Source organism: Glycine max, chromosome 20 (assembly GCF_000004515.6).
Source record: "Glycine max cultivar Williams 82 chromosome 20, Glycine_max_v4.0, whole genome shotgun sequence".
NCBI lineage: Eukaryota > Viridiplantae > Streptophyta > Magnoliopsida > Fabales > Fabaceae > Glycine > Glycine max.
In genome coordinates, this window is record NC_038256.2 from 30,702,322 (window position 1) to 30,846,500 (window position 144,179).

Genomic DNA, 144,179 nt, shown 5'->3' on the forward strand with positions numbered 1-144,179 from the left:
AAAAGGCAATCTCACTTTACAGGGATTTTCAGATGCAGACTTGGGAGGAGATTTTGATACCAAGAAGAGCACCACTGGCTACATTTTTACCTTGGGAGGTACTGCTGTGAGTTGGAAGTCTAAACTTCAAGATAGAGTTGCTCTCTCAACCACGGAAGCCGAGTACATAGCTATCTCAGAAGCAGCTAAGGAGATGATTTGGCTAAAGAATTTTCTCAATGAATTGGGGAAAGAACAAGATGATGCTCCAATGTTTAGTGACAGTCAAAGTGCTATAAGTCTTGCTAAGAATCCAGTCTTCCATTCTAGATGCAAGCATATTCAATTAAGATACCATTTTATCAGGGAGTTGATAAATGATGGAGACTTATCTTTATTGAAGATCTTAGGATCAGAGAATCCAGCAGATATGTTGACTAAAGCTGTTACAACTGACAAACTGAGGCTTTGCATTGCCTCAGTTGGCCTTCAAGGATAATTGAAGATGAAGGCGCTACACTAGGTAAAGAGTCGATGAACTCATTGCTTACAAGGAGCTGCTAGAGTTTGGAACTTAGACCCCAAGTGGGAGAATTGTTAGAGTTTGTGGTCTTAGTTCCTTTGTCCCACATCGCTTAGTCTGTAAAACTTGTGTGGTCTTAGTCCCACATCGCTTGGTTTGTAAAAACTTGTGTCTCATTAGTGTTATATATAGAGACACTTTGTAAGCTTTTATGTGCAAGTAATAAAAAGTTCTCCTAGTGTAGCCGTGGACGTAGGCACATACATTGTGTGCTGAACCACGTTAAACTATGTGTCTTTTTCTTTCTTCCCTTTATTTCTTTCTCTTCTTTTATTGCTCTATACTAACATATTGAGCCCGACGAAGAGCGTGTTGAGATTTAGCAACAACTCGAGGAGTGCGTGGAGAGGGTGGGGTCGAAGGACCAGGTTTTGGTGAGGGGGTGGAAGATCAAGGGGCGGGGGAGGGCCGGGGGGAGGGCCGGGGAGAGGTTGTGGGTGGTGGTGGAGAGGAGGATGAGGCGGTTAGCGGCGGAGACGGACTGGACGGAGAGGCTGCAGGAGAGGAAGGAAGGGTGGCGGCGGAGGAGAAGGTGGTGGAGGGGTGGGTGGGGAGGGAGGGGGAGCCACGTGGCGGAGATGGGGTCGAAGGTGTGGAACTGGATGGTGGAGGAGGAGTGGGAGTGGGAGAGAATTGCATGGCTATGGTGGAGATGGGGTTGTGGTGGTGGTGGAAGAAGAAGAAGAATTTTTGTGAACGTAAAAAAATTTTACAAGATGGGTAAAAAAATCCATACAGTTTCAAGTGCCTATCAGACGTTAACATGTGACACTCAACATCACTGCCTAACGGTCAACGTCCAATTGTGACGTTGGGGGACTAACATTACTCTTTTTTACAAAATAAATGACTCAATTCGTGAATTAATTTATCGAAAGAATAAATACCAAATTGAAATTAAAGTGAAGGATCAAAAGTGCAATTTAATCAAAAGAGAATTAAGAATAAATATTTGAATTAAAATATTATCTCACAAAATTTTTAAAATTTTGTCTCGTTTGTACCCAATTTGAACACAATCCTTTTATTTAAATATATATATATATATATATATATATATATATATATATAATTTCTTTTCTTCTTTATTATTACAATCTTGATTCAAACTTGTCACCGTCCATTGACAGAAACGTTGACTATTGTCATGTTTTCCAGAACCTACCAGCGCTGCCCGAACTTCACAACGAACACACTTCTCTTCTCGTGACCGTACATGAAAAACCCACTAATCTATCCTCACAACCATTTACCCCTTCTCTTCATCAAAATTACACGACTTGCCACTACCTTTCTTTTTCTTCTTCTTCTTTCCATTTTCTACCATCATCCTCTCTTCCCGTCTTGTGTAATGTTGTAATACAAAAATGGCTTCTCTTCAATTCCGTTACGTTCTCTCTCCTCTTTCGCCCTCGCTTCCGCTTCCACCAACATTTTCTCGAGCTTTCCCTTTCCCGCCCCGTTTTCCGGGAAAATTGCGCGCTTTCTCTCTCGCGCGGAGGGGGCGAGTTCTTTCAATCTGCTGCGGCTCCTCCAAAACCGGTTCGCAGCTTCAGCGAGTCGCCGTTCCCGAAGACGATGATCGGCCTCCATTCGATATCAATCTCGCGGTGATTCTCGCGGGTTTCGCGTTCGAAGCGTACACTACTCCCCCTGTACGTGTTCCTTTTTTGCTGTCTTCGTTCGAGAAAATGGAAGAAAATAAACTTTCGGCGAATAGTGAAGCTGTTTGGACTGAAAAGTTTCTTTTATGCTTTTTTTTTCTTTCTGATTCTTTAGTTGCTGAATTTGCTAGAAGAGTTTTTTCTTTTATCATTTTTGCTGTTTCTTTAGTCGCTGAAGTTGCTAGAAGAGTTTTTTCTTTTATCCTTTTTGTTGATTCTTTAGTCGCTGAAATTGCTAGAAGAGTTTTTTCTTTTATCATTTTTGCTGTTTCTTTAGTCGCTGAAATTGCTAGAAGAGGAGTTTCTTTTATCATTTTTGCTGTTTCTTTAGTCGCTGAAATTGCTAGAAGAGTTTCTTTTATATTTTTGCTGATTCTTTTAGTCGCTGACATTGCTAGAAGAGTTTAGTTTTGGCTGATTCTTTAGTCGCTGAAATTGCTAGAATAGTTTCTTTTATACTTTTTGCTGATTCTTTAGTCTGAAATTATATTGATTGATCATTTATGATGATTGGTCGTTTTATAATGTTTTTTTATTTTTATTTTCTGAAGATCGTTTTATAATGATTGATTGTTTTACTATCTTATAAAGTTTTAAGGTTTAAGGACTAATTTGATCATAGCTCCTAAATTAGAAGGCGTGCTTGTTCCTTTTTAGAATATCCAATCTATTATGTCATTTGAATTAATTATTTTTAGTCTAAAATAATCCTAACTAATTAAATGAGAGAGGTTGTATGGACAAATATTTAGAAGAGAGAGAAACATTAATGACAATGGTATGGTATTTTTGAAAAAGTATATAAATTTAAGATAAATTATTGCTAACAATTAGATTAATCACTTTTTTATTCCTGATGTATTAAGTAATTTGGTCTTATAGATAAGAACGAATGTAGAACTAACTTTGGTGGTCATATTTGATTTGGTTCTTGGTTTTGTTGCTTGTCAATTAATTTGATCTCTAATGTAATTGCGTAATCGTCGTTAAATTGAAAGAATAAGTTTCAGGAATTAATTTGATATATTATGCTTTTCTTCTGCGGTGGAAAATAAGCTAATCTATAAATTATTAGTGAGTTTAAAAAGTATGGTTTAATTTGAGAGGTTGAAATGAAAAATGTAAAAGAAAAATAAGTATGTTGCTATTTTTTCCTATAACTTGTTTGTGTTTGCTTAGAAGTATGCAATGAACAGGGATATGTGACGGGAACTTATATTTTTGTTATTGCTGTTTCTTCATGATATTGTGAGAAGAATGGAATAATTTTGTTAAGATCACATATCATTCTGTTATTTATGATTAGATAGTAATTAGTGATTTAGTCCTTATTACTTATTATTAGATTAGATTGATCCTATCTAATCGATACAGTAAAATACTGTTATAAATTTGATCATAATGTTACACTGAACATAATTTTTTTTTTTTTCTTGATGAATTCAAACTTGTTTTAATCCTTTTCTTTTTCTTCCCTTTATAACATGTTGTAGGAAAACATGGGCAGGCGTGAAGTTGATGCTGGTGGTTGCAAGACAGTTTACCTTTCTGAGTAAGTGTCAATTGCCTTTCAGGATTGCACTTATTTCTCTCATCAGTTTAAATAATTCTCATGCACTTTTTATAGAATCCGAGGGTGTCATTTGATCTATGTAGTTGCCCTAATCTAATCAAATAATTGTTGTTGTTGTTGTATTTAATTTCAAATGCTTTCCTTATTAAAATAATGGCATGTTTAACAAGATTTTTTTGGGTATATGCAGGGAATTTGTTCATGAAATTTATGATGGTCAACTCTTCATAAAGTTGAAAAAGGGGTTCGATTTTCCTGCCATGGATCCATGGGTTGGTTATCTTATTTAAATTACTGCCCCGAATGTGATGAGATGAAATGTGCACTACTTTTTACTTTGCCTTGTTTCTGACAGTTATCCCTGCTGCCCCCAATTTTTTAGCTAATTCGTTGAAGTACTTATTTCTCTATGATTTCTGTAATTGCTTTATATTCATTCTTTTTGTGTGATCCAGGGAACAAGTGATCCATACGTGGTCATACAAATGGATTCTCAGACTGCTAAAAGTAATATCAAATGGGGGTGAGCTTGCATCTCATTTTTTGTTTTTGTCATTTCACTTGTTAAATGGCCATCATCTGATGGTTAAAAGGAATTTTAATGGTCTTAATTTCTTAAATGGTTCAGAGCCAATACCACTGCAAAATTTGTACAATGTGACTGTTTGGACTTGACTTTAAAAATTCTCTCATATTGTTCCTGAAAGCATTTTACTAAGTTTGAAGTATTTTGGATTTTTGTTTTCTTTCAAATTTGTGTATTAGCTAAGTTGAAACAAGAATAATTTGTGGGGACCATTTTTTAATTCATAAAATCACATTACTCATCTCATCGACTTCCTTTGATAAAATTAAATGCCTTAACTTCAGTGGTACAATTATATACTGCTGTTTAAATTACTGTTGTAACCAGTCATTACTTTGGATTCATTTATGAAAAATTAATTGATGGCAGGACAAAGGAGCCAACATGGAATGAGGAGTTTACTTTTAATATTAAGCAGCCTCCAAGCCAAACTTTACAGGTTAACAGGCGTGATCTCTCTCGGTCTCTTACATCTATGTGCCATGCATATTTCTGTGGAATGCACACTTGCAAGAATCCCTTTTCATAAAAGATAATCTACATAGAGAATTATTTACAAGTTGAAAGTGAACTGAAACTTGCAAGGAATTGATTGGCTTGTCTTCTTGATACATGAAACAATATAGTAACTAATCATTGCTTTGTCCTTCTTTCACAGTCTTCTATTTCTTGTAGACTTGGACTTCTTATTAGAAGCTGATACAATTGAGTTTAATGTGCTTGAGAGAATGTTCATAGTTGACTTGAAGTTAGGCTCTCCTCTTAACTTGATAGTTATGTTCTTTAGTCTTATATCACACTCTACATATGTGTCCAGAATTTTATCAATGGACGATATCATGATACTCTCATGTTCCTTGTGAATGTGAAATTTAGCTGCTGCACTGTTAGGCACCCAGATTATGATAAAAGAGAGAGAAGTTGCAGAAAAAGAGAGTTCTGTATTGCACTCTGGAGAAAAGTCTCCCCAAAGGGCCTTCCCCTTTCACCAAGCCAATAGCTCTGCTTACAAATTGATTATTCACCCCCACCTATTACAGCAATAACAAATTGTTTATGTACCAGCTTGACTATTCTAACCAACTTTGTTCCTATGGGTATAGACCCTAAACATTCTACCCTTATTGGGCTGGGCCCTAACATGCACTGCACTAGCTAGTAGTATCTCATGCATTGCACAAGTATTTTAACATTAAGGTAAAATATATATAAAAAAAAATTAAGAGATTTGTTTTATGAAATGATCAATGCATAGTTAATTTAAGTAGAATTTTGAAATAATAGATTAAAAGGGGGGGAGGGGGAATATGTACAAAATTATGAAGATATGTATAACTAATGCAAGAGAAGTTCAGGACCCGCCTACTTTGGTCATTTTCTGTTTTCATTTTCATTTTCATAGAAAATGGTAGTGGAAATATATTTGATTGGATGTTTAAAACATTTTCTTCAATTTTTTTTTTTATAAAAAAAGCCCAAAATTGAAAACAAAAAACACTGTTTTCTACTCTTTTAGAGGTGCTGCTTCTGAATGTGATGCAACCTCTTCTGCAACCATGCCATCTGGTTCCTGTGTCTGAGTACATTCTGATGCTGGAGCTGTCTCTAGCTAACTCTAGTTCCAATCCAGTTACTTCACTGGTGGTGATTGGCTCTTCAATTGATTCGAAGCACGTGTTGTTTCGTGAAACCTCTTTGTCGAAGTGCAAGCGAATCTCTATTTGTCAAGGTTCAAGTGATGATGTGTGAATTGCAGGGGTCCATGAACCATCACAGCTTATTGTGATTGTGAAATGAGGACCTTCTTTTCGTTGCCAGGTAACCTCTCTAGAAGATTCCGTGATCCTTTTGGTGGAGGATCACATGAGCAACGAAGCAATACTTTATTTTGAAAATAGAAAATAGGAAATCAAACAAACATATTTTTTAAATCTTCAAAATTTGAAAATGAAAACAAGAAATGAATTTTTTTTTCTCAAACCAAATGATCCCTAAGAATGACCTATCATTTTTAATGAAGATACATAGTACACTAACAGATGTAACCACTCTCAAGAAAATGAATTCAAATTCAAGATTCACAGGGTTGGATTAAAATCTTGGTGAAGTAAGACAGGTATCACTTACACACTTGTGTTTGCATCTGCACAAGTGACAACATCTAAGTGTAGGTGTGGAGAAGTGCAGGTGTGACCAATTGTGACCTGACATTGTCAGTTGTGCCAGTGTGAGCACATGTACATTTAGTGATCTGCAAGTGTTACTAGCTTTACTCATATTTGATGTTAATTGCATTAGCATAACGTTGAGGATTACTGTATCAGTCTGGCTATAACGTCAGAGGAATTAATCATCTTTTACCATATATAGTTTAAAGTTCTCTTGTATTTCTCTTTCATGAGGGCAGAAGTCCATTTGCTTTTCTTTTGTCTGTTTTTTATGCTCTCTGGCTTCTGATTTCTAGTAATGGAAGTTGTATGTCATATAATTATCTTGTATTGTGATAATATAAGTTTATCCCATGTTTAAATTTCCTCCCTCCTGTACTGTTTCTCGTAATGTCATTATGTCAGTGTGGATTGTATTGTCTTATAAAGTAATCAAATAACTGCTGAGGTATATCATCTGGATTCAAAAATGAAAAATCATGAAAATGTATGTTCATGTCAAAAATATTATCCTGAAAAGTTCATCTTCTAACGACTAGCAGTATATCTTAGATCGCAGCTTGGGATGCAAACCTGGTAACTCCTCACAAACGCATGGGGAATGCAGCTGCTGATCTGGAGTGGCTCTGTGATGGTGAGGACCAGAAAATCTTGTGACATATATAGTTGGTGCAGTGTTGAAAGATTCTTATGGTGCTTAAAATTTTAATATGGGTTGAATTTAACTGTCATGATTGTGTGGAATTTAACTGTCAATAAAAGGAGTGTAAAAATTTACTTATGAATTTATTTAGTAAAAAAGTTCATAAAGTTGAGATTTATGGTTACTCTTATGGCTGCAAAAATTTAGAAAAAATGTGTGTGTTTGTTATAGGAGATGTTCATGAAATACTGGTCGAGTTGGAAGGAATGGGTGGTGGCGGAAAGGTTCAGCTGGAGGTATGTTTCTTTTATTAGAAAAGAAGAAACCCAAGAATACAGATTTATAAAATGGGGAAAAGTTATTGACCATTTGAATTTTAGTTGACAGCATGATGCCTATGCATTATATTTCGTGTATAATATAGTGGAAAAATTATTTCTCTGTTGTGCTTTGTTACAACTTCATTTGCCAATATATCTGTTTACATGTTTTATCACTTTCTTTGAACTGTTTTCTCTTAAATGATCTTGCATTTTAATAAATCTATAGGTTTTAATGTAAGAGTTGACTTTTTCTTGAACTTCTTTCAAGACTTTTAGTTAAGCTGTATGCTTTGTTTGAAATATTTAACTTGTATACTTAATTTGGTGTAAATGCACTTGTGTAATAAAGGAGAGGTTACATTTTAATGAGTCATGATTGTTGATTTTTGTAATAAATTTTGGATTTTAGGTAAAATATAAAAGCTATGATGAAATTGATGAAGAGAAAAGGTGGTGGAAGATACCTTTTGTTTTAGACTTTCTAAAGATAAAGGGTTTTGATTCTGCATTCAGAAAGGTTATTGGTTCTGATACAGTACAGGCCGGCCAATTTGTGGAATATGCATTTGGGCAGTTAAAGTCTTTTAACAATTCATATCTTCCGAAGGGCCAGCAGTCTGATATTAATAATGATAAGTATGACACTGAAGGTACACGGGAACTGAGTGAATCTGTTTCTATCTTCAATATGCCTTCTAATGAAGCTGGTAGTCAAGAAGCCTCCAGAGAAGATTGCGTTGAACAGAGGAACTCAAATGAATTTCACAAACAGGACAATGATACTGAAAATGGACATGCTTCTGAATCATCATCAAAAGTTAGTGAGGAAGAGCTGTCAAATCAAATTTTTTGGAGGAATTTTGCTAATGTTATTAATTCTAGTATTGCTCGAAAGCTAGGTCTATCTGTTCCTGAGAAATTTAAGTGGGATGGATTGGAGTTTTTAAACAAAATTGGTTCACAATCACAAAATATTGCAGAAAGCATTTATGTTCAATCTGGTCTTGCAATTCCTGGAGGCACAGATGATACAAATGATAAAACAAGCGGCCAACCTGCTATTGCTGCATTTCAGTCTTCAGTTCCAGAGGTCAAAGAAGCAACACAGAATTTGATGAGGCAGACTGAGTCAATTTTAGGAGGTTTAATGCTTTTGACTGCAACAGTTTCCAAAATAAAAGACGAAGGGCTTTCTTCAGAAGAGAGGATAATCAAAGAAGATTCTGCCAATGCTGGAGGCAATGATATACAATATTCTACTAATCAGAAGTTTCCTAGCACACAGAATGGATTAGTGTTGGATGATAAAAAAACTGAGGAGATGAAAGAACTTTTTTCTACTGCTGAAAGTGCCATGGAGGCTTGGGCAATGTTGGCCACTTCACTGGGCCAACCTAGTTTCATTAAGTCTGAATTTGAAAAATTATGTTTCTTAGATAATGCATCCACAGACACACAGGTGTTTTCTTATATCCTCTTCAATAAGTCCACTTCTCTATTTTTTATGATTTTTTCAATTGTTTATGTAGCATTCAAAAATCCATTTGTGATATATTGTCAATGTCTTATTCTATGGACTGGTTTCTATTTTCTAAGTTATTAGAACTTTCAGGTTGCAATTTGGCGTGATTCTGCGCGAAGAAGGTTAGTGGTTGCTTTTAGGGGAACAGAACAGGTAGTTCATATTCTTTTTCTTTTAGGTTGAGTACAGTTTCTGGTTTCAGTTAAAGAAGCTTATACTTTTGATTTTTCAGACTCAATGGAAGGACTTAAGAACTGATCTAATGCTTGTGCCAGCCGGGTAACATTCATTTCCAACCTAGTTGTGACTTGTTTAGTGGTTTAATTGGTTTAATTTTTAGCCATAAAAGGTGTTGTTTTCAAGTCATTGTATTTGTATTTAACTAGTATCTCACTGCTTTGATATAGTTTTAATCTTGTGAAAAATTGTGCCTGTATTATATTTGATAAGTGTAATTATATAAGAATGCTGCTTTGATTTTTTTTGTTGATATATTTGATAACTTAACTAAATAATTGATAAAATATTGAAAGAGATAAAATTAAAAATAAGTAGGAAAGTTATTGAAAGCAATAGATTCATATTTTGGGGACAGCAACCAGCAAGATATTTTATTTAGTTCATTATTGAAAAAGTACATCATCATTGTTTTTGTTGTAATTAATTTAGGGATTGAATTAAAATGCTTTTTGATTTCACCAGATGATTTCATTTCGCAACTAACTTTCCTATGACTTTCATAGGCTAAATCCTGAAAGGATAGGCGGAGATTTCAAGCAAGAGATTCAAGTATGTTAACTGTTGGAAGGTTTATATATGTCAGACATGTTTAGTAGATGTCTAGAAGACTTTAAGAGCATAAGATTCATTTGTTGTTGGTGATGGATTATTGCAGGTTCACAGTGGTTTTCTAAGTGCGTATGATTCAGTAAGGACCAGGATCATTTCTCTAATTCGACTTGCAATTGGTTATGTGTAAGTTGTACTTGCAAAGAAATTTTATTACATCGAGCTCACTGCCTTAAAACCATGCTGGTGTATTTCTTAATATATTGTGAAAATCCCGTTGCTTTCCAACTTGAAGCTTTTAAAGTGAGTCATTAAGTGTTTTTATGAATTATGTGACATAAATGAATTACATATTGTCCTAAACTAGCTACCCCAAAAGCTTAAGTTTTGGATGTTGGTACATTTATAGTTGTCAAAACGGATTGATCCGATCCATTGGGCCAAACCCACCCTGTAAGGGTCAACCCAATCCAACTCACTTAAGGTTGAGTCTTGGAGAAATGGCCTGGCCTGGCCCACCACCAACCCACCTAAAATAAAAAATAAAAAAATCATTTTTATTAAAAAATAAATTAGAAGAGTATTAGTTAAATCAAATCTTCTACTACCCACACCACACCTACAACAAGACATTATCACAAGCTAGAACTATAATTATAAAAATTTAGAAAATAGTATGGAATAAAGACACTAAAAAACAAAATTGAAGTCTAGAACTTTAAACTTTGAAGTCTTAAAACAATATGACAAAATACTAAAAGTGTAGAACTTTGGAGTAGATTATATAATTATACTAGACAGTATCCGTGCGATGCACGGGTAAATTTAGAGGAGGAATGTTTTAAAAATTATATACAAAATTATATTAATTATTTAATTTTTTATATTATTGAATAAAAATCTAAAATCAATTCAAATGTCCACAATATAGAACTTAATTTAACATCCTATAAAAGAAATATTGAAAACAAAAAATTAAGTAAATTAATTGAAAAAATGTAAAATTGCTTAAATGATTAAAAGTCAGTATAATATTATATTCACGTTGATTTATGTTAACTTTGATCATATATCACTTTCAATATTTAATAAAAAAAAATCAAGAAATTTTTTAACATTTTCTAAACAATGAAAGTTAGTAAATATGAATTTAGTTATATAATTTCAAATGTTCTGAATTTAAATTAAACGTTTATAACATCTTTTAAAAGTTTATAACAATTTCCTATTAATTAAAATTACTTAATTTCAAATTACTAATTTACACACAACTATTCTGAGTTTTAAAAAGCTATTTATAATAGTTTAAAAGTTTAAAATTTTGAGAAAGCATTTATAATAAATTTTAGATAATTAAAATTATTAATTTGAATATAACTATTTAACCTTTAGTGGGTTAGGTGGGTCTGTCTGGCCCACCATGAGTTCAGCCTGGGTGGGCCAGATCCATTCTCTAAGCTAATTGAAGATACATTTTTTCAGCCCGTCCTGCCCTGATCCTGAGGTGGGCTGGGTTGGCACGTGGGTTTGAACCCGTTTTGATGGCTCTAAGTACATTAATGGTTTAGTTACATCTCTAAACACCTCACACAAGAGCCCGTTGGACTTGAAGTGTTGTTGGCGCATTTTTACCATTTACTGAAATTGGTTTTTTCTTTAGAAGAATGGGGTGCAGTTGAAGGATTGAAATCCTGATTCTTGAGTACTTGGTTCCCAACAGTTAAGCTGTTTAGGTGAATGCACATGAATGATTTTATTACATTTCTTAACACATGGATGATTCTCAAACAGAACATTTCAATATTTTCCATTATTTTTCTTATGAAGAAAGTAGTGATGGTCACATTGCCTATCGGATTGATTTGTCATTTTCTGCTTATGCTGTTCTGTATGATTTGGCATAAGCCTTCCTCATACAGCCAAAGTATTGACACATATTCCTGATTAAGTTCATTTATTATTTTACATGTTACTTTGTGATAGGTTCTAAGGTTATAATTCTTTATTAGGCAGTTATGACTTAGGACGTGACACTTATAGTGTTATACACATGGTTTGATCGACAGGCTTGTAGGAGGGGATTAAGGTGTCAGTTTGTTGCTTATGGTGTTTGAAGGAGGAAACTCCTTGTAAGGGGGGGAACCCTTGTATGTTGAATGTTTGTACTGCAAACCTAGTGATTAAACTGATTGTTTCTGTAATACAATTACTGTTTTGTGTCTCTAATTCTTGAGTCCAACACTATGCCAATAGTACATCTCAAAATTTGATTTCGCATTGACAAACAGAAGGTATTTTTTGTGCCAGAGATGATCATTCTGAGTCGCTCCACAAATGGCATGTTTATGTGACTGGTCATAGTTTGGGTGGTGCATTGGCAACCTTGCTTGCTCTTGAACTTTCATCTAATCAATTAGCAAAGTAAGTTTATTATTTCTCACATACTTGCATTTCTTCCATTTATAATTTGTTTTTAAGTTCTTATTTTTATGCAAATGAGCATGCATTTACTTGTATTTACGACCAAAATGGTATATTTACATTAGTTAATTCAACTGTTGGTTATACTCGGTATTTAAATATATATTTTATCTGGTTTTAGTACCTTCCGTTTAAGTTTATCTCTACCATGTTGTGTTGTCAGTAGTCATGGTTTTTTATATTTTTAGTAGAAAAGAGGGGGGATAAAGAGAAAGGAAGAATCATATTTCTTATTACAGAGGACTAACATGGCTATGTCACATGTGATTACAGATCTTTACTAATGAAGTTTAGCGGCCTGTAAGTGATTTAGTCACAAATAATTAATCATAATAATTTATTGAGTTTCAAAATAATATATTAATGCAGTGTAACAATAAAATGTATTAAACAAAAGGGTTGGCTTCATTTAAACTAGATTTTAAACCCGTTCAATATATTTATATTTAGTATTTAAATAAAAAGATATGTACATTAATAAAATTATTTTTTAAAATATTTAGGAGTATATTAAATATGATTATATTAAAATTGAGAAAAATAATTAGTTATATTTTTAATTGAAGAGATGTTGTCTTAAAAAATATTTAGCCTAATGAAATTTATTTTAATTTGTTGTTTTTTCAATTAATAATAATACCTGGATATTATGATTATATGTACTTGAATTTTGTGTGTTTATAATTAATAATTTTTAAATGTTTTTATTGTAAAATCTAAAATCTTATTTTTAAATGATATTTTAATCATTACTTATCAAAAATGATATTATAATCATTTTGAAGATATTGATTACAATTATGTGATATTGTTGAAGTTTTAAAATCGATTAACCTCATTACGGCTTAAATTATTATTATTATTATTATTGTTATTATTATTATTATTATTATTATTATTGTTATTATTGTTATTATTATTATTATTCTAATTGTTATTGTTATTATTATTATTATTCTAATTATTATTATTATTATTATTATTATTATTATTATTTTATATTTTTATTTTTATTATTTTTATTTTTATTTTTATTTTTATTTTTATTAGGAAATTATATCATAAATAGAATATTATTATCTAATATTTAATTATCAAAATGATGATAATATCAAAATTATATGTATAAATGACATTAATGTCGGTAACTTAATTCTTCATTAAATGCATTTATTAAATTCAGTTAAATCCGACAACTATTGTAAAGTTTAGTGATTGATCTAACGGCTATAAATACTTCAAGTGAAGTGTACTATGATATATTGATAGATAGATGCTGCTTCTTGTTCTTTTAAAAGTTCTTATATTAATATAGTAGTTTTTGTGAAAAACTTAATTATTTTTATTTAAATAATAAGCTATTAAAGAATGATGAGGTATTAATAGAAACTGCGAGTACGACCACGTGTAAAAGAAAATAAAGGAACAAATGAGAAATTAAAACGGTTGATTAAAAAAATACAGAATTTAGAAGAGAGAACAAGAAATACTTAATAGTAAATTTAAGATAATCAATAAGTGTAGATGGAAAAAGTAAAGCAAAAATTGTAAACACTATCACCTCTTTTCTCATAAAAGTTGGTCCCTGTGAGAGAAATCGTGAGAGGGATTTTTTTACTCTTGTTTCCAACAAAAGATATGGGAGGGTTGGTGTGGACAATCACAAGGAAGTGCAAATGATATGTGGAACAAGATGTCCCAAGAGATTATTAAAGTGGCTAAAGAGACGTTGGGTGAATCTAGAGGTTTTGGACCTAGGGGTAAATAATCGTGGTGGTGGAATGAAAGTGTTCAGAGCAAAGTTAGAGTAAAAAAGGAGTGTTTCAAGGAGTGGTCTAGGTGTAGAAATTCTGAAACTTGGGATAAGTATAAGATAGCTAGAAATGAAACCAAAAAGGTGGTGAGTGAGGCAAGAGCCCAAGCTTTTGACGGACTATACCAAGCGCTAGGAACCAGGGACGGAGAAAGATCTATATATAGGCTTGCTAAGGGTAGAGAGAGGAAGACTAGAGATTTGGATCAAGTAAAGTGTGTTAAGGATGAAGAAGGCAAAGTCTTAGTGCATGAAAAAGATATCAAGGAAAGGTGGAAATACAAAATTCTAGGGGGATATACAAAATTGTGCAAATTATAGGGGAATCAAGCTCATGAGTCATACCATGAAATTATGGGAAAGAGTGATCGAACGGAGATTAAGAAAGGAGACTCAAGTTACTGAGAATCAATTTGGTTTCATGCCGGGAAGGTCGACCATGGAAGCGATTTATTTATTACGGCGGGTGATGGAGCAATATCGCATGGCCCAACAAGACTTGCACTTGATTTTTATTGACTTGGAGAAAGCGTATGATAGAGTGCCTAGAGAGATTTTGTGGAAAGCTCTAGAGAAGAAAGGGGTTAGGGTTGCATATATTCGAGCTATCCAAGATATGTATGATAGGGTATCGACTAGTGTTAGGACACAGGGTGGAGAGTCAGACGATTTTCCCATCACAATTGGTTTACATCAAGGGTCAACCCTTAGCCCCTACCTTTTTACCTTAATTCTGGATGTCCTCACGGAACAAATCCAAGAGATAGCGCCGAGATGCATGCTTTTTGCAGATGACATAGTCCTCCTTGGAGAGTCGAGGGAGGAGTTGAATGAGAGGTTGGAAACTTGGAGACGAGCTCTAGAAACACATGGCTTTCGCCTAAGCAGAAGCAAATCGGAGTATATGGAATGTAAGTTCAACAAAAGAAGGAGGGTTTCTAACTCAGAGGTGAAAATAGGAGACCATATTATCCCTCAAGTCACACGGTTTAAATATCTTGGGTCTGTAATACAGGATGATGGGAAAATTGAAGGGGATGTGAATCATCGCATTCAAGCAGGATGGATGAAATGGAGAAAAGCATCGGGGGTGTTATGTGATGCAAAGGTACCGATCAAGCTAAAGGGAAAGTTTTATCGGACTGCGGTAAGACCGGCGATTTTGTACGGAACAGAATGTTGGGCGGTCAAGAGCCAACATGAGAATAAAGTAGGTGTAGCGGAGATGAGGATGTTGCGGTGGATGTGTGGTAAGACTCGACAGGATAAAATTAGAAACGAAGCTATTAGAGAGAGGGTTGGAGTAGCGCCTATTGTAGAGAAGATGGTGGAAAATAGACTTTAGGTGGTTTGGGCATGTAGAGAGAAGACCGGTAGACTCTGTAGTGAGGAGAGTAGACCAGATGGAGAGAAGACAAACAATTCGAGGCAGAGGAAGACCCAAAAAGACTATAAGAGAGGTTATCAAAAAGGATCTCGAAATTAATGGTTTGGATAGAAGTATGGTACTTGATAGAACATTATGGCGGAAGTTGATCCATGTAGCCGACCCCACCTAGTGGGATAAGGCGTTGTTGTTGTTGTTGTTGATTTATGTTCCATTTTTGGAATTGACAATAGACTGGATCAAGGTACCACATTGAAGAAGTTTCTGAAACTATCATGACCTATTTAAAAAATCTCTGAAATTATAGGAAGTGCAAATTAATTTACTGTAATATTTAAATTCACTCTTTCTGCCTCATTTTATATTCATGGCAGTTACTGTATGCAATAATCATTTTATTGTCTACCAGGCGGGGAGCAATTTCTATTACTATGTATAACTTCGGTTCTCCCAGGGTTGGTAACAAAAGATTTGCAGAAGTTTACAATGAGGTTAGAAAAGAGTATAACTATTTTGTTAATGTTTTCACTGCCTTGTTGCATACTATATTGAATTGATTGTCCATTATGTCTTTCAAATTTTTAAATCCTGAATCCTCCTGTATATTATTTTCTTTAGCCTAGAGGCATTTTGTCTTCTTAATTATCATGTTAGATAAAGTAGACATGTTTGTTTCCCTGTTTGCATTTGTAAAACTGTTAACTGTTTTGCTCCTCTATCTGCAGAGAGTTAAAGATAGCTGGCGAGTTGTGAATCACAGAGATATTATACCTACGGTTCCCCGATTAATGGGTTATTGTCATGTTGAGCGACCTGTATTTCTTGCTGCAGGGGTTTTAAGACATGCCCTAGTGAGTGGTTATTATAATTCTTTGCACTCACACAAACCACTTTGTTTAAAATTAAAATATAAGAATTTACTCTTTTCTGGGTCATCTACTGTCTTGTCTGGCACTCAGGCTTTTGTTGACAATTTTAATAGCCTAATTGATTTGGCTATTATTGACAATATTTAGGGGAAATGACTGAAATGTTCTCAGTAAAAAAATTAGGAACAATTAAACGCTTAAGTGGTTTATTAGGCCCATAAGTGGTTATTCATTTAGCACTGGTGAGCATTGTCTACCAATCAAGTAGTTAGTTGTTCTGTTAACAATTTTGCCAAATTTTCTTACCTTGTAATTTTTCCCTTTCATTATTAATTAAACTTGAGATTTGTTTTCCTTTTTTGCTTATTATTTTGAATAATTACCACACTTGTTGACAATACTTCTTTGTTGGAATGAATGGGAATCTAGAAGGGGGGATTGAATAGATTCTTTGAGATTTTACCAATTGTTTAGATTTAATTAAACCATACCCTTCATTGTAATCAAGGTTTTCTCAAAAACTTGTGAAAGTTTTTCAATCAATGAAAACAATGAATACGCAAACAAATGAAAAGAGTTTTATGGCCCTTTCTTATCAATTTCATTATCAAGATTGATTAACAAAACAGAGGTTTAGAGAAAGAGAAAATCACACTAAGAATTTATATTGGTTCAGTTCTCAAGAGGACCTACATCCAGTTGTTCTAAGATCTCCCTTGAAACTTCCATTATTAGAAAATCAAATACAAACACGCATATGCAATTCTCTAAAATTCTATTTTTTTCTTGAATCCTGCAAGAGAAAAACCAAAACCTTGTGGAACCATACAACTAGAAATTTCAAGAGTTGAAACCCTATCAACTCATAAAACCCTTGGTAATCCTAACAGATTAAGAAAGTAGAAAGAAATCAGAATTGGTTTGACTACACCTTGATGTGAAGATCACAACATCTTCAATCTCTTCCTTTGATTATCAAACCATGATGAAGAATGAATGAATCTTGATCAACATGAATCTCATGTTAAAATGCAAAGTGGTTCCCTACGATGACTCTCAGAAAGTGTTTTATAAAAGATAAGACCGAATCATGAGTCACTAATGAGAAAGAATAAGTGAGGGTATTTATAATTTTAATAGGCTAAACTGATTTAACTGATTGTCAAATGTGGTAATTGATTAATTCGTTCAAATTCCTCTTTGTTTTGCAATTCCATAAATGTGATAATCGACTACAGGTTATGGTAATCGATTATCTCGTTTCACAGAGAGCTTCTCAAGCTTCTATTGTTCTGGAATAATCTATTATCAAATGTGGTAATCGATTATTTTGAGACATAGAGCTCCTAAAGTTTCCAGACGCAATCTAATCGATTACTAAATGTGGTAATCGATTATCTTGAGCCACAAAGTCTTCCTTCTGCTGAAACTGGCTTATGTAATCAATTATTGAAACTAAAATCGATAAAATGATACTTGCCAAATTTCAAGTAGAAGTGAGTTTTGTTACTTGTAATCAATTACACTGTGTTGAACTCATTGCTTCTAAGAAACTTTGAGATCAATTCATTAATCTATCATGTCTGATTTCTACTAAGCACGAATATGCGAAAATGAAGACTAAATCATCCATCATGCCTAATCTAAAAACATCCAATACAAGTGCCACATCTTTTAAAATTTGTTTGGCATTGTAAAATGATTAAAAACAAAAACTTAAGACCAATCTTCAAGTCTTCAATCTTTGATTCAACATTCTTTAATATAGATGCTTTTGAATATTGTTTCTTAAACAATCTAGATATAATGAATGAAACCATTAGGTAGTTAAGAAACTGTAATGATAGGTTGAGACCTGGTTTAATTCATTTGATATCATTAAATTATTTGATGTTTTAAGGATAAATTTGTCACCATATATGAGGTATTCTTTGTTCTCAGTGTGTGTATTATTTTGGGTGACACTGCCATCAATAGTTATACAATGTAATTTACACTCTTATCAAGAGCATGGAAGTACATGTGAAAGTTAGTTGTTTGAGACTGAGGAATAATTTCTTGAATTTTAAGTGGATTGGACATTTTCTGATGTTTACTTTTACTAATATATCAAATGCATGTCATCTAGGAAAGCAAAGATATTTTGGGAGATGGTTATGAAGGTGATGTTCTCGGAGAATCAACACCGGATGTCATAGTCAGTGAATTTGTATGTTTCTTCTTTTCTAAACTTTCAAGTAAATGCTTATTCTTGTTTTATCCACAAATTCACTTTTAGTCGTGCATTTTGGCTTCACATGTATATTACATGTTATTCCAAATAGATATTAAGAGGTTGTTTGTTTGTGCTATATTTAATTAAAAAATTAATTTAAAAGACATGTTTAAATTTCTTTATGATAATTGGATTTTTTTAATTTAAAACAAAATAGTAACAATCCCAGTAATTTTAACCTCATGCATTTCACTCACCTCATCATTGAGGTCAAATGAGAATTGGTAATTCCTAACGGATTATTTTTCATTCAAATGTCAGTTTCTATGTAATTGTAGACACCATGCATTTATTGAGAGGTCAAGATTTTAAAGAGGTTAAAATTAATCCCTTATTTGACACTATAGTATTTTTTGTTTGGCTTGTCTTGAAGTACTCTGACTTTGTTTGTAGCTGTACGTTTAGAATATTAATCATGCATTTCTCTCTTTTATAATGCTTGGTTGTTGTTATGGTTGTATCTCTTTTAATATCAAGAAATACTACGTAATATCTGTTTTTCACCCACTGCACTTGGCTTTTGCAGATGAGATAATTATCGTACATATTTTGGTTATTATTTTTACTTTTGGTTCCATTTATTTTTCATTTCTGTAGGAAATATTTTCTGCCAAAGTAGTGTTTATATATAGTTCACCATTTGATTGAATACATGTTTCACATCATGCCCGCAAAATTTTACATAACCCCACATCATTTTCTACTCTATTTTTGTGTCTTAAAATATTAGTTTTAACATCCTTCAACGAAAACAGCAAGATATCAACCACATGATCATATACTTATTATTGTTCCTACAATTTGACATGCAAGATTGATATGATTGATAATTTCAACTTTGTCAATCTATAACATTTTCTAGTTATAATACTTAGTCTTGTAATATATTGTACCCCAGACAATATATTGTTAGGTAAATCCCCACCAGACTAGTTTGTTTTATATGGTTAGAAAGGTGGGATATATATATAAGGTGAAAGTAAGAGGGTAGTTGAGTTTGGTAGTAACTTGGTTTTGGTGGGAAATCAGGCTTTTGAATTCATGAGCAGAGTGCTGTAGACATTTGTTCCTTGATTATTAGAAATGAACTAGGCTTAACTCAACCCCAAAAGCTAGCTAACGGGAGAGGACCGTCTGAGCCTTATAATAATGTCAGTCATATTCCTAGCTGACGTGAGAGTTGAGACATCTTAACACACACTTGAGCCTAGGGTTGAACATCTAGAGTGTGAAGTGTAAGATTAGGCACATGCAAATGGCCTAACATTTGGACTGGATAGCCTCTTAATACCATATTAAAAGTAGATTAGATTTAATCAACCCCAAAAGCTAGCTCAAGAAGGGAGGATTGACCAAACCTTATAAATAAGGCTTAACATTGACCCTGGATATTTCATTGATCCAGAGTTGCAGAAGCTATTCTTAAATCTTTAGAAAATTTCCATCTTTTCTAAGTTCTTTCCTGATCTCTGGTTGAAAGTAACCTTAGTCTATGCTTGTCTTAAGTTATTTTTCAAATAAAGATGTTACATATGTTTCGGGTTTTTCTTTTTTTGGTGTTGCAATGGAGGCTAAGATCCTTGTTAACATGAATTTAATTAGAAATGTCAGAAATACATGTCAGATGTGATGACCTCCTCCTTAAAATTTCGTGATGGCTAATTCATTGGCAGCCAGGGATGAAAGGAAGGCTCTCCCAGGCTTTAAAGCACACCTTTACAATTTTGTAATGTTTCCAGTTTTTTCAATAAAAAGATTGTAGTTTAATATTTTGGCCTCAAACAGGTGTAGTTTTGGCACGTGGAAACTATAAATCCTGGCTCCTACCCTGTTATAGCATATATCTATCCTTAGGGTCTAACATGATAGATGTTAACCGTATTAGAGTATGGCATTCTTCTCAATCTATCGAAATGTGCTATTTTTATCAGTCTCGTTGACATATTCTTCCTTTTAAGAATTTAGAGTTGATCTTTCTCTTATGTTCTCCATTCCCAACTTTGATATGTCCAGTTGAAGGGTGAGAAGGAGCTGATTGAGAAGTTGTTACAAACTGAAATAAATATATTCCGCTCAATCAGAGATGGAAGTGCTCTGATGCAGCATATGGAGGATTTCTATTACATCACGTTACTAGAGGTACAGTGCAATCTCGTAAAACTATTCAATGTATTATCATTCTTGTCTGATTTTACTGGTATTATAGCTTACTTGGGGAAAAGGTAGTCTTTGGGGGAAAATACTAATTAAGTAGTTCCAATATTTATTTTAAAGTAGGCATTGATAATAGGAATATTAAAAGAATGAAATATACTAATTGAAAATTGTCTTATACTGCATTATTTCTTTGAAGATAAAAATAAATTTCTTAAGAACTAAGAAATGCATATTTTGATATTCTTTCTGGCCTTTTCAAATCATTCATCATTCCGTTTAGGTACATATTCAACTACTCCTTTCTGTAATTATATTAATTCATCACAAATACCAACTATTATGTTGTGCTTATCCATTAAAAGTATTATATGTTTTAATTCATACAGTAAGCAGGTTATTTCATTGTTGGTTATATTGGCCCTCTTGAGATATGGAAATGTATAAAGGTTGCATTTGTAGGAAGGAGGTTGGGCAGGTCTCCTAAGCCCCATTTTCTTTCTGCATCCCTCTTCTGTGAGAATTAATAATCATAGAAAATTTGAAATGGATGTGATGTTAGTCCTCCAAAGATGCAATTGACATCAATTAGGGCCTCGAGAAAGTTAACTTTAATTTAGACCTTCAATTAAGGAAGTGACATCAAAATTTTCCTTTTGTTTTGTACCATGAGAACTTTAATGGAACATTTGTTTGAGAGGTTAAATTGATGACAATTTTCTTTAGAGAACCAAATTGGTGTCTTTTTTCTATTATTAATGATCAAATTGATGTTCAACTTTGTTTAGAGGACCAAATTAACATCACTTGTATCTTAAGGGTACTAAAATAGGTATTGACTCCTTTTTTTAATGATGTCATTATGCAATTTCCTGTTCTTATATAATTAGTTCATGTTTTTCCCGATATTAATGTTTGGCACTGCATTATTATTTACTTCAGAATGTAAGATCAAATTACCACCAAGCTGTCTCAAGGTCCGAACAAGATCAAAACTATAGACTATAATATGATCCAACAAAGGTTTGCTCTTACCAGGCTGGCCAGCAACAGTCTTACATGGCCAACTAAAAGTATACTTAATACAATTGTATATAAGCTGTTGAGGAGAGCATATATATTTGAGATCACTTGCAGGCTTGCAGCCAATTCTTTACTGGTATGGCAGCTGTACTATTAATTGCTAAACATACATTTTTTAACATACATGTTTCAAGTCATTTTCCAGAACTGATAGTAAAACTTGCTATTTATTATTTTCCTCATTAAGGAAACAACTTGGATGTGGCTATATGTGTCATGGTTAATTTTCTCTGGTAGAAAATTTTCTGTTTCATTTATAAAACTTGCATGAATTGGCAGCCAGGAAAATGTCAGCAATGCAGTATGCCCAGTATAGTTTGCAAATGGAACTGATAAGGCATGATGAGTTGCTAGAGACTGCAAGGAGAAAAACCTACTGACTACAGTTTTAGTATTATAGTTATTTGGATTGTGATGATAGAAATTGATGTTATAGCATGCGTGTCAAATATTCAAAGATAGACCAATCGTGCCTAATTCTTGTCTTGATCTCTAGCATTTATGGTCTTATGATAATGTAATTTATGTTGTAAATATGCATATATAAAGTGTTTTATTGCTTTTTCTTGGGAGTTACATGTTATTGTTGGATTGTCTTGTGTTGATTATATATTGGTGAAAGATTCAGTTAAGACGATGATGTTGCTGGTATTGTATTTCTTTGGTTTAAGAGCCACATTATCATTTCCTAAAAAAGGTGAATTGAACTAAAAGACACCACAGGAAAAAGTTCAACGTTTTTTGGAAAAAAAAAATACGCTAGCTGGTTTCTTAGTTGGTTTAGTTAGTTAGAAATGCAGTTTAGCTAACCAAAAGTTAGACTTATGGATGAAATGGAACTCTAATTGTATCTACATATTTTCATTGTTCATCCTCCAATTATCAACGAAATTGGAGCCTTGCTGGTTACAGTGTATGTGTTCGTTTGAGATAATTTTGATGTTTATTTCCATTATGTTCATCGGCAGCTGGAATATGGAACACAAGTTTGTTGGATTCAAATCTAAGTTGGTGTGCAGTGGTGGTGGTGGTGCCAGATTCAGCGTTAAAGAGATGCTGTTTTGGACCTGAGGTGTGGTGGTAGTGAGATGGTGGTGTGCCCTATGAGGTGTGGGGCTAGGTGAAGAAAAAAAATATTTAATTATTTATTTAGTCCTTATAATTTTTAAATTTATTCTTTTTAGACTTTATAGTTAATAAATGAATTTTTTAGTCTTGAAATTTACATTTTAATTCTCAAAAGGATTTTTGCCGTTAAAATTAAAATATCCACTTATTAAATATGGAGACTAAAAAGGAAAAGTACAAAAACTATAAAAATTAAAAGAGATAAGTTTAAAAACTAACAGGACTAAATGGACAATTAAATTACAAAAATAAAATGCAAAAACGAATGCTGTGTTAGGGTTGGCTGAGAGAGGGGAAGGGGTATTGAAGTCTATTTGGGTTTGAATTTTTAATTGTGACAAGCAATAAATAGGATACGTTCATCAGTAATCAGATTCTGAGACGATACCCAGAGAACCACAAAGAAAACTGCTGGTTCTCCATCAGTCATTTTAGTGATTAAGAGACCCAGACAGAAAAAGCTAAATATAAGTATTTCTAGGGAACATGCAAAATAGCTTCAAGTTCAAACAGAACTTTCAATATCTTATGGGAGAAAAGAAAGGAAATCATTATAATACTTTTAAAATAATTAAGTTCGGAGGAAGGTGTTTATTATAGGAATATAAAAAAAGAGTGAAGAGAGTGAGTGAACTTGTCCTCTGTTACTCTTAAGTCTTAAGTACTATATAACCTTGATAATCAAAAACTTAGATGAAGAGCTTATATTCTAAAGAACTTATACGATTAACCCAACACGCAGAAATGCAGAATGACACTCACGCTTAAGAGGATGAACTGGGTCTCCAAAATGTCAAACAGTCTGGACGATGGGGGAAATAAAAGGATGATTAAGATTTACTAGCAAGTTACAGAGATTTTTTAGTATTATATACTTGGGAGTGCTAACAAAAACTAGTCACTTACAAGACCACCTAAGTCTCCTTGGAGGATTATAGTCATAGGCCTTTTCTTTGTTGAGTTTAAAGGAAAAGAAAACGGCAAATTCCCATCAGTAAACAGCCCAGCAACTATCACAATCCCTGAACTGAACCCACTCAGGCCATTTTAGTCCCTCCTTTTACGGTTAAAAAATATTGCATAATAGGAATTCCCCAACCACTTCAATGCTGCAAATTCAGATGCTATGACAAACCTAGAGAAAAGCAAAGAAAACTAACTGCTGGTTCTCCATCACTCATTTAGTGATTAAGCTAACTATTAGACCAAAACTAACTGAATACAAGTATTTCAAGGGAACGTGCAAAATAGCTCCAAGATCAAAAAGAATTTTTAATAACTTAATGGAAAAAATTCAACACAGCTTATCCAAAAAGTGTGGAACTCATTAACTTAAAATTTACCAACATCATTGTTTGTCATAAATTAACCCAAGAACAAGTAACCTAAAGCAGTTAATATCACCACACAATGTTGAATTAAATAAACACAGAAATTCAACTACATAAATGATAAATATAAATGAAATTCAAGATATTGTAAAACTTCATTTAATTACACCTCTCTCACACGCATCTTCACCATATCAAAACTATAGATACCTGATGAGGCAGAAATCAATATGTAACGTTCACATATGTGATTTGAAACAAATTGCTTCACTAAATTTGTAAGAAAATGAAGATTCCCTTAGAAATTTCAAAAACCAATTCTGTTAGAAATTGCAGCCCTCCATCTGCTATAATGCTTTCTTGGGACATAAAAAACATGCACATAGTCTCATGATCGTCATCTTCGAAATCAAGCATTGTAACCTTGCAAAAATTCATAATAGTACAAAGCATTCACCAATAGTATAATTGCTTTATAAACTAATCCACAAGGGAGAGGAGCAGGCTCTTCTAAGGGAAGAAAATCAACCGTGTAAATTTTAACAAAAATCATGAACTATGAATTTGTTACAATATTCACAGCAATTTCTCTCATGAATTACTAATATTTACTTTACAAGAGTACTCCAAGAAAACTGTCTTAATAAAAGGAAGACTTCAAACAAACGGCTAGAGCCATCTTTCACATACCCACATCTATAACAGTGCCTCAGCAAAACATTCGGCAGATACAAGAAATACCAGAATAGTTGTATCTCTCATTTATATGATTTAAACTACATCTTAATCTCAAGTCACGAAATTCAATAATCTCAATGTCGACTCGCTTTAAAGAAAACCAAAGAACCTTTTCCTAGTTAGATTACGCTTTGTCATACAAAACCCATTAAAACAGAACAAAACACTTATATAAAACTGAAATCGAATAACAAAGTTAGCACCATCAGAGACAAAAAAGATGAACACGGTAATCAAACAGCAACGTTAAATCACACACTCCGCAAGCACGAATATAAAAAATCCATTAAATCACAAAAAGTAAAACAACTCATAAAATAAATTGCAGAAGATAATGTGGTTCATCACGAAAGAGCCATTATCATATCAACAAGAAAATCCCAGAAACAAAGTACAACCTGTTTTCCTTTTTCTATTTCCTTCTCCATAATGAAGAGGAAACTACAAAATACCGAAACCCTAACCGAGAAATTATTTAACCCCGAGAATACCCATGAAGAAGAAAGGGGTTTTAGTTGATATCAGAGTCATCGAAATCGTCTTGGAAATTGTTGAAGAAATCGGCGTCGGCGAGTTTGTTGTCGGCGGCGATGACGCCCTCGGCGAAGATCTCGAGAGGGTCGACGTCGTCCACGTCCATTGCCATCGACGATACCTGCTCGTCCATCTCTCCGAACAAGTCCATTGATCTCATCATCTTTCCCTCACTCTCTAAACAAATTGGAGCGTTAAATTAGGGTTTTATATGAATGAACTATGCGACGCTAAGGAAAAACGTGTCGTTTGTTCATTCACTGTGCATTCCTCCGAAGGATCGAGAGTTTAAATAGTGGTTAAATTGTAAGAAGATTAAGATAAGTAAAATTTAAATTTATATAAAATTTAATATTATCATGTAAAATAAAAAATTATAATAAATAATTAATGTGTAAATTTAAATTCCATTTTATATTTATTTAAATATATTTAAGAATAAAAATTAAAAAATATTTTCCAATAATTTTAACTCAATCCATTTTTGTCAACTGTTTAAACTTAAAAATAGTAATTTTTAAAAGAAATAAATAGAAATTGTTTTCTTAAAAAAAATGGAAGAGAAAGCCAAAGCCCAAAACAAACAAGATGATTTGGTTTTGTCATTGGTTCCTATTGTTACTTGGTAGGGACAGAAAGCAAGAAAGGAGAAGAAATAAGTAGGAGAGAAAAGAAAAGAAGAAAAAATAAGAATGTATTTGATAGGATAAATACAAATAAAATTCTGAAGATAGAATCGCATAGTCATTTGGTATCGTGGGATGAGCATAGAAATAAAATTCACTACTGTGGGTTCCATAGTGAAAGTTTTGCTCTCTCCTGGTGGGTAAAAAATTCACTCTTTCCATTGGTGGGAGAAAAAAATAACTTTTACCCTTTTTTACTTTTTTTTTAAGTAACCCACACTAACTATTTCAAAGGGGCGAAACCACTATAAATGGGTAATTTTTATTAAATTAACAAAATAGGATAAACTTTAAATTAAGACCCATAAAAAAATAAGTCATAAGGAATTCTATGAATTCTGATTAGAAAGTGATAAATTGTATTATGACCTTAGTTTTTGTTCTCTTTTTCATTGAAGTCATAAAAAAGTTTATGGCTTTAATTTTTTTTAATCTGATTTTAAAGTTGTAAGTATTTTTAACTTTTTTTAGAAGTTAAACTATTTAAGACTTTAAAGTTGTAACTAACTTTTTATTTTAATTACTAACATATTTATGTTTGTTTTCTTTTTTAATTTTATTTAACATTTTCTATATTGTTTTATTTAATATATTCTATATTTTTGTATATTGTCTTTTATTTAATATTTTCTATATTTTTGTATATTGTTTTACTTAATATATTTTGTATACTCTCTGTTAATATTAAGGATTATTATTTGTTTTGTAAATTATGAAAATAATGCAAAATACTTAAATTGAAATAAAAATATTAAAATACATTACACATATTTGCTTAATAAAAATATTAAATTTTTTTTGTTACTAATATTAACAAATAATATTAACTTATAATTTATCGAATAATATTAATTTCTTTTTAAATTTTTTAAATTAATTATTATAGTTATCATTAAGTAAATTAATAATTTCATACAATAGTATTAATTAGTTTTATTTTATAAATTATTTAATATTAACAACAGAAAATAATTTAATAATAAAATTAGTTGATAAAATAAAAATAGCATAATATATTAATATAAAATGAACAATACATATTAAACACAAGCTTAAAATTAAAAAATAGAAACGATATTAGCCGTCAACTTGTTTGTATGGATAGTTATTAGCAGTTATGTTCTTGCAATGAGTATTTCTTATGTCTATTTGAAGTTGACTAGTTCATCTCATTATGTATACGACTAGTGATTATATATTTTAATATTTTTATTTAAATTAAATACTAAATAAAAATATAAAAAATATTAAATATAAAAATACAGAAAATATTAAATAAAAAACAATATACATGAGTATAGAAAATATTAAATAAAACTTAAAAAGAAAACAAACATAAATTCATTAATAATTAAAATAAAAAAAACTATTTACGATTTTGAAGTCATAAATAGTTTACAACTTCTAAAAAAAATACTTACAATTTAAAAGTGGTATTAAAAAAATTGAAGTCTTAAACTTTTTTACAACTTCAATGGAAAAGAAAAAAAATGAAATCATAACACAGTTTAGACTTTGTGCTCACAAGTTATAAAATACCCTATGACTTATTTTTTTTAAAATATTAATTTAAATTTTATACCCATTTAATAATTTTTTAAAAAAAATTTACCCCTTTATGACCATTTCGCCTTCACAAGGGAACTGGATAAAGCTCCAGCTAGTAAGGTCTTTTGAGAAAAAATTCAAATCTGTTGGTGAGAGAGTGAAACTATGACAATGTGATTTAAGAGGCAATAATGTCAATTTATAAATATATTGAATTCTCTCCTCTTCATTTCATTTATACTAAACACCTTCATAAAATTATTTCCATTATATTTTTTTTTCTTAAAACAAACAACCAAACATTTAACTTTTTGTCTACTATATTTCTCCTTTTTTAAATTATCTCTCATCTATTTTCATTTACTCTATTTCTCTCATCTCTATTAAATACACCATAAATAAGAAATATGGTAGAAAGAAAAGTTGTTTAATTGAAGAGAAATAGAACATAATAGAAGAAAAATATTTAAACAAAGTCGTTTGATTAGTATAATAAAAATAAAAAGAAGTGGTTCAATTAGTAAAAAACAAATTGGTCCACTAAGAAAATTAACTTTTAACCTTGTTATTAATATTAATTTCACAATTCATTTTATCATGTGGGTTCCATGACTACCTGATCTTTGTGCGCAATGCTCACTCTTCCAACAACACCCTCACACATGTGTGATAAAGCGGGGGTCCTTTCTTGGCAAGACAAATTTCATTAACAAATTTGTACTAGTGTGATATAAACCCATTTGCACAAGGATTGAGGATGGACCTTCAAAGGTTTTTTTTCTTCTTTTTTTTTGGTATGAAATTCAGAAAATTGGAATGGATAAGGAGAATGAAGAAGGTAGTTGGAAGAATCACTCCTCCGGAATTAGTGTCACACACAAGGTGGTGTTCCTTGATAAATTAATTTCTTGAATTACTCAAGTAACTAAGGAGATTCACCCTTACACTTTTGAAGGTGATTAAAACTCAATTCAAGGTCTCCCCTTTATTAGAAAATGTGCAGCCCATAAATAGGAATGACCTCAAGTTGGTTACACAAGTGAGAAGATAAAATGATTACCAATAACAATAATTGATGGTATCATTATACCTAATTAAACTAGAATTAAGACACAAAAACATGTGGAAAAATGTTTAGCTCTTGGTCAGCCAAGAGGCAGCCATAAGCCTAGAGTTTCCACCTTATTAAACCTTAATTTCTTTAAATTAAAACAAGCTCATAGGTGGTGAAAATTTAAAAAGAATTGACAGCCACTTTAACAAAAGTTTGAGCCTTTTATTTCAACTAACAAAATGCTAATAAAACCACTCAACAAAGGTGACACCCTCTACTCTTCTTGGAACATGGTGCAATTGACAATCTGAAGCTTCTCCACTTGTAACTTGGGCCTAAATTCAAATAGTATGGTTAACACTTGTTGAAGAGCTTCCTTGGCCTTCTTTGTTCTAGCCCTTGGCATAGGTCCTCCAAGTCCTTCTAAAGGTTCCTTTCCCGTAGTCCTTGCCATGTCTTCATCACTCTCTCCCTCTTCAAAAGGATTTTTCCTCAAATCGGCTTCTCCATCTACATCAAAAAGAGTTAAGTCAGACACATTAAATGTAGTACTCACATTATACTCACCGGGCAATTCAATCTTGTATGCATTGTCACTTATCCTTTCAAGTACTAGAAATGGACCATCCCCTCTTGGTTGAAGCTTGGATTTTCTTTGCTCCGGAAACCTTTCCTTTCTCATGTGAACCCAAACCTAATCTCCAGGTTGGAAAATAACCTTTTTGTGCCCCTTGTTTGCTTGTCTAGCATAGCTTTCATTCCTCTTTTCAATTTGGGCCTTGACTCTTTCATGGAGCCTTTTCACATAGTCTACTTTGGCTTGTCCTTCCTTATGCTTAAAAATTGAAATATTAGGCATTGGCAACAAATCAAGAGGAGTTAGTGGATTGAAACCATAAACAACCTCAAAAGGAGAACAACTAGTAGTGCTATGCACAACCCTATTATAAGCAAATTCAATATGAGGTAAGCAAACTTCCCAATTTTTAATATTCTTTTTCAAAACGGTCCTTAGCAAGGTACCCAAAGTCCTATTCATGACTTCTGTTTGTCCATCCGTTTGAGGGTGACAAGCAGTAGAAAATAGTAACTTAGTACACAACTTTCCCCATAAGGTCCTCCAAAAATGGCTTAGGAACTTGGAGTCCCTATCACTAACAATGCTTCTTGGTAATCCATGGAGTTTCACCATTTCTTTGAAGAACAAATCCGCCACATGATTAGCATCACCAAATTTCCTACAAGGAATAAAATGAGCCATTTTAGAAAACCTATCAACAACAACAAATATGGAATCCTTACCATTACTTGTTCTAGGCAGCCCTAAAACAAAGTCCATTGATAAATCAATCCATGGAGAATCCGGAATTGGTAAAGGGGTATACAAACCATGAGGCATTACCTTTGACTTGGCCTTTTTGCAAACAATACAACGCTCACAAAATTTTTGCACACCTTTCTTCATGTTAGGTCAATAAAAATGCTCTTTCAATGTATCTAAGGTCTTTTGGACCCCAAAATGCCCCATCAAACCACCTTCATGGGCTACACACACAAGCAAATTTCCAGTAGAACACTTGGGCACACATAATTTATTTTCTTTGAAGAGGTAGTCTTCATATCTATAAAAACCATCTTTAGAAAACTTTTCATAATTTTTGAATATTTCACCAAAGGTGTCATCTCCTTCATACATTTCTTTCAAGCAGTCAAATCCAATCATTTTTGTTTCAAGCATACAAAGCAAAAAGTGGATCCTTGACAAGGCATCCGCAACAATATTTCCTTTTCCCTTTTTATGTTTAATAACATAAGGAAATTGCTCAAGAAATTCCACCCATTTGGCATGCCTTTTGTTTAGCTTACCTTGTCCCTTTAAGAATTTTAGGACTCATGGTTGTTGGATCAAGTGGCCTCGGAATAATTAAGAAGAGGGGTTGAATTAATTATTAATGTGTCTTGACTAATTAAAAATTTATCCTTCTTAATGTTACTAGATTCAACTAGGCTTTTACTACTAAGTTAAGAAAGTGAAGAACAGAAACAAAAACTTAACCAAAAGTAAAAGCGGCCATTAAAAGTACACAACATAATTTAAAGAGTGTAGGGAAGAAGAAGACAAACACAAGATTTATACTGGTTTGGCAATAACCCGTGCCTACATCCAGTCCCCAAGCAACCAACGGTTCTTGAGATTTCTTTCAAGCTTGTAAAATCCTTTACAAGCCAAAGATCCACAAGGGATGTACCCTCCCTTGTTCTCTTTGAAAAACCAAGTGGATGTACCCTCCACTTGAACTGATCCACAAGAGATGTACCCTCTCTTGTTCTCAGTATAACAACCTAAGTAGATGTACCCTCTACTTGTGCCACAAAGGATGTACCCTCCAAAGTGTTAGGACAAATAATTCTCAGGTGGTTAGTCCTTTGAATCATTGTAAGGGGAAACAAAAGATATCTCAGGCGGTTAGTCCTTTGAAATATTTTGTTTAAGGGGAAGGGAAGAATCAAAATAATTCTCAGGCGGTTAGTCCTTTGAATTCTCTTGGAAAGAGAGAAGGGAGACACAAAAGAATTCAGGCGGTTAGTCCTTCTATTCTTTTGGCAAAGGGATAAGAGAATGAAAAGATAGCAGCACACTTTTGTTTTCTGCAGAATTTTCACTTGTAGAAAAACAAGGTTTGGAAAAACAAAACTTAGAAAGCTTTTTGGCAAAGAAAGAACAAGAAGAGAGATGAGTAGAAAGGAATTCTTAGAAGTTCTAAAAAATTGTTAAAGAGTTGTAAAAGTTCTTTTGAATGCAAGTCAAGGTCTTACTTTTATAGACTCTTCATGTCTGGTCAAGAAAACCATTGGAAGAGTTATAACCTTGAGAAAATCATGTCAAGAGTTACAACTTTTGACCTTATATTCAAAAGTTATCACTGGTAATCGATTACCATAATCATGTAATCGATTACACAATGCATTTTATGAAAAGTTGTGACTCTTCACAGTTGGATTTGAATTCCAACGTTCAGATACACTGGTAATCGATTACCAATATAGTGTAATCGATTACACCATTCGAAAAATATTTGGGAACATTGCCAAATCAGTTAAAAACATTTTGAAATCAAATTTGGTCACTGGTAATCGATTACATGAAATTGGTAATCAATTACCAGAGAGTAAATACTCTGGTAACTTAGAAAATTTTTGAGAAAACTCTTTTGTAAAACAAAATTGTGCTATGTTTGGATTTTTGAAAAATACTTCCCTTGTGAAGTCTTGACTGTTGCTTCTCGATTTCTTCTCTTGAATCTTGAAATCAACTTCTCTTGAATCTTGAATATTGATCTTGATTGTTCTTGAATCTTGAGTCGTGAAACTTAATTGTTCTTGAATCTTGATTCTTTGAGACTTGATTCTTGAAGCCTGATTCTTTGGAACTTGCTTAACTCTTGATTCTTTGGCATCATAAAAATAATCTTGGAAGTCATTGATTCCACAATGGTCACTATGGATCACAAACTCCTTGGGATAAAGATAGTGTTGTCATGTTTTCAACGCTCTCACTAAGGCATACAAATCCTTATCTTAAGTAGAATAGTTAATGGTAGGACCACTTAATTTTTCATTAAAATAAGCAATTGGATGACCTTCTTGTAACAATACAGTCCCAATCCCAACATTTGAAGCATCACATTCATTTTCAAAAGATTTTGAAAATTTTGGCAAAGCAAGTATGGGAGAATTGGTTAACTTTTGCTTAAGAGTATTGAAAGCTTCTTCTTGTTTCTCCCCCCATTTGAAAACAACAATTTTCTTAAATATCTCATTCAAAGGTGCTGCCAAGGTACTAAAATCCTTCACAAATCGCTTATAAAAACTCGCTAGGCCATGAAAACTTCTCACCTCGGTCACATTTTTAGGTGTAGGCCACTCTTGGATAGCCTTGACCTTTTCTTCATCAACTTGAACCCCTTTGGAACTCACTACAAAACCAAGAAACACAACATGGTCTTTGCAAAAATGCATTTTTCAAGGTTAGCATACAATTGTTCCTTCCTACGCACACACAACACCGATTTTAAGTGTGCAACATGCAAATCAAGGGTTGTGCTATAAACAAGGATATCATCAAAGTACACCACCACAAATTTACCAATGAATTCTCTCAAAACATGGTTCATTAATCTCATAAAAGTGCTTGGTGCATCAGTCAAACCGAAAGGCATAACCAACCATTTATATAATCCATATTTAGTTTTGAAAGCGGTTTTCCATTCATCTCCTTCTTTAATCCTTATTTGATTGTAACCACTTTTCAAATCAATTTTGGAAAAGAAACAAGCACCATGCAATTCATCAAGCAAATCATTAAGTCTAGATATTGGATGCCTATATTTAATGGTAATATTGTTTAAAGCTCTACAATCGGAGCACATCCTCCAAGAACCATCTTTTTTTGGAACCAAAATTATCGGGACAACACATGGACTCATGCTATCTCTTACCCTTCCCTTACCAATGAGTTCTTTCACTTGTCTTTGGATCTCCTTGGTCTCTTGAGGGTTTCTCCTATAAGTTGGCCTATTAGGCAAAGAAGCTCCCGGCATGAGATCAATTTGATGCTCAATTCCCCTTAATGGTGGCAACCTACTTGGAACACTTGATGGAAACACCTCCTCAAATGCCTGCAAAAGAGTTTTAACACTAGAAGGCAATTCAGAGTTGTCAAAGGTGTTAGTGGTCAAAACATAATTTTTGCAAATCAACAAGTATAGGGGTTTTTTTGAATGAAACAACCCTTTGACCTCTCCTTTTGTAGCTAGAAAATTCTCCCTCACTTCAAGTGTTTTACTCATCTTTTTTCTCTCTTGTGTTTCCCTCTTTTTGTTCTCACTTTTTGAACTCTCAAGTATTTGGCTCTTTTTTTCTTTTTCTCTCTTTTTCTTGTGGACTCAATGGTTTGAGCACTATCTTTTTGCCTTGATACGTGAAAAAGATCTTGTTGGTGAAACCATCATGATTAGCCATATTATCAAATTGCCATGGTCTCCCCAAGAGTAAGTGACTGGCCTCCAAAGGAACAACACCACAAAGAACCTTATCATTGTACTTTCTAATGGAAATATCCAACTCCACTTACTTCCTTACTTGCACCTCTCCATCCTCACTAAGCCACTGAAGCTTATACGGTCTAGGATGTGGTTTTGTGACTAAATTCAATTTAGACACAAGTCTTGCACTTGCCACATTGGTACAACTCCCTCCATCAATGATCACCATGCAAACTTTTCCATTAATCAAACATCTAGTGTGGAAAATGTTTTCTCTTTGACTTTCCTCCATAGACTTCAATTGATGGCCAAGTAACCGCCTAATCATCAACAATTCTTCGTCCGGTGTTTTCTCCACTTCCTCTTCCTCATCTTCACTCTCTTCTCCCTTTTCAACTTCGGACTCATTAATGTACTCTCCATCTCTAAGAATCATGGCTTTCTTGTTAGGGCACTCATATGCATAATGTCCCAAGCCTTGGCACCGAAAACACTTCACATCCTGGCTCTTTTTTTAGGATTGTTAATGGAATTTTGGAGGAGTTTTTGATGGTATAGGTGCTACATTAGAGGTGACAAACCCTTTACTCTTGTCCTTCCAACTAGAAGAACCATAATTAGTGGAACTCCTTTTGGCCACACCTTTCCTCTTCAATTGTTGCTCTACTCGGATTGTTTGTGAAGCAAATCCTCCATTTCAACAAATTCTTGCAGCTCAACAACATCACGAATATCACTATTTAAACCATTAAGAAATCTAGCCATAGTTACCTCTTCATCCTCTTCTATCTTGGCTTGAATCATGAGCACCTCCATTTCTTTACAATATTCCTCAATGCCTTTGCTACCTTGGGACAACTTTTGAAGTTTGAATTTTAAGTCCCTAGTATAGCTTGTCGGCACATACGGCTTCCTCATGATCCTTTTCATCTCAACCCAAGTTTCCATCAAAGGCTCCTCATTTTTAGCTCTCTCCATTTGCAATTTGTTCCACCACACAAGAGCATAATCTGAGAATTCCGCAGCTGCTAGCTTCAATTTTTGGGCCTCCTCATAGGTGTTACATGAGAAGATATGCTCTATCTTGAGCTCCCACTCCAAATATGCCTCCGGATCACTTTTGCCTTTAAAGGGAGGAATGTTGAGCTTGACTCCTTCAATTTGGTTTGGCCTTGGACCACCACTTGACATGTTCAAAATAAAAATAATAGTAGTTATAAAGAAAATAGAACCTCACCAACTCAAGTGTATCTCTCAAATATGGCTTTTTTTTAATTTTGTACACTCTTGCCTTTTTCCACTCTAGAATTCTCCTTGAGTTCTAAAGCAATTCAAGATAAAGTTTACACAAAGTTCAACCACCAATTTGTGACAAGGAAAAGGCTTAGGGTTAGGCTAACAAAGGCTTAGAACAAGGACAAAAAATTCCAGCAACTACATAATGGGATTTTTTTGAAGGAATTAAACTTCATAATTTGGTAATTCAAACCTTCTAACAGCCAATTATATTACCTTCGAGAATTTTTGAAAGCTATTATAGCATGAACCATTCAGCCCAAAATAATTTTTTAAAAAAATAAGTTTCTACCCCTTTTTTTTAACAAGAAATTAAAGGCCTAATTTTTGCAATGGTTCAGTCTCAATAAAAAAATAGCATGAACAAAGTAATATAAAATGGCAAGGAAGAAATTAGAAGGATGTTACCAAGAAATTTCAGCTCAAGCAATCTTGAAAAACCCTTGAACCGGATCTTTGATAACCAAAATGATGTAAACCCATTTGCACAAGGGTTGAGGATGGATCTTCAAAGGTTTTTTTTTCTTTTTTTTTGTATGAAATTAAGAAAATGGAATGGATAAGGAGAATGAAGAAGCTGGTTGAAAGAATCACTCCTTCGGAATTAGTGTCACACACAAGGTGGTGTTCCTTGATAAATCAATTTCTTGAATCACTCAAGTAATTAAGGAGATTCACTCTCACACTTTAGAAGGTGATTAAAACTCAATTCAAGGTCTCCCCTTTATTAGAAAATGTGCAGCCCATAAATAAGAATGATGTCCTTCTAAAGACACAAAAACAATAATTTGGAATGATCACCAATAACAATAATTGATGGTGTCATTATACCTAATTAAAACTAGAGTCAGGACAAATGATCACCAATAACAACAATTGGTGGTGTCATTATACCTAATTAAACTAGAATTAAGACACAAAAACATGTGGAAAAATGATTAGCTCTTGGTCAGCCAAGAGGCAGCCACAAGCCTAGAGTTTCCACCTTATTAAACCTTAATTTCTTTAAATTAAAACAAGCCCATAAGTGGTGAAAATCCAAAGAGAATTGACAACCACTTTAACACAAGTTTGAGCCTTTATTTCAACTAACAAAATGCTAATAAAACCACTCAACAAAGGTGGCACCCTTTACTCTTCTTGGAACATGGTGCAATTGACAATTCGAAGCTTCTCCACTTGTAACTTGGGCCTAAATTCAAATAGCATGGTTAACACTTGTTGAAGAGCTTCCTTGGCCTTCTTTGTTCTAGCCCTTGACATAGGTCCTCAGTGTCCTTCTAAAGGTTCATTGCCCTTAGTCCTTGCCATGTCCTCATCATAGTGGGACCCATACTTTATTTGGAAATTTTTTTCGCCATTTCATGTGTCCCAAACCGTTGAAATTTGTGGTAGATCATGTCTTCCTTGCATTTCACTTCTCTTCTACATTATTTCACCGCTACCAAACATACACTTAATGATGACAAACACAACCCTATCAATGGGTAAAATAAATAAATGACCTACTTATAAAGAGGAATATGAAAGACTCCATTTTTCATAAAATAAATAAAAAGAGTTTTATTTAAAAATTAATAAATTTTTTAGAAATTAAATAAATGAGAGAAAAAAAATTTTGTTAATTAAAATAATGGTTTCATAGTGTTAGAAAATAAATAGAGTAAAATGATTTTTTAGAAAATAAATGGATGTTTTAATTGGTTATTTATTTAATGAAAGAGTAAAATAAAGTTTTTTTTATAAAATAATAAAATAAAGAAAATAGAGTAAATAATAGGCTTAGAGTATCCTAGTTATAAATAGAGACATATTAAGTCATTTTTTATATTTACGATATATTTTTACGCTCTTTTTTCCTTCCAAATTCGTTCTCCCTCTTCCTCTCCCAAAACCCTTTATTTTTGTTAGAAACACCCAAACCTGTCCTAGTAAAACTATGATCCCGGACTTGTTAACCGTTGGATCATCCTAAAATTTTGGCACCATCTTCATAACTCATTTTCACACACTCCTACCGTTAAAATTGCAAAATAATTTCGGTAGAGAGAGAAATTCCCCTAGCATAGAGACAGTGAAATTGAGGCTCTAATCCCTTCTCCTTCTCTCTAACATTTGGAAACCCTAGCAAAGCAACCAAAGGAAAAGCTTGAAGAATCTTAGGGAACTGTTAGGGACACCTCTATCACTGTCAAACCACACACATTAGCTTGCTTAAAGGTAAAGGATGAGTTTATTGCAATTGGAGTTATGGTAAACATGTGTAGGGATCCTTAGAGGATTAAATTGGAGTTAATTTCGGGTTTTTTTATGCGTTTTAATTTTTCTTGTATAATGATAACTATGAATTTCCCATGTTTGACGAGTCAATTAATGCCCTGATGTGAATTGGATGATTTAATTGAGTGTTTCACTTTGAATGTTAGAAACCTAGAAATTTGGGAATTCTTGATTCTTGCATGTTTTCTTGAAATTGATCGAGGGATTTTGTTCCCCATGATGTCATCACATGTTCTGTTCTATTCGTTTGAAATTCGGGTGTGTTTTGAGGTCTGAATTGTGTCTCTTTTTCTTCATGAAACAAAGTTTTTTGTGAAGCACAACCGTGCTTGATGAGAGTACACTCGTGCTTAGTGAAAATCAATTGGTTTAAGCTCATACTATTTTCCTAACAACGTGAGTTATCTTGTATCCTAAAATTGACTAAGAAAATGATTAAATTAGTTTTGTGCTCTTCATAAAAGTTGTAGCCCATGATGTTAGTTAACAAATGTTGTTGGTTTCCCCCAATTCAAAGTTGTATAGTCCCCTAGAGAGTCAAATTATTGAGCAAAGGTCGAGCTGTCAAGATTAAAGAATGATCCAATGTTTACCTTAGGTTTATACATAGTTAATAGTCAAACCGGTTTTTGTAATCAACATATGAGTTGTAGATAATTGTCTTAGATTTCAAACAAGATAATGAACTTAATAAGATTAGTACATCCCTTGTACTTATAATTTTACTCTACAAAGGTCGTAGTAGCTTAGGATAAAATGTAAGAATATAATTGTTTACTATACATGTATGTGTGGTTGCTATTAAGTGAATGATTATATGCCTTAAATGTTAGAAGATTGTTATTGTATGATATATATGATGTATGAGAAGTGATAATATAGTTCGATTTAATATATATATATATTGTGCCATGTAAATATTACTAATGTGTGATGTGTATATAATTCATGAGGCATAATGACATGACATTTTGGGATTATGAAATTGTGATTAAGATTGAGTTAAGTGGAAAGTTGAACATGTGTAAATTTGTGAGATACACGTGAATATGTGATGGTGGATTGTGACGTTGTGAGATGTTAAATTGTGGACATGGAATATGATTGTGAATAAGTGTTTGGTTAATACTTGATGTGATATTACTTGTGTTGTGAATTGTAAATTATATAATAATCCGACTGGTGTTTACCTTGAGAAAAGTGTTTTATGCGCAGGGTGATAAAAGGATAGTTTAGGGTTCCAAGTTAGGAACCTAAGGTGTTAAAAAAGAAAGTGTAGGGTTCCAAATTAGGAACCTGAGGTGTTAAAAAGGAAATTGTAAGTTTCCAAGTTAGGAACCTAAGGTGTTAGAAGGAAAGTGTAGGATTCCAAGTTAGGAACCTAAGGTGTTAAATTATAGTGCAATGTGTTAAATGTGTTTGAAAACAAGTGTGAGATTGTCGGTATTATATAATTCATGAGTGTCTGCGTGCAAAGGTTGTTTTAGGGGTTGAACCTGAATCAGGAAGGTGAGGTCTTAACAGATTCTTCAGAGTTTAGGCCTTGGGAATAAGTACACTCGATTTGAGTGCTCCTTTAAACCTATGTTAATATCATATGGTTGGAACATTCTCACAAAATAGAGTGACCATGACTGGTCACCTTATGATTTCACTAGTGAAAGTGACCTGACATACCTATTGTGTGGCGTGTCTTGTTATGTACTCCTATGCACCCTGGTGTTGTTTTTCATTGACATGGTACCACAATGCATATAAGATTGAGTCTTAGTGTATTTGTTATATAGCGTTTGTGTAATGATCATTGTGACTTGTTATATGATGATGTGTAATGAATTGGGTAAGTATGAGATGCAGTATTGTATTTGAGATGTGTTGTTTTGAATATGTGATTAATCGTGAAGGCGTGAAATGTGATTTGTGATTAAATTCTAGGACAAGTGATGTTAGGTGTTGAGTGTTGAAATGATGTGAATTGTGTCAAAGTTGAGCCTTGTTATACCTATATTGTTAGGTGTTGAGTGTTGTTATAATTATATTATTGTTATTTTTATATCATACTTGTATGTTTTCGTTTATCTCTATTCATTAAGGATTGTGATGACTCACCCTCGGTGTGCTATTTGTGTTTGGATCCTGTGATGATCTTGAACCTTGTGTTTGTGGAAACATATGATTAGGTGGATTGCTTTAAGAAACCTCGTGTTGGAAGATGTCAAAATATAATGCTTTGTGACACTCGGACATAAGTTTCTGTTTTGATTGTATGATGTTCCAAACATATTATTTTACTTTATTTTATTTTGTTACTTAACTTGAATTCTTTTGTAAACTTGAATGACCCTATGTTTGAGCCGAAAATATTTCTGAGAAGTTTTATTTGATAGCAGTGAAGCAAATGTAAATTTTTTATCCACGTGAATTTACTTACAATTTTATTGAATAATATTGATTTAATTAGATTGTTCATTTTATATGTTTTTCCCATTTATATACATGTTGGGATAGATAATATCACAAAAAAAATTAAAAATTCAAGTTAAAGATATCAAAATGAATTGCCTAACTAGATCTAACATGTCAAGGTGTGAAAACATAAGTTGGATTGGACCCATTTTCATATAGGCTACATATTTTTACCACAGAATGATTTAAATTATTAAATTTTTTATCTTCACCAAAAAAATTACTATTATTTTTAAAATTCATTTGATATTAATTAAATTTTTACCGCACAATGACTTATAGACTATAGTACTATTTTTATTTTTATTTTGATAATATATATATATATATATATATATATATATATATATATATATATATATATATTTTTATTTTTTTTTTATATTTTTTTTCTTTTCCGAATGCCCCATTTTGCTCCAACAAAATGCCCAAAATTCATGCACCGATTGTATTAGTTTGTAGACTCGAGAGTAGAGCAGACAGCATCAAATCAACCCCCTTCTCTTTAGTGCAGTGCAACAGCAGGCAGCAGCAGAGTGCAAAACAAAGCATCTTTCTTCAATCTGGTTTTCCCTGTTACCATCTAAAATTCTTGAACCCTTTTTCCCATTATTTTTCCACCACCTTTTCTCTTCTGTAAAGAGAAAGAAAACCAATGTGTTCCCATCCCCGGAAGACCCTCTCGAGAATCCTCAGCAAATTCACCTCCTTCCCTCCTCCAACCCCACAACACCTCCAACTCGCCCACACCATAATCCTTACCCTCCTCAACAACCCCTATTCCAAACTCCACCACTCCTTGATCCCCTGCATCTCACCCCACGTCACTTACCGTGTCCTCTCCGACCCCACCCTCCCCCCCCTCTCTCCTGCCTAACTTTCTTCCACTTCCTCCCGTCACCCGACCTCAACGCCCGCCTCATCCTCCTCTACCGCCTCTTCGCAGCCCGAAAATTCGCCGCAATGAGGACCCTCTTGGACTCCCTTGTCACCACCGAAGTCGAAACCAAACGCCCCGTTTCAGATGTTGTTTCTTTGGTTGATGAATGTGAATTTGAACCCCATTTTGTTGAGACTCTGTGTGACATGTTGTTCAGGGTGTGTGCTGACAATAGGATGTTTAGAGATGCCCTTAAGGTGTTTGATTATGTGATGGAAAAAGGGTTGGTGGTAGAGGGTAGGTCTTGCTTTGAAGAAATGTAATAAGGTTGAATTGTGTGTGAGGTTCTTTCGAAGGATGGTTGAGTCCGGTCGCGTTGATATCGGGGTTCAATCTTTGACTATTGTGGTTGATGTGTTGTGTAGGAGAGGGGAGGTTGGGAGGGCTAAGGAGTTGATGAACGAGATGGCCGCGAGAGGCGTTGTGCCAACGGTGTTTACTTATAATACGTTGTTGAATGCTTGTGTTGTGAGGAAGGATCGGGAGGGGGTTGATGAGATTTTGGGGTTGATGGAGAGGGAGGGTGTTGTGGCTAGTTTGGTGACGTATACTATTTTGATCGAGTGGTACGCGAGTTCCGAGAGAATTGGGGAGGCAGAGAAGGTGTATGAGGAAATGTGTGAGAGGAACGTGGAGATGGATGTTTATGTCTACACGTCGATGATAAGTTGGAATTGTAGGGCGGGGAATGTTAGAAGAGCGTCAGCTCTGTTTGACGAGATGATTTGTAGAGGCATTGTTCCGAATACTCACTTTTGGGGCATTGATTAGTGGTGTGTGCAAGGCTGGCCAAATGGAGGCTGCGGAGATCTTGTTGGAAGAGATGCAGTGTAAGGGGGTTGATTTGAATGTTGTAATATTTAACACGATGATGGATGGATATTGTAAAAGAGGGATGATGGATGAAGCTTTCAGGCTGCAAGATATCATGGAAAGGAAAGGGTTTGAAGCGGATGTCTTTACATACAACATTCTTGCTAGTGGGCTGTGTAAATTGCACAGGTATGAGGAAGCCAAGAGGGTGTTAAATGTGATGGTAGAGAAAGGAGTGGCTCCGAACGTTGTGACCTGCGCTACGTTTATTGAGATATATTGCCAGGAAGGAAACCTTGCAGAACCTGAGAGGTTCTTAAGGAATATAGAGAAAAGGGGAGTGGTGCCTAATATTGTTACGTATAACACTCTAATAGATGCGTATAGCAAGAATGAAAAAGTAAAGCAAGCTCATGTTAAAAGCTGAAATGGTAGAGAAGGGACTATTGCCAGATGTGTTTACTTACACATCATTGATACATGGGGAATGTATTGTTGACAAGGTAGATGAGGCTCTGAAGCTTTTCAATGAAATGCTGGTAAAGGGCATAAGAGGAAACGTGAAGACATATACGGCAATTATTTCTGGTTTATCCAAGGAGGGGAGAGCAGATGAAGCTCTTAAGTTGTATGATGAGATGATGAGAATGGGTCTAATACCTGATGACAGAGTTTTCGAGGCACTTGTTGGTAGCCTTCATAAACCCAGTTCTCATGCTGCCCTGAAACAAAATGAGTATGGGGAACTGAAAATAAACACTTCTGATACCTCGAGCTTGCCAAACACTGGTTTGTCAATTTCACACAGGAAGGTGGTACATACATGATAATCTTGTCCTTGAAGCCCAAGTAAAAAACCTGTATGGAAAAAATCCATCTTTCACAATACCAAATTAGAGCTTGGAAGCTGGTACAATGTACAAATATTCTGGTGTTGTGAAATATTCAAACCTTACCTTTCTCTTATTTGTTGATATATTTTACATACCCAAGTTTGGTGATTAGAGACATTGCTGGAGTATTTCACAGAAGTGGGATTTAGTCAGATTTGTTCACAGAAGTGATCAAAGTGCTTCATGACCAGGGAGAGAAGGAGGCTCTAGATACCAACACAAACTTTTCTAAATACGTGGAATTGGCTGAGAGACTTTATTTACATTTTATGTTATGCAGACTGAGCATGTAGCTACTGATTGTAACCTTGATGGCTGACAAAGCATCTGTAAAATATGGCTTCATCAAGGAGTTTGCCCCTAATCTTTGTTAGAGATAACAAAGAAGGTTCTTTGAGATTAGGTGAACTAGTTCAATTGAAAATTGCCATTGCTATTGGAATTAAGGTGAGGTCCTGGCCTCCCATCCCACTAGACTTATATCATTTTTTGGTTCTGCTACTTTTAGAACATAATTTTTCAAAACTTCTCAAAATGCTACAAGCCTACAAGTAAAAAAAAAAAAAAAAAAAAACAGATTATTTCCTTAATAGGTTAATCAAAACATGTACATACTGGTTCTTTTTCATGATACAATTTTTTTTTTGGAAAAAATGCAACAACCTCCCGAAAGAAATGACCAAGTTATATGGATTTCTCATTTTGTCTCCTAATTTTCAAGAGAAATGTTTGCCCCACATTATTTTAAACACACTAACATTGGCTGAAATTTATTGGGGCTTAATAATATGTCTCATTGACTACTGAATGAGTTTCATTCAAAACTTTGCATTTTTCAATAAATTTTAACTACTAATAAAGAATGTGGTAGAAAGAGCGTATTGTTAACGCTTGGCACTTATTTTATTTTCAATATAAGAATAAACCCCCATACTGCTCAGTCCTTCAGTCTGGATACCTAGCTGTAATACAATCGTAATTAGAGTAGGAACATTTAACATCATTTCACAAGGGTTCAAAATGTTATAATTAATAAGTAAAATTGTTGCATTGTTGGAAACAGGCAAGGAATCCATGCTACTTTATCATGCCACAGAATATCATTATAATTTATCGGCAAAGTTTTCAAACTACACATTTTTTCTCCTATCTTTTCTTAAATTACACAAGTTTGTAAAAAATTTCCTGATATACACCACATTTTTATGTTCATTGGAAAGTTTGGTCACCCCGACTTTTGTACGAACCTCTTTTTTTTTAATTTATATGTTTAATTTTTTTTAATTTAAATTATTAAAATAATACAAATAAAAATTAAAACTTTTAATAATAAAAATTATTAAAATTGTCTAATAATATATTTTCTTTATTAAAAAAATTTAAATTTTTTAAAATAATTATTTTCTCCAATTTCTTATCAAAATAATTTTTATAATTTTTTAAGAGATATATATAGATAAAGAAAAATAAAAAAAATTGAGAAAATTACAATATAATATTTTAGTTACATGTATATATTTTTTTAGTTAAATTTATGTGTCGTTGAAATTTTTGTTTTATTATGTACATTAATTAAAAAATGAAAAAATTAGTTAGTAGTATTGAAATAAATTAAAAAAATACAGTGAATAAATAATTAATACACATAAAATTAAATAGCGGTGACTGAGATGATAAACAAGAATTATGAAACATACTAAAAATACAATTGCAACACAAATATGAGGAAACCAATGATAGTTTAAAAGATGTTGTGCAGTTGACATGTCTTTTCCCATTTGGATTACTGGTTTGCTAAAAATAACTAAAATTTCTATTGGGCAGAATCGTTTCCAATAGTTGGATTATACAAACCCCTTTAGCACGTCTTTGTCATTTTTCAATTCTGTTATTTCATATTCGATTAAATTTTCTAAATATTTAACATGACTTGGTTGTCGAAAGAACAATTGTATAACCAATTGTGATTCCTGAATTCCATAGGGGGAACCCCATAGGTGCAACTTGCTTGATTAAATTCTTGAGTTTGTTCATGCTACATCCCATAGGAATGCCAAATCTTATTGGATTTGTTCCAGTGAAGGAGTAACCCAAAAACCCACCTTGGTGTGGTATGTTTCACTTCCCGTTGTAATACATAAGTGCATCATGAGTAAGAGTGATATTGGATTGAAGCAGGTTGAGTATACCATCCGGTGTGTTTTATTGATGGTACATAATAATTCTATAGGGCCAACACACGAGTATTGCTCATTGCACATTAATATTGTGTAGACATCATCATCATTTTTCAATTGTAAATATATTGTGTAGACATCATCTATGAATGGTTGTCGGTAGTATATTTCATCCATTAATTGATCGTTGGTTAGCTGAAGGGTGTTGTGCATTCTACTCTTGATCTTGAGTGTATTAAAAGAACAGTCATTAGGAACTCGCATTGGTGTTGGAGTGGGACTTTGAAAATAAACACTAGTTTGGTTGTGAGTGATTGATCCATTTGGAAAAATAAAGGCTAATCTCGAGTTAGCAATGGTCAGGCTGCTTGTTTCTTTCAAAAATGACATAGTAATAAAATTGAATTTGGTTTATGAAGGTATGTTGTGTGAAATTGTGCATTTGTATTGAGAGTGTTTTGTGTTATTTATAGTTGTATGAGAATTTTGCCTTGTTGATGTGTATTGGAATCTCATAAGGTTAGAATTGTGTTCCTGCTAAAGGCTTCTCTGGAATCCAATGTTTCTTTTCCCTTGGTAAATGATGCAGTAGACGTCTATTATAATTTTCAGAGTGAAAAAAAAAAGATTTTGAGTTATCCATTTTATGTCAGTTTTGCTAGTGAATTTAATTTTTTTAGAAATGTGTGTAAATTGCAGAGTTTATCAATTTGGACTGTGATTTTTCCCTTGTAACTATGCAGCAGACGTCCATTATAATTTTCAGAGTGAAAAAAGAGATTATGAGTTGTCTATTTCATGTCAATTTTGCTAGTGAGACATTTAATTTTTAGAGAAGTGTGCAAATTGCAAAGTATTGTCAATTTGAACTGTGATTTTTCCCTTGTAATTAATGTAGCAGACGTCCATTATAATTTTCAGAGTGAAAAAGGAGCTTCTGAGTTGTTCATTTCATGTCAGTTTTGCTGGTTAGACATTTAATTTTTAGAGATGTGTACAAATTGTAGAGTGTTGTCAATTTGGAATGTGATTTTTCTCTTGTAATTAATGCAGTAGACGTTCATTATAATTTTCAGAGTGAAAAAAAAAAGATTATGAGTTATCCATTTCATGTCAATTTTGCTAGTGAGACATTTAATTTTTAGAGACGTATGCAAATTGCAGAGTGTTGTCAATTTGGACTGTGCTTTTTCCCTTGCAATTAATGCAACAAACGTCCATTATAATTTTCAGAGTGAAAAAAGAGATTATAAGTTCTCCATTTTATGTTAGTTATGCTGGTGAGACATTTAAGTTTTTGAAACAGTGTAGTGTAAATTGCAAAGTGTTGTGAATTTCGACAGTTATGTTACCATGTCACATATTGCAGTAGAAGTGGGTAAACTGAAAATTATTAACTTAAATTTAAATAAAAAATTTATTTCATTACGTAAAGTGATCACTGAGCACGGATATAAGACAATACATAAAAACCTCAAAGCAGAAATAATTAAGACATGAATCATCCATAGATTACCAATCCCGTTTGAATATTGTTTCGTGGGATGGAGATATGTTACTTCCTTTGGGCCCGAAAGAGGAGTCAGGACCCAACAAGTATCGTATTCATCTAATAAGTTCTCAAGATTGGAGGTTGAGCCATGTTGGTTGCTTGGTGGGTTATTATTGTCACAGATTATGGCAAATAACTCCACTAATGGTAGTGATGGGTTATTGTAAAAATGTTGAACATTTGTCGAACATTAGCATCATCTCGCAGAATAAAATATGTGTATATATAATGTTGTCCTGACTCAAATATAGGGCACCGAAAGTGGAGATGTTGGATGTGTTGTTGTGGTTCAATGTTTAGTTTTGGTGAACAAGTTCAAGCAATTGTGTAAAGGTTATGACCTTGTCGACCATGAAAGTTTTTGTGTTGTTACTAACGAAGGTGGTGTCTTCATTAGTGTTGCAGATTTTATCGTTGTAGTAAATACAAACATATGTAGTTAGGTGACACATTGTGGTAGAGATTGAGATGAAAATTTGAAAGTGCTACGAATGTCTTTAGCTATAGTGGTATTTATAGAATTTGCTTATAGTTGAGTGAGTCACTAGTTAACTGTGCATTTAGATTAACAGGTATATGAACACTTAAGCATATTTGCAAGGGTCCACAATGCGCAAATTGCATAGTGTTTTTGGTGAGACATATAATTTTTTAGAGACGTCTGCAAATTATAGAGTGTTGTCAATTTGGACTGTGATTTATCCCTGGTAACTGATACAACAAACGTCCATTATAATTTTCAGAGTGAGAAAAGAAATTCTGAGTTGTCCATCTTATGTCAGTTTTGCTGGTGAGACATTTAATTTTTTAGAAACGTATGCAAATTGCAGAGTGTGTCACGAATATATATTTTTTTGGATTCTTTGACGTTCAAACTATGGAAAAATTGTGTCACGAATATCATTAATGTGTTGGACATAATTTTAAAAATATGCAGAACATGGACACTTAAACATAGTTGTAAGGATCCAAAGCATAGTTTTTTCGATTTTGTGTTCTTATTTTGAGGTGGTTGCTCATGGAATTGGGTATTTTTTTGGATTCTTTGACATTCAAAATATGGAAAAAGTGTGTCACGAATATGATTAATGTGTTGGACATAATTTAAAAAAATTCAGAACATAGACACTTAAGCATAGTTACAAGGGTCCAGATCATAGTTTTTTCGATTTTGTGGTTCTATTTTGAGGTGGTTGTCCATGGAATTGGTGCACAACATATATATTTTTTTGGATTCTTTGACATTCAAACTATCAAAAAAGTGTGTCTTGAATATCATTAATGTGTTGGACATAATTTAAAAAAATGTAGAACATGGGCCCTTAAGCATAGTTGTAAGGGTTGAAATCATAATTTTTTTCGATTTTGTGCTTTTATTTTGAGGTGGTTATCCATGGAACTGGTGCACGATATATTTTTTTGGATTTTTTTGACATTCAGACTATGGAAAAAGTTTGTCACAAAGATCATTAATGTGTTGGACATAATTTTAAAAAAATGCAGAACATGAGCGCTTAAGCATAGTTGCAAGGGTCGAAATCATAGTTTTTTCGATTTTGTGCTTCTATTTTGAGGTGGTTGTCCATGAAATTGGTGCACGATATATTTTTTTTATTCTTTGACATTCAGACTATGGAAAAAGTTTATCACAAAGATCATTAATGTGTTGGACATAATTTTAAAAAAATGCATAACATGGGTACTTAGGTATTAGTTGCAAGGGTCCAAATCATAATTTTTTTGGTTTTGTGCTTTTATTTTGAGGTGGTTGTCCATGGAAATGGTACACGATATATTTGTTTTTGGATTCTTTAACATTCAAGCTATGGAAAAGTGTGTCATGAAGATCATTAATGTGTTGGACATAATTTTAGAAAAATGCAGAACATGAGCACTTAAACATAGTTGCAAGGGTCCAAATCATAGTTTTTTCGATTTTGTGTTTCTATTTTTAGGTGATTGTCCATGGAACTGGTGCACGATATATATTTTTTTGGATTCTTTGATGTTCAAACTATGGAAAAAGTGTGTCATGAAGATCATTAATGTGTTGGACATAATTTTAAAAAAATGCATAACATGGACACTTAAGTATAGTTGCAAGGGTCCAAATCATAGTTTTTTCGATTTTGTGCTTCTATTTTGAGGTGGTTGTCCATGAAACTGGTGCATGAAATAGTTTTTTTTTGGATTCTTTGGCGTTCAGCTTGGGGGCTTTTCCTAATGAATTTGAGAAGACATGTTACTCCGTAAATTAACATTTCTCTCATTTCAAATAGACACCCTTTGATTATAAGTGCTTACAACAACCCAAGTAACTTATGGGTTCAGGACACATCCCATTTCTTCTGCTTGCGCCATATTGCACAAAATTTTCTTCGCTGTAACTCAAACTGTAGACATTTAAAGAAACCACTCATGCTGGCTGGTGAGAATCTATTTTATTTCTTCGTTAAACTTTACTTTCAATCAAATTTCATAATGTAATAGATTGGATTGAATATTTACAGGTTATGCATACACGGAGAAGATGTATTAGCGACATCTTGGGGATATTCGTGCCAATAAGCCAAGTGCAGCTAAATGACTTATCAATCACCCAAACCAAATTGGGTACAATAATGCTTCAATGAGGGGAAACATTGGGGACATATGACTACAAACTTTTTTGAGTCTGTTAATTTTATGTTAAAAAACACAAGACATTTATCGGTGTTATCGTTGGTTGAGGAGACGTACTTCAAGATCGCACACCTCTTTGCTATTAGAGGTCGACAAACTAAGACAGTGATCAACTTCGACTCACAGTATTCTAAAGTCATCTTTGAGGCAATAAATAACGGTAAACAAGAATCAAATAGACACTGTAAACGACGACAGACACAACCACACATTTTATTGTGACAGAGACCCAATCCTCACTTCAAACACCCAGACCACCAGGAAGGTTTGGAGTAATGTTACAATTCCAAAAATGTGATTGTGGTGAATATCAGGCTAAACATTTATCGTGTTCTCACATCATGGCTGCATGTAAATCTGTCAATGTTGATCCCATGAACTATGTGTCAGCGTGTCGTCGCTATTCACTTTGCAACACATTTTGCACGTCTACAACAACTCCTTTGGTTTACTACCACACAAATTAATGTGCCAAGAATATGAAGGAGATAAATGGGGTCTTGATCCAAGGAGAAAGTGGACCACAAAGGGTAGTTCGGTTTCAACTCGCGTTCATACTGAGATGGACAAAGACGAAAATGGACGGGAAAGTAGAAAATTGTGGAATTTGCTGTGACCATACCAGAAACAATTGTCCAACATGCCTTCATCTTAAGTTTTTCTTTACCCAAATGTAATTGTTTAAGTATTTTATTTATAATGTAGCATAATATTTTTCTATAAATAAATTGTTAAACCAAAAGTATTATCATTTTTAAAAAAATCTAATGATATAAACAAACAAATTATATTTAGTAGCATAATAATATTAAAAGTTTTAATTTTTTTACTAAAGCAAATTAATATATTATTAGACAAAATTCATATTTAAAAAAAATGTTCACCTACAAAATATTTTATATAAATTAAATAATACAAGATAAGTAATTATATTTAATAATATTACTTTCTTATTAAACAATATTTTAATAAAAAAATTTTTAAAATCAATTAAAAATATATTTATATAATATAATATTTGCACTATTTTAATAATTTAAATTAAAATAAAAATTTAAACATATAATTTAATTTAAAAAAATAAGAGGCCCGTACGAAAGTCGGGGTGGCCAAACCCGAATTCTCAATGAACATAGAAATGTTGTGTACATTAGAAAAATTTTGACAAACTTATGTAATTTGGAAAAAGATAGGAGAGAGAAGGTGTAGTTTGAAAAATTTACCTAATCTATCCCAAGTTATTTTGGTTTTCTTTTATGTGGATTTTGGATTAATATATATTCCAATAGATGTTGGTTAAAGAAAACGCCATCAATAAAATTGTTGAGGAAATTATGCATGATTATTAATTTAAACTTTCATCTCACAGCCACTCGACAAGACTTTGATGTGTAATGTGATTTTGAAGACCACCAACAACAATGATCGAATCTCATTAGGTCAGGTTGACTTTATGGATCACATGATATCATTGAGTTTGGTTAAAACCAAATTCCTAAGGATATTAATCACTATGAGAATCTTATAATAATTTTATCCAATTTCTTGAGTTTCTTCCTTTCTTTTATATCTCTAAAAATTATACAATCTACTATCCTCATTAGTTTCTTCCTTTCTTTTATATCTCTAAAAATTATACAATCTAGTATCCTCATTGATGCCTCCAATCACTTTTTTTATGTGTTCAAATCATCTCAAGCAATCTTCTATCTTTCATTCTAATGTGATTGTCAAGACCCTGACAGAAAAAAGTTAAATGCTGTCACAGATGTAGTATTTTGGGTTTATAACCTATTCTTGGTCTCGTGTTACTTTTGTTTTAACTATACCGAATTTGAGCATCATATATAATTCTATTTCACAACATAATTACAACATCTGAAGCTTTCCAATTTATTCCTTCTTCATTCAATTAGTTGGATCTACGGTTTATATATTAGCATCAAGTGTTGGATTAGGAACTAGTAGTTGATGTTGATGCATGGTTCATCAGTGCCATCTGGATCTGGATTCTGATTATATATAAAGACGAAAACAATTCTGCAATTCCTCATAATTTTAACATTTGTTCCTCATGCTGCAAATCACGAGGTTAGATCATTCAAGAAGTAGCAATATTTGAAGAAAACTGAAAGTTTAAATGTCTTTTTACCCCTAAAATGCTTAGTTAATTTTGATTTTAATCTCTGATTTTTTTTCTATTTAACCTCTTATTTGATAAAAATATACAATTTTAATTTAGTTCTTATTGTTATCCTTTATTTATTAAATGATAATGTTATATCACTTTTAATGAATGATTCATTTATTATGTGTTCTCTTAATGTACTAAAAACTGAGGAGAAAAGACTAGAAACATGTATTTTTACATAATTTATGGAACAAGAAACACTAGTATCTATAATTATTAATAAAATCAATTATTTCATATGATATCATCTTTCTTTTAGACATTTTTATCTTTAACTATTACAAATCATTATTGCATTTTATTTTAATTTTTAATTATAATTATATCTTTTAAAATAAGTTACATCCAATTACATATATAAATAACTTTCAAGTTTAGGCATGAAGTGTTTATTTATTTATTTTTTGCATTAGTTAATATAAATTAATTTTTTTTAATTTATAATATTTACAAGAAATGAGAGTTTATCTTGTTTATTGTTTTTAATTTATTTATCTATTTTTTCTTAGCTGTTGGGATAAGGGATTTATTTTTATCTTATTTTTCTTGTGCCTCTTATTTGCCTTTTTATTCACCTATTTTCTTATAATTTTTTTTCTAATCATATCAGATACGATATCCATCTTTCTAATATTATTTTCCTTTTTTTCTCTCTTCTAAACACGTGAAGAAAAAGACTTGCCTTTTTATATTTTATTTTCTCTCCCATTATGTATTATATTCTTCTGGTTCCGAAGGTTTCAATAGCCATTTGTTTGAGTCAGAAATAAGTATCTTAATAAGTTTTTTTAGTTGAACTTATTTTAATTTTTTTTAAGTAACGAATTGCAACCAAATGTGTTATTTTAAGCAACAGCTATTTCCATAAACGAAGGACATAAAATAACAATAACAAAATACAGCAATGTATTTAATATATTCTAGCAAAACGGACAAGGACAGCAATTTGAACTGGGCCAACTTCAACTGTAATGGCAATAACTTGCATAATGTTCTGGCAACATGTCTTTGTATAAATGAGGATGCAAAAAAAAATAAAAATCGAAACATAAGAAAGTTAATTAAGACCTCATAGAAGAAGATTGGGATGGCAACTATGGCAGATTTTCGTCCTCCGTATTCGATATCAAATCTTCCTCCAGATGCAATACCAGAACTTGCATGTTACAATTCAACAGTGGATCTTTCCGACAATATCTGGAAGCGTGGTAATGTCATTGGAGAAGCTGTTCCTCTTTTGTCTATTCAAATTGCCTACATTGTCCTGCTTTCTAGTATTTTTCATCGCATCTTCAAGCCATTTCACCTGCCTCTTATGGTTTCCCAGATACTTGTAAGTGTTCATATGTGGGTACCCTGTATTAATACTTTTTTTTTAATCTGAGGGCAAGCCTGATGCAGCATAAAGTTTTGTCTTGATGACCAGTTGTTCTTGTTTTCGAATCCGAAAACAGCCTCGTTGTGGAGTCTTCTAGCGTTACATTTTTTAAAATTAAAACATACAAAGTTGCATAAAAAGTAAAAATGAGTGTTTGGTTGTGTGTCAAAACGATGATAAAAATCGGGATCTGAGAGTTTTTATGTAATGTGAAACCAAATAGACTATAAAATTTCTCTCTCTGTGCAATTTACATAACATTCTCTCTCTAGCACATGGGGATTGGATGTTATTCATGATGAGTTAAAAATGAAAGAAAAATATTGCAAAGATTATTGTACTATTTTTTTTTTCTTTTTGTGTCTCCAACTTATGTACCTATTCTTAGAAAGTCATTTCTGACATTTTTTTATTTCTCCCTAAAACGCCATTAATACCAAATAGAATTGTTTATTTTTACTCTACAGCAATTTTATTTCTCTAGGAATGATTTTTTGTGAAAGGTATCATGAATGAGTATATAAGTAGATAAGTGAAGCGAAAAAAGTGTTATGAGAGAATTTGTTTGCAGAGGGGTTCCTTTCTTCTGTTTCACGAATTTGTAACACAAATTTCTATCTTTCCTTATTTTCTCTTTGCTTTTATTAATTTGCCAGAAAAGATATGCTGAGAAATTTTATAGAAACTTAACTTTTATCCAACCATCCATGTGTGGTTATTAATTTTCTGATCCGTTCAACCACTAATTTGTTGCTTTTCGAGTGAATTTTTCTAATAACAGATTGCATTTCTGTTAATTTGTTAAAAAGTCTACACAATGTTAGGGTATTTAATTAAAATACACCGACATTGTCAATATTTTTATTTTATTTTATTAACCAATTACATATTGTCATATATACCAAGATTAATGAATTTTACAATAATTATTTAGAAGTAAAAGATGAGATCATTTATAATGGTTGATAGTGTTAAATCTTTTACTCCAAGTGCATGAAAATTAACCTTAGGTATCAATCACTTACTATTTCATTAATGAGAAAAAAATTTCTGAGGTTGATATTTTATATGCTGGGTGGTGTTATATTGAGTTCATCATTCATGGGAAGAATCCCTGGAATTTGTAACACGCTTTACCGTCCACAAGGAATCCTTGCGGTTGAAACCTTTGCAAATCTTGGAGTTATGTACTGTGTTCCTTAATGAGTTATGTACTATGTGTTCCTTTGCAAACCTTTGCAAATCCTAGAATGGTGTGAGAGTACATAGCCGTCCAGAATGAGAATGCAAACAAGAGCCATGATTATAGCCTTGCTTGATCTTAGAATGACATCGTTCTAAGATCAAGCAAGAAGGCTATAACCATTGCTCTTGTTTGCATTCTCATTCCAATGTTGGCGGGTGCTAGTTTTCTTGCTCTAGAGCATAGAGTATCAGGAGGTTCACCAAACCCTACTGTTTCCACTAAGGGTATTTCTTTTGTTGTGCAATTCTTGCTGTCACGGGGTTTCCAGTCCTTGCTAGGCTCCTATCAGGGCTCAAGATCCTCTACAGAAGGCTTGGCAAAGATGCCTTAACTGCAACCATGTTAATTGATGCATATGGGTGGATTATGTTCACAATCTTGATTCCTTATTCCCATGATGGCGGAAAACCACTCCTCTCAGCAATATGCACCTTTTTGTTCATTGTGTTTTGCTTCTGCGTGGTTCATCCCACCCTGACTCGGGTGATCGAACGCAAAATCAGGTTGGAGACATGGGACTCCTCAAGTTTGCTGGATGTTATGATTGGACTTTTTATTTGTTCATGGATCATAGATTTGCTTGGCGCACACCATGTTGTTGGGGCCTTTGTGTATGGACTAATTTTGACTAGTGGGAAATTTGTTGTTGGAAACCTTTGATGATTTTGTTAACGCGCTCATCGTTCCTGTCTACTTTGCTAGTTTTGGCTTTAGACTACACCTGGAAGCACTTTGGGATTATTAGGATTTGTGATCATGAATAAGATAGAAGAGAATAGAGTGATTTCATTGATACCATGAATGATTACAAAAAGGGTATCTATACACTGCAATAATAAGGGATAAAACTGATAGACTATATCAGTAGTAACAAACTGCAACAAACTATACCAAACTTAACAAGAGATAAAAATGACAAACTATATTAGCAATAACAGAATGTAACAAAATAATAACTAACTGTCTGCTTGACAATTTTCCTTTACACCCCCTTCAAACTCATGGTGGAAGCCGATGAAACCTTGAGTTTGGATCTAAATATTGTAAATTGAGGATTTGAAACAGCTTTAGTGAGAATATTAGCAACCTGAAATTCAGCAGGCAGATGAACAACAACAAGCTCGTGCGACAAGACTTTATTGTGAACAAAATGCAAATCCGACTCAAACTGCTTTGTGCGAGAATGCATGACAGGATTCGTAGCAAGGTGGACAACACCTAAATTATCACAATAAATTCTTGGCAATGCAACTGGAACACAACTCTCTGAGCAAATTCTACAGCCATAAAATATCTGTAGCGACAGCAGCAAGTCCTCTATACTCAGCCTTAGTGCTACTTCGAGAAACAACAACTTGCTTCCTAGAAGACCATGATACAAGATTTGGTCCAAGATACATACAGTAACCTGTGGTAGACTTTCTATCATCAAGGTCTGAACCCCAATTTGAGTTAGAAAAACCCATGATATGCAGTTATTGTGAAGGTTTGATGTGCAAGCCATATGTAATTGAACCTTTGAGATATCTTAAAATCTGTTTCACTGCCCTCCAATGATGCTCTTGTGTCTATCATAAATTGACATACCTTATTAACAGAGAATGAAATTTCAGGCCTTGTCACAGTGATGTATTGAAGAGCTCTGACAATGCTTCGATAGTGAGTAGGATCCTGAAGTGAAAAAGAACCATCAACAGTAAGCTTTAAACCAAAAACCATGGGAGTTGGCTGAGATTTAGAGTCTAACAGATTGGTTTTATGAAGTAGATCTCTTATGCATTTTGATTGAGACAATAGAATACCACCATCAGAATAATGCTTAACCTGAATGCCAAGAAAATAATGAAGAGGACCTAAGTCCTTCAAAGAAAACTTGTTGTTAAAATGAGCAATAAGAGAGGTGGTTTTAGAAGAAGAAGAGTTGGTGATAATTATATCATCAACATACACCAACACATAGGTTTTAGAGGTAGGTGTAAATCACATGAAAAGAGAAGTATCACTCTTGGTTGAATTAAATCCCAAGGACCTCAAAGTCAAATTGAGTTTGTGAAACCAAGACTTGGGGGCCTGTTTCAAGCCATAAAGAGCTTTGAGCAATTTGCATACTCTGTGTTTGTTGGATGAAACAAAGCCTGGTGGTTGAGTCATATATACAATTTCTTGAAGGTCTCCATGCAAAAAGGTATTGTTGATATCCACTTGATGAATAGGCCAGAAAAACCACAAGTGACAGAATAGTTCTAATAGTTGTTGGCTTAATCATTGGACTAAAGGTTTCTTTAAAATCAAAGCCCTCTCTTTGATGATACCCTTTTGCTACCAGCCTGGCCTTGTGCCTTTGAAAACTTCCGTCAACATTAAAATTGCTTTTAAACACCCATTTGCAGCCTATAGGCTTACAACCAGGAGGTGGATCCACTAAGGACCATGTATCATTTCGGATAAGTGCATCATGTTCCTCTTTCATAGCTTTGAGCCATTCAGGCTTGGCCATTGCTTCCTTTACAATATGTGGCTCAACAGTGTGATCATAGCTTCCTTCCTTGTAAGAAGCATAAGTTTTCGGTTTAAAGACACCAGCTTTGACTCTGGTTGTCATGGGATGAGTATTTTGAGGAACAAAACCTGCAATTGGAGTTGAAACAGCTACAACAGAAGAATCAGTAGTATCACACTGTAAAGAAACATTAGGTAATAAATAAGTTGTATCATTATCATTTTGGAAATTTTGAGTAGTAAGAGATAAAACGAGTAAAGGATTAGAGAAGGTAGAATTGGAAGAAGGAGGAGAATAGGCAGAAACAAAAGAGTTGCCAAGAAGTTTATAAGGAAAAACTGACTCATGAAAGATGACATGTCGAGAAATGTAGCATTTGCCAGAAGGTGAGAGACATTTATAACCCTTGTGCCGAGAACTATAACCAATGAATAGGCAGATGTGTGACCGAAAGTCAAGTTTGTGTTTATTATAAGGTCGTCATAGGGGATAACAAACACGTCCAAACACTCTTAAGAACTTATAATCTGGATTTTTATGAAACATTTTTTCAAAAGGACTCATATTGTTAAGGGCAGGTGAAGGAAGATAATTGATTATAGTAGTTGTAGTGCTGAATGACTCTCCCCAAAAATTTGAAGGAAGAGAAGCTGAAGCCAACAAAGTGAGACCAATTTATGTCGAATGTCTATGCTTTCTTTTGTAGAAGCAAGTTTCATGATGAATCAAGATTGATTCAAAGAGTTTTGATGATAACAAAGATGATGACAAAAAGCTCAAAAGTTAAGAACACTTCATGATAACAAAGATGATGATCTCAAGAATCAAAGAATGAGTTCATGATTGAATCAAGTACACTTCAAAGATAAAGAGGAAAGTTGAATTCAAGAATCAAGAATCAAGTTTCAAGATTCAAGTTCCAAGAATCAAGATCAAGATTTAAGACTCAAAATTCAAGAATCAAGAGAAGACTCAATCAAGATAAGTATTAAAAAGTTTTTTTCAAAAACTGAGTAGCACATGAATTTTTCTCAAAACCTTTTACCAAAGAGTTTTTACTCTCTGGTAATCGATTACCAGATTATTGTAATCAATTACTAGTAGCAAAATGGTTTTCAAAAAACTTTCAAACTGAATTTACAACGTTCCAATTAATTTCAAAATGCTGTAAGCGATTACAAGTAGTTGGTAATCGATTACCAGTGTGTTTGAACGTTGAAATTCAAATTTAATTGTGAAGAGTCACATCCTTTCACAAAAAAGCTTTGTGTAATCGATTACAATGATTTAGTAATCGATTACCAGTGATAGTTTCTGAACAAAATCAAAAGATGTAACTCTTCCAATAGTTTTCAAGTTTTTCTAAAAGTTATAACTTTTCCAAATAGTTTTTAAGTTTTTCTAAAGGTTATAACTCTTCTAATGGTTCTCTTGATCAGACATGAAGAGTCTATAAAAGCAAGACTTTGATTTGCATTTCAAGTAGTCTTTTCACATTCATTCTTTTGACAACAAACTTTTGCCAATTGATTTATGAATCTCTTTGAACTCCTTCTTCTTCTTCCTTTGCCAAAAACTTTCCAAAAGTTTTCTAGTTTTCTAAACCTTGAAAACTGTGCTATTCATCTTTTTCATTCTCTTCTCCCTTTGTCAAAAAGAATTCGCCAAGGACTAACTGCTTGAATTCTTTTTGTGTCTCTCTTCTCCCTTTTCCAAAAGAACGAAGGACTAACCGCCTGAATTCTTTTGTGTCTCCCTTCTCACTTGTCAAAGAATTCAAAACGATACAGTCTGAGAATTCTTTTGATTTTTCCCTTTCCCATATACAAAATATTTCAAAGGACTAATCGCCTGAGAATTCTTTTGTATCCCCATTCACAAAGTTTCAAAGGTTTAACCGCCTGAGAACTTTGTCTTAACACATTGGAGGGTACATCTTTTATGGTACAAGTAGAGGGTACATCTACTTGGATTGTTGACTGAGAACAAGAAAGGGTACATCTCTTGTGGATCAATTCTAGTGGAGGGTACATCCACTAGGTTGTTCAAAGAGAACAAGGGAGGGTACATCCCTTGTGAATCTTTGCTTGTAAAAGGATTTTTACAAGGTTGAAAAGAAATCTCAAGGACCGCAGGTCGCTTGGGGACTGGATGTAGGCACGAGTTGTTGCCGAACCAGTATAAAATCTCTGGTGTGTTTGTCTCCTTCTTCCCTACTCTTAAAATTTCCACTGTGCACTTTAATTCCCGCTTTTGCTTTTGGTTAAGTTTCTTTTCTATCCTTCATTTACTTAACAACATAGTAAAAGCCTTAGAAGAGTAAATTTTTAATTAGTAAAGGTTTAGGAATAATTAATTCAACCCCCCCTTCTTAATTATTCTGAGGCCACTTGATCCAACATCTTTCAGGTATACAATTTTGTTTTTTTTATGTGTTGTGCAGTCTAATCTCATAATTTTAAGGAGAATTAGAATTGTTAGGGATTGTTAGAGCGTTTACACACATGAGAAACATAGGTTGAAAAATATGTTTAGTCAATCAAATCAAGGTGTAGCTCTTACAATTAGGTGTACTTTTATATGTAATTTAAGTTATCTTTGTTTCATTGTGTATTTTGTTTATAAATATTGGAAGTTAATTGCATAAGATGATTTTTATTTGTTGTCTAATTAAGAATTATAGGGGAAAAACAATTGGTAGAAAACTTTAATAGTGTGTTTGGATGGAGCAATTTAACAGGAGAATTCACTTTTTCAAGGAATTTAAAATGATTCATGATAAAATAGCTTGTTTGGATAGAGTATTTGAAAAGAAATTTAATTTTTAGTATTTTTATGAATCATTTTGGTTGATTAAAACAGTGAGATTTCAAATTCTCTCAAAAAATATAGAATTTGAAATTCTTTTTTCGGAGATGCTCACTCTAACTCACGTTCTTACTCGCGACTCTTTCTCGTTCAACACTCACAACTATGGGTGACCAAAGTTTTTACGACTGATATCGACATAAGTTGTTTTTCACTGACGTTGACCGAGGTTTTTTCAAACAAATTTTTTTTGTATGATGTCAACCAAAGCTATTTTTTGCCGATATTGACAAAGATTTTTTTAGATGATGTTGGTTAGGGTTATTTTCTCATTGATGTCAGTCATGAGAAATTTTTGCTAACGTCGGTCAAGGATTTTTTTAGTCGTTGTCATCTAGATTTTTTCAGTTGATGTTGACCAATGATTTTTTCGGCCGACGTTGGCTAGATTTTTTCTATTGACATCGGTCATGACTAACTTTTGAGTAAACACCTGTTAGGGTTTTTCAGCCGACGCCAGGTAGGTTTTTCCAGCCAACATCAGCCAAAGCTATTTTTTAGCCAATATCGGCTAGGGTTATTTTTTAGCCGATGTTAGCTAGGGTGTTTTGGCTGATGTCAACTAGATTTTCTTAGCTGACGTCGGTTAGGATATTTTTGTTGACATCGACTAGGATTTTCTGGTTGACATCAACCAAAGTTATTTCTTAACCACATTAGCTAGATTTTTTATTTATTAATGTTGGCTAGGATTTTTTCTGCTAACATCCGCTAGGTATTGTTGATTGACATCGGGTATGACTATTTTTAGTCGACATCGACTAGGTTATTCCAGTCGACATCCACTAGAGTTTTTTCGGTCAACATCGATCAGAGCTATTTTTTAATCAACATCAGTCAATGCTATTATATAACCGATGTTGGGTAGGGTTTTTTGTCTGACATTGGTCAGGGCTATTTTTTAGCCAACTTCGACTAGGGATTTTTCGGCCAACGTTGACCAATGATGTTTTTCACCTGACATCAGGTAGGTTCTATTGATCGACATCGACCAAACTATTTTTTAGCCGATATTTGATAGATTTTTTTGTTAACGCCTGCTAGGATAGTTTAGGCTGGCATTAGCTAAAAACAACCTTGGTCAATGTCGTTCAAAAAGACCCTAACCGGTGTCAGCATATCAGAGTTAATTAACTGTGATCACTAGAGCTAATGAATTAAATTGTTATTTTCTGCAAAAGAGCTAGACAGAAAATTAAGAAAATCAAATATAAATAAAAAATACAAAATAAGAGTGATTTGAGTGTGATGAAAGATAATTTTTGGCCAATAGCAGAGTTAATGTATAAATGCATATTTTAATTTTGTTTCAGCTTTAGCCTTGGTTATTTTATATTGATGTGCTTGCATTTTAATATGTTGTAACCTTGGTCTGCTATTCTTTCTTTTTTTTTCCCTGATTTGTATATGGGTTGGGGTACCCATTGTGCCCTTTTTTTAATATAGTATCCGTATTTGCTGATTTAAAAAAAAAAAAAAACGAGTGAAGAAAGAGAAGCTTGCGCATGTTTAATCACCCAATTTAAATTCAAAACAGTAAAAATGATTTGGAAGTATTCACCACCCGTAGTAGCGCGAGACAGACCTCAAATTTTGCAGCAGCTTCTGCAATCGTTTTTGTACCCAAAAAAGTTAAATTCATGTTTCACACTTTTGGTACATCAATGATCAATCAATCAAACATTTTTTTCCTCTTTTTTTTCTTCTTCTTTTAACTAAAAAAAAGACTACCTTTTTTCATCGAAAATAATAGTTGTGTTGTGTCATCCAGAAGGGAAAACAAGAAGTTCCAAAATACTCTCGATTTATTTACTACTAATATTTTATTCATCACATAACGTAAATGTTTATTTATTTACTTAAAGTTTATAATAAATAAATATTTTTAATATATAAAATATATTATAGTAAATTTTTTAATAAAAAGTTTTAATATACAAAAATTATATATATATTTTGATTTATATATAGATATATATTATATTTTAAATTTATAATAAATAATTTAAATTATAATATACATCCTTATTGGTAATTTCATTTTAAAGATATTTAAATTTAATTTAGAATCAAATAAAAGATGATATTTTTTACCTTATTCTTCTCTATATAATAAATTAAGGTTTATATATAAAAATAAATAAATTAATTAAGGTTCAAATTTCTGTTAAAAAACTGTTATTTACTATATGACAAGTCAAGGTTATAATTTCTCTTAAAAATGGTGTTTATAATTAGTTTCCCACTATGTTTCAAAGAGATTTGCCACAAAATACACGTAAAAAAAAATTAACAGTTAAAAATATTAAATTCATAAATAAAATAAAGATATAGAAGTTTTCTTTTTTGGGTTCAGCAAACTTGAAAATCAATAGTTAAACTTGAATAACTCGATATCAAATAATTCATGGGAAATGGTTGATATAGAATTTTTTTATATATAAGTTTAATGACTACAACTTTTAAGATCATTTTATAAAAGTCTTTACCTCATATAATGATTTACCTTTGCATAATAGTGTAAAATTATTTTACACTTTTTTTATAAGATAGGAATAGAAAAAAAAAAAATAAAGAACGACAAACAAAGCTAAGATATCCCAAGGGAGTCACTTAGTAAACTAGCCAAGATGGCAACATGAGGGTGTTCCATCCTTGCTCCAAAACACAAGATGTTGTGTCCAATCTTGCGAGCGAATCTACCACTTTATTGATGTCACGAATGATGCTTGAAAGAGATAGGATCCAACTCCTTTTAACCAACAACTGAATTTCACAAATCTTTGATGCATGGAGGTGCTTTGAAATTATGTCCTCATCCAAGCAAGAAAGGATGTCAATGGCTATAGCATAGTTAGATTCACATCCACAAATTGAAAGCCTTGCTCTCAAGCATACATGAGCCTATATTCCAGAGCCAAAAGTTTAACTAGAAGAGGATCGCCATTACTATAGTGTCATGCAAAACCATCCACCCATCCCCCTAAGGAGTCTCGAATTAGGTCTCCATAACCATAATTATTAAATTAGACTGACCGATTAAATCGATTAGACCAAAAATTAGAGCATCATTGGGTCGAGTTTCTCTTCAAATCATAAATGCACAAGGACACAACATTGAGGTTGGAACATTGTTCCTCACAGGCACTTAGAACGTGTTTACCACTGTACGACCAATGTTGATTAGTAATATGTATACAAATAATAGCATATACCATATTTCAATATATACATTAGTTATATTGGTTTAGTGGTTCAATTAGTAACCCATTGGTTTAACCATTGATCAATCAACCAAGTACCTTGAACAGATCGATGATTGTAATAACATTGTCCATAACCCATTATATGATTCTACAAATTAAAATTTCCATTGATGTTGGATTTAATGATGGGATGGGAAGAGGAGGTTCATCGAGGTTGGTCTTTGGGACTTTCCTTCCTTTTGGCAGGAAGCAACAAAATCCGCAAAGAAGTGATGGACCATATAGACAACATAATCAAGGGATCAAGGTTCATTTCAAAGATACTGTTACACTTTCACTTCCAAACCCACCATATTAGAGCAAGACACCGTGTCAGGTTTAACAAATTTATAAGAGTCAATAATCATTATCTAAGATCATTTGATTATAAAGTCTCATGAAAAAAGATTATTTGATTTTTTATTTATTTAATGTGAGTGGAGTAGATTTATATATTTATATACGATTGTAATGGTTATGAATTATTAATATAAAATAATTTTATATTATTATTATTATTTAATTATAAATAAACGTTGACATGACATTAAGTTAATTAGTTTATAATTTAATTGGATGATAACATAAACGATTCTATGCTGTCACCTGTCAGTGCATAACTTTTTTTGAAAAAAATGTATTTTTTTTTCGGGTTTTATATATGTATTTGAAATTGTTGGAGTGTCCCTCATTGGTGAAAAGGAGCACACATTAATAAGAGCAGAGCATAGTAGCATCTTCATTCATCTCTACAGCACAAAAAAGAAAGAAATCCAACCCGTGAAGAAAGCAAAGCAAATAATAATAATAATAAAAAAACGTTTACCCCCTTTTGTCTGCGCGTGCGTGTGGATCTGGCAAGAAAACAAGGAAGGGAGGGTTCATTGCGGATCTGAATTCGCAGTGTTAGGGCTTTGAAGGGTTTTTCCATTTTCTTCAATGGCCACGCCCTTTCCCATTCCCGTCACCGCAGCTCAGGTTCTTCTTCTTCCTCTCTTCTTGTTCTTCTTCTTTTCTCTGATTCGTATCAGTTCATATCAAAAACTCGAATCACGTGTTTTGAGTGTTTTTTTTTGTTCGTTCAGGTTGGAACGTACTTCGTAGGACAGTACTATCAGGTGCTTCAGAGCCAACCCGAGTTCGTGCACCAGTTTTACTCCGATGCTAGCACCATGCTCCGTATCGACGGCAACGCCAGAGAAACTGCAGCGGCAATGCTTGTAATTTCTGCTGTTTTTGTTGTTCTGTTGTTAACCCCTATTTTTTTGAGGTTTTTGTTATTTTTTGTTTTTGTTTTGGTGTGGTTTGAGAATTGTTAGGTTTTTGTTTCTGTAGTGTGCTGTTGTTGTGTTGAGTGAAACGAGTGATGTGGTCGTTCGCGTCGGGGGCAAATTGGTTTCCAAATACGCATGGGATTTGTGTGGCGGTGTCGTGTAGTGTTTTTTGTGGCGTGACTACGAGAGAGAGAATTTTGTGGTATGCTTTTTGTTAGTGCATTGATGATGAGAAGGGGTGATGTGTCAGAATACAGAGCGGCCTTTTTAAGTTGAAAACTTTCAATGGGAGTGTGGGTGCCCAAATTTAGTGTTCTTGTCTTGATGATTAAGAGCTTGAAAATCCTTAGTATTTTCATTTTTTTCTTGTTTATGTCCATGTTATATAAGTTTGCCTTCTAATGATAAACTAGATATTTGGGAAAACATTTTTATCTTCCTTATCATCTCACTTTTTCTTGGATGATTTTTGTCTATAATGCACTCTTAGCATTCTATTAAAAACTTAATTTGTTAGAGACTTGATAAGCCATTCTCTATGCTGATTTAGATTTCTTACATTTTATTATGTCCTTAATTGTTTGAAGGGACTTGGCCTTATCTGCATTTGTTTATGCATGTACAATTAATAGTATAGCTCTCATTTTCCCTGAACTAAAAATACTTTTCCATGGTCAGCAAATCCATGCACTGATTATGTCACTCAGTTACGCTAGAATTGAAATCAAGACTGCACAGTCTCTAGAATCTTGGAGTGGTGGTGTTCTTGTGATGGTTTCTGGATCTGTGCAAGTTAAGGACTACAGCCGGAGGAGGAAATTTATGCAGACATTCTTCCTTGCTCCCCAAGAGAAAGGCTTTTTTGTGCTCAATGATATTTTTCACTTTGTTGAAGAGGATCCAGTTCACCAACAACAACCAGTCTTGTTACCTCAGAGCAATCTTGATTCAAAATTGAATGCTTCAAGTGCAACCAATAAACCTGGTAAGTTCTTGCACCAGTTGTGTTCTTGTACCTGAAGGTCCTGAATTGAAAACGGGCAAAACTTGCATCAAGTTGTCAAATCAAACAATGATATGTGGAGTTGTGGATATTTTTCTCTACCGCTATTTGATTTATATGGAATTGCTTTACAGTGTCCAACTACCTGCTGGGTGGAGATATCCAAGCTAGGGACTACGTTGCTACAAATGAGGTCAAAGAAAATGGTGTAGTTGATAATTATGGATTTTCAGAGCAAAGAATGCAGCGGGCCCCTGATACTGAGCATATTAGGGAGGATAATACTGTTGAAGAGTCAAATGGTTCACTTCAATCTTCAGTGAATGCAGTGCAAGACCATGTACCTGTTTCTCCTGATGAACCTGCTGGGGAGCCACAAAAGCACACTTATGCTTCCATTGTATGTACTGGCTAGCCTTTTTGTTAATTTCCAAATAATGTTTTCTTTTGGGATTCTGTTATGACATTAGAACTGACAATGTGTTATGGTTGTTGGAAGTTACGGGTTGCTAAAGGACTATCTACGCCAGTAGCGTCTCAGCCTTCTCATAAGAATGTGTCCCCTTCAGAATGGGATCATGCTCCACATAGTAGTAGTCAGCAACAGCAAACGATTGCTTCTGCAAATGCATTTGAAAGGTCTGAAACGGATGCAGTGGAGGAGTTTCCTGCAACAGAAGATGAAGGTTACTGTGTGTACTTGTTGATAATTGATTAATTATTCTGTTCATCCATTTTTTTTAAAATTTTATTTACTTCTATTCTGCTCTTTTTCCTGGCTCATTGCTTGGTAACCTAATAAATTAGTTTTTTTTTTTAAATTTTTTTATAAAGAAGATAGTTATTTGTGTAGTATTTATCATGTATTGTCACTACCACTAATCTTGATTTTTTTTGGGATTGCTTTCAGATGAAATCAAGTCTGTTTATGTGAGAAACTTGTCACCTGCAGTGTCTCCTTCTGAAATTGAAGACGAATTCAAGAATTTTGGTAGAATCAGGCCTGATGGTGTTGTTGTTAGAAGTCGCAAGGTATGTATCACTTTATCTCCAAATACCTGTATTAATTATGATTTTTGAATCTAAACTTTTCAATCTTATCCAGGATGTCGGTGTTTGTTATGCATTTGTTGAATTTGAAGATATGACTGGCGTTCATAATGCAGTCAAGGTTTGTATTTGCTTTTAAATGATTAGTTTGGGATATGCATTACACTCTTGAATTGTGATGTAGTAATGCACCTTGACCCAAAGCTAATACTGAACTTGCTATGTGGTCTCAATTGATGTTTATGTAATATCATGTTTGTTTTTTATGTTTGCAGGCAGGATCTGTTCAAATAGCAGGAAGACAAGTATACATTGAAGAACGAAGACCAAACAGTAACATCCCTTCTCGAGGAGGAAGTATGACCTTTTTTTTTCTCTTGAAATTTCTTCATCATGAATGTCCCTGACTTAATTTGACATATAGATGTGGTAAAACTGTGTACTTTTGCTAATTGAGGTATGAATTGATGGGACTGGTAATGGATTCTCCTGTGACCTGCATTTTTTAGCAAGAGAAATGCTAGTGACAATCTTTCTGGCACTCACCCTTAAAGACTCTCTTTATGATTGGTTAGAATTTATTAGAAATCATCATTTTTGATAGGTTTTGCTTCTTCTTTAATGATTGTCTCCCTTGATTTATATTTAATGGGAAGTGAAACCTACCAAAATTGATGATTTCAATAAACTGTAACCAATCATAGAGAGCAAGAGTCTTTGAGGGAGAGTGCCGTCAATATTTCTCTTTTTAACAAATACAAATTAAGCTATAATAGGCTAAATTTTGTCAAAGGATGGCATTAGGTTACCGTGATTTCTTCTAGTTCTTCAAAATGATCTGTCTTGTACAATTTGCCTAGCAATATTTTACGTACCAATGGTGCTAGAGAGGTGCTTAAAACACTCTTTGTTTTCCCAGAAGTCTCCATGTATTCTTTTCTATATAATTCAACATTTTTAAGCTACATTTTTTCTGGTTGTTTCATTGTACTCGTTTTCACTGTATTATCATCAGGACGGGGTAGAGGCAGAGGTAGCTATCAGTCAGATGCACCAAGAGGGCGTTTCAATTCAAGGAACTTTGGCAGGGGAAATGGCCAAGATGGCGGTGATAGGGATTATAACAAATCGAAAGGAAATGGTTTCTATCGACCAAGTCCCCACCAAGAGAGGGGACATTCAGGGCATCATCAAGTACCGAGAAATGGGCAGAATCTTGCTGAGTCCTGAGTCAACAAAAAACATAAGCCAGAGAATCCAATTTTGGGTCCAGATATTTCAACTCTAAATAGTCAACTTCAGTAGATTAGACCAAATATTGATATTTTTCATGTCCTAAATTAAGTTGTTCAGGGAATATGGATGGGATGTTTTCGTTCTTGATAAATTTTATTCAACGGGCTTCTTGTTTCATTTGTTTACATGAATTTAATGTTTAGCCGAAAATGTGTTTAAAACACTTGACATTTATTTATTCCCAATTGAAATTTAAAATCTAGTTGTTTAGCTAATGGTTCTTTGAAATTAGTCGCTTTAACGGTATTGGTGGATCAATTTTTCTTGTTAATGTCTGGTTTTTTGCATTGCCTTTCGGCTAACACTGTTATTGATCATAGATGGAAATAATCTGTGATCAGCCAGTTTAACTAGAAAATTAGTGAATCAGGTAGGTCATCGGCGTGGACAATTTGGGAAACTGGTGAAATGAAAGCTAATCGAAGTCTATTAAAAAATATTTTCATTGTTCTATTATAGGAAATATATATATATATATATATATATATATATATATATATATATATATATATATAATTTTTTGTTTAATACATGATTTTTTTATATTAATTTAAAATTTCCTATATTGAATTTCTTTTCTTTTCTTTTATTTTTTTTCATTAAGATTGGGTACTTAATAGGAAGAATCAAATTTAGCATCACGTATATAGATGACCTAACTAACATCAAGCGTTTTAAGTTCATAGCTAAAATTACGTATGACTTAATTTATACTATTATTAGAATAATTTATAATTCGGGTTTACTAATAGAGGTTTCGAAGAAAAATAACTTTTATCCCAGAATCTATGAAACCAAACGTGCAGTTATTCTAGAAAAATAATTTATAATTTGTCTCCTAATGAGTCCATATTAAACCATTATCAAAATAAGCATTAAGATATAATATTACTATATTAGGACTAGAAGTTACATACGTATTGGTGAAGAAAATTTCACTACCATTATTTCATTTATTCGTGAAGTTAATTTCAGCTTAAACAGTCGTCATTTTCGCCATCTCTGCAAGCTAATTATGGAGCTCTAATTACTAAATCCATAGCTGTACCCAATGATGTTTACTATATATGTCGCAATTACACAGCTAAACCCAAACTAAGTCGGGGTAAGTTGCCACATTTTAAAATAAGTAGGCATGCTTTGTAATGACACAGGTGCAAGTCTTGCAAGATAGCTTTACTAACAAACTAATCCTGATATAGACTGAAATGATTAAAACAAAATTTTCCTTATCATCACCCCTAAACAAGGACCAAATTAAGGGTCTAAATTTTTTGAACACCCCTTTGATTTGTTGTTGTCGTTAATGCAACAATATTATTCTCCCTTCTTCAGCACATCTCTTATTTCCCTTTCCTTACGCAGCCCACTCACAATTTCCTTTCTTTCCAAACATTTAAGCAAAAGAGAGCTTGTAATAAAATTGAGCACAAATACTTTCATTTCCATTAAACTATTGTTCTCGTTGCAAACATTATCACTAGCTCGAACAAACCTTGCATTTTCAATTTTGGTAATCTTGTTGGTGCAATTTCATTGTCCTTGCTAGAAGCGGTATCATGTCTAACGTTTTAGCATGTTACCAACTCCTAGAACTCAATGTCATATCCGCACAAGACTTAGCTCCGGTGGGTCGTTCCATGCGGACTTATGCAATTGCATGGATTGACCCAGATCGCAAACTCTCCACCCGGGTTGATTCTCAGGGTGGAACCAACCCAACATGGAATGACAAGTTTGTCTTTCGAGTTGATGAAGATTTTTTATACGATGAGGAGTCAGTAATTACAATTGACATCTATGCTCTTCATTGGTTTCGAGACATCCATGTGGGCAGCGCTCAGGTGCTCTCGGGTGACCTTTTCCCACCACCAACACAACCCCAAAAAAATACCTACAAATCCACAGGTATGCAATTTATGGGGCTCCAAGTCCAAAGGCCCTCGGGTCGCCCCAAAGGGATTTTGAACATCGGGGCGGCTATAATTGACAGCTCCATGCGGAGCATGCCTCTCTACACACAGAACTCCCCAGCCGTTGGATACAGTCATGACGATCTCAATAAGCCAAGCCATCAAGCCAAGTCAGAGCTTCGGCGCACAAAGAGTGACTCCAGCTCAATGCTCGGCTCGGAAGCCATAGCTCCTGAGCACCAAGCCAAGGCTAGAAAGGGAAAAGCAAGCTCCCAAATTACCCCTTCCGAAGTAAGCACCAAGAGTAAAAACAAGACCAGCTCCACATTGAGTGACTCAAATGTGAAGGCAACCCCAAAGAGGGGTAAATTGGGTAGAAAGAAGACGAAAATAACATCTCATGACTCACAAAACAACCTCAATGCAAGGCTATATGTTGATTACCAAGTAAAGTCCACGCCAAAGCGAGAGTTTCAAAACACTCCCTCGAGGACTTACAACAATAACAACAATAATTATAAAGGTAACCTGAGAGCCACTCCATTGCATGCATTTGCGGTGACAAACGCGGCATTAGAATATGGCACCCCATATCGGTCAAACTTGGGTCGTCGTCCCTTTATGACGGACTCTGAACTGGGTCCGTCAGCTTCGGAGGTTGCAGCAGTGGTGGCGAGACTACCGATCGAGGAGGGAGAGAATTCTACGGTGGGAGGGTGGAGCTTGGATGATAGTGTGGAGGGGTTGCAACCTAAAGTGGAGAGGTGGCAAACAGAGCTGCCGCCGGTGTATGACGGCAGCGAGAGGTCAAACATGACAACGTCAAGCAAGAAAGGGAAGCATTCACGTAGGCAAACAGATGGTGGAAATGGCTTGTTCTCTTGCTTTAGTGTTATATGTGGTGTTGAGTGCTCTATTGTTTGTGGTGGCGGTGACAACAACAAGAAGAACCGGCGCCGCCGGGTTCAGTCAGTGGACAATGAAAGCTTTCTATAAGAAGAGGCATATAGGGTTGTATGCATGGCTGGTTGAACATGAAGATAGGAAATAAAATGTGGGAATTGACTAAACTCTATTTCCTTTGTTCATTGTTTTATCCATATTTATTTTTAAGCTAATTCTTTTGTATTCCCTTGTCTTTCTAATGGGCCCTTTCCAATCATATGAATATCATCTTTGTTTGCTCACACTGTACATAATACATTTGTACATGTTACATAGATGATGAGTGCATTTAATTTTTTTGAAGTTGGTGGATATGAATATGATCATGTTAACAAGAGTTGACATGTTAAAATAAACGATTTTTTCCACTTGTAAAAGAAATTCTGGATATTCACTCATTTAACTTAATTTCATATAAAATTGTTAGAAAACTGTACTAAATTCACTCTTGGATCCATTCGTTTTGTTAAAAATTAACAGCTTTGCTATTTGATCTAACATATTGCAAGAGAGGTTGCTTCTTTGAATATGTAAAACAAGAAATGTGTGTCTGGTAAATCCGTTTGTCAGAAAAATAAAAAAACAACAGATTCACGTCAAGCCAAAGTTACAAAGAACAAATTCTTTGTTTTATTTATCTACAGCATTTATTTATTTTTACAAAGAATAGCTTCTATTTTTTTTCTCAAGTCTAATGTGAAAGGAACAGTGTGACTTTAGATAGGCAAGTGTATCCGACCACAATAGAACTCAGTTGTGATGAGTTGATTTATAGATTAACTGATTAATGAAATAAAACACTGTACAAAGTTGTGAAGGGAGTTCTGGGATATAGAGACAAGGTGGAGAATTGTTGATTGAAGTGTTTCAAAATCAGATTAAAGCTGTTACAAGTGATTCATTTAGTTTTTTTTTTTTTGTTATAGTTAGTTGCTTGCCATAACCAACTTATGATAGAGGCGCTGTTTGGGAGTTATCTGTTGTGTGGGCTTATAACTGATGTGTGTGGGTGATGTGTAGAGGTGAGAGGTTTCACTTCATGTTAATTATCTAATTCTGTGAGATTGAGGAAAAAATTCTAAGAAAGAAAAGAGATCAAGGGTATGTATGAAAATAGAGTGAAAGACTTGGATTCCTTGTCTTCTTTTTCTCTACACTGGTGATACAAGGGCCAAAGGAATTCTATTAAAGCTTGATCTTGTTATTCCATCTCATAGTGAAGGGTGTTACTATTGACCCTAATAAAATTGTTCTTGGCCCCTACCAACCAAGAGCAATTATCAAACTATCCTTTCCCTCCTCATCCTTTCCCACCTCCCATATCTTCATTCTCCTTTTCCTCTTTTCCTTTCTTCATTCATTCTCCTTCTTTTCTTTTTTCCTATATTCACTCTTTGCACTCACATGCTGTTAGGTATTTTTTTGTTTTCATAGTCAAAATGGAATCATGATTCCATTGTGTAATTTTGCACAATTGAATCATAATTTTTTTTTCGATTTTGTTGTTGCTCAATGGAATCACAATTCTGTCGTACAATGGGTTTTGTTACACAACATAATTAAAATTCCGTTCTGCAATGCATTATGTAACACAACAAAATCATGATTATGTGATGTTGCATAATTACTGCACAATGGATTATTGATTCAGTTGTGTAACAAAACACAACGGAATCGTGATTTCGTTGTGTGAAATTTTGGACAACACAACATGATTCTGTTGTGTTGTACAAAATATTACATAACGGAATCATGGTTCCATTGTGTTGTGCATTTTTTAAGTAACTATATTTTTTGGATTAATTATGTAGGCCAATAGATTGGAATATGTTTATATCCGACGTGATTACAAATGCCAGTTGGATGAGGAAATATGGATGATGGAAAGTAATTCTTTTACCAACCCAACCTTTTATATGGAGTCGAGCCTAATGATGGTATGAGGAATAATAATGATGAAAATGTGGGTGGTACTGAAGACATTGATATGCAGGCGTAACCTAGCTATCCCGACTTTTCTAGATATTTCATGACTGATAAGGTATATTTCATCAAACTTTTATTTGTATGTGTTTTATGTTTTGTTAATAATTTTTTTGATTCTTTTAGGTTTTTCAAGAGCGTAATGATTTTTTAAATTGGGATCAACGAACGGGAAAGGAGTACGAGTTTGTAGTTTTCATTCATAAGTCAGAAGTAAGTATAAAAAAATATATGTTATACTGGGTTGTGAAAGAGGGGGAAAGAAGTACAAACAGTACAGAGAAAAGTTAGTGTGCAAGTTCGCTAGAACCAGAAAGTGTGGGTGTCCTTTTAAACTGAAATGGAGGTTTGCAAGAACCATAGGCTGGTTTTGTTATTGTTGAATGTGGTTTCCATAACCATAAAGTGATGGAAGCATTGCTTGGTCATTCATATGCTGGTTGTTTAAGTAGTGAAGAAAAAATTAGGTTAACCAATTGACGAAAAATATGGTGAGACCTGATCAAATTTTTTTGACAATCAAAGATCAAGATCAGACAAATCTCAAAACCATCAAAACCATACACATTGAATGTTAGAGTTATTGTCTCCAAGAAAGAGGTCCAACGAAAGAAATACAACATCTGATGAAGTGGATAGAACATGACCAATATGTTTACTGATTTAGACGACTGGACAATGAAGATTTTGTCAGAGATATAATGTGGGCACATCCAAATTCCATCAAACTCTTGAATTCATTTTTAATAGTGTTGAATTGTGATACAATTTATAAGACACACAAGTATCATTATCCATTGTTGGAAATTGTTGGTACACATCAACAAGCATGACTTTTGTTGTTGCCTTTGCTTATTTAAGTTCTGAGAGAACGAATAATTTCAAATGGGCTTTAAGCAAGTTGAAAGGATTATTTGTGTCATGTTGCCTTAGGTTATTGTCAGTAATAGGGATCTTGCTTTCATGAATGCATTGAAGACCGTGTTTCCTTCTTCACCAAACTTATTATGTATGTTCTACATTACAAAGAATGTTAGCACAAAATGAAAAATCCTCGTGGATAAGGGTGAAGAGTGGCAAAATATCATGGATTCTTGGGAACGATTGTTGTAGCCTCTAGATGAAGTATCATATAATGCACGCTTTAAAAACTTTACAACGAAGTGCGCACATTATAAAACATTGTTAACTATGTCCAACAAGCATGGTTGATGCCTTTCAAGGAGAAATTTGTACGAGCATGGGGTGATTGGGCCATGCATTTTGGAAACACAAGAACAACTAGGTACATAAATTATTCGACATTAGTTTTTTTTGGCTTAAGTTTTATTTTGTTAAATTAAGAGAATTATTTACATCTCATTTTGTTACAACACAGGGTTGAAGACACACATGCGAGATCGAAGAGGTTGCTTCATGATAGCATAAGAGATGTGTGTATTTGTTGGGATGCAATGAATAACATGCTTGTCTTGCAACATACAATGATTAAGGTTTCATTTTAGAAAAGCATAGATGTGGCCGAGCATAGATTTAATACCCCAGTGTATAAGAAGTTGTGTGGCTTTGTATCAACATAAGCATAAGACGTGATTTTCCATGAGTTGCAACGACTTGGATTTGTAGGTACTGATAGTTCTGCTTGTGACTGTGCACTTAGAGTTACTCATGGTTTACTGCGTGCTTGTGAGCTCAATGAATTTATCAACACATATGGCTACATTCCCTTGAAGAGCATTCATGTACATTGGAAAACATTATTCATTCGTAGTTCATACAATATAGGTGACTCTTGGGGGGGACTTAAGTCTGACACACAAGGTTGATGCATTGTGTAAGAGATTTTCAGAACTAGATGTGTTTGGTAAAATCACCTTGAAGACTAAATTATGTGAACTTGAATTTCTGGATACCACTTCAATGTGTTCCCCTGCAATGAACATAAAAACAAAGGGTGCACCATAATTTGTGAAATCTACCAAGTGTGAACCTTTAATGTGAGAGCATGTCGATGAAATGAACATGATAGTTGGTAGTTCAGGAACTCCAAGTGTCGCTTGCAAGGGTGAACATGAAAACAAGATGAAAAGAAAGGAGTCTTAGTCTCTCGTTTGCCAAGATTTGATTATGGTTATAGGGCAATTGCAGTTGCGCTAGGCCAAGGTCAGGAGTCTTAGTCTCTCGTTTGCCAAAATTTGATTTGGGAACTTCAAACATGACACTCAGTCTATGTTTAATTATTTGTCTTGGAAGAGGGATTGTTGGAATTAATAACCTCATTATATGTCAAATGTGGCTTAGTGCCCTACAAGAAGTGGATGACCATTCCTTACATGAGTTATGCCATTGCTAGTTGGTATAATGTTGTATTAGTCCACTTATCTAGGTTGTAGAGTTGGATCTTCTTTCCACTTAGGGGTCCCATGCCAGCAAAGTCCAGTCTTATTTCTACTGGACTTGTCAATGGAAATCAATTTATGCAGGTACATAATATATACTAAATATACCACTTACCTTTGTAAGCTAATATTGATTTTTCACTAACTTCCTCTTTTGTATGTATGATAATGAAGCTTTTTTTAAAGGATTATTGTCCATTGCCTCCTGTTGTACCACAATGGAGAAGCTGCTGCATACTTGAAGCACACTCATGGCAAAGGCTTTACAATCAATGCATACAAGATTTCAACTCAATACAATTTCAATCAGTTAGAGGATTTCAATATGTAATAGACCTTTCTTGAAATATGTAGTAGACATTTCATTCATGGAAAACGTTGAATGGGTATCCCATTATTTTTATGGATGTAAACCTTAGTATGTAGTTGACATTTCTATGAAATTGTATGTAATACATGTCATTTCTGTAGACTTTTTAAAATTTTGGAAAAAAATGTACAATGGAAGTATGATTTCATTATACACAATGTAAAATGGAATCACACTTCGTTGTATATTTTTTTAAAAAGAAAAATTACTAAATGAAAGTGTGATTTTGGTACAGATCATACAACAGAATCACACTTTCTTTATATTGGCATCTTTTAACCCCCTTGCACAATGGAATCATGGTTTCATTGTGCATTTTTTCCTCACCAAGATGCATTGCGGAATTGTGATTCCCCAACATAACAAGAATGCAAAAATTATGTCGTTGTACCCAATTTTTGCACCCTCTATTATGTTGCAAAATCATGATTCCGTAATACTTTTCGGTGATGGGTAATTTTGGAATTTTGAGGGATTGTAGGGGGCAATAACAAAGCCCATTAAGGTCAATAGCAACTCCCGATAGTGAATTGCTTTGCTCCCATTCCCATGGATGTAGGTCTTTAAGACTGAAACACGTATATCTTGTGTTCATCTTCTCTTTTCCTGTATTCTCTTTAATCCATTTTTAATTACTTTCTGATTCAGTTTTTTTCTTTATGTGTTTTCTTGTTGGTTTCTTGACGGTTTGTAGGTTTACCCACTTACATGTTATTACTTTTATGCCATCACTTTCATTGTTATTACTCTTATGCCATAAAAAACAACTTCAGTGTTGTCTTACCTCATTTTTTTTAAAAAAAAGAAGTAATAGCCACATGGAAATACTGTTGCCTTGAAGGGAATGTTTGGTACCAAGAATTTTTTGTATTTGAGGATCATGATTCCTAGAGATTATAAATCTTGGGAATTAGGATTCCTAGAAATGATTATAATTTGTTCAATTTGTAATAAATATTCCTTGAAATATTTTTGGGAATAAAATATTAACATGGTATTTTTACCAAATTTTTTAAATGTTTATTAAATTAAGTGATTTAATAAGAGTAAAATAGAAGAATTTAATTACTTTTATCACAGTAAAATCTCTTTTTTTAACTTAGGAAAGTTCGATTTTCACCTTCTCTCATGGGAATGTTTTAATAAACTCAAAAACTTAATTAAGAAAAAAAATGATTCTTGGGAATGATTTTGAAAATATACATACCAAACACATGAGTTTAAGATTCCTAACCTAAGATTTCTAGGAAACTTAAGAATCTCCCTACCAAACGCACCCCCTAAAAGCAATAGTACCACTAATTTAAAAAACTCAATTTCAAGTAAAGTATTAATATTTGAACACTCCTCTATTTAAAACATCACATTAATACCTCTCATTTTTCTCTTTTTCTATCACATCACATCACCTATCATACTTATATTTTTTTCTCTTTTTTGTCTCTCTCTAGGTGTCTAAAAGTATTAAGGTGTCTAAACATCTTTTTCCTCCCAAGTATACTTTTCACAGAAAATTGGTGAAAGAGCAAATGTTGAGTTGGTGCTGTAGGCTGTAAAGGTTCAGAAGGATGAGAGGATTAAGTAACTTCAGGTGAAAGGCGAGAAAAGGTAATAATGGGAGAGGGATTAACAGGTTCAAGGATAGGTTTAGGTTCGGAAACAGAAGCAAAAGCAAAAGTGGTTGGAGGGGAAATACTAGGTTCTGGTGTAGGATGATAGGAAGAGTGTTGGTGTTGTATAGATGCAGTGGATAGTTGGGAGGATTGTGCACCAACAAAAATAGGAATAGTGGGTAAAATAGTGAGAGGGGTGGGAATAGGTTGAGAATCACTGGAAGTAGAAGGTTCTTAAGGAAATAAGGTAGGATAAGAAAATTTTGACTCATTGAATAATGCATCTTCAGAGATGTAAATTCTGCCATCTGAAGCTAAGCATTTATAGCCTTTGTGTGAATAGGAGTAGCCTAAGAAGACACTTTTGTGATCTATATTGATGTTTATGAGAATTATAGGGTTTTAAAAGGGGAAAACAAGCACAACCAAAAATTCTGAGGAATAAGTAGTCTGGAATTTAGTGAAACAACTTATGAAAAGGAACAACATTTTGAATACATGTCAAAGGAAGTCTATTGATTAAATACACCCAGTAAGAAAAGCACGATCCCAATAGCGAAGAGGCATAGCAACCTGAGATAACAAAATTAAACCCATATCTACTATATGCATGTGCTTCCTTTCTATGACTCCATTTTGATGACAAGTATGCGGATAGATTAATCTATGCTGAATACCCAATTCACTCAGGAACTTTAGAGAAAAGTTTGTATTCTCCACCGCAATCAAATTGTATAACCTTCATAGCGATAATAACAAAATGAAGCTTCATGACCATATTTAGGGCAAACTTGACACTGAATATTTTCAAACCTTCCACGACCACGACCATCACCTCTACCAACATTACTTCTTCCTCCATTTCGACCACCATAGCCACAACCAACTTGGTCGAAGTTAAAAAATATGTTACCATTATTAGTGTTATTGGAATTATTATAATTCCCTTGAGTAATATTGGCTTGAGCATCAAAGTTCTGAGTAGTAGAACTGCCATTAGAGGAACTTTGAAAATTTTGAACCACTTGAATAGGTTGAACATATGCAGAGTTATTAGAGGTTGAAGCTCCTTGAGTAAAATTAACAGAACTATTAGAAGTAGAAACCCTTGAGTCAGATTAAGAATAGTTTGGGAGTCATGTTTCTGAAATTTATCAAGCCTAGATTCATGACTTAGCAGTAATCTTTCAACCTCATCAATGGAAAGAGGTTCAAACTTACTGCAAATCAAAGACATTGTAGACACATACTCCCTTGGTAGGCCCTCAAGAACAACATCAAGATGTTCATCCAAAGAGATTGTTACTCCTATTGAACCAATAGAGTCCATAATAGTTTGAATTTGAAGTAGATATTCAGACACTGACCTATTTTCCAATTGCATGCTGCAAAGTTCAATTCGTAGTTGTCATATTTTTGTACGGATCAAGGAACGAAAATAAGAATGGAGTTTATCCCACAAATGCCACAAAGTTCAACATCCAAGAAGCCTAGGAAGAACCTCTTTAAAAATTGTAGATTGAAGCCATGATAATAGAAGTTGATCATATGATTCCCAAGCAAGATACTCAAGAGAAGCGATTCCAAGGTCGTGATCAACTAGGGTTCTGAATCATGGAGAAATTGTAGGATGTTCAAGAAAGTGATGAAGGTGTTGACCTTTCAACACTGGTTCTACTTGCTGACACCACAACCAGTAGTTCCTATTGGTCAATTTTGCATAGATCGCATGTGAGAATAAGGTAGAAGGATGGGATTGTAAAGACAAGGATGCCGCAGCGACCGGAGTCAAAATCATCTAAAGCGGTGTCACAACAACTGGAATTGGAGTTAGTGTCGGAATAGACTGAGGGATCTTCGTTGGAACCGGTTGAGAAACCAGAATCGGTTGAGGAATAGAATCAGCCACCAGAGTTGAAGAAAACAGTGGTGGAGGGGGAGAAGGAGGTTGAAAATTGTTTGTAGAAGCCATTGTTGAAGCTCAAGATCAAACAAATCTCTATGATACCATAAAAGGATTTTAGAAATGAAAGAAGAGAAAATCATAAACTTGAAAATCGAGTTTTGATATTAACTAACTCAACTGAAAATAGTTACACCTCTAGTATTTATACTAGTGTTAGACAACTGATACAACTAACATTCGTAAGTGTCAACTAACCTTAAGTTAGTTGAGTTAACTAATACAACTAACCAACATTAGTTAAAAAAATAGAAAAGGAGTAACTTTACTCTTCTACTCTAATATAGACAGTTAAAAGAAAGCGATATGCAAAGCTGGCAACAAATTCCATCTGCCAAGCTAATAAGAGCAAAATGATGTGAAAAGAAAAATAATAAGACATATTAAACTTATTTGTGTCTATAACTACCAAATATAAAATCTTAGGGTGGTGTTGATGAATAAGGTAGAACATAATGATTATAAATAAAGCATATCTTTTATTAAAACCTAAGAGGTGTGAGCCTTGTCATTGCTACCCAATCCTTTTCCTGACACAGGAGCAATTAAAGGTACAATTGTGTTAAGACAACGTGTTAATGATACAAGTGTTGGTGACAAGTAGGGGGCTAATGCTCTTGTAATTTTGAAACCCTTGTCTATGCATAATACATAGATACATGACCTAATCAGTAAGATCAGTGAGCCCAATAATTAAAGAGATATCTCTCTCCTTCTCTCCCTATCTTCTAAGGCTATCTATAGCTGGTTTCTGGTTGGAAACCTCAAGTTAGAATGGGCCTTGAGCATAAACTATCTTGAGCAGAAGCTTCCTAGTTCCCAGCACAAAACTGACATTAGAAGCTTCCCAGTTCATAGGACAAAACCGGCATCAGTAAACTGACATTAGTATTAAGACTGACAAATATGAAAACAAATGATAGAAGGAGAATAAAGATAATGCACACAAAATTTTATTATGATTAAACAAAATAATAGTACAATAAAGATTGAGTTCATAATCTCTCTCTAACTAGCCTTTCTTATAGGAGTTGACAGCTAACAAAATAATTGAAAAACGATTACAACGACTAAAATAGTTACAACACAGAACATTTTTAATGAACCATCTAATCAGACAGAATAAATAGATTGGACGATACATTGTTAAACCTGATTAGATGCTCCATTGGATAGAAGACAACATCTAGTATAGAGAACAAGATTGGACTATACAAATAATGTTGTCTAGTCAGCTCTTTCAATGACATCAACTCTTTCTTCCAACAATCTCCATCTTGGTTCAATAACGATTTTGAATCAGTTGTAATACTATTTATTCCTAGCAATTTACTTTAAGTAGATCCAAACAATGAATGAACTCACTTTGAAGAACATGCTTTGTGAATATATCAGTTGGATTCTCCTTCGTATAAACTTTCTAGATTGCAATATGCTTCTTAGTATGGATGAAGTGGTCAATATGTTTAGATCTCCCATGATGGGCTTGATCTTTAGCTAAACAAGTTGCACTTAGACTGTCACAATAAATGATAGCTTTATCTTGTGGAAACATGAGGTTACTAATAAGACCTTTCAGCCAAATACCTTCCTTTGTTTCTTCTACCAGAACCATGTACTTTGCTTTTGTAGTGTACAAGACAATCATGAGTTGAAGTGTAGCCTTCAAGCTGACAAGTGAATTGCCAATTATGAATGCATACCTTGTCACAGATCTTCTTGCATCAAAATTTGCAGCGTAGTCAGAATCTAAATATCCAGCAGGGACACAAGATATGTCACCTTGATAGACCAATCCAATATCAGTTGTACCCTTAAGGTACTTGAATATACATTTCACAGCTTGCCAATGTTGCTTCCTAAGTTTACCTGTATACCTATGCACCTAACTGCTTTTGCTAGGTCCAATTTTGTGCTCATCATTGCATATGTGAGACTACCTACAACACTTGCATAAGGATTACGAGACATGTATTCCCTTTCTGATTTTGACTGAGTGGCATTAGGTTTAGTGAGACGAATGAATGCTGTCAAAGGAGTACAAACTAGTTTTCTACAACTCTCAAAAGGATTCAACACTTTCTGAATGTATTCCTTCTGAAATAAGAAAAACTTCTTTTTGACTCAACCCTTCTTAATCTCCATGCTCAAAATCTTTTATGCAACTCCCATATTTGTATTCTTAAATTTTCTATTAAGTAGTGATTTCAGATTTTGAATTTTAGACTTGGCTTGAGATTCTATAAGCATGTCGTCCACATGGAGTACCAGATAGATGTAGGAACCATCCACCACCTTACTATGATAGACACACGAAACCTAGGGACTTCTGCTGTACCATAAGAAACAATGAACTTATCGAATCTCCTGTACCACTGTCTTGAAGATTACTTCAGCCCATAGAAAGACCTCTTCAACGTATAGACAAAATTTTCCTTCCCTTTCACCTTGAAACCTTCAAGTTGTTGCATCAAAATGTCTTCCTCCAATCTTCCATGGAGAAAGACTGTTTTGACATCGAGGTGCTCTAACTCCATGTCCAGAGTTGTTACAAGATCCAATAAGACACATGTTGAAGTGCGTCTAACTACTGGAGAGAAGATCTCGTTGTTGTAACATCCCATTTTTTGTAAATAAAATTTTAGAGAATGATGAGATTTTTATAATTAAATAAATAAAGAAAAATAGTTATAATAAAATAATGGTTTGAGAGAAAATAAAATAAAAATATTTTATTTATTCATTTGATAGATAATAAAATAGAGTTTCTTTTTATGAAATAATAAAAATAAATAAATAGAGTAAATAATAAGTTATGAGTGCCCTAGGTATAAATAGCGTTGTTAGGTCAGTTTTCAGACTGACGATGCCTCCTCTTTCCCTCATTTTCATTTTTCTCTCTTCTCCTCCCAAAACCCTCTCTTTTTCCCGTATACCACTAAACCTGTCTCAGAAAAACAACGATCTCGGCCTCATTCACCGTTGGACCATCATGAAATTTTAGCACCACATTAGCAACTCAATTCCGAGCCTTTCCAGCGTTGGGAATTTAGAAATCATGTTTGAGTTGAGAGAAATACACTTCATACTGTAGACTTTTCTTCTCCCGCAGAAACCCAAAATTGTTTCGGTAAAACTACGATTCCGGATTCGTTAACCGTTGGATTATGGTTAAATTTTGATATGTTGTTAGAGATTCAATTTCACACATCTTCACCGTTGGGATTTTGGAGATAATATTCATGGAGGGAGATAATGGAATCACACGAAGACCGTACAAATGGAGGCTGCAATCCCTTCTCATTCTCTCTAACGTTTGGGAATCCTATCAGAGCAATCAGAGGAGAAACTTGTGAAATCTCAAGAAATTGCTAGAGATGCCATTATCGCTGCTGGAACATACGTGAGCCCACTTAGAGGTAAGTGATGAGTTTATCGCAATTGGGGTTAGAATGAACATGTGTAGGGATCCTTGAGGATTAAATTGGGTTTATTTTGGGATGTTTATTGAATTAAAATTTTTCCTTTATGATTATAAATACAATATTGTTGTGTTCTACGTACCAATTGATGTTTTGATTAGAATTGATCGATAAACTTGAGTGCTCTTGATGTTTTTGTGTTTTGATCCATGATTTTGATTAATTGATTTTAATATAATTGTGAGAAATTATTTGAGGGGTTTTACTCCCCATGTTGTGATAAATCGTTTGTATAAATTGTTATGTTGAGATTATGAAATGATGATTCAAATTGTGAGTATGTGATAAATTGAACACGTGATGAATGATGAAATACATGTGTATGGAGATGAGATGTGTGTATTGAGTTGTGAGTTATGAACTGTGCAATCACACAATTGTAAGACCCTTTAAGGGCAATGTGTACTGTGATGGGATTCACTATGGGAACCCGATGAGTTAAAATGATTTTGAAAACAATTGAGTAGTTGTGTGTATTGCATAGTTCATAGGTAAAGTGTATATGATTCATGAGGTGTGATAACATGTTAATTGAGATTATACCATTGTGATTGAAATCGAGTGTATGAGATAAATTGTGTATGTATGTGATTGAGATGTTGTGTGTATTGAGTTGTGAACTATGAATTGTCCAATCACACGACTATAAGTCCCTTTAAAGGCGACGAGTTAATGTTAAGTCCCTTTAAGGGCAACAAGTTAATGCTAAGACCCTTTAAGGGCGACGAGTTAATGCTAAGTCCCTTTAAGGGCGATGAGTTAATGTTAAGACCCTTTAAGGGCGACGAGATAAACTATTTGAGAACAATTGAGGAGTCGTGTGTTTAGTACAATTCATAGATAGAGTCTGTATGCTAAAATGTTTTCTGGGTTGGACCTGAATCAGGAGGGAGAGGCCCTGACAGACTCTTCGGAGTGTAGGCCTTGGGGGTCACCTTGTTTGAGTGCTCCTTTAAGCCTATGTTGATCCCATATGGTTAGAGCATTCTTGCAAAATACTGTGACCCTGACTGGTCTCCCTATGATATTACCTAGTGAGAGTGACTTGACTTGCTAGTGTGTGGTTTGTCTTGTCATGTACTCCTAGGCGCCCAACGAGGTTTTTCACTAACATGGTACCACATTGCATATAGGATTGAGTCTTAGTGTATATGTTGCATAACGCTTGTGTATTGATCAATATTGATTGACTTGGTGATATTGTGTGTTGATCCTTGAGTACGTGAATGTTGTGAAGATGAATGAGACATGTTGTGTTATGATGTGATGTTGGGAGACAAAGTGGTGAAATGATGTGAGCTATGTTTAAGTAAGTTTTATTTTATTTTTATGATATTTACACCTACATGTTATCTCGTTACTCTTCATTAGTTAGGAATGTGATAACTCTTCATTAGGTGGATGACTATGAAGAACCTGATGTTAGAGGACACGAAAACATAATGTTCTGATAGGATGTGATATTAGGGTATATGTTCTATATTAATTGTATGAAGTTTTAGACGGTCTTGTTTTGAGCCGAAGTGAATTTATTATTTATTTGGACAAGTTTTATTATGATGTTAGAAAGGTGAATGTGAGCCTTTTACCCTTTTGAAAGGCTTGTATTTAAATGTGTTTTAAAAACTTTTAATTAAGTTTGATTTCTTATTTCTTTTATTATTAGTACATATATGTATGGGGTAGAGGGTGCCATAGTTGTAGTTCACTCTTTTTTTATGACTATAGCCTTTTACTACCAGACATGCTTTATACCTGATGACTTCATCACTTGATGAACCAAATTTCTTCTTGAAGATCCACTTGTATCCCACTACTCATTTGCTTTCATGTAATTCAAATAAATCCCAAGTTTGGCTTTTCTGAAGGGTTTCCATCTTTTCATTCATAACCATCATCCGCTCTTCTACTTCAGAATTGGAAATTGCTTCCTGATAAGTGGTTGGTTCAAATGAATTGATTTCTTTTGCTACTTGAGGTGCATAAGACACTATACTATCAAAGCCATATCTTCCAGGTGCTTTGATTTGTCTTTGAGACTTTTTGGGTGTTGTGGTTTTTGGTTGCTTCGGATGTTTCTGACTCGTCTAGTCAAACTCCTCAACTAGTACTAAATTTTGATGTTGAGGTTGCATTTCAAGATTCTGATCAATATCATTGCTCGTTGGGAAACGATCTAGGATCACTTCCTAGTTACTACATTTTAATGTTTATTTGATTCGGGTACGGCCTCGATCAGAAAGTAACAAAAAGATAAGTTCCAAATGGCATAAAATGGATATTGTAAGAGTGGCTTCCAATTTATTTGGAAAAATGGTTTTTTCATCATGTTATAAATTTTTTTGTTCCGTTAATCAAAGTAGTTGATAGTAAAGTTTAGTCTTAGTATGAATACATGTGGAGTCTTTACATTATTAACAAACTTTTTATGGTTCAAGAATTTATCAACAGGTACATGTTTAAAGTAGTCTTATCATTTTAAATACAATTTAGATATAAAATAGATTCCTTTTATTCGGCAATACATGTTATGAACACAGTTTTTCCTTCACCCACTAGATTCATTCACCCAAAAATGGGGTGTACTTTTTTTTCCCCGTATACTCATTCCATTGTTGAGCAATTGGTAAAGAAGATGAAGAGGAAGACCACTCCCCCTCTCACCCTCCCTGGTGATATGATCATAGAAATTCTTTAAGGTTATGATGAGATCTTTATCGTGTTTCAAGTGCGTGTGTAAGTCATGGCTTTCCCTCATTTCCCATCCTCAATTCACCAGATCACATTTTGAGGTAGTCGCCGCACGCACTCACCGACTTATTTTTAGATTCTCTAGAGGTTGGGAAGTTAATTCGATAGACATAGAAGCACCACTTCACGATGATTATGCGAATGTAATCTTTAAGTCTCCAGTTGGATCATTGTTTAACATGCATGTATGGAGACTGGGCAAATATCATAGGTTCTCACAGAGGATACTCTTTATGAAAGAGTGCATTGATTACATTGATTTCATCACATGGAATCTGTCAACTGGCCTACTTAAACTTGTTTACACTATGAAGATGTATGGATATCTATGTGGCTTTAGGTATGAATTTTCGGATGGGTCCACGTTCCTCTATTTTTGCCATTGCAGTTTTTTCGGGAATTTATTTTCTGAATTTGCTCCATTTTCCTCCCACGTTCAATCCTTATCTCTGCAATGTTCAGTAACAAACTCACGTCCTTATCCTCAAACCCACATTCTGATCAAAATTGGTTGAACTCTATGATGGACATACTCTATAAATAGGATGAGGTGCTCTCAGTTTTGAATCACCAAGTCTACTTCTTGATTCAGAAAAATACACCATCTATTTTGAGTGAGTAAGGGTCTGGAAAAACAAAGTTGACTTCGGGTTCGTGTTTGCGCCGCTTCGTGTTTGATCTGCAATGGCTGGAGGTACGCTTGTGTTGTTTAGCTTCCACTGTTTAATCTGAATATGTCATTTAAATTCATTTGCATTTTTAGATCAGTATGTATATCTTTTACATGTATGACTCATCAACTAATGACTATGAGGCAGCTAGTGAAGCTAAACACATTTAGTAGGTATTTGGAAGTCCAATGTTTCTCTCTGAGAACCAAATCATGGAGTTGCATTGAGCTTATTGTTCAATATTATCGTGGAAATGGATGGCGCAATAGGTTTCTCTTTAATGGTGCTCTTCATTGGTTTGTTGAATCTATTAATAACATTGGCATAATTATTGCATTTGATGTGATGGAAAGGAAATTATCAGAGATTTCGGTGCCACATGATGTAGCCGTTGGGTAGGTTTTGAAATATATCAGAGGGGAGGATGTTTGTGCCTCTGTTCCATGCTTTACCACATGTCGTCCAGGACTACAATGGTTGAGATGTGGACGATGAAGAAATAAAAAGTGCAATCATCTTGGACCAATTCATCATTTGTTCTACTTACTACTAATTATTATCCTTGTTTCTCTATGTTTTCTCCAATTTTCTTTAACAAAAATGGTAAATTTGGGGATCAGGTGGCTATTATACATTAGTGAGACTTAATGACAAAGGAGAGTTGATTGAGCATCGCAGGTATAGGAAGGAGATCACCATATTTGATTATTTTCTACATTGTACAGAGAGTTTTCTGAACAAGAATAATAGACAATAAGTTAATGTTCGTGAAGTTATAAATCGAGTACATGATGCATGATTTGATTTCTTACCCTATCTTGTAAATCCTGACTGAAGTTACTACATGCCATTCAATATCTTTATCTTCATTTCTTGTCAATATCATATGTTTCACAAGTTAATTTTTCATACAAACTTTTTTTTTCAGGTTCAAGCCCTACTTATAGGGTAGTGTGTTGTTACTCATTTTAACTTGTAGTTATTGAGATATTAACCTTGATAGCCTCTAGTACCTAATAGAAGGAATAGTTTGAAAGGGGTCGAAACTAATCATATTGTGATTGAATTTGTTTTGAATATATTTTGGTTTAATTTGTTTCTCGTATTGATATTGATAAGCCTTATGTCACATTGTCACATATTTTTTCATGATATCCCTAGAGATACATGCATACACAATGAATCAAGAAATTATAGCTTTAGAAGAACTTTGCTAATATTTTCTCTTCATTCCTATGTCCAGATTTTATTTATCTGCATAATCTATATATGCGACAAGAAACTTACATAATTAGAAAACTTATACAAGGACTTACAAAATTAGAAAACTTATGAGGAAGGCCTGATATTAAAATTATGAATATTAAATATTTAATTATGCATTTGATTTTTTATTATTTCTCCAATTATTTACCTCCTAACATAGCATATTCAAACATCAATTATTGGAAAAAAAATCCAAGTTTCATATTGGCTAAAGATAAAACCAAGTTAGAGTATATAATGAGGGACAACCCTCACCCCTTGAGTTAATATTTGGGGTTGAGTTAGGCCTAAACTAATATTCGAAGAATCTAAGATATTATTAGAGCATATTCAAGATTAATTCAAATGGTCACCTACCACGTTATTCACGCACCAAGCCCAAAAAGTGTTGGGCGTGAGGGAGTGTATTGAGAAAAATCCTTGTTCTCTTTTCACTCATCTTTATTTGGTCCTCACAAACCTCACTTAGAGACAAAGGTGTGAGGGTCACCTTTTTCCCTTTATGTACAAATGAAAATTTGTTTGTGACACCATTATGGACAACATCCCTATCATACTGCTATGGCCTTCCAAGTAAGAGATGGCTATCCTCCATAGGGACTACATCAAGCAGTATCTTATCAACATATTTTCCAATGGAGAGGCATATCAAAACTTGTCTATCTACAACTAGTTCCCCATTCTCACTCAACCATTGTAGTTTGTAAGGCTTAAGGTGAAGGGAAGTTTTCAAAACAAGCTTTTCAATCAATCTTTGGCTAACTACATTGGTGCAACTACCCCCATCAATAATCAAAGAACATATTTTCTTCATTTAAATATCATGAAAAAAAGTGTTGTCCTTGGTAAAAATAATTCTAACCCTACTCCCACTTCTTCAAAAATGAGTTCTATTAAATGTTTTAAGTGTTTAGGAAATGGTCATATTGCCTCATAATGTCCTAACAAAATAACTATGGTTGTGTTGGGTAAGTTCCACATTGACTAAAGATAAAACAAAGTTAGAGTGTATAAGTGAAAGACAACCCTCACCCCTTAAGCTAGCTTTTGGGATTGAGTTAAGCCTAAACTCACATTCTAAGAATCTAAGATCAATCTGAATGACTTACAACAACAATTAAAACAAAAAATATACAAATCAAGAGCTAATTTATATCACACACTATACATATATCTATCTATTTGTATTTCTAATAATAAGGTCAAAATACTAGTAAACCAAGACATTCACTTTCAAGTGGCTACAACACATTATACACAAGTAGAAATTAACAAAATTCATCAAACTCATGAACTAGGCACCGGAATGTAGCCAGTTATGACTTTAGGGCAAGACCACTAAAGGCATAATTTAAACTCAAGGATTGGTGGTTGAAAATATTTTAGGAACTTTATGAACATTAGGAATCTAGGGACCTTAATCATCTCAGGAACCTTAGGCAGCTTAGATTTTGGGAAACCAGTGACCTTAGGCAGCTCATATACTTTAGGCATTTTAGGAACATTTGCTAGTAACAAGACTATGTGTTGTATTTTTAATATTTATTTCAAAAGAATTTTCTTAAAAAAAATATTTAATAAAATGGAAAAGTTATTGTAAGTGCATATGTTGTATGAAAATTTTGATGATGCCAAAAGATTGAAGCTATTCCACGTTGATTCAAGTCAAGATCAAGAGAAACGATTCACAATAGTCTTTTATATGTTAAAAGAATCTCTTAAAAAGGTTGCAAAGGTTTGGCCTTAAAAGACTTAAGTTTTCAAATCTCTTATAAAGTTTTTAAAGTAATTTTACATCTTTGAAACATATGTATTTCTCTCTGGTAATCGATTACCAAAGGCTGTAATCGATTACCAGAAGCAAAAATGTTTTTGAGCAGCTTTCAAAAAGTTTGAATTTGAATTTTAAAAGTTGTAATCGATTACCACTATTGTGTAATCGATTACCAGTCACAGAAGATTTTGAAATTTAAACTGAAAAGACATGACTCCTAAAAAATTAACTGTGTAATCGATTACCACAGGTCTATAATCGATTATCAGTGAGGAAATTTCAAAAATAACTCTGAAAAGTCACATCTCTTCATAAGTTTTTGAAAGGCCACCAAAGGCCTATAAATATTTGACTTGTGTTCGAAATTCTTCAGAGTTTTTTAGAATTTCATTATCCTATTCTCTCACAAGAAAACCTTTGGCCAAACACTTGCAAAACTATTAAGGATTCTTATAAGTTCTTCAAGTTGTATCATTCTTCTCTTAAAGAGAGAAAAACATCTTTTGTACTTTAAAAGCAAACTGTTGTTGTAATCAAGAGGCAGTGGGTCTCTTGATTTGTAAGTTTTCTGAACACAAGGGAAAAGTATCCCTGGGTGGTTCAGAAGTTGTAAAGGAATTTACAAGTATAGTGAAAATCTCAAGTAGATTGCTTGAGGACTGGACGTAGGTACAGGGAGTGGCCGAACCAGTATAAAACAGAGTTTGGAATTCTCTCTTCCCTAAACTCTTTTACTTTATTGTAGTTTAATTTTACCTTGCATATTTAAAGAAGCATCAAGTAAATTGTTTATTACTTCTTTTTCTGCATATTAAAGTCTGCATATTTCTTTTAAAGAGAACTAAAACTTGTTAGGGGAAATTTTTTAAACTTAATTCACCCCCTCTTAAGTGATTGATACCACTTGTTTAATAGTTATGACATTTAAATTCAAATTTTATATTAATGCCAATAAAAGTGAAAATGAAGAGGGGGACAATGACATTATAGGCTTATAATTGGTGATAAAAGACAAAAAAAAAGTTGGCTGAAGTTTTTTTTTTTTTTTGAAAAATGATTTTAAAAGGAAATAAGGTCATTGACTTCTTCTTAGTTTTTCTTCTTTGTTTCTTCTGTGCTTCTTCTTTGCTTCTCTTTGTATTTTCTTTGCATTTATTAAGCCATCTCCCTCTTTACTCCTAGGTCAATCATTTTTCTTTGCGAGTTCTGTAACCTTAGCTCTGCTAAGACATTCATATTGTATCCTAGGAGGTTTGCGTGGGATTCCATGGATAAACCTTTTAGGAAAGTGACTGACACGCCTCAGGAAGTTCAACCGCATTCTTGATTTTTGACTTCAACAACAACAATCTAAAAGGTTTATTTTTCATGGATGAAGCCACAAAACTTGTCAACAATGTCGACGCTTCCAACCCCACGCCACCGACAACAATCTTTGCTAAGTCGTTGCCCGATGTCTCAAAAATTGAGGTCTTCACTGGCCAAAATTTTCATCCCTGGCAAGAATGTGTTCATACCTTGTTGGACATGCATGTAGTTGTCTTTGCTCTTTCCACTCCTAAAACTATTGTGATGCTGATGCTAGTCAACTTCAACAATGGGTTCAAGCCAATAAGGTATGCCATCACACTTTGTTAAGTGCCTTGTCTAATGATCTATTTGATGTCCATTGCTCTTACAAGGAATCCAAAGAGATATGGGACTCTCTCATACTCAAATACATTGTTGAGGACATATTCAGACAGAGATTCATCATTGCCAACTACTACCACAGGACCATGAACGAAGAAAAAAGACATCAAGGTACAAATCAACGAATACCACAACTACTGGAAGACCTGAAGACTGAAAACATCTCTATTCCTGACAAGTTCCTTTCTGAACTATTGATTGAGAAGTTGTTGGAGTCCTGGACAGAATATAAACAACAGTTAAAGCACAGGCACAAACAGATGTCATTGTCAGACCTTATCATCCACATTATCATTGAAGATACAAATAGGAAGGAAAGTGTTGCAGCAAGGACCAAAGCAATGTCTGCCAAAGTAGACATGGTACAAGACAAACCATTTCATAAGAGGTATGCCAACAAAACTGATCACAATAACAAGAATAAGTACAATATAATAACCCATGTGTTGTTCCTTCTAATCCCATCCCACGTGCTCTTGCTTATAATCCTTCTTTCAAGAAAAAAAGGAGTTTGTTTTGTTTGTGGGAAGCCAGGACATTTTGCTCCTCAGTGCAGGTATAGAATTGTGAGAAATGACAATCCTCCTAAGCCTAGGGCTAACCTAGTTGAAGGAGATGACATTATTGCTCCGGTCATTTCTCAAGTGAATGTTGTCACCAATGTAAGAAAATGGGTGGTAGACTTTGGGGCTACCAGGCACATATGTGCTAATAAGAGTATGTTTACCTCCTACACTACTGTGGGGGGATGGAGAAGAACAAGCTTATCTTGGTGATTCAAGAACTAATTTGGTTCAAGGAAAAGGGAAAGTTCTTCTCAAGCTAATATCTAGGAAAATACTTGCTTTGAATAATGTGCTACATGTTCCCTCTATAAGAGTTAACCTTGCTTCTGTAGCATTGCTGGGAAAGGTTGGGGGTAAAGGTTTCCTTTGAGTCTGATAAGATAATTATGACTAAGAATAATGTATTTATGGGGAAGGGTTATTGTGATCAGGTCTCTTTGTACTCAATGTTTCTTAAGTGATTAATAAGAATGCATCTTCTTCTGCTTACTTGATTGATTCTTATGATATATGGCATGCTAGATTAGGACATGTGAATCCAACATATGTTATGAAATTGCAACAACTAGGTTTAATTAATATAAGTAATAAACAAAATAAGAAATGTGAAATATATATTGAATAAAAATTAACTAAGAAATCATGTCCTTTAGTACAACGTGAAACTAAACTGCTAGGCTTAATTCATTTTGATATTGTTGATTTAAAACAAACTAAGACAAGATGAGGTGAAAGTTACTTTGTAACCTTTATAGATGATTACTCTAGATATACTAAAGTTTATCTAATTAAGCACAAAGATGAAGTGTTTGATATGTTCTTATCTTATAAAGCTGAAGTTGGAAATCAATTGAATAGAAAAATCAAGAGGTTAAGATCTGATAAGGGTGGTGAGTATACTTTGTTTAATGACTTTTGTGAAAACGAAGGTTAATTCATTAAGTAACCCCTCCCCCCCCCCCCCCCCCATATTCACCCGAGTCAAATGGAGTAGCAAAAATGAAAAATAGAACCCTTAAGGAAATGATGAATGTTTTACTTGTTAGTTCCTCTGCTCCTAACAACCTTTGGAGTGAAGCTCTCTTGATTGCTTGCTTTTTACAAAATAGAATTCCACACAAGAAAAATAGGTTTGAGCCCTTATGAGTTATGGAAAGGATATAAACCAAACCTCAAATATCTGAGAGTGTGGGGGTGCCTAGCTAAAGTGATGTTACCCAATCCAAAGAAAAGGAAAATAAAATGTAAGACTTCTGATTGCTTGTTTATTGGTTATGTTGAACATAGTGCTGCCTATAGATTTCTAGTTCTTAAGAGTGATATGATTGAGTGTGACACCATTATGGAGACTAAGAATGCCGAATTCTAGGGCTAGTTCCAGTACTATTTCTAGTCTTGAACAACAAGTTGAAACCTATAGTGAACCTATAAGCGAGGATTTAAGGAGAAGTAAAAGACATAGGACAAAAAAATCTTTTGGAGATGAGTTTTATACATATCTTATTAAGGATGATCCCTTAAGTTTTTCAGAAGCCATTAGTTCTTTAGATGCAAACCTTTGGGAGAAAGCCATTAGGATTGAAATCGACTCTATCAAAAAGAATAATACATGGACTTTAGTAGATCTACATGAGGGTGCAAATCCTATTGGATGTAAATGGATCTTTAAGAGAAAGTATAACCGTGATGGATCTATAAATAAGTACAAGACAAGGTTAGTTGCTAAAGGGTTTACTCAGAAACCTAACATAGATTTTTTGATACCTTTGCACTTGTTACAAGGATTTCTTTCATTAGGATTTTGGTAGCCTTAGCTGCAATCCATAAGTTAGTGATTCATCAGATGGATGTTAGGACAAATTTCTTGAATGGTGATTTAGAGGAAGAGATATATATGACTCAACCTAAAGGGTGTGTGGTGGATGGTCAAGAGAACAAAGTGTGCAAACTTTTGAAATCCCTATATGGTTTAAAATAAGCGCCTAAACAATGGCATGAAAAATTGAATGAGACTTTACTTGTTGATGGTTTTTCTAGTAGTGATGCTGATAAATGCATGCATACAAAGTCTGTGAACGATGATCATGTTATTATATGCTTGTATGTGGATGACATGCTTATTTTTGGTGCATGCAATGATATAGTTTTTAAAACTAAATCTTTCTTAGCATCTAAATTTGATATGAAAGACATGGGTGAAGCAAGTATTATTTTGGGAGTTAAAATTATAAGGAAGGGAGATATTATATTACTATCCCATGAGCATTATGTTAAGAAACTTCTTAGGAAGTATAAATATTATGATTTTAAGTCAGTGAGTACCCCTTACGATGCTAACTCTCAATTAAAGAAAAATAGAGGAGAATGAATTGCTCAAACTCAATATGCACAAATCATTGAGAGCTTATTGCATTCGGTGAACTTTTCTAGACCTAATATTGCATATGCAGTAGGCAGATTGAGTAAATATACCCATAGTCCTAATCAGGACCATTGGGATGCACTTGTTAGACTCATGAGATATATGAGAGGTAACATGGATTATGGTATTGAATACAGTGGATTTCCCGCAGTACTTGAAGGGTATAGTGATGCTAACTGGATCTCTAATTCAGATGAGACAAAATCCACTAGTGATTATGTGTTTACTTTTAGTGGTGTGCAGTAGCTTGGAGATCAGCCAGACAAACTATTATTGCTAGATCAACAATGGAGTCAGAGTTTGTTGCTCTAGAAATGGCTGGTAGTAAGGCTGAGTGGTTGAAAAACTTCTTAGCTAACATTCCTTTGGGAATGAAACCAACCCCATCAATATCTATGCATTGTGATTCCCAATCAACAATAGTTGTGGGTAAGAATAAAATATTCAATGGGAAAAATAGTCATATACAACTGAGACATAATGTGGTTAAGCAACTGATAAAAGATGGAACAATTTCCACAGATTATGTGAAGTCAGAAGGAAACTTGGCAAATCCTTTGACAAAACCCTTAGGAAGGAATATGATATTAGAAACATCGAAGGGAATGGGACTTAAGCCACTTGAAAACAAACAAGTGATGGTAACCTAACCTTTGTGATTAGAAATCCCATGAAGAAGGTTCATATGGGTAAAAACAAGTTACTTGTCAGTTCTGCTAACACTCAAATTGATTTCTATCAATTTGCTTTTAGTCACTTCCTATGGTGTGAGAAAGTGTTAGAGCTGCATTAATGAGAGGATAAACTTTATAGTAAACTTTATATGTTGGAGAAAGTTTTACTTCTTAAATTTTTTTTACTGATTTTCATATCCCTTATGGGTGGTAAATGATTTGTAGCATGCACTTGATGAAATCATCTATATGAGTGTCAAGTGGGGCCGCTTGCATGAGATCTTGGAGAGATCTCTAGAGCACTCATGAATACTGGGCACGCGCATGACCTAGTAGCGCAACACAACGATAACAGGTTTATTATAAAAAATGCTATATGTAAATATTTTCGTCTCGGATTCAAGTAGTGAAAAGGAATCAATAAATTTAGAAATGATAGTTCTTTCACTACACAACTATTGTAGTGTCCATCTACTGGGTCTCGAATTAGATTGGATAAGGATAAGTTGGATATGGAATTCCCTTTTTAGTTAGAGAATGGGCGGAAGAAAAACCTTGTATACAGACTGATGAAAAGTCTATTACTGCTTCCACATTTCATTAATATTAGTTAGATTAGTTAGATTGAATAGTTTTTAATTTAGCTAATTGGCTTTCTTAATCTTAAAAGTATATATATATATATATATATATATATATATATATATAATTTTAAGTATTTTACAAAAAAATTATTCTAAAATCGAATAGAAAAAAAATTTCTTTTCACTAACCTCTAGTAAAAAAAATGAATAAGCTAAGGTGTCTTATGATTAATAGACCACTATCACACGCCAAGTGTCTTTGGTTCATATAGCTTGCTACACCAACTAAATTGTGTGTTAAGTCCTATTAGTATAGGTCAGGTTCATATAGCTTGCTATACCAAGTCCGATGCATTACACCTCATGTTGACCCATGAATTTTCTTTTATTTATTAAATGTAATTTATTCTTTTGAAATATGTGGATGATTGTTGTATTTTTAATATTTATTTCTAAAGAATTTTCTTAGAAAAAATATTTAATTAAATGGACAAGTTATGACATTTAAATTTAAATTTGAAATTCAAATTTTCTATTAATGCCAATAAAAGTGAAAATCAAGAGGGGACAATGGCATTATAGGTTTATAATTGGTGATAAAAAAAAGTTGACTGGAGTTTTTTTTTTTTTGAAAAATGATTTTAAAAGGAAATGAGACCATTGACTTCTTAGTTTTTCTTTTATGTTTCTTCTTTGTTTCTTCTTTGCTTCTCTTTGTATTCTCTTTGTATCTATTTAGCCCTCTCCCTTTTTATTTCTGGGTCAATTATTTTTCTTTGTGAGTTTTGTAACTTTAGCTCTGCTAAGACATAGACGTTCCTATTATATCCTGAGAGATTTGCGTGGATACCACGGATAAACCTTGTAAGACATTGACCGTCACACCTCATGAAGTTCAACCACATTCTTGATTTTCGATTTCAACAACAATATGTACCATAAGAACCAAAAACTTCATCATACACATGTACCGAAAGGTGAATTCAAATTTTCACAATACAGTACAAAATATAATAAGCCAAAAATGTAATCTCCTCTGCAACTAACTATAAGCACACTGTTGTTAAGATCACTGCAAACACTAGCAACTAACTAGTCGAGTTATATATTAGCAGCCGAGGACTTTACATCAACAAATTTTTGTTTTTGTGACAGAAAGATACTAGATTTCATTGAACCAAAAAATTCTGTATGCCAGACTTTCTAACAAATCTGCTACTCTATTTCCTTCCCTCTTTACAAACATAATATCAAAAATTAAAAAAATAATCTCCAGCCAAGGTCGTTTCCTTTTGAAAATTCATTCATTTCTTAACAAGATAGACCAAATAATACCAAAAATTTGCTTCATGAACTCTTCATCTTGCAGCTGCAAACAATCCACAAGCCACTGATTAGAGGAGCTTTGGTGGGCATTTCTCATTCTTCCACTCACTGGGCTAGCAAACCAGATTGGTTGTACTTCCTTACGTAACAAGAGTGCATATTCCAAAGACTCATATTCCTCTCCACAACAAGGGCACACATGATCTATGTCCATCTTTGTTTGAAGGTTTCCCCTCACAAACACTATTTTTGCATATTCTCCAAATAAGGCTTTGGCATTTTGGTTCCACTTGAACCTTCCATATTTTTTCTGCCAGAGTGTTCCAGTGTTAGAAATAGAAGAAGCTTTGCACCTGTAATTTTTTTGGAAAACCTGATTATAACCAGATTTCACCGGGTAGAAGCCATCATTTGTGTGTTTCCAGGTGAGTTGGTCCACAGATGAGTTGATCCTAAGAGGAATATCCAGAATATTAGCAGCAATATTTTGTGGGAACAACCTCCGAATCTTTTGTTCATCCCATGTTCTAGTTTAATTAAGAATGAGTTCAAAAAACTCTGAGATCTGTGTCCGCTTCCTCAGGTATCAGAATTCCAACTCTATTATGATCCCAAGTTCCTAGAATCCATTTGTCAGTCCACACCTTGATCTGAAACCCATCTCCCACCTTCCAATAAGTACCTTCCTCTAGGATATCCTAGACTAAATGAATACTTGCCCATGTAAAACTCGGCCAAGGTCCACGATCTGCCTCCATAGCTCTCGAATGGAGAAAATGTTTTGCTTTTAAAACTCTGGTCATGAGTGAGTTGTTGCATGTTGCCGATCTCCAGTATTAATTGTTGGCCAGCAGAGCTCTATTAAAAGCTTCAAATCATTCTAAATCCTTGCCCCTCTCGTTTTTTGGATCTTGATAGCTCCCAACTCAGCCAGTGGATTTTCCTCTCTTAAGTATTCACACTCCAGAAAAATCTAGTTGCAAGACTCTCAATCTGGTTGCATATAACATTTAGAAGCTTCAAGCACCCCATAACATGAGGGGATCGCTTGAACTACAGTTTTTATCAAAATCTCCCTTCCAGCTTGTAATAAAAACCTCCTTTTCCATACTTTAATTAGCTTCTTACAGACCTTTTCTCGAACAGATTGGAAAACTTGAGTTTTGGACCTACCAATAGTAATAGGAAGTCCCTGGTATGCCATGGAACTCTCCATTCCTTAACTCCAAGCGGCTGTTGTAGTTCATGTTGACCTGTACTAGGCACGTTTCGGCTACAAGAAAGCTCCTATTTGTTGAGGTTGACATGTTGTCTAGAAGCTAGTTCATATTCCCTGAGGATAGAAGAAAGATGGTAAGCTTCTTCCAGATTGCACCTTGTATTATTAAGAATTATATTATTTTTATACACACAAGGTAAAGAGCATATCAGAATCTACATTGTTAATTTGTTTAGTGGGAAGATTTAAAGAATTGTGTAATAAATATTATATTTAGCCATTTAGGCGGGTTAGAACACTCTTTAAATTTGTTTATTTGAAATTCAAATGTTGAGATTTTCTAAAATTTGCAATATTATTCTCATTTAAATTTTTCATAACTTTTTTTTTATGTTTTTTGAAATTATTTTTCATCACATCATTCCTTTAATCTCACAATTCTCTTCTCTTCCTATGTAGAAGTGTTGTGAAAAATTTAACAAAAGTGCCATTACTCTTCTATAATATTTGATTACTTTAACACCATGCATGTATGTTACAAGTTAGAGTACAATAATAATATGTGTGTGTAATCACACCATTGTAATAGACTAAAATAAATGTTGAATTAATAATGTAAACGGAATAAAAGATGTAGATTCAAAATGATTTTGGTGAAAACTTAACAAATGAAGTGAACGGTGGGTGCTTCGAAACACTTGTTCTTATACAAATGTGGACACTGTTCATTCTGAGTGTATTATTATGTTATTTGTCTTATGCGACAGAAAACAATGTTTGAGATCGCACCAACCATATGAACCTATTGATTTCCCTGTTTGTACATCACTACGTCAGTTGTCCTCTAAGTAAGAGAAGAGAACAATTAAGATTGTACCGAAAAAGTCATCGATTTTTATTTACCCGATTCAACCACTAACAAGAAAAGCAAACGTTAGAGTACGTATAATAAAAAGGTAAATGGACATCAGGACAGAATAAGCTTACAATAACATGAACTAATAAGTCTATAGTCTATCCAAAGATCATGATACAAAATATCAGAGACGAAACTAGAAAAATATATGAGGGGGGCAAAAATTAATACATGAATCAACAATGATCCATAATTAAAATTAATTTTTCTTATATAAATTAAATCAATTTATCTATCGAATAATTTTTTTAAAAAAACCTATTTAAACACAATTAATATAATTGAAACTATGCAAAAAAAAAACACCTGATTAAAAGAAATTAACGTATAATTTCTAAAATTATACAATAGATAAAATAATTAGGGTTTCTATAATTCATATAAGAAAATAAAATAATTTATATAGCAATTAACATAAAAGAAGATAGTTTTACTAATGTATAGTTTTATTAAAAGCAACTGCTTACTCTATCTATCTAATGTATAGTTTTATTAATTAACCCAAATATGACTTAATTAAAAATGATATATGCGCAGAAAAATAAATGAGGAGTATGAAATTACACCCGTGATATAACTTTAATAATTATTGTATCATTTTTATAATTTGATATAAAATGTAATTTTTATTAATCCAACCGTTGAATTATATCTGCATGTTATCAAAATTGTTTATGTCAAATTTTGTTTGATTTTAATAATAAAATAATAAATAATTTTTTATTAATATCAACTTTTACATGTGTAATTTATGTGAAAGAAATTTTTAAAACGTAACTAATGGATTTTAAAAAAATATTATTTAATTAAAAGTTATAAAATAACGTAATAATTATTAAATTTATACTATTGGATTCTTTCTCTCAATATATATAACATCCGAAGAAAATATATTTTTGTTTAAGCATGCGAAATGAACAAAATAAAATAACAAAAAGTACACGTGAAGGCTAACTTTAGAAGACGAATATGAAGTGGTGTGTTTTTCTGGCGGTGGGTGTGTGAGAAGTGAGTGCGAGAGAATAGAAAAGGGAAGGGGAATAGAAAATTCAACTCATGGAGTATGTTTTTCATATATGTAAAATAGGTTATTTTGGTTTTACTACTCAAATTATTTTTTTATTATCTAATATTTTTATAAGTTTGATTTTAATACCTATCATTAATGATGATTTATTAAGTAATCATATGATAAACTAATAGATGGTGCATTTGTTTCGGTAAAAAATAAGAGACTAAATAATATAAAAATATTTGTCCAATATTTGATTTAAAGAATGATTGAGGGTTAGTTCAGAATAAAGAATGATGAACTAGAGAAATATTCAAAAACTTGTAACTCATAAAATTTTGTACAACTTTTTATCCAGTGTCTAACAAAAAGTAAAAGTACAATATTATCTCTATTTTCTGACTTTTCATTATCCCACATCTTTTTTCATTTTCCATATGTACCTCCTTTTCTAAACCTCCTTCTCCAACCATCATACCTTAGCCATCGACATGGGCACCTTGCCTGCCGACAAGGGTCGTATGGACTACTTCTGTTCCCATTTTGTTCATTATTTTTTTTTCTTTTCATTTTTAATTTATTCAAATGTTCCCATTGTCATTTTCTTCATTCTTGCTATATATATTTTTTCTTTTGGCCAACTTTGGCGAGGCCACATCGTGCTGTCGTCGTGACCCTTTGGCGGCCTTGCACCTGATGGCATTAGGGGCCGTGCCTCCTTGGTGGAGTTGCCTCTCCTGTGTTGTGTCATCAAGATGCTGCTAATACACCTATGATTTTATAGTAAAATTTATATTATTTTGACCACCAAATAACGTATAATATAAAAAAATTTCTTGTGACTCAACTACTTGTCCAATGTTATTATATTTCTCCTGTATTTTTAGCAAATCAAACGCACCCAGAATGTCATGTTATCAATAATAATGTGATAGACTAATATAATATCACGTCATGACTTAACGACTTTTTATTGATGTCATATAATAAAATAGAAGATCAATAATCTCAGGTAGTAAAATAAATAAAAAGGTAATTTGTGCAGTAAAACAAAAATGTACTATTTTATAGGTAGGAAGAACCTATGTAGGCTTTGGAGTAGCCTCAGCAATTTAGGAGGTGCCTTTAACAATCCCTTTAAAATTCACTCCTGAAGCCACGTTGACATTGGTAGCTACCACTTTCCTTTCCTTTCCCAAGTGGGCAAATTCGGAGTCACGTTAAGGTCCCACACCGTGAATATAGTAGCAAATAAAAATCGATTGCCACAATCTATGTGTCTTCGAAGTTAACCAAAAAATAATAATGGAGGTGCAGCAATGGTGGAGGCTCAGATTCTCCTTCAGGAATGCAACCATGGTCGTGTGTTTCCTTAACATAATCACTGCAATCTTCTTGCTTCATGCTTTTCTCACCTCTGCTTACACCCGCAACAAATTCTCCAACGCTAACTCAAACTCAGGCTAGTCCTTTTCTTTTTGTTCAATTTCTCTCTTTCTTGTGGAAATTTGTACCCTTGTAGTTGAATTGGATAATGGATATTCGGTGATTTCGTTGATCATGTCCTAAAGTTGAGATTTTTGGGGTAAAGATTGTGGCTTTTTGTGTGATTGGATTAAGTGGAAAGGGGGGGATGATGGGTTTTGTTGTTTGATAGATTGTGATTTGGGGTATTCTTAAAATTTTTTGATTTTTGTATCTGGTGGTTGTTCTTAGACCTTAGAATTGTGAGTTTGAGTTATCATGATTGTGTAAAGTGCTGATGTTTAAAATCAGAAGATGGATTTCTTGGCAAGTGGTTTTGTCATACTTTATTTGCTTGCTGCCCACAGTTATATGTGAGTTTAGTTCAATATTTTAGCTTTGTAGGTGGTCCTTAAGTGATGAAGTTTGAACTTGTGGCTAGTGTTTTGAATTTTGTGACATGGGTTTGGATTTGAATCCTTGCATGTTATTAGAGAGTACCATTGTTCAAACTTCAGTGAACATAAGGCAAATCTCAAAGTTGAAATTGTCACTGGTCGTCTTCCTTATTCAGTGGAACAAAGGGACTCACTTGAACAAAGGCTAATCTATGATAACTTTGGAGAGAAAGACACAGAACAGTTATCTTATAGTGACACTGATTCTACTTATGGACAGAGAAAAATGAAAACATTATATTTTTGAACTTTGGACTAAACAGTTATCTTATAATGACACTGATTCTACTTTTAAAATGCCTATAATAGACTGATAGTGATATAATGTGAAGTATTTGTTAAACTTGCCTGCATCATATGTTCTTCATTTTAAATTTGATGTTTTTAATTACAGCTCAACTCAATTACATTAAGGAATCTGAAGAGATTCGACTTGCCATGCTACCGGTGGAACTGATAAAAAGAGTGAGTTTGGAATTAGTTTTGTTCACTATATTTGTTATTACTATGGTTGCACATTAATGATGCTGAAGATGTCAACAGTATAACTTAGAGAGGGACATACAATTAAAAAATCCTTGCACTTTTTCTGACCAACTGATAGCTTATTTCAGATGTTCTGGAACAAACCCAGAACTTTGTTGTGGTTTTCAATTCATTGTCTAGATGGAAAACTAAAAGGAGGTCATTTTTCAAATTATTCACATACAAAGCCTCTGCTCTGCCCTATACCGAATTTTCTATTTACTAGTGACTTGATAGCTTATCTGTCTGCCTCTGCATCTCTAAATGTAACATGAATTAAGATATACTTTGTTAAACTCATTTCTTGCACAATACTAATTCTTTTTTTTATTGTTTCAGCCAAATCCCTCTGTTTGTCTGTGTGTTTTTTTCTTCTCTTTTCCTTTTTACTACGACACACCAGTGAGATTATATTGCAATTCACTGACTTCATTGCTTTCAATTGTGTAAATCTGCATTTTTCCTGAACAAAGCTTGATCAGAGTAATATAAATTGTAAACTTTTAGTTCTTCAGCTGGTCGTGTTCATATAACATGCCACCATCACTGATATGCCTCATCATATCTATTGTAATCAGACACTCATTTACTTAAAATTAAAATTGCCCAGTGTCTAACATTCAAAAGTTAGACACTTAGACATCATGGTAGGTGGGTCAAGTATGGGAATTCAGAAGTTTAAATCAAGTATAATGAAGCCTTGTTTCTTCAACATGGCTATTTATGCACACATAATCACTTCCTCTTCCTTTAATTTCTCCTATTGCATGTTTGGTCTTCACTGCAATCATCTCTATACAGTGTGAGCTTTAGTCATACATATCTGAAAATTTAACTTCTATATAAGTGAGAAATTTTTTAAACTTTTGGGTATGCCAAAATGTGTTTCTCAACAGTCATAGCAATGTCCTAGTTTGTTTTCCTTTTGAGAGGCTAAAGCTAGGCCAGCGATACAGTATACACCAGTGGTTCAACTTCTGGTATATATATTTTTTAAGAATACATCTTTCTATAAATCTGAGTGTATTCCATTTTAGGTGAGGGAGATTGAGCAGGAAGTATACACTGAACCAGAAACTGCCCAGAAGAAAGACACAAAGCTGACTGCTGCAGTTGATCTGTCTAAAAGGTTAAAGGATTTCCGTTCCTTGAATGATGCTGCCAGCTTGAAAGGTATTTCTCTTTTCTCCCTAACAAACCATCTCAATCATAACCCACTTTTGTGTGCAAATATACAAGATAAATGTTCGTGCTCATCATTTATCACTTGTCTAAAAAATAATTGATTCAGGAAGTTTTTTCCTGAGTATTACTTAATAATTATTTCAGTTCCATCATATTTGGAATTGCGGATTATCATAGTGATGCAGCAATAGAATCACAAAAAACCATAGTTATAAGTTGGACAACATTAGCCATTTAGGTGAGGATCCTTCATTAGCACGTTTGTAACAGGGACATGATTTGTGTTTAAAGGCTTATAGGATTAGGCAATTAGCAATAAATTCTATGAAGATTTGTAATTATTTATTGACTTGAATATGTTTTTGATCCCTAATAAATATCTAATTTTTGTGTTTCCTCCCTAATAATTTTTTGTTTTGCATTGAGTCCCTAATAAAACAACAATTTTGTTTTTAGTCCTTGACACTTTTTTTAGTCCTTGATAAATTAGCAAATTTTGTGTTTGCTCCCTAATAATTTTTTTCCATTTTTTATTAGTCGGGACGAAAATAAAATTTGCTAATTTATTAGGGAGCAAATACAAAATTTGTTAATTTATCAAGGACTAAAAAAAGTATCAAGGACTAAAAACAAAATTGTTGTTTTACTAGGGACTCAATGCAAAACAAAAAATTATTAGAGAGCAAACACAAAAATCGAATATTTATTAGGGATCAAAAACATATTTAAGCATTATTTATTAGATAAATGTTCAATTCTATGGGCAGTTCCGACAAATTTAACTTTTTTTTTTCTTTTTGTTTTCTCTTAGCTACACTATGTTTAAAGCCTAGAACCCATTCTGTTTTAAGGGCTACAACAGTTTTGCATCTTCTACCTGGCATAGTTTAAAGTTTCACCTTTCTAGTTCCCAGCTCTTTTCTTTGTATTCACCCAAAACCTATCAAACCCTGAAACTTTATTATGCAAACCCTGCTTTCATCACACTTGCAGCCAGCTGTGCCTATGTTAGCCCATGATATGCCTCCAATCTTTTTTCCTGATGTAGTTCTTCACACCAGCTTGTTTCCTACTGGAAAAATAACCTTACTTGAGCCAGCAAGTAATTTTTGCCAGCAAAATGTTTAAAATGGATTCCAGTGAACTTTACAGTTCATTGATATTTTTTCAAGTTCTCCTTTGTGTTCACTTTTGTTTATCTTTATATGTCCCTCACTTGTGTCATCAAAATAAAAATAAAAAACCTTAACTGACATGATTTAATTGATGTTCTAAAGCTGATTTAAACAAAGCTTAAAGCCAAATTTCACAATATTGGATTTGTTCTCCTCTCTAAAGGCTATGTTTTCTACAAACTACAATCATCATTGCATCCACGTAACGGCTTTTGCTGTTACTGTATACAATTTATTCTGGAGTTTGGTTTACAATATATCCACTGTTCCAATTTCAAGCTTCTCATATTGAAACCTGAATCCTGCGGTATTTCAGTAAAGAAACATTCCTTGCTTTAGATCATACCAACAAAATTATATTGGCATTGGAGTTAATTCCCTTTGATGATGTTTGTGGTTCTCAGCTTTGGAGGAATGGCGAAAGAGGAAGATGGAGAGGGCCAGACAAAGAGAATTGGAGAAAAATGGAACAACTTCTTCTCAAGCTTGACTTTATATATTCTCTTATATCAAGTGAAAGTTGACATGCTGATTTCAATACATAATGGGACAATTAGTAGTCATTTAGTGTACACTGTATAGCATCTTTAAGATTTTCCACAGCTTATGTTATAAAGGAATCTTTCTTCGGACAGAATTTGTGATTAATAGTTTGATACTATTACTCATCTACTTTAGTTTTCTTTATATTTTAAAAATTAAAATAAATAATTTACCATCTTTCTTGATTTTGTCTGATTGTATCTTCTTGCTTTCCACCGTTACTTTTCAAGAAGCATAGTGTCATGAAAATTGTATGAAGGCAGCCATTTGTGATTGATAGTTTGATACTATTGCTCATCTTCTACTTTAGTTTTCTTTATATTTTAAAAATTAAAATAAATAATTTATCATCTTTCTTGATCTTGTTTGATTGTATCTTCTTGCTTTCCACCGTTACTTTTCAAGAAGCACACAACAACAACAACAACAACAACGCCTTATCCCACTAGGTGGGGTCGGCTACATGGATCAACTTCCGCCATAATGTTCTATCAAGTACCATACTTCTATCCAAATCATTAAGTTCGAGATCCTTTTTATAACCTCTCTTATAGTCTTTTTGGGTCTTCCTCTGCCTCGAATTGTTTGTCTTCTCTCCATCTGGTCTACTCTCCTCACTACAGAGTCTACCGGTCTTCTCTCTACATGCCCAAACCACCTAAGTCTATTTTCCACCATCTTCTCTACAATAGGCGCTACTCCAACCCTCTCTCTAATAGCTCCGTTTCTAATTTTATCCTGTCGAGTCTTACCACACATCCACCGCAACATCCTCATCTCCGCTACACCTACTTTAGTCTCATGTTGGCTCTTGACCATCCAACATTCTGTTCCGTACAAAATCGCCGGTCTTACCGCAGTCCGATAAAACTTTTCCTTTAGCTTGATCGGTACCTTTGCATCACATAACACCCCGATGCTTTTCTCCATTTCATCCATCCTGCTTGAATGCGATGATTCACATCCCCTTCAATTTCTCCATCATCATGTATTACCAGACCCAAGTTTAAAATGGATTCCAGTGAACTTTACAGTTCATTGATATTTTTTCAAGTTCTCCTTTGTGTTCACTTTTGTTTATCTTTATATGTCCCTCACTTGTGTCATCAAAATAAAAATAAAAAACCTTAACTGACATGATTTAATTGATGTTCTAAAGCTGATTTAAACAAAGCTTAAAGCCAAATTTCACAATATTGGATTTGTTCTCCTCTCTAAAGGCTATGTTTTCTACAAACTACAATCATCATTGCATCCACGTAACGGCTTTTGCTGTTACTGTATACAATTTATTCTGGAGTTTGGTTTACAATATATCCACTGTTCCAATTTCAAGCTTCTCATATTGAAACCTGAATCCTGCGGTATTTCAGTAAAGAAACATTCCTTGCTTTAGATCATACCAACAAAATTATATTGGCATTGGAGTTAATTCCCTTTGATGATGTTTGTGGTTCTCAGCTTTGGAGGAATGGCGAAAGAGGAAGATGGAGAGGGCCAGACAAAGAGAATTGGAGAAAAATGGAACAACTTCTTCTCAAGCTTGACTTTATATATTCTCTTATATCAAGTGAAAGTTGACATGCTGATTTCAATACATAATGGGACAATTAGTAGTCATTTAGTGTACACTGTATAGCATCTTTAAGATTTTCCACAGCTTATGTTATAAAGGAATCTTTCTTCGGACAGAATTTGTGATTAATAGTTTGATACTATTACTCATCTACTTTAGTTTTCTTTATATTTTAAAAATTAAAATAAATAATTTACCATCTTTCTTGATTTTGTCTGATTGTATCTTCTTGCTTTCCACCGTTACTTTTCAAGAAGCATAGTGTCATGAAAATTGTATGAAGGCAGCCATTTGTGATTGATAGTTTGATACTATTGCTCATCTTCTACTTTAGTTTTCTTTATATTTTAAAAATTAAAATAAATAATTTATCATCTTTCTTGATCTTGTTTGATTGTATCTTCTTGCTTTCCACCGTTACTTTTCAAGAAGCACAACAACAACAACAACAACAACAACGCCTTATCCCACTAGGTGGGGTCGGCTACATGGATCAACTTCCGCCATAATGTTCTATCAAGTACCATACTTCTATCCAAATCATTAAGTTCGAGATCCTTCTTGATAACCTCTCTTATAGTCTTTTTGGGTCTTCCTCTGCCTCGAATTGTTTGCCTTCTCTCCATCTGGTCTACTCTCTCACTACAGAGTCTACCGGTCTTCTCTCTACATGCCCAAACCACCTAAGTCTATTTTCCACCATCTTCTCTACAATAGGCGCTACTCCAACCCTCTCTCTAATAGCTCCGTTTCTAATTTTATCCTGTCGAGTCTTACCACACATCCACCGCAACATCCTCATCTCCGCTACACCTACTTTAGTCTCATGTTGGCTCTTGACCATCCAACATTCTGTTCCGTACAAAATCGCCGGTCTTACCGCAGTCCGATAAAACTTTTCCTTTAGCTTGATCGGTACCTTTGCATCACATAACACCCCCGATGCTTTTCTCCATTTCATCCATCCTGCTTGAATGCGATGATTCACATCCCCTTCAATTTCTCCATCATCATGTATTACAGACCCAAGATATTTAAACCGTGTGACTTGAGGGATAATATGGTCTCCTATTTTCACCTCTGAGTTAGATACCCTCCTACTTTTGTTGAACTTACATTCCATATACTCCGATTTGCTTCTGCTTAGGCGAAAGCCATGTGTTTCTAGAGCTCGTCTCCAAGTTTCCAACCTCTCATTCAACTCCTCCCTCGACTCTCCAAGGAGGACTATGTCATCTGCAAAAAGCATGCATCTCGGCGCTATCTCTTGGATTTGTTCCGTGAGGACATCCAGAATTAAGGTAAAAAGGTAGGGGCTAAGGGTTGACCCTTGATGCAAACCAATTGTGATGGGAAAATCGTCTGACTCTCCACCCTGTGTCCTAACACTAGTCGATACCCTATCATACATATCTTGGATAGCTCGAATATATGCAACCCTAACCCCTTTCTTCTCTAGAGCTTTCCACAAAATCTCTCTAGGCACTCTATCATACGCTTTCTCCAAGTCAATAAAAATCAAGTGCAAGTCTTGTTGGTCCATGCGATATTGCTCCATCACCCGCCGTAATAAATAGATCGCTTCCATGGTCGACCTTCCCGGCATGAAACCAAATTGATTCTCAGTAACTTGAGTCTCCTTTCTTAATCTCCGTTCGATCACTCTTTCCCATAATTTCATGGTATGACTCATGAGCTTGATTCCCCTATAATTTGCACAATTTTGTATATCCCCCTTGTTCTTATAGATTGGCACTAACGTGCTTCTCCTCCATTCCTCCGGCATGCGTTTTGACCTCATAATTTCATTAAAGAGTTTGGTGAGCCACTCAAGACCTCTATCTCCAAGAGTTTTCCACACTTCAATAGGTATGTTGTCTGGCCCACCGCCTTACTGTTACTCATTCTTTTCAACGCTTCCTTTACTTCCTGTTTCTGAATCCGACGATAATACTTATAGTTTCGGTCCTCTTCTCTTGTGTCGAGACTGCTAGAGTCATATCCATATCCATCATTAAATAAGTTGTGGAAATACACCTTCCACCTTTCCTTGATATCTTTTTCATGCACTAAGACTTTGCCTTCTTCATCCTTAACACACTTTACGTGATCCAAATCTCTAGTCTTCCTCTCTCTACCCTTAGCAAGCCTATATATAGATCTTTCTCCGTCCTGGTTCCTAGAGTTTGGTATAGTCCGTCAAAAGCTTGGGCTCTTGCCTCATTCACCGCCTTTTTGGTTTCATTTCTAGCTATCTTATACTTATCCCAAGTTTCAGAATTTCTACACCTAGACCACTCCTTGAAATACTCCTTTTTTACTCTAACTTTGCTCTGAACACTTTCATTCCACCACCACGATTCTTTACCCCTAGGTCCAAAACCTCTAGATTCACCCAACGTCTCTTTAGCCACTTTAATAATCTCTTGGGACGTCTTGTTCCACATATCATTTGCACTTCCTTGTGATTGTCCACACCATCCCTCCCATATCTTTTGTTGGAAGATTCCTTGTTTCTCACCCTTCAAGTGCCACCATTTGATCCTTGGTGCTACCATAGGACTTTTTCTCTTTGCCCTATCTCTAATTCTTACATCCATAACTAAAACTCTATGTTGGGTAGTCAAGCTCTCTCCCGGGATAACTTTACAGTTCAAGCAATACTTCCTATCAGACTTCCTGATAAGGAAGAAATCTATCTGAGAACATGTCCCTCCACTTTTGTAAGTGATAAGATGTTCCTCTCTTTTCTTAAACCATGTATTGGCTATAGAAAGATCCAAAGCCTCCGAAAACTCCAAGATGGATTTACCCTCTCCATTCATCTCCCCTAGGCCAAAACCCCATGCACCCCCTCAAAACCTCTATCCACGCTACCTACATGTCCATTGAGATCCCCTCCTAGGAAAACTTTCTCTCCTTGAGGTATATCCTGAAGTACCCCTTCTAGGTCCTCCCAAAATTTTACCTTAAAGTGTTCTGCTAACCCAACATGAGGTGCGTACCCACTAATAACATTAAAGGTGTCGTGTCCCACTACCAATTTTAAGGCTATGATACGATCTCCTACTCTTCTTACATCTACGACATCCTTCTTCCACTCCTTGTCCACAATAATCCCTACCCCATTTCTTGATCTGATTTTTCCCGTATACCACAGCTTAAATCCCGAGTTGTCTAATTCTTTCGCTTTTTCACCTGTCCACTTAGTTTCTTGTAGGCACATAAAATTGATCTTCCTCCTCACCATAACATCCACTATTTCCATAGATTTTCCAGTAAGTGTGCCTATATTCCATGTACCAAAGCGAATCCTCCTGTCATGAACTAGCTTCTTTACCCACACCCGTTCACGAAAATGTGGGAACCCTTGCTTACTTTTCACTACATTCGGGCGGCGATGCAGCGGCCCTTGAATCCTGCCTATGTTAGCTTTGCTATTCTTAGCCGGTCCCAAGGCCTTGAAGGCAGCAATTTGTGATTGATAGTTTGATACTCTTACTCATCTTCTACTTTAGTTTTCTTTATATTTTAAAAATTAAAATAAATAATTTACCATCTTTCTTGATCTTGTTAGATTGTATCTTGCTTTCCACCGTTACTTTTCATGATGCATAGTGTCATGAAAATTGTATGAAGGCAGCAACTGTGGAGTGAGGATCAAGGCATTATTGTTATGAAATATAGCTGGAAGCTACTACTATATATATTATTAGCGTACGACTGAGTTAGATTTTGGAGGAAAAGGGCGGAGAGGTAAAATTTTTATTTCTAAAAAAGCTTAAATATGTTTTTAATCTTTGATATATACTTGAATTTTGCGTTTGATTCTTGATTAAAAAAAAATCGCATTTGCTTCCTGATATATGAAAAGTTTTGTTTTAAATCTCTATTGCCAGTTAAGTGATGATATGTTTGCTAAATATTTGACAACATGGTTTATGGTGACTAAAAAATCGTCAATATTTGTTTCAAAATTAAATTTAAATTTTCTGACGGTTAAAAACCACCATAATCAATTAAAGTAAAAAAAATATTGAGAAGGTTCTCTGCTTTTCCCTCTTCTTCCATGACCTCCTCCTTTGCATTGTTGCTTTCAACCACTCTCGCATCGTCTATGTCTTTGCTGGCGTTGATCTGCGGTGGGCCCCCACTCTACCATCATTGTGGGCTATCGTTGCCACAGCCGCGTGTCCTAGATCTTCAGTGTCAGATTCCCGCAGGTGCCTTCCCCTGTCGAGACAAATATCGAGGGAGACGTAGTGGAGCTCGTTGGAACTGTTGTGTTACCAACATAGTAACCATCGGCTTCTTACTTGAGGCCTCTCCCATCAGCAACAAGCCTCTCATTGAAGGAAACAACAAAGACAATGCTTATTCCTAACCAACCTATGAGCAAGAGCACCAACCTTGTTTCATCGAGAAGTGGGACCAACTATTCCTCCAATAACTACAAGCTCTTCTTTGACTTTGAGAATGTTCTGCATCTCATGTACTAGGGTCCTCATGTTTCGAGTGTTTAGTGTCCTTACACTTGGTTTCAAAGCAATAACTTCAATAATGGAAATGGTAGGTTCACTTTCAATGATAGCAAGGTTGTTGTGCTCGACGATTTCGACAAACTGGTTTCTTCTGATAACCTCACTTTCGCTACAATCGATTACAAGATGGTGGTGCTTCGACGAGATTGACCCTCAATCACGACAAAAATGCGATGGTTTATAGCATCAGAGATAGAGAAGATAATTGGAAGGTGATGGAAATATTTGGACCACAACCTTGTTTTATTCATGGGATTTGGGGACCCAATAGTTATTGTAGTAATAAACCAACTACTGGAAGAATGTGTTCCTGCCTTCCAAGTATTAGAACACAAATTACAAGATTAAATTAATTAAATTTTGCTTTTGAGAGTTAAAATTAACTTATGCTTTTTCAATTTTTCGCTTGAAGCAAGGGTTTTCCCTGATTTATTTATTTTTTTACCTTAATACCGCTAGAAAATTTAAATTTGATTTTGAAACAAATAGTGATGGTTTTTGAGCCGTCAAAAATTATTATCAAATATTTAACAGACACGTTATCATTTAGCTAATGGTAGAAATCTGAAACAAAACTTTTCAAATATCAAGGAATAAATACGAAGGAAAAATTTATCAGGGATCAAATGCAAAATTCGAATATATATCTGAAATCAAAAACATTTTTTAGCCTTATAAAAATAATTATTATTAACATTTTTTTTTCAATAAGTTATAAGATTGTTTGATGGTAAAAAGAAAAAAGAAAAAAAGACTTGTGAGTTCGACTCCTCTCACTAACAATTAATAACTTACATTTGTCCATTAAAAAAACTTTTTTTCTTGAATCCTTAATTTTAGTTAAAACTACTATAATGAGTATTTTTATTTTGCATTCCTCCATTCTTTTTTTCTTTTTATCTTTCATTTGCCATGACACTGTCCTGGTTTAATTGTTACAATAGAAACTCTGGAATCTCTCGGGAATTCAGTAATTAGCAGTTTCATACGCTACAAGGATTCCAAATGGCAAAATAAGGCAAATCAAGGAGCCTATAGCTTAAGAGTATAAATCCTCTGCAAGAAGCCACGATAAGTCCCCATGATTGACATTTAGAAAACAATGGCAGATATGGAATATTGAAAACCACATTTGCAGGATCATCATGAAGTTCTCTATGTCTACGGAATTAACTCCAGCAGGATTTTCGGGGGATCTCAAGAAGTCGGTGTGTGGGTGCAGGCCCTAAGTCAAAATGGGATTTGGTGAATTGAGGATCGGAAATTAGAAAAAGCCATGACCTACGCACACACTTGAAACGCAATAGAGTTCTTAAAGGCAATCTTAACAGAATTTCTACAATTAGATCGCCAGGGAAAATGAGAGGGAGAGTGGTCTTCCTCTTCATCTTCTTTACCAATCGATCAATAATGGAATGTATATACAGGAAAAAAAAAATAGGAGTACACCCCATTTTTGGGTGAATGAATGCGGTGGGAGGTGATGAATGAATGAATGCATTATGTTGAATAATATAAACTTTATTTAGTCCATTAATTAAATGTTAGGTTCATTTAAGTTTGTGTTACTATTCCAAAGAAAATTCAAAAGAAGTGTAGAAATAAGTAGATGTAATATTTAATAAGTAATTGAAAGAAATGTGTAAAACTAAATAACTGGGAGAAACATGTAGAAATCTAGTGTGTGGACTTTTTTTCTTAATGTATTGGAACTCTTGTTTGGAGCCTATAAAAAGAGAAAAGATTGTCATTTGTAAACTAAGTCAAAACCAAAACATTTCTGAAGTAATAAAAACTATTTTTCTTTCAAATATTTTCTCCTCCTCCATTTATCTCAAATACTTATGTAACCTTGTTCTTTCCAATACATTATGCATATATCAATATACAATCGAGGTAGCTTTTATCTTTTTCGAATATTTCTAAATTTGTTTTAAATTTTAATTTTATTTAAATTTTAAATCTTAGTTTTATTGTATAAGATACTTTTTAGATAAATTGAATCTTAAAATAATTTATAATCTAAATCAATCCTAAAAAAAATTATTGTAGTCTTAATAGGACATGTCAAAATTTAAAATTAAATTTAAATTAAGATTAATCAATGTTAGAGTAATATTTAAATTTAGTTTTTTTAACATACCAACATGTTAAGATTTATAATAAATTAGTTTATTATTTATGCTTGACAAGTCATTTCAGTCTATTTTATTGTTTTTCCTTTACTTCTTGTTAAAAATCTTTTTTTTAATAGTTTCTAACATTTTTGTGTTAGATTTTAGTTTTTTTTATCTTTCATTATCTTTTCATAGTATGAACATTTTTAAGAAATAATAAAAGATTTAGGTTATGACTATGTTTGACAAGATATTTTAGCTAACTTCTAGCGTTTTTTACTAGCTAAAAAACTTGTTTGACTATTTGATAAATAAACTTTTTTTTAGTAGTTCCTAGTATTTTTTGAAGCATTACTTGAAGGCTATGATTATGTTTGGCAAGACATTTAGGTTAATTTTTAGCCTTTTCACTAGCTTAAAAACTTGTTTGATTGTTAGATAAACAAGCTTTTTTTAGTAGCTTCTTGCGTTTTTTGAAACTCTACTTAGGCTATGTTATGCAAAACTAGCTGAAAAGCTAGATAGCTGGTAGCTAGAAGTTCAAAAGCTAGCTTATTGAATTATGAGTGTTTGATAAAACTAGCTGTTGAAGAAGCCAAAAAATGTAAAATGACGGAAAAATAATAAAATCATGATTTATTTAAAAATGGTAACTAGGAAATTAGATAAATATATTGAAAATACAAATGGAAGAAAATATAAAAAATTAGAAGTTAGAAGCTAGCATTTTAAAAAACATTACTTCAAGTAGCATTTCAAAAACCACTAAAAGTAACTAAAAAAACTTGTTTATTGAACAGTCAAACAAGCGTTTCAGCTAGAAAAAAAAGAAGCTAGAAGCTAGTTGAAATGCCTTGCCGAATGTAGCTAAAATGCCTTAAGCTATGCTTATGTTTGGCAGAACTAATTGGAATGCTAGCTGTAAGTTGAAAAGCTAGTTGAAAACTAAAAATCTAAAAAGCTAGCTGAAAGTTGATAGCTCGAAAGTTAACTTATTAAATTATCAGTGTTCAGTAAAACTAGATGTTGAAGTAGCTGAAAAAAGTCAAATAACAGAAGTAATAAAATCATGATTTATTAAAAAAGGATAATTAGGAGGTTAAATATATTAAGGATAAAGATAAAAGAAAATATAAAAAGTTAGAAGCTAGAGTTTAAAAAAAATGATACTTTGAGTAGCGTTTCAAACAATGCTAGAAGATACAAAGAAGCTACTAAAAAAAGCTTGTTTGGCTATGTTTGGCAAAACTAGCCGGAAGCTAGAAAACTAGTTGGAAGTTGAAAAACTAGCTTATTAAGTTATAAGTGTTCAATAAAACTAGTCGATGAAGTAGCTGAAAAGTATAAAATGATAAAAATAATAATAAAATCATGATTTTGAAATGTCTTGCAAACATAACCTTTACCAAACAGTCAAACAAGTTTTTCAGTTTGTAAAAAAAGTTAGAAGCTAGCTGAAATGCTTTGCCGAATATAGTGTGTGTTCAGCAAAACTAGCTGAAAAGTCAGCTGAAAGCTGGAAAACTAGCAAGTATCTGAAGGCTATGTTCGGCAAAACTAGTTGAAAAGTTAACTGAAAGCTAAAAAGTTAGCTGGTACCGAAAAACTTAGAGTTGAAAAGTTAGCTTATTAAATTAAAGTGTTTGATAAAAGTAGCTATTGAAGTAACTGAAAAGTGTAAAATGATAAAAAAAAAACAATAAAATCATGTTTATTTAAAAAGGGGAACTAAGAAATTGGATAAATATATTGAGGATAAAAATGGAAGAAAGTATAAAAAGTTAGAAACTTGATGCTAACGTTTTAAAAAATGCTCTTTCAAGTAACATTTCAAAAAATGCCAAAAGCTATTACAAAAAGTTTGTTACCAAATAGTTAAACAAGCTTTTAAGCTAGTGAAAAAAGCTAAAAGTTAGTTGAAATGTCTTTTAAATGCTTGGCATAAGATGACATCTATGAAATAGCCTGAACGAAAGGGAGGTTGATGTTTACTTTACTCACAACCTCAAGAAATTTTCTAAATTGTATATCCCGCTGGTCATTTTTAACTCTATGAGGAAAGGGTAGACTTACTTAAGGAGATGCCATTATCTCCTTTTTTTTTCATCCCCTTCCTTCTTTGGCATTAGATTCCATCAGTAGGAACCTCAACTTTCTTAGGTGCTTGGTCCTTCTCAGTAAGGACGTCATCTGTAACTTTTGGGAAGGAATTTTCTGTCTCCTCGGAGTCCTCTTGAATCCTCTTTCTTCTAGTCATCACAACATTGACATCCTCCCTCTTAGGATTTGGTTTAGGTTCTAAAGGGAGTTCGTTTGACTACCTTTTGGACAAGAGAGATTATATGTTGGTCAGTTGAGACTCCAATAACTTCTTTCTCTGATCATTTTGGGCCATATATTAAAGCATGGATTCTTGAAGAGCGGGTTGCCTCTCCTCTTTCTCGGGCCTCTGATTTTGCATCCATTGAGACCTATACATTCCTTGATTATGCTTGAAGCTCTATCCTTGATTGAAATTGATGAGGTACTGATTATAAGAATTGTTTCTTCCCCTAACAAAATTGTTCTCCTCCATGGCTGCAACCAACACATCATTACTAGTGCATTTTCTTGGCTCATTCACAATCCCACATCTATCACAGGTTGGGAATGGAGGTGTAGTGATGAGGACTTGAGCTTAAGCTCTCATGAGTGTCTCAATCTTCTATGTTAGACCTTGCATTTGCTTTCCCAATTCAATTTGGGAATCATCTTTCTCCACCTGATTGATGCTTCTCTTCACAATCCTCCTATCCCCTGAGTTTTTATAAGGGTAAGAGCACATATCTTCAATGATCCAAATGGCACGAGTAGGGGTTTTAACATGAGGTTACCCCCACAAGCAGCATCTAAACTTGTCCTATTGTTTGAGAACACTCCACCATAGAAAATGTGAACTAACCTTTGTTGAGTAATGTCAAGGTGTGGACAACTTCTGCTAATCTATTGCAACCTTTCTGAGGCTTCAAGTAGACTATCTTGCTCCCTCTACACAAAGTTTGCAATGTCTCTGATGTACTAATTCGTCTTCATGGGAGAGAAATAAAATACTACAAATTGTGTTTTAACATCGTTATACCTACGATGGTTTTCTCAAATTCGATGTTAGAAAAAACACGGGTGCATTTTTGAAATTAAGTATAACTTTTTGACAACGGTTGTTGGAAAACTGTCTTTGAAAGTAGCATATCATGGTGGTTTTTGAAAAAATCTTCGTTAAGTTGAAGAATATAACGACTTTTTTGACAAAATTGTCGTTGATATGAAGAAAAGCACAACAATTTTATACAAAACCGTCATTGAGTTGAAGAATGGCACTAAATTTTTCACTCTCGCACCCTCACTCTCTATGAACCCTCACTCTAAAAGCTTCTAACTCTCGTACTCCTTCACTATTGTGCCCTTGCTCTACCACCGCAACGGTTCCCTCACCATTTGTTTTCACCGTGATGGCACTTCACTCTTGTGTCCTCACTGTCATCGTGACAACACCCTCACCATTTGTTTCCACCGCGATAGTGCTTCAGTCTTGTGCCCTTGTTGTCACCACGATGACACTTCTCTTTGCATATTCAGTTTCTCTTACCTTGAACCCTTTCATTCTATTTTTGTTACCCTTGAGCCTTCTCTTAGTCCCTGTGAATTCCTTTGTTTCTGCAAGGTTTGGGTTTCTAGAACTCATGCTCACAGTGATTTTCGTCGAGCGGCAAAAGGTTTGGGTTTCTGGAATTGGGGTTTGGGAGGTTAGTACGAAGGGAGTAGTTTTTCATATATGTGCACCACTTGTTTGGTTATTTGCCCAAGCTTTAATGATGTGTTGAAAGTTGTTTGAATGATATTTTGTTCTTAGTTTTGCAATATTTGTTGAAAGTTGTAGTATAATGTTGCAATATTTTTCAATATTTTGTACCTCCAGAGATGGATTAGGATTTTGTTGCCAATCTTGTTCCAAGCAGCAACAACGACAATGCGTGCAGCAAATCCTGCTAGGCTCTATGGCCCTTGGAACCTCTTTTTCATGAGGATGGCCATATGCCTTCAGTCCTCCCTCAAATCTTTCGGGTTTATTTTCCTTGGTCACGTGTTGGCATGCAGGGAACATTAATGGAAAATTGTCATTTATTAGGTGGATGAATCTATTGCATGGCATCATTATTTATTGGCCTGTTGCAAATTGTGGAACCTTGTTCTCGGGCTCATAAATGTGGTGGATGGGGTGTTATTGGTGGGATGAGGAGGTTTTGGTTTGGAAGCAAGTGTTGCGGGTGGATTTATCTAGTTGATTTTGTAGAGTCACAAACTTGTATTTTTCTGGTTACTTATATTTATATAGTTATGCTAATATTGAATAACTGAGGATTAGGATGTTGAGACTTGATTTTTATCACTTGTATATAGGTTTGGGTGCCCTTTGTACCTTACACAAATTAATATATACATCTATAATTTGCTGATTAAAAAAAAAATACTGCTCCCAACTTGGGTTGAATGTTTATCTTTTTATTCATACCGCCGCATTAGAATGCTGCTTCGTTGATGAAATTTCAAATACATGTGTCGGGTTAGCACTTAGAAAATTTCATTTTTATCAAACATCTAGTTCGGATGTCAATGGGAGTATTTTAACAAAGTATTTTAATTGTTAGTGTTTTGGTTTCTTATTAAAACAGGGTGACAAGGCTCAAGTAATACAAACACTGCTCTTTGTGATTGACATTAGCACACTTCTCCAAGCACTTTTTCGAACAAGACTTCCTGCTGTAGTTGGAGGTTTATTTGCATATGTAATTCCAATTGCTCATAATATCAGTTCCAGATATGCTAATTATTGATCAACTGAAAAATCACTTAGTATTTATGAACTTCATTGAATGCACATTATGAAGTTGTAGATGACTAGTAGGGTCCCATGGTATTATGCATCATGGTACTAGGTAAATCCCAAATCTTTAAACTTTTAGTCTCAAAATATTTAATAAATTTTCTAGTTTAAAGTTTAACTCCCACTTACATGTGAACTAGAGATGTATGATATATGACATTGGTAACCTAAAATAATTTAGGGACCAACTATAAGACTATTTAAGTTTTCTTAGAAATATACTTAAAATACTTAAAAATTCATTTCTTCTTTTCTTTTTCTTGTCTTTAACTAAACTTTAAAGTTGGACCATTCATGTGCAATAAGATAAGTGACTATTTATATGTCTTAGTTAATTAGTTTGAAATGAGAAATTAAAACTTTTCTAACTGTCTTTTGATGTGTGCAACATGTCACATTGCCATGTCTTGTAAATAAAAGAGTGATATAACTGCATAGTTTATGGCATAAGAAACTATATTAGTGATAAAAAATATATTTATAATTATAGTTTATGTCCTAATATAAAGAGTACTGGGAAATACCTTTGATTCCTTCGAATCTAATTTTCATTCTTTTCATTTTGTTGTCTTTGGTGGTCAAAGTAGAAACTTTCATTCTTTAAGTATCATCTAAGTTACGCTACTTTGTAACTATTACCAATCATGATAGTGAAGCCTTTTGATGTATCATCACCACTTTGAATGATTTTGGTGTTCTAATGCCTGCATATGCAAAATTATAATACAATAAATATGTGAGAATGGATATGTGGTTTGCTGAAATTAAGGAAACTTCAAGCAAGGACTATATTAAGTGATGCAGTCCTATCCCCTAAGGACATTAGATAGAAGACTCCAAGAAGATTGAGCCAGAGATGTAAGAGAAGGCTCTAGGGTTCTCATGAGCTTTAGGATAGATTTCGGGCCCATGGGCTAAGTATTAGTCTACTTATCTTTGTACATATTAAATTATGGTTTCATTATTTTTTAGCATTGTATTTAGGACTCTATAGTGTAGGTAGGGTACCTTAGAAATATAGGATTTTTTAGCCCTTGTATTTTAGGGCACCTAGACTAGTTTTTATATTAGGGGTAATTTTGTAATTTCACATGCATTAAGTGAATATTTGATGTGTGTGTTGGGAAATAAATTTAATTGAATTAGGAGAAGTCAAATCTAATTAAATTTTAGAGGAGGAGGTGAACATTTGTTTGCTACACTATAGTCACATTTTGTGCATGTCCTTCATGCTTTACATGCCTCATGACACCTAAACACACTTAGTGGAGAATCTTGGACTTGATCTTGGATTAGTGGGCTGAACCATAGCTAAAATTCACTAATCATAATTAGTGAAATTTTGGCTCCACAATTTGGCTCCACAAATTCAATTTCAAATTCAAGTGAAATTTGAATAGAAATTCAAATTTACCTCCAATTTTGTGACACTTAGGCTATAAATAGAGGCCATGTGTGTGCATTTTTTCAACTTTGATCATTTGAGAATTACACTTCAAAGTTCTAACCTCTTTCGAGGCACAAAATTTCATGGCTTCCTTCACTCCTTCTCCCTCTACTCATCTTCTCCTACCTTCAAGCTCTTATCCATGACTTCCTATGGTGGTGAACTTCTTCTTGACTCATCTTCTCCTTGAAGCGACGTCTCCTCTCAACTCTTCTTCTTCTCCATTCTGCTGCCATGATCTTCAAGAAGCAAAGGACTCCATTGATGAAAAAGATCCAAGGCCTACAAGCTCCACATGGAGCTACATCATGTGGTATCAAGAGCATCTTCATCTAGGTGATGTTCTTTTACTTCCTCTATCTTTTTATTCGGTCAATTCACTTTAATTCCTTGTTCTTCATCTTATTCTCCATGTATATCCTCAATTTTCTTGTTTTTTGGTGCTGTTTAGAGTAGATTCAAAAAAAATAAACCGATTAAATCTTAGATCTACACTTGTTCTTGCATTCCTATGGTTCAAATTTTATAGATCTACTCTTGAATCATGTTTTTGTGTTGATTTTAGGTTCTATCATTTTTCAGTCATAATATTTTTGTGCTGAACCTTTAGATCTTAATTTTCTTCCAAAATATTGATTAGAAAAAAATACAAAAATCTAAGTGTAAATCACTTAATCCATGTTGTCTTAGAGTCATGTTTAGTCATAATAATTGTCACATTATGTTCTAAGTTTGTGTTGAATTTTTATTTTGTTGATTGAATTCTAGATACATAAGTTCATGTATTCTTGTCATTCTTAGCCTATCTTTTGAGTTTTGAGTCTAATTCATGCATGTTATTTAGTTCATAACATGTTCTAAATCAATTCCTAGAAGTAGTCTTGTTGTTGAACTTTGTTTTGTTTTATAAGTTTCCTATATGATGCTTGTGAAGAAATTGAGTTGTGGTGCTAAGTTGTGACTCGATTTGTGAATCAAAATAAGTCTTAAGCTCTCTTGAATTATGTTATTGAAGATAATTGAGCATAAGCTAACACAAATTGTAACTATCCAAGCCTTAAGCAACATAAACACTACTCTTGATTTCTAAGTTGAAATCGCTGGTGCTGGCAGCTTGAACATACGAACTTGTATAAATTACTGGAAATTGGTCACTACGAATTTTGAGCTGAAAGTTTTACTGAATTTTCTAGACATCTGGACCCAAATTATAAAAAAAGAACCAAGTGATTTGGATAAAAGGAAAAAATACTAAAAAATCACACAAGTTGGCAGGAAAAATCAGTGTCCAGGAAAAAAAAAAGTGAAAGGGAAGTGTGCTTGTTGTTTAGGCTTGAAATTTGTTCTATAATTGGTGTCTATTTTATACCAATCTTAGTTCTGAAATTTCAATTGAAAATTAGTGTGAAAACAAGTGCCAAAACTAGAGGTTTCTTGAGTCTTATTTTTTTTGAGTTTTTTTTACTATACTCTAAAGCCTTTCTAGGTTTCTCTTTGAGTCCTAGCTTGCTTCTGTGTGCTTTTTATTGCTTTAATTGTTGAATAATCCTTGAAAATTTGTATTGTTAAACTTTATTGGTTTAACTTTCATTTCATTTTTTGGTCTTTGGTTATTGCTTGTCTCTTTGTTTCCTTGTTTGTGAGTTGGCATATAGGGAATTGGAAAGGAGGATTGGTGCCATCTCTTGAAGAATTTGAGTCAAGAAGCAAGAGGCTAACCACCTTAAGAGCTATTGGACTAAGAAGCACTCCAAATTGAGTGAAACACCAAAGAGGGAATAGCCACCAAAATTGAGGACCTTTTTTTGTAATTTTGTAATTGACAATTTGCTTTGCTTTCAAATTTTGTAACAAAAAGGCCTTTCATTGCAAGTAAGTTGGGAGCCTCCAATAGGTCACCCTACTTCCATTTGTGTGTAATAATTTTAGGCAATTTTCCCTTAGGATTGTGAGTGTTTTGTTGGGAACCTTAAATGAGGTCATCCAAACACTCTTAGAATTCGCCTAGTTTACATTTCTTGCACTTTAATTTCTTGCTTACTTTCATTGCTTATTTTCTTTACTAGTCACGCCTAGTTTATCTTGTTATTGCATATTACTTTCTTCTTGATTATCATGCTTATCTTGAGTTCTTTTGAACCCTAGATTTTACCTTTTGCAAACCCCTAACAAGAAAGAACCACAACTTAGGAACCAACATGAGTCATCATTCATCTAGTGTTAATGGTGAGGGTACTAGTCATAAGGACCCTCTATCTAGAATCTTAGATGAGTTAAGTTCTCTCAAGTTATGGAAATAAAAACTAGAAAGAAAAGAAAAAGGAAAAGAGAGGGTAGGAATAAATCAAGGTGAGTGGGAACAAATAAGGGAAGAAGAAAGAAGGAAAATACTAAAAGAATTAAGAAAAGAAAAACATGCCTCCTATAATAGTCATGACCCTTGTAAGAGCCTAAGTGAAGAACTTCATGACTATTATGAAGGAAAGCATAGGTCAAATCTTAGACCTCACTCCCATAGGAGAGAAAAGGAAAGAAAGCCTTAAGAGGCTAACATTAACCTCCCATACTTCCATGGGAAGGACAATGTAGAGGCTTACTTAGATTGGGAAATAAGGGTAGAGCAACAACTTAAAAGGAAGTCTACTTCAAAATCTTATTGTCCTCACTCTTATCCAAAGAAAGACCAAGGTCAAGGCATCTTAGGGGCAGCACCTTCTAGGCCCAAAGATGATAAGAGAAAGACAACAGAAAAGCAACCCCCTAAGGATAGTATGCAAGGCAAGACTAGCTCTATAAAGTGCTTCAAATGTCTTGGAAGAGGATACATTACTTCTCAATGCCCCACCAAGAAAACCATGATTATGAGGGATCAAGACATTTATAGTAGCCAAGATGAGGCTACTACTTCACCTTCCTCAAGTGAAAGTGAAGAAGCAAAAGGGGAAGAATCTAGTGAAGAAATCTACCCCTAAGAAGAAGGACAACCATTAATGGTTAAGGAGGAGTGTAAGGAGGTAAGTGTCTCCTCCAAGAGGTTAGCTAAGAAGGAAATTCATTTTGCAATAAAGACAAACATTAAAGAAACTTCCCCTCTTAGACAACCTTCACATCTTCTCCTTTGTAAAAAGATACTTGTTAGCACTGCCACACCTCTTGGGCTTGAGATTTTTCCTCAACTAAAGGAGTTGTTGGATGAGGGTTTGGTTTGTAAGAGCTTAAATCCTTGTGCTTTGTTGGTGCCTAAAATATGTATTATGAGGCACCAAATCCCTATGATAGGTGGTATGATGAATGTGTTGAGTGGTGTAACCCTCTTTTGTAAAATCACTCATGCATCCAACATCTTCATGATTCACATACATAGGGACTCATTAGGTAGGTTTGTTCTTATTTTTTGTTTCAATACAAACCTAGGTTCTGATATGGGACACCTTAGGTTTGTCATACTTTTTGGTGGGAGTAATCAACATGAAAATATAAAAAAATGTACGTTTTATTGCATTACTTTCCTTAATTTTTTAAATGGTGATCAAGGGGTTCCTATGAACCCTAAGAGAATAAAGGTCATTCTTGTGTGGCCCACTCCACCAAGTATAAGGAAAATTTGGGGCTTCCATGACTTAGCAAACTTTTATAAAAGGTTTGTACCATATTTTTCTATACTTGTAGCACCACTCATTGAGTTGGTGAGGAACCATGTTCCCTCCTGGGAAGATGCCCAGGAAAAGGAGTTTTCAGACCTTACCTTACTCCAACATACCAAACACCACTAATATATATGTTTTTATTATTTTTACAAGTGTGGAGGGAAGAAGCCCAGAGTTTCGAGAACCTCAGAATTTGAGGTCAAATCCTTTTCAAGGGGGAGGGAATGATGCAATCCTACCCCCCAAGGGCATTGGATAGAAGACTCTAAGAAGATTGAGTCAGAGATGCAAGAGAAGGCCCTAAGGTTCTCATGAGCCTTAGGGTAGATTTCGGGCCCATAGGCTAAGTATGAGCCCAGTTATCTTTGTACATATTTGATTAAGGTTTAATTATTTTTGGGCCTTGTATTTAGGGCTCCATAATGTAGGTAGGGTACCCTAGAAATGTAGGATTTTTTAGCCCTTGTATTTTAGGGCACCTAGAGTAGTTTTTGTATTAGGGCTAGTTTTGTAATTTCACATGCATTAAGTGAATATTTGATGTGTGTGTTGGGAAATAAATTTAATTGAATTGGGAGAAGCCCAATCCAATTAAATTTTAGAGGAGGAGATGAGCATTTGCTTGCTACAGCCCATTGCTACATCATATTGTCACACTTTGTGCATGTCCTTCATGCTTTACATGTCTCATGACACCTAAGTACACTTAGTGGAGAATCTTGGACTTGATCTTGGATTAGTGGGCTGAACCATAGCTAAAATTCACTAATCATAATTAGTGAAATTTTGGCTCCACAATTTTAATTTCAAATTCAAGTGAAATTTGAATAGAAATTCAAATTTGCCTCCAATTTTGTGACACTTAGGCTATAAATAGAGGCCATGTGTGTGCAGTTTTTCAACTTTGATCATTTGAGAATTACACTTCAAAGTTCAGACCTCTTTCGAGGCACAAAATTTCATGGCTTCCTTCACTCCTTCTTCCTCTACTCATCTTCTCCTACCTTCAAGCTCTTATCCATGACTTCCTATGGTGGTGAGCTTCTTCTTGACTTATCTTCTCCTTGAAGTGGCATCTCCTCTCAACTCTTTTTCTTCTCCATTCCGCTGCCATGATCTTCAAGAAGCAAAGGACTCCATTGATGAAGAAGATCCAAGGCCTACAAGCTGCACATGGAGCTACATCATTAAGGATTAGGTGGGGTGGAGATTTAATGCTATCTATGCATGAAGCCTTAGTAGGTTTATGAATTTGTGCAACATCATTAGTTGAACTAGGTGTAGGTATGTGCTCGCAATCAATCCCTAAATTAGAAATCTCTCTAATTAAGCTCTTATTTACTTTGAAATATTTTCTTTATAACACTTGCACGGTAGTATTGCTGCAACATTATCCTTGCAATTTACTTATTTATGTTTCAAGTTGATCAAGAATTTTGTTTCTTCATGTAATTTACTTATTTAATATGATTTCTCTGTAGTTTAACTACTTTACCATATATGCTTGGATCTCTTACCTTTTTAAGGGAATTGCCATTCTCTTTTTGAGGTACAATTGTTGGTCTTGTATATCTAAAGAGTGTTGTTATCCGTTAGCTATAGCCTTATTTTTTGTGTCTTGATTTGATTTTTTTTTGTTTCCTCTATTTTGTTTTGCTGGTGCAGGCAATGTTCAATTTCTACGATTCTTAACTTTTATATAACACATCACTACCATCACCGCACTCTTGTTTTTGTTAGTGAGCATCTTCCGAGGTACATATCATTTTGTGATATTTTTGTGCTTGTTACAAGTTTGAAATTACTTCATAAAATTTGGGTTTGGTAGTATCTTAATCCTTAACTTATGCTTTATAATGTATTTGTTGACATTTGAGTATTGTTTTATATTAACGTTATGTGCATTATGAGTGAACCTTAGTTTTCTGTTTGAGATTCAATACAATGATTAATATGGATAGTTTAGATTAATCGTTGAATTGGATATTGACTTGTCCGTTTGGACAGTTTGTGAAGAGTCATTTTTTATACTTGATTCATACGTAGAGGTTAAGTCTGTTTTGCTAAATTTGATTAAATTTCAATTTAGTGCATTTCGTATTGTTCTCCGGGTGCAAATGGATTGTAGTGGAAATGACGTCATTGCTTTCATGTCATGTACTTGAATACCAACGTGAAATGCTATTGAAATTTTTCCAAATTTAACAAAAAGAGTTTCAACATTCACATATGAATCAAGTATAAAAAAGCTCTTCCTAAACGGGATAGGACCACACCTTTATAAAAAAAGTGAAATGTTCACGCATGGGATAACTTTGTGAGTATCATAGGAGTTGAAAGATGGATCAAAGTTGGATGAAAGCATTATGCATTAGTGATGAGTATGAGAATGTCGTTGATTAGTTTTTTGGAATTTGCTCAACAAAATGCACATGAAATGGGTGAGAAATATTTATGTCCCTATGTTAAATGTGGGAGTAAGAGACAACATGTAGAAAATAACATAAAGACACATCTTATCTGCAATGGGATTATTCCAAGTTATACAAGATGAATATGGCATGGTCAATTGCATAAATACCAAGCGTGTCCTAAACTGAGCATGTTGATGTACACATGGGAGATCGATTAGAGGACATGATTCGCAATGTTGGACAAGAGTCTTTTCAACAAGAAAATGCACATTTGTATGATATATTACAAAATGATTCGAAGAAGTCTTGTTTCCGGAGTGCACAAACTTCACACGGTTGTCAGTGGTGTTAGATTTGGTCCATTTGAAGGCAAGATATGGATGGAGTAATAAAAACTTCATTGAATTGCTTGACATGTTAAAAAAGATGCTTCCAAACCAAAACACATTCCCAAAAAATCACTGAGGCGAAAAAGATATTATGTTCTTTGGGTATGGAGTACCAAAAAATACATGCATGCACTAATGATTGCATATTGTACAAAAATGAGTTTGTAGAAATGTGCAAGTGCCCCATGTGTGGGGTATCCCGGTACAAAGTGAAGGATGATGAATGTAGTAATGAGGAAAGCATAAAGAAAGACCCCCCAATAAAGTTGTGTTGGTATTTTCTAATAATTCTAAAAGGTTTGGGCGATTGTTTACTAACGGAGATGATGCAAAAAACCTTACATGACATGTAGATGGGAAAAAAATGATGGATTACTCCAACATTCGACCAATTCTCCCTAGTGAAAGACAATTACTTACGTTTTTCTTGATTTTGGGAAGAAGGCAAGAAACCTTAGGCTTGGATTTGCTTCGGATGGAATGAATCCTATTGGTAACTTAAGCACTAACCAGAATTCATTGCATGTTTTGCTAATGATTTACAACCTTCATCTTTGGTTATGCATAAAGTGAGAATACGTTATGTTGTCTATGGTGATTTCAGGTCTAAGACAATTAGGAAATGACATCAAGTTTATTTAAGTCCCTTAATTGAAGATTTAAGAAAGTTGTGGGAAGACGGGGTTGATGTGTTTAATGGGTACAAGCAACAAACTGTCAAGTTCCATGCAATGGTATTTTGTATCATTAATGACTTTCCAACATATGAGAATTTGAGTGGATATAGTGTTAAAGGGCATTTCACATGCCCAATTTGTGGAAATCAAACAAGCTTCGTGCAACTGAAGCATGGGAAAAAGATAGTCTACACTACACATTGTAGATTTCTCAAACAATATTACTTATATCGTCGATAAAAAAAGCTTTTAATAGAAGACAAAAGTCTGGATTTGCCTCAATACCTTTATCCAAAAGAAGGATGAAAATGAGAAAAAAAATATGAAAGAAAAGCTCAATATTCTTTGATATTCCATATTGGTTTGTCCTAGATGTTAGACATTGTATTGACATGATGTATATGGAGAAAAATATTTGTGATAGTTTAATCGGCACGCTTCTTAACATCAAAGGCAAGACAAAGGATAGTTTGAATGGTCATCAAGATTTGGTTTACATGGGTATACGTGAATAGTTGTGTCATATAACAACAGAAGGTTGAGAAACATATTTTCCCCCAACATGTCATACATTGTCAAAAAAGAGAAAATAAGTTTATATCAGTGTCTACAGAGCGTGAAAGTGCCACTGGGCTACTCTTAAAATATTAGGATACTTGTATTAGTGAAGGATCTTAAATTAGTTAGCTTGGCGTCTCATGATTGCCATGTCTTGATGCAACAACTGTTGACTATGGCAATACGAGGTATCTTACATGATAAAGTCAGGGTTGCCATAACCTGTCTTTGTTTTTTCTTTAATGCTATATGTAGCAAAGTCATTAACCTTCAAAATTTAGACGACTTGGAAAATAAGGTTGCTATTATCCTTTGCCAATTGGAGATGTATTTTCCTCCTTCATTTTTTGACATCATAGTTCACTTAATTGTTCATCTAGTGAGAAAGATTAGATTGTGTGGGTCTATTTATTTAAAGTGGGTGTACCAGGTTGGGCGATATATGAAAGTCTTAAAAAGGTATACCAAGAACTAATATCATCCAATTGCATTCATTGTTGAAAGATACATTGCAGAAGAAACTAGAGTTTTATTTAGAGTACATGGAAAAAGTGAAATATATTGGGCTTCTTGAGTCTCATCATGACAACAAATGGGGTGGTAAGGTTTCACGGAGGTTTTGAGGTTGTAACCATGGGTCGTGAGAAACTAAATCAAGTGCATTTGTATATATTGAATAACATTGAAGAGGTTGTCCTGTACATAGCTGCTCAAAAAGAATTTTTGAAGGTTAATCAACCAAAAATTACAAAAAAGAGGTGTTGCAAAAGCATAATAAGACTTTCATAAACTGGTTTAAAGGTACAATCTTTGGTGATGACAATGCTTTTGAAACATTGAGAACGTTAGTATATGGGCTAAAATAAAATGTGCTAACTTGGAAGGGATATGATATAAACAACTATTCCTTCTACACAAAGTCATAGAATGAGAAAAGTACAATACAAAATAGTGGGGTTAGTTTTGACACTCATTATGAACACTATTGTAGTGCATTAGATAACAACTCCATTTTGACGTCCATGCCTTACTTTGGAGTGATTCAACAAATATGGGAGGTTGATTATAGTCAACTCAAAGTTTCTATTTTTAAGTGTAAGTTGGTTAATGGGAAGACCGATGTGCGAGTCGATGCTATGGGATTTACATTGGTAGACCTTAATAACATTACTTATAAGGACGAGCCTTTCATCATGACAGAACAAGCAAAATAGATGTTTTATGTTTAAGATTTGTGTAACTCAAAATGGTCAATGGTTCTACAAGGAAGAACAAGTGGTGTTAGTCATGAAAATCAAGATTCAACACTTGATTTTTGTGACACTCCTTCTTTCTCCATATGCATGCCTTCCATACAAGCAAAAAATGAAGTGGATGACATTCATGCAAATCGTAATGATCATTATGAAGGCTTATGGGAAAACATTCCTGCCTTATTGTGTTTTAGATAAGTAATGTTTATGTTATTGAATAATTAAAATCATTTTGTTGCATATTTGCAATTTATATTAACTTAATTTGTATGCTTGCAATTGGTGTTAATGTTTTTATTCTTTTATTGGCATAGGCATATGGCTAAATCACCAAGCTCCCCTCTTCCTGATTCATTAGCTCCTTCAGAGTTTACCTCTAAGAGGATTAGACAATGTACACAACTCAGAAGATTGACTGCTAAATACTCAAATCAATTGAGGCCAGTGGTTCATGTGAACCCTTCCACTGAAAAAGCTTTAGGCCCACTTAAAGAGAACTTCCACACCTATTTGGGGATAGTAGCTCAAGAAAGGTTGGTATTTTGTATCCCAACTGGAAAACTATGTTGGAATCTCTAAAGGATTTGATTTGGGATGACATTCTGGCATGTGCAGTTAACCATCCAGATTTTAGTAACTTTTACATTGGTGCGCTTCACTATCTCTTATGAGGAATTTTGTAATGCAGAGACAATTTGATATTCCAAAAATGTCCAATGCCAAGAAGAAGGTCATTTCATTGGTGGGTACAAGATGGAGGCAATTTAAGATAAGCCTTACCAGTAAATTCGTATACGCAAAAAATGAGGGTGAAGCTGGGATTCCTTGTAATAGATAAGGTCTGGATGAAAAGATATGGGAGGAATTTTTTGTAAACTGCAAAACCCCTTCTTGGAAGGTTAGTTACGTTTGTTTTTTTTTTAAATTGAAATTCATAATTTTTTTTACTAAAATTCTGTGTAATTTATCATAGGAATCAGAAAGAAAGCTCAAGAATGCCAAAAACACAACATGTGGCAACACGTATTGTCTCGTGGCGGTTATGACTTGCTTAAGAAGAAACTCATGGCTGAGAAAATGAAAAAATGACCGGAGGAAGCAATTACATTTGGGAGTTCAACAATTGTTGACCCTTTATCCATCATTAAAAGACATGTGAAGTGAAGGATGGTCCACACAAAACGTTCTGGGCAAATGACATCTGAGGTGGCACAACAAATTTCTGATATGATGCTAAGTAAATTTAGTTTTACATGTAACTTTATAATAACAACACCATTTGACAAATTAATTTTTGTTGGTTGTAGGATTCCATAGAAGAGCAGATGACACAAGACACCTTTGTTCCCCATGGATGTCAGGATATATTGACTACTATCATTGGGCGACCGGGGCACCCTGGTCATGTTCGTGCTACGGGAATGGGTGTCACCATCACTTAATACTTTGAACAAGCATCATGTGGCTTTGATGCTTCTACATCGATCAGCCTGTAGTAATTGGCTGAGTTGATAGAGACCTTTGAAGAGCGGTGGAAGAAAGAAATAGATGATGAAAGCAAATGTAGAGAGGAAAAACTTAGAGAGGAGTTCAAAGAGGTTCTACACAATGAGTTGAGCCAGAGGGCATCCCAGCAACCACCTGCAATAAAGGAAGTTGAACCTTTTATCAGTGCCCGTGTGAGCACAAAGGGAAGCTATGCAAGGACTGCTACTAATCCTTTAAGGGGGAACCTCACACTACTGATATAAACTAGCATGAGTTGTACGTTGAAGATGAGCATTGTACCTGCCTGGTGGCATTGGCAAAAAATAAATGAGAGGTCGTGAATCAGACACCATGTTATTTTGACCGATGGTGTGGTGAAGATTAGTGTCTCAAAAGTTTTAGATGAGGATGCATTAGTTCCTTTTTCAACTTTAGAGGTTCAGTTTGTGAGGCAGGCCAAGAACATCTTCATTGCATGGCCAAGACATCTTGTGAGACTTGTTTCACAGGAGGTGTTTGCTTGAGTTGTGTTTATTTGTAACAAAATGGACTTTACACTATTTATTGACATTAACTTATGTTTATTAACTACATAAGATTTACATAGACGTCAAAAGAATCCAGTTGAACCTGTTGATAGGTCGAAGCCAATTGATGGAGTTGATTTGGTTAAGGTTTCCTTTGACCTTTACAGTAGACTTATCAAGTGACATGGGAAGCAACTTTTTTTGGGGTAGACAATGATGATTTCCCCTTGTTCATAGATTATAGTGATGTACAAAAAATAATCTTAGGCAATCAGTGTCTAAGCATCACTGTTTTATAGTTTTGGACAACATAGGTATAATTTAGCATTATAGTTTCATTAACTTGTATACTTATAATATGATTAAAAATTTGCATTTTTAAAACAAAAATAGGGCAATGAATGACTTGAGCATAGAATCCGATCATGGTTTTGGGTATGGATTCCTTAAGCCTCAATCCATGCATAATGCAAATGATAGGTGTGATGAATGTCAAAGTTACATTACAAGATGGTTGAAGCATTTAGCTTGTGTTTGCATTTAGCTTACTTGAATAAGTAAGTAAAAATTTTCAAATGCATTTAGCTTACTTGAATAAGTAAGTAAAAAATTTCAAATGCATTTAGCTTGTGTTTGCATCATAACTAATTGTTTTCCAATGCAATCAACATTGGTCTTGTTATCTTTCCTAGGAACAATATTGTTGTATGGTTTTGTTCCTTGCGTAGGAAGGCTAACAAGGACATCAAAAGCATAGTTAACAAGTTAAGTCTCAATGTGTAACACATTTACTATATTTTTAGTATTATACATCAACCATTTGATCTTACAATAAACATGTATGTTTCTTTCTTTTAACTAGTGCTTTGAAGGAATTCCATGGCAAGTCCCTCAAGAGTAAATCCGATGCTAATTGGATTAAAGTAAAAGTAAGTAATTTAACAAACAATGCTTTAATCCAATTAGTTAATGACATTTTGTACGTTTGTAATCATGGAATATAATTAAATTTCATATTGAATTTAGAGTCATTTTCAAATTGGAGGCTTTGAATGTGGCTATTATGTAATGGATTGGATGCGAACCATAGTCACGAGGAATTTGAAGAATCAATGGGAAAGGGTGTACTACCTTATATGCTTTATCAACAATCATTTATTACACTTCTAATTATTTAATATAGTATTTTTCTAATTTTAAAAAATATATGTTAGTTTACTTTAACATGTTTCATTTATTAGAATTTTGATTATTTAATGTGATTAATTTTAACACGTGTTTATTATATGTTGCAGTGGTTTAGTAATCAAGCATCATTGCAATCAAAGAGAAGGGAAACAATTCAAAATGAATAGACAAGATGTTTTTTAAAACTTAGAAATTTAGCATTGAACAATGAGAATCTCTAGGATAGTTAAACTTGTATTTTAGAATAGTTTTAGGTTGGGTTTACATTGTAAACATGAAAAATCTTGAATTTGCTTGTTTAATGTAGTTAATTTGATAATGTATTGTTATTTATCAGTTTTCTTGAATTTATTGCTTTTGATTGATGATAATTTGAAAATAATTAAATCTACTTGTTACAAACTGTCTGGGTTTGGTTTTGTTTGAAATTACAGGTTGGATTTGTTATCAAAACAAAAATAATATTTTTAAAAAAATTGAGCTTTCTACATTGATTACCAGAAAACCGATGTAGAAAGTCGCTTTCCACGATGGTTTCCCTAACAACCATCTCTGAAAACACATGTTCATAGACGGTTTTGGGAAAAATTGTTATGGAAAGTCGACTTTCAAAGACAATTTTCCCAAAACCTTCTTTGAAAATGTAGTTTAGAGACTTTTTTGATACCTTTAAACCATCATTAAAAGCCTTTGACTCTTAACAACGTTGAAACCCTTCAAGAACTGTCGTTAATTTTTTTTTTATAGTAGTTTATATACCTTTGTAAGAAGACACTTGTGCACTAGTTCCATGTAGTGATACTGTTCTCAGGTAGTGAGCACAGTCGATCCCATGTCTTCCCATTGAGAGAGAAAGGAAAACATAGAGTCTAATGTACTCTGTTGGTACTTGGTTTCGTCTCACTATGTAGGTCAACTTGATGAACTTCCTTAGGTGCTGCCTAGGATCTTTATGGGCAACGCCACTGAACAGGTTATTCTCTAGCATTTGTAAGAACCCATGCTTAAAGTCAAATGTGACTCCCTCAGGTAGATCGGGAATGGTATTGGCTTCCCCCAAGGTAGGAGTGAGGTAGTCCATAAGTGTCCATGCCTAATTAACTACCATTGTTCTTTCTCTCTCTTCTAGGATCTCGACATAAAGTTTTCTAGCTTGTCAATATCAGGTTCATATTGTAGTGGTGGATTTTGGGGCTAGGTTTTCATGCACTACAAAATAGAGGAAAAGATCAAGTGCAATAGGAAATAAAAGGATAAAATAAAAATAAATAGCAGAAAATTAAATAAATAATAAAAGAATTTCTATAAACAAAACTATTGTGTATAACAAAATTGAACTAGTTGGAAATTCTGCAACTAATCCCTGGCAACAACGCTAGAAATTTCATACATAAAGTATGTAAGGTTCGGACGAGGGTAGGTGTACCCTACACAATAGTAACAGTAGACTTGAAAGTCCGGATATTAATAAGAGAATTTAAATATTTTTTTATTTTAGTTTTTAGAAGAAAAGAAATAAACAATTGCAAAGAGAGGTTTTGAGTGATGATAAGAGTGACTAGGGGTTATGACTAACTAGTACAAAATTTCCAATAATCCAAGTTATAATGAAATTCAATCCTTGGTTAATTATTGATTTCCAAAATCAACTAAAGCCTATGATCAAGGTCAGAAGATTCTCTTTCATATAATCAATACCGCAATGATCATGGATCTATTAATTTAAGTCAATGGATAAAATCAATTATAGGGATTATTAATTAACGATTAACTAATTTATCGGAGATTACCCTAACAATTTGATTATGTAATTTGGAGCAAAACATTATCTACCTAGATTTAGCAATTACATGCAAATGATCACTACTATACAATTGGTTAAATATCAGAATGACCAGTTCCAAATAAACAATAAAGATAAGAAGAGAATTATTTAACACAAAATAATGAGAAATTCCATTAAGAACAAGGAAAATAGTACATTTGGATAGTTACATCATAACCCTCAAACAAGGGGGACTAGCTACTCATGATCAAAGTAAAACTAGCAATCTTATATGAGATAAACATAGACATACCAATAGGTAAGAACGATGGTCATGATCCGTCCTAGCGGTGTTGTCCACTCTTCACAGCTCTCAAAAGTCCTTAAGGTTCTTTTAAATTCATAACAAGATAAAAGTGAACAAAAAAAAATCAAATTACAACGTCTAGAGACTTGTATATAGCTTCCTAAAGATATTAGTATGAAAAGGCACACTACGGTTGTGGTAAATCCACCACGGCATGGTCGGAAGTGACATTGAAGCTCTAGGCCAATATGGATTGACTGTGGCCCTCTTAGTTGGCCACGATCCTCATAAATTGTCCATGATGATGGTGAGTTTACCATAGTTGTTGTCAGATTATTAATGTTGCTTTGGAGGGTTGTTATCATTTTATTGTGGTCATGCTGTTTACCATGGGTGATCAAGTGCAGAGTCTTCAAATCTTCATAAAATCGTACAATTTCTAACTCTTTCATTCCATTGAGCGGTTGTACTTCTACAATGCAAAACTAATGTCCAAACGTGAGTTCTACCAAGAAAATGCATGCAAAATGACACAAAAACTCACACAAAATATCACTCAGAAAGAGGTTTATCATTTAATAACTAATTTTACCGAATACTTTTAATTTATTAGGCCAATTTTTCAGAGTTATCAACTCTTAACTTTCAGCTACCAACTAACTTTCAAACTTTCAGCTAGTTTTGTCGAACACAACCTAAGTAGTGTTTCAAAAAACACTAAAAACTACTATAAAAAACTTGTTTACAAACAATCAAACAAGCTTAGCTAATAAAAAGCTAAAAATTAGCTATAATATTTGACTGAACATAGCCTTAAAATTATAGACAAGGTATTATAGTATAATATGAATTATGGATGGTTATTTTTACCTCTTCCAAATGTTATTTCTAAATTTATTTTAAATTATAATTTGATTTAAATTTTAAATCTTGATATGTTGCGTTAATTTGAAGATATTTTTCCAGATAATCTAAATCATAAATTATTATAATCGTAACTAATCCTAAAAAATATAATCTTTAAAAATATAATTTTAAATAAGGATAAATATCTATTTTCTTCCTTAAATATGTTAGGTGCGGATAGTTGGGTCCCTAAAGATGAAAAGTTAAACTTGTGTCCTCGAATGTATAAAAAGTACGATATATTAATCATACCGTTAGTTTTGTTTGTTAACTCAAATGGTTGTACATATGTGACATTTTTGGTGATGACTTGGAAACTAATCATTGTCACATATCATCTATTACCACGTATCAAAAAGTAAACTTTTTGATTTGTTCTTTGAACTTAACATTCAATTTGTTGCTACATACTATCATTGATCCCTAAAAGTACTTTTAAATTTTTAATTAAGTTTCACACTATATATAAATTATTAGCGTAATGATAATAAATTACAATTGTTTATGGTGATAATAATTATTATGATAATAAAAATTGAATGGAAAATAATTGTCAACTATTGAAATAAAAAATATTGTATTTTATATTTGAAATTACCATTAATTTATTTATTATACTTTATTAAGTTAAATTCTAACAAATAATGTTATAATAATGACAAACAACCGTATAACTTAATTAAAATAAATAAACATATGAACACTAACTTAATCTTTCATAAGAATTAAATTAAAAATATATTGTTTAAATATATAGAGACTAATAAATAATTTATTTTAAAAAGTCATAGTTATTTAAAAAATAATTAAATATTTATTTATGAATTATTAAATAGTAATTTATAAAATATTTTAAATTAAATTGTAGTTTGATTTTGATGATATATTTTAGTTTGCTACTTTAATCATTTAATGTCAATTTAAATGCTTTTATTACCTTTGTTAAAATATACTACATTTTATAATATAATAGGGTTTTAGAAGATTTATTAGTGAATTTGTTAGTTAGTTTTTTATTAATAGAATCACAAAAATATTGTTATGAAATATGAAAATCAATTATTATTTGAACGATGACATTAATTGTTATTACTGCTTAAATTTGTATATTATGGTTATAACTAGAGGATTGCGTCGGGCTTTAGGCGGAGTTTTAGGAAAAGACTTAGGGAGACATGTGAGTGGTGATGCGAAAGAAGCCATTCAGCATTGAAGGTCGATAGTATTTGCACGTAAACAATGGGCAGTTGCAGCTGTTGCTAAGGATGTTGACCATGTGGATCATGCTGCTAACGTGTTTCATGAGCAGCCTCAGGAGCTAATTACAGATCATGTCGATGCTGATACAAAGGGTTTTCCAAGTGGACACTATGATACATTAGTGTTGACATCATATGCTGATCATGTGGCAGCCAGAGTTTGGGTAGGAGATATACTTATTTGTTCAATTATATAATATTTGAATAACTATTTATCATTTTACTTGAAGTAATTAATTTTAATTTTTTTCAAGAATGTATTGAGTTGAAGTTGGTCTCTCATGGGAGGAAGGTAAAGAAATTTGGAAAGCCTACACCTAAGATTGAAGGCATAGTGGCTGCTACAGATTAAGTTCTCTGATTACATGTTCGCTGGACACTGGTGATAGGGAACTTTCATATGCTTTTGCAAAGAGGTGGCACAAGGAAACTAGTAGTTTCCATCTACCTGTTGGAGAGGTGACTATAACCCTCGATGATGTGGCATCATTGTTACATCTTCCCATTACAAGTGCCTTCCATACCTTCGATGCTCTTGACGTACACCAAGTCGTGGAGTTGTTAGTTGAGATGCTTGAAGTTAGTACACAAGAAGCAAAAGATGAGACTGAGCAATGCAGAGGGGCGTATGTTCGTCTAGCCTAGTTGCGAGACACTTATCATAGCAAATGTGACACAAGACAGTGGACCCTAGTAGCTCGAGCATATTTATTGCATCTAGTAGGTTGCACACTCTTTGCTAACAAGAGTTCCATACACATCAGTGTGGTATTCTTGGACACATTTCGTGACCTCAGTCAATCTGGGAGTTATTCATGGGGAGTGGCTACACTAGTCCATATGTATGACAATCTGAATGATGTGTCAAAGCATATGACAAAACATCTTGCAGGATATATCACTCTATTATAGGTAATTATAATTTTTTTTACCTCCTGTTATTAATTTTATGCTTTATATTTACTATTGATTAGAAATTTTATTTGTTTTTCTTAATATGCGCAGGGTTGGATCTACGAGCATTTCCCTACAATTGTTTCCATTGTTGCTGATAAGGATTACCATGAAAGAAAACCACGTGCTTGTTGATGGAAGTCTGGGAAGGCATTACTAGTGTTGACATATCGTAAGCGCATGGATTGATTGGTGACATATGCTATGTGCTGGATTCCTTATGGTGACCACCGTGCATTTAGAGAATTTGAGCTCATGTCATTATTTTTTGGATATATCAGACGGGGTTCATCTATTGTCATACACCAACCAGAGAGAGTAGTGCAATAATTGGGTTATGTTTAGACCATTACTCCACTCCCTACTGCTCCATCCTTATATATAAAGGAGATTGACGATAGATGACTTCAGTTTTTAGAATACCTGGCATCGATTAGACAGATTTGTAGTGCTCCTGGACAATGTGCAACAGACCACAGGGAGTGGTTCTATAGGATATTTCACCCCTTCATGAGTCTGACATAGCTTGGGGAGCACTATCTAAGATTAGCCAGGGATGTCACTGAGTAACAAAATGTTTATGTTCGGTCTAGACAAAGGAGGGATACCCAGGACACATACACATGAATATAGTTGGGATTGATTAAGTAGTATAGCATACATGTATGCAATATGACTAAGCAGTGTTTAATATTTTTATTATTTGACAAACTATGTATCTTATGACTATGGTTTTATTTGTGCTTATGTAGTATTTCACTATTATGTTCTTCGACTAAATAGATTATGTTCAACCCTAAACCATAAACCCTACAACGTAAAGCCTAAAGCCTAAACCTTAAACTCACTATGCCCTAAACCCTAAAATATAATGCTTAACTATGTCAACCATAAACCCTAAACTCACTAAGCCTTAAACCCTAATTTGAATAGTTGAACAACTCATGAATACATAAAAGAAATAATTACATGAATGTGCATTGAAAGACACGTTAATTACCACATTACATGTGTTATTTGTGTTTGTTTGACAAGTATGTAAGTTATAAACATTGCCCAAACAATAGCAAAATGTTTAATCTTCTTCTAAATCAACATAGTGTGTGGTCAACCTCATCAAATTGGTATACTGATGCATTCTACTAATATAAGGAGTAGACCACTATTTTGCATGATAATGACAATGTGTTGACCATAACAAAGCTGTTGGCGGCAAGGGACAATCATCTCTTTGAAATACCTGCTACCTAGGCACATACACATTCCAATGTTCACAACACATTTTATAATAAAACAATTAACAAACAGGATGATCATTGTTTTACCTAAAAAAACGATTGTCATACACATGACCAATACATATAACGAGATGTACAAAACTATCTCTTGGTGATTGACCTCTAAGAGGAAAAAACGTCAGCTTTGTTTAGAGAAAGAGAAACAAGGATGACATTATACCTTGATGCAATCACATAACCCATGTTGGTTATATTCATCCACTTATCCATGGTAACCTACATGTAACAATTTCAATTAGTATTATTTATAGAAAATTAATCCATGAAAACGTAACAAAAAACTTATATTCCATGGATAATCCATCAACAAGTAGCAATCACTTTAACTCCTCATATTTGTCTATGCTACCAAGTAGGTGCATATACTTATCAGACCATTTTGCAAGTTCTTTCAGCAAATGGTTACGAACCAAAGACCATGAATCTTCATCCATAACTAATAAGCCAGCAATTTCATGATATCTACAATTACCATCAGCTTTAACATCGACAATGTTTTCAATGAAATCATGAATTCATGGATGAAATTGATCCAACATGGGAATCTTCCTCTTTGGTTTTGGTTGCTCAAATCATGATGCAGCCCATTTCACTGAAGAATTGTTATTTTGCATAGAATGTAATGCATCCACATACTCCTAGTAAGATGAATCACACTTCATTGATCTTTGATGTTTGCTCATCTGTTTCTTTTGAGCACCTTTGTTTTGACATTTTCTAGAGAAGCACGCATATAATTTAGATCAAGGTAGGCAATTACCCGAAGTTTACTCTTTAGAGTCACTTTGCCACATACATTAAGCTCTTCAAATGCTTGGATATGACTTCCATCTCTTTGGTTATGGTGACTTCGGACTCACATAAACCTAGGTCTAAAAAACTTAGCCTCTGCCAAAACATATGGATTGTGTCAAGTGGTATGCTACCAAGAACATATCTAGCTAGCTTACATGCACATGAAAGACTGTGAGTAGCTCTCATTATACATCCACAACGGGAACTGTCAATGCCAACATAATTTAGACGCTCAAACTCAGCAGCAATTTGGTTTAACGCGTACCTTGATATCATGCCAAATAGTTTCTTGTATAAGGTAACTTTAAAAACATGTCCAACCACATATGTACTTGTCTCAAAATATGTCTTAATTTCAGTGTGCTGCAGAGTGATCATGTTGTTCATGGCTTCCCAAACACTACATAGATCTTCAAGGCTATTTTGGAGTAGTCTCTTTAAGGCCCAATGTGCAGACTCAACCCTGGATTTTAAAAACACAAACAAGTAAACAAAAATAATTATTTTAATACATTTATGTCTAAACCCTAAAACCAATATATATTTACAAATTTCATATCTGTTAGTTGTTATGTTTCCTAGATGCATCACCTTATTTGTCCAGACTTTAACAAATCTTTGTTTATGGGGAGCCAACCATGTTTGTTTGACATAGTCAACAAACATTGGCCATGGTGAGCAAGCAATTTCAAACTTCATAAGGCAGTCATTAAACTCTTGCTCAAAAGGACAATCCTCCAGACTCTCCTATGCTTCCATGACATAATCTCATACATTTTTTTTTTACCCACAAGAGTTTTACATTTTGTCTTCACATTCTTATTAATGTGAAACCGACACAACAGGTTGGTTGACTCAAGGAAAATAGTTTTTACTACATTCATCAATGCTGAATCTTTGTCGGTAACAATAACTTGAGGGATTGTATCACGTCTCAGAAAATTACCTCGAAACCGTTCCAGAGCCCATGTTGGATCAAGTGGCCTCGGAATAATTAAGAAGGAGGGGTTGAATTAATTATTAACGAACCTTTACTAATTAAAAATCTATCCTTCTTAATATTACCAAAAGTAAAAACAATAATTAAAGTGCACAGCGGAAAATAAAGAGTGTAGGGAAGAAGAAGACAAACACAAGAGTTTTATACTGGTTCGGCAACAACCCATGCCTACATCCAGTCCCCAAGCGACCTGCGGTCCTTGAGATTTCTTTTCAGCCTTGTAAAAATCTTTTTACAAGAAAAGATCCACAAGGGATGTACCCTCCCTTGTTCTCTTTGAACAACCTAATGGATGCACCCTCCGCTAGAACTGATCCAAAAGAGATGTACCCTCTCTTGTTCTCAGTTACAACAACCCAAGTAGATGTACCCTCTACTTGTACCACAAAGGATGTACCCTCCAATGTGTTAAGACAAAGTTCTCAAGCGGTTAGTCCTTCGAAACTTTGTGAAGGGGGAAACAAAAGAATTCTCAGGCGGTTAGTCCTTTGAAATCTTTTGTTTATGGGAAAGGGAAGAATCAAAAGAATTCTCAGACTGTGTCGTTTTGAATTCTTTGACAAGGGAGAAGAGAGACACAAAAGAATTCAGGCGATTAGTCCTTCGTTCTTTTGGAAAAGGGAGAAGAGAGACACAAAAAGAATTCAGGCGATTAGTCCTTGGCGAATTCTTTTTGGCAAAGGAAGAAGGGAATGAAAAAGATGAATAACACAAGTTTTTAAACAAAGAACTTTTCTTGGAAGAGAAAGTTTTGAACAAAAACTTTTAGAAAGATGAAGAGAAGATGAAACAGAAAGTTCTGAAAGAAATGAAAGAAGATGTTGAAAGATAGATTGAAAGATAGAATGATTGAAAAAGATGATGGATCTGAATTAATTGAATTTTTGTTTCATGCCAAGGTCACATATTTATAGTTTCTTGATGACTCAAGTCAAAACTTGTAACTCTTGGCAATTCCTTTAAAACTATTCACTTAAAAAGATATGACTTTTGAAAGAATCTTCAGAAACAAGTCACTTGAAGAAATGTGACTTTTAGAAATGAATTTTTCGAAAACAGTCATTGGTAATCGATTACCATAAAGGTGTAATCGATTACACATCACCAGATGTGACTCTTCATTTTGAATTTTGAAAATCTTAACGTTTTAAAACCACTAGTAATCGATTACTATAATATGGTAATCAATTACCAGAGAGTAAAACTCTTTGGTAATGATTTTGTGAAAACTTCTTGTGTTATTCAATATTTTGAAAAACTTTTTAATACTTGTCTTGATTAAGTCTTCTCTTGATTCTTGAATTTTTGAGTCTTGAATCTTGATCTTGATTATTCTTGAATCTTGAATCTTCTTGATGAAACTTTCTCTTGAATCTTTCTCTTGATTCTTGAATTGTTCTTGATTCAATCTTGAAATCATTCTCTTGGGCTTTTTGTCATCATCTTTGTTATCATCAAAACACCTTGAATCAATCTTGATTCATCATCATGAAGCAATGAAGTTTGCTTCTACAGCCCAAACAACATTGTTTATATGTTCTCTCTCCAAATAGGCAAATGTAACTGAAAATGTCATCCCAATTGGTGTCACACCAACAAAATCAAATAAAGACAATTTGTATCTGTTTGTTTTATAGGTACTATCTATGAGAAATACCAAATTATAAGCATTGGTTAATTTCACTATATCGAGATGACTCCAAAATATATCATGTACAACATCTTCATCCATCAATCTATGCCAATGAATATACTGATCACATTCAAGAAGCTTAATTAGTTGTTGCATTCTACTATTATTGCCTCTTATAGAAGAACGGTATGCATATCTTACATTGTATACTTGTTTCATTGTTGTAGAATTGTTGGAATTGTGCTCCTTCAATGTTAGAAGAATATTTTTTGGTTTGACCATTGACTTTGTCATATCACCAATAATAATTTTCTCATCCTTAGTTAGTCGACCAACATATGGATGTCCAAATAATGACTTAGCCAATGCATGATTATGACTCCCAAATATTAATTTCACCATCCATCATTCACCTCCCAACAATAGTTTCGCTCGCAGCCTAATGGGATACTCACATTTTTTACTGCCATTAATTGTTCGTACTAAATCTTTCTTGTATGCCTTATATTTTTCACTTCTCTCACAACCAATTAAAACATATGAGGTCCTTCCTCTATTTCTAGTATTTGTGTCTGGCCTCATTATCACCGCCACAAACCCAATATCGTACGCAACAGAGTGAGCTCAATGCAAAATGTCATCACGAATAGCTAACACCTACAAAAGAGATAATACATGTTTAGTCTTCAAGGGACATTTATTTACTTACTTTAACAAAATACAAAATCATATCAATACCTGAGAAGTATTGAAGGAATCAGACCATCAATATTTCCAAACACACTAGGTTCCTCTCCATTGTCTTAATTCATATTAACTTCTTCAAACATTATGATGTCATATATTCACTGATCTTCATCCATCTTAACAAAACATTAAAAAAATTCAATGACAAACTAATGACCCCTAACGACACCACATATAATTCCAATTATTTATAAATAAATCTATTTATTTTAAACAACTTCCATGTTGAAATTTATTTTAAAATCTTTTACATCGCTTAAGTATGTCGATATATCAAAATAGAGTGTTAATTAAGTTAGTGTTAACATAATTTATCGCTAGTTTTACACATAAAAATAATAAATATTTGTGTCAAATTCACAATTTATTAGATAATTTTGTATAAAAAAATTAACTCCCCTTTAATATTTATCTACATCCATCTTTGTCTATATATAAATAAATAAATATCAATGTAGCATCTAGATAACTTTCCATACAATCCAAATCCTAGTTCACCTTATATTTCATGTTGCAACACCATGAAAAAAAAACAATTATGATAGGATGGGTGAAATAAGGCCAAAAACAGAAATCAACTTAATGTAATAATATTTACACAAATATTATAAAAACTATAACTAAATTTATTAAAAAAACATTAAAAATATTTTTTTTTAATTTTTAATAAAAAATTTAGGTTATACGGATTTGTACTCCGTATAATTCATACGGATTGGCAATTCGTATGAATCATATGGATTGTCAATCTATATGAATCATATGGATTGCAAATCCGTCTGTTTATTAGCACAAACGGATCGAAGTTGCAGAAAAAACAAATGTACCTCCGTCATTTCACTGCAACAACAACCACCATGACTGCCACACACTGCCAACGAACCATCGTAACAATGCACCTCGATCAAACCAGAAACAACAAGGAAGGAGGAGCGCAACCACGATTCACGAAAATGAATGGTGTAAGAAGAAAACAATGAACGAACAAAGGAATAAGAAGAAGTTAACAGGGCTAGTTTTGGAATTTTAATAAAAGTGTTGGGTGTAGAAGAAATTCTTCCAGTGTAGGAAGAAAATCCCTCCACTCTTTCCACCACAATCTTTAATTTGTTTGATGTGATAGAAACCTGATTTCATTAAGTAAAAATGCACAACAAAAATGCATTTTTGTTGTGTTAATGGGTGTAAAATTCACAAAAAGTGCAATTCCGTTGAGCAATATACACAACAAAAATGCATTTCCATTATGTATTATTTAAGTGAAATTCTAGAGAATGTTTGTTATCTTAAAATTTTCGTCAGTTTACATTCTACTAACACAACGAAATTATATTTTTGTTGTGTATTTTGCTCAATAAAATCGTTTGAAAAAGAATGTTTGATATATTAGATCATAGAGCAAATGTCATATTTTCCGTTGTTGTTGCATTTTTCTTTTTATTAGTTTCAAATTTTTTTTTCTTTTGACAAACTTCAGTTGTTGTTGTTGCATGATAATCACAACGAGAGAAAAAAAAACTTTGAAAAAATCTTTATATTAAAATATAGACAAATATAATTTATATATCAACATATACTTTCTTTTCTTTAAAATAAAAACAGAAATAAGTATATTTTAAACATTTCTATGAGTTTTTTTTTCTTTCAAATAAGAGGTAAAAAGATAATAAAAATAAGTTTTCCAAATTCAACATCTCAATCAAGTATCTCCTGCTAATCAATTAAACCGTTCAACTTTTATTTGCTTAACCCGTGTCTTTTTTTAGGGCCGTTTGATACATAAATTTTTTTTTTCATTCCTGATAATTATATTTCTAAGAATTATATCTTCTAGAAATGTTATAAATATGTTTGATATGTCTTAGATGTTTTCGGGAATGAGACACATGAAAAAAAATTTTAAAAAAAATCCTCTTCATGGAAATCTTTGTTACCCACCCTCTCTCATGGAAAAATTTCAGTGATAAACTTAATTAAAAAAAACTATTCTTAAGAAGAATGTTAAATTCGTAGAAATGATTTTTAAAATATTCATACTAAATATAAAACTTTAACATTATTAATATAATATTTCTGGAAAACTTAAAAAGAATTATTAACCTAATATTTTTGGAAAACTTAAAAAGAATTTTCCTACCAAATACCCTCTTAATTTGATCTACAGAAATTCTTTCAATAGTATAATTGGGAAGAGTGTGAAATAATATTTTGTTAATATTTCTCGAGGGTCGTACATTCAACAAGGCAACTAAGGTCATGGCCCAGAGCCCCCAAATTTATAAGGCCCCCAATTTTTTTTAATAGTTGTATTATTAATATAAATTATTTTTGAAAAGTCCATAATCCATTTTTTAGTTTTTGCAAATGAAAAGTCACTCAAGAGTGACTCAGTAAATTTCTCAGCACCTGAACGTATAATCCCTATTGGCTACTTGTACGGTTTCAACATTAATGCAATTTAATTTTCTTTTGACAAAAAAAAAAATGTCATTTTTGGATCAGCCTCTCCGTTTCCTCTCTAGTCTCTCTCATTCTCATTCTCTCTATTTTGAGTTCTCTACTACTACATTCAAACAATTATTTGACTTTTCAACTTTCATATAATCATATTCTAATTTGTAAATTGGTATACCCCACATCATGTGACCAACTCCAATGCTCCATCTCCAAGTGACACGAAGAGGATACTCACAAACGTTGCTAGCATCTCAAATTCTCAATAGGTTTGATCATTTCACTCATTTGCTTTGCATTTTAATTTATAAAGCAATTGAT

At 33.7% G+C, this 144,179-nt stretch overlaps 5 protein-coding genes and 1 pseudogene across 7 annotated transcripts; 5 read left to right on the forward strand and 1 right to left on the reverse strand.

Annotated features, from left to right (window-relative positions):
* The first annotated feature begins 1,699 nt into the window (after window positions 1-1,699).
* Window positions 1,700-23,109, forward strand: LOC100777995 (uncharacterized). 2 transcript variants are annotated; one of them, XM_041013608.1, is made up of 19 exons: window positions 1,700-2,217; window positions 3,720-3,778; window positions 3,990-4,071; window positions 4,255-4,322; window positions 4,755-4,824; window positions 7,106-7,187; window positions 7,428-7,492; window positions 7,929-8,978; window positions 9,132-9,194; window positions 9,274-9,320; window positions 9,785-9,830; window positions 9,937-10,016; window positions 12,138-12,251; window positions 15,921-16,002; window positions 16,237-16,362; window positions 18,509-18,589; window positions 20,669-20,794; window positions 21,752-21,968; window positions 22,861-23,109. In XM_041013608.1, exons 1-18 carry the CDS (start codon window positions 1,930-1,932, stop codon window positions 21,815-21,817), a joined length of 2,595 nt encoding a protein of 864 aa, XP_040869542.1. In that variant the 5' UTR covers window positions 1,700-1,929; the 3' UTR covers window positions 21,818-21,968; window positions 22,861-23,109. The 2 variants fall into 2 exon arrangements, with proteins under 2 accessions (XP_040869542.1, XP_006605749.1); XM_006605686.3 differs by lacking the exon at window positions 22,861-23,109 and adding an exon at window positions 22,172-22,456.
* A 2,320-nt stretch (window positions 23,110-25,429) lies between these two features.
* On the reverse strand, window positions 25,430-25,891 carry LOC100816639 (small acidic protein 1). Its single transcript, XM_003555681.5, has one exon. The coding sequence runs from the start codon at window positions 25,784-25,786 to the stop codon at window positions 25,601-25,603; it is 186 nt and encodes a 61-aa protein (XP_003555729.1). The 5' UTR covers window positions 25,787-25,891; the 3' UTR covers window positions 25,430-25,600.
* Window positions 25,892-40,447: 14,556 nt separating this feature from the next.
* On the forward strand, window positions 40,448-43,086 carry LOC100778527 (pentatricopeptide repeat-containing protein At2g32630-like; annotated as a pseudogene).
* A 20,082-nt stretch (window positions 43,087-63,168) lies between these two features.
* On the forward strand, window positions 63,169-67,223 carry LOC100817177 (nuclear transport factor 2). Of its 2 annotated transcripts, none has more exons than XM_014772922.3 (9): window positions 63,169-63,461; window positions 63,569-63,703; window positions 64,436-64,742; window positions 64,895-65,160; window positions 65,260-65,452; window positions 65,671-65,792; window positions 65,866-65,931; window positions 66,086-66,167; window positions 66,826-67,223. In XM_014772922.3, exons 1-9 carry the CDS (start codon window positions 63,423-63,425, stop codon window positions 67,038-67,040), a joined length of 1,425 nt encoding a protein of 474 aa, XP_014628408.1. In that variant the 5' UTR covers window positions 63,169-63,422; the 3' UTR covers window positions 67,041-67,223. The 2 variants fall into 2 exon arrangements, with proteins under 2 accessions (XP_014628408.1, XP_003555730.1); XM_003555682.5 differs by having other exon boundaries at window positions 65,260-65,446.
* Window positions 67,224-68,665: 1,442 nt separating this feature from the next.
* On the forward strand, window positions 68,666-70,015 carry LOC100779058 (uncharacterized). Its single transcript, XM_003556867.4, has one exon. It carries the CDS (start codon window positions 68,666-68,668, stop codon window positions 70,013-70,015), a length of 1,350 nt encoding a protein of 449 aa, XP_003556915.1.
* Window positions 70,016-99,896: 29,881 nt separating this feature from the next.
* On the forward strand, window positions 99,897-104,276 carry LOC100817709 (BAR domain-containing protein). The gene is made up of 4 exons (NM_001255120.3): window positions 99,897-100,109; window positions 100,964-101,034; window positions 102,132-102,267; window positions 103,859-104,276. Exons 1-4 carry the CDS (start codon window positions 99,953-99,955, stop codon window positions 103,942-103,944), a joined length of 450 nt encoding a protein of 149 aa, NP_001242049.2. The 5' UTR covers window positions 99,897-99,952; the 3' UTR covers window positions 103,945-104,276.
* Window positions 104,277-144,179: the final 39,903 nt, after the last annotated feature.

Coding starts and splice junctions, on each gene's coding strand:
- LOC100777995 (XM_041013608.1), top strand. CDS start 1,930: ATGGCTTCTCTTCAATTCCGTTACGTTCTCTCTCCTCTTTCGCCCTCG. Junction 9,831..9,936: donor ATTTCAAGCAAGAGATTCAA/GTATGTTAACTG, acceptor GGATTATTGCAG/GTTCACAGTGGTTTTCTAAG. Junction 16,003..16,236: donor TTGCAGAAGTTTACAATGAG/GTTAGAAAAGAG, acceptor CTCTATCTGCAG/AGAGTTAAAGATAGCTGGCG.
- LOC100816639 (XM_003555681.5), bottom strand. CDS start 25,786: ATGATGAGATCAATGGACTTGTTCGGAGAGATGGACGAGCAGGTATCG.
- LOC100817177 (XM_014772922.3), top strand. CDS start 63,423: ATGGCCACGCCCTTTCCCATTCCCGTCACCGCAGCTCAG. Junction 64,743..64,894: donor AAGTGCAACCAATAAACCTG/GTAAGTTCTTGC, acceptor ATTGCTTTACAG/TGTCCAACTACCTGCTGGGT. Junction 66,168..66,825: donor CATCCCTTCTCGAGGAGGAA/GTATGACCTTTT, acceptor TATTATCATCAG/GACGGGGTAGAGGCAGAGGT.
- LOC100779058 (XM_003556867.4), top strand. CDS start 68,666: ATGTCTAACGTTTTAGCATGTTACCAACTCCTAGAACTCAATGTCATA.
- LOC100817709 (NM_001255120.3), top strand. CDS start 99,953: ATGGAGGTGCAGCAATGGTGGAGGCTCAGATTCTCCTTCAGGAATGCA. Junction 100,110..100,963: donor CAACGCTAACTCAAACTCAG/GCTAGTCCTTTT, acceptor TTTTAATTACAG/CTCAACTCAATTACATTAAG. Junction 101,035..102,131: donor CGGTGGAACTGATAAAAAGA/GTGAGTTTGGAA, acceptor ATTCCATTTTAG/GTGAGGGAGATTGAGCAGGA.